This window comes from Chiloscyllium plagiosum, unplaced genomic scaffold, assembly GCF_037043375.1.
Source record: "Chiloscyllium plagiosum isolate Xiang-an unplaced genomic scaffold, Cpla_swu_hap1 HiC_scaffold_11, whole genome shotgun sequence".
NCBI classification, from domain to species: Eukaryota; Metazoa; Chordata; class Chondrichthyes; order Orectolobiformes; family Hemiscylliidae; genus Chiloscyllium; species Chiloscyllium plagiosum.
The window spans coordinates 40183727-40290388 of record NW_028270149.1 but is presented as its reverse complement, the minus strand read 5'-3'; the positions used below and the strand labels follow the sequence as shown (position 1 = coordinate 40290388).

The following is a 106662-nucleotide window of genomic DNA, read 5'->3' as shown; positions in this document are numbered from 1 at the left end:
CCAAGTTTGTGGATGACAAAAATAGGTGGGAGGCAAATGGTGACAGTGACACAAAGACTCTACAGGGATATAGACAGGTTAAACAAGTGGGCAAAACCTTGGCGGATGGAATATAATGTGGGAAAATGTGGGGTAGATACTTCAACTCTTAGAATAGAAGTCGAATATTACTGAAATGGAAACACTGTACAAAGCTAAGGAACAGAGGGATTTGGAAGCATGTATGCATGAATCCTAATATATCAAACAGGCACGATGGAAAGCAAATGGAATTTTGAGCTTGATTTCAGAGGGAATGGAATACTCACTTGTGAAGTTTTGTTAAAACAATTCAAGAGGCAAGACCACAGCTGCAATACTGTAAACTGTTTTGGTCCCCTTATTTATGAAAAGATATATGGCATTGGAGGAAATCCAGAGAAAGTTCACGAGGTTGATGCCTGGTCTTTTTTTGGGGGGGTGGGGGGAATCTCTGTCTTATGAGGAACAGTTGAGTAGGTTGCACCTGTATTCATTGGAATTAAGGAGAATCCGAGCTGACCTGACTAAAACATAAAAGATTCTTTGGGGACTTGACAGGGTACAAGGGAAAGCTTGTTTCCCCTTGTGGGAGAGTCTAGGACCAGAGGAATAAGGGATTGCACATTGACAAGACAGATGAAGAGGAATTTCTTCTTTCAGTGAATCTGTGGAATTCTTTACTGCAGAGATTGCGTCATCCAATATATTAAAGGCTGAGAGAGATTTTTAATTAGTAAGTAATATAAGGAAAAGGCAAGAAATGGAATTGAAGGTGCTGATAAGCCATGTCCTCCATGAATAACAGTAGTTTCAATGGGCCAAATAGCCTACTTCTGCTCTGACGTCTTATTCTGAATAAACTAAGAATTCATATTAGAACACAAATTTCTGAGGTCCTAAAAGTCATTCAGTTGGTTGCACCTTACATCTTTAGAGTCACCATCTCACCTTAGAGACAAGCAAACTATTAAAAAAAAATTAAAGTTACACGTTCCTCCCTTTAAGTTGATATAATCAATATTATAAGTCTTATTGTTCTTCAGAGTTTTACTAATAGTCAAAATATGTAATCTAGTACAATAAGTAAACACAGAACTTAATAAATTGTCAGAAGCTAATTTATCAACTGCAAGAGTGATGTGACGGCTTAAGCCAAGGCTGATTAAGCTACTGATTTTGTTCTTCCCAACTCCACAGACAGCATTAATACCATCTGAATAGTCTGATGCATCTTGTAACCCTCTGGGACATAATCCAGACAGATGGTATTGACAGACTACACAAACAAAAGGAGCATCAGAACCAAACCAAATTCTATTCCCATCCAACACATACATTTCCCACCAGAAATTTAAATAAAAAATCCTGGCTTTTTTTTCTCCAGTTCCAAAGTCTAAAGCTTTAGGTTAAAAAGTCAGTGTAAATATATGGACAAAAAGGAACAAACTCCCCCTAATCCCTGGAAACAGGGGAAGAGAAAGGGAGATTAATTATAAAGCTTATTACACAGGGACTAGTTATTCAATATTTATTGAACACAAAAACCTTGAATATGGACCGCTTCCACTTTATGAAGGGACAAATATGTACATATATAACAAATTCATTTGGAAAAGACACAGTAGTCTTTGTGCACCTCTGTTGCCAGCTTGTAATTACAAAGGGTTCCTATTGTGCGCTAATTGTTTTAAGTTTCACATTCTTAAAAGAACAGAGCAGCCTGGCTGACACGTTAACAAGTTCTTCTCACTTTTAAATCTTGCTCCCCCGAACTGAAATGATTTAATAATGCAGTAAGTAATCAAAAGTTTATACACGTGAGCTGACAATGAAGTTTGAAATAAAAATACAATTTGTATTTTCCTCAGGATCAACATCCTGATGAAACTGCCGCCAGTCTCCAAACGTCATTGCATTCTCAGTGGTTAACTATTACTGCTGTGATAAATGGTAAATACAACATGGCAAATGCTTCAAAATTTTCCAGCAGGGTCAAAATACAAAACAGACATCACTGCATTACACACAATATTTTATTACCCACGTTCCACTTTTGGCACCTCCTTTAGTTGTCAAAAAACGCTGGCAAAAAAAACAGAACAAAATCCACATTTGTAAAATAAAACATGTATAGATAATGTTCTTAACTAAGGATTGATACCATTTACTCCTTGAAATTCTAAAATCAATGTTAAAATAAAACTTCCAGAAGTGGTGAGCGATTAGTCTTCTCTCAATGCAGAGTTTCAAGTGTGAACAACATAGGTGGATGTCTATTGATGTCAAGAAGTTTGAAGACTCGTGCTTTTACAAGAAAATGAGAAAATAAAACAAGCTCTTCCTCCAAAAGAAATAACATGGAAGCAACTCAAAATGATTCAACAATGACGTGGCTAATCAAGATAAAACTGATGAGGTGCAGTTTCGCATTGCATCTGTTCTTCACAATTACCAAAAGTTAATTTGAAAGTTGGGGAAGGAGTTGTATTTGCTTTTGGTGTCCACTGCTACCTCAAATATGTGGAAGTCCAACAGCATTAGCAGAGATTCACGAAGTACTCTCTGGATGGCCACGTTTTCCTTCAGAGAAGTTCTCTCCCAGTTGTTTCAGTAATGCCATTTTTCATATATTTCTAGGCAATACGAACTAAAAAAACTCATTCACTGGGATCAACACTGTAGCGTTAAGCCATTGACCATCCGAGATTAGAAGTGCTTTATGAAGCTTTTCTTCATCTGAAGTTCTATGCCACGTAGTTGTATTGGTTGGTATTTTCTTTGTCTCTTTCCATGTAGTCCCTGTCAATTAATGACTCTATTCTTTTCTTTAGATCAGCAGGCTGAAAGAAAGGAAATTAAATAATTATTTACATGGTAGAAAATAATCGGGTTTGATTCCAGCCTCTGGCAACTGCCTGTGTGGAGTCTGCACATTCTCCCAGTGTCTGCGTGGGTTTTCTCCAAGCGCTCAGGTTTCCTCCCACAGTCCAAAGATGTGCAGGTCAGGTGAATTGGCCATGCTAAGTTGTCCAGTATTAGATGCATTATCAGAGGGAAATGGGTCTGGGTGGGTTATACTTCGGAGGGTCGGTGTGGACTTGTTGGGCTGAAGGGCCTGTTTCCACACTGTAGGGAATCTAGTCTCATCGGATATCCAAGGTGCACATCAACAACTCATCAAGGCCCCATCATCAGCGCTTCTGAAACCTTTTACGGCCCATAAGGACATAGGCAGCAGATACAGGAGAATGCCATCACCTGCCAATGCTCCTCAAAGCCACACACCATCCAAATGTGGAACTATATTGCCATTCCTTCATTGTCTTGGGATCACGGTGCATGAACTGCCTTCTCAACAACACTTTGGCTATACCTGCATTAGATATACTTTCTGCAGTGATAATCAGGTGTAGGTTAACAATGCTGGCTTTGCCAGAAAATCCCACACAAGGGACGTGTGGTTGAAACAAAGTAAGTAATTAACTACTTCTGGAGAGATAGACATGTTGCTGAAGCATTTGGCTTGCACACATCAGGACAAATGCAACAATGGTGAATTTCAAACAATGAAAATACCCAGTATTACAGGTGCTGACTGTTTGCCAAGTTGATTCTGATTGGCCTAGAATTGCCATGTCAAAAAAAACTCCTAAATTTACAAGCAAAAAAGTGATATCTCTGCATTTGTCCTGCAAAGTAAAATATGCAAAGCTTTGGCAACACATCAGTTTTAAGCAATATTCAAGTTATGATCTTCCAAGTAGAGCCGTAATTTCTGATTTATTTTGAAACATTGGGTTTTCAACTGGAAAGACTTGATAGTTTAACAGACAAGCAAGTATGCAACTCTCTCAAACAATTACATGTAGGCCCATTCAAGATTGTGCGTGATATGCCACAGTTTTGGATTCAGTGTCCAGTCCACCTCAGATTGGCCTGAAAGGGTATCTCAAAAGTTTCAGCAACAGGCAAAGGTAACTATTTCATGCTCCTATCATAAAGCAATAACACAAGTGATATTCACCACTAACAGGATACTGCCATCAAGCTAAAAAGACATTTGGTCCATCCTTCAAATGAGTATTTTGGTATATGAATTTCAGATCTAGTGTGATGTTAGATATGTAGGTTATACGTCCCAAAGACCTGACAGATAGTGTCAAACAGCATAATCCCTTCAGCTGTGCACACCAAGCAAGGTACTGACCATATGAAATCAGCTTGCAAAACTCAAAATGACTCAGCATTAAATGTGATGCCACAATTAGAGAACATCTGGTAAATAATCTTCAGTGTGTGAAGAATCAGTTGACAGTCAGTTTAGGATTATCAGCTGGGTTTGGAGGAGGTGCACTTGTATATATTGAAAGCTATATGTTACTGCAAATTACTTTGTTCTCTGCAGATAGAATATGCAAATACACCAGTAGTCTCAATTCATCAACACAGGTAACAACCACTGTCTGGCTCATTTCTCAGAGCAATGACTTCGATCAGAATTCTATCTGCATGGTTTACAATGTGAACAAAGCTGGGCAGTTAACTGTCGATCATAATGAATGCATGACGTGGAGGTGCTGGTGTTGGACTGGGGTGGACAAGGTCAAAAATCACATGACATCAGGTTATAGTCTAACAGGTTTATTTGAAATCATAAGCTTTCGAAGCAACGCTCCTTTTTCATCTGACAAAGGAACGTTGCTCTGAAAGCTTCAGATTTCAGATAAACCTGTTGGACTATAACCTGTTGGCATGTGATTTTTTGACGTTATGAATGCAATATTTTTGCATTTCCTGGAAATTGTCCTGATGAGTGCAAGTCCGAAAGCTTGCAGAAAATTTGTATTTTATCAGTAATACCTTAGTATTTCTTCAAGATATGACTACACTTGTACGATTTCTGCGTCTGTGTGGAGTTATAACAAAATGATTCCCTTTAAATTGCATGTTATTACATCTCTCACATGACTGTCTTTGCTGACCTAGATAATAACATACCTTGACTGGAAATTTCAGCTGATTATACACTTCAGATACAAGAAGATTGTGGCTCAAAGTCTTTCTCATTTTCATGATTCGGACAATAGCAGCATCTATTTGATACTGCCTGTCCTGGAACACCCTTTCAGTAGTGCTGGCCTGTTCTTCAACCTATCAAAAATGACAAATGTTACATTGGTGATAATTCAACTGGAATGAAAGCATGTTAATAATACTAACCTCAAATTTAATTATTTAAATACAACTGAATCAAGTTGAAATAGCATGGCATTTTAAAAGATGTTAAATGACTAACCTAAACAATAGCACTTCACATCCACATACAACCATTCACAGTAAAGCACAGAGCTGACATAGGAAGTCTTGACAGATGAAGGAATGTGTGGTTAGATGAAAGAGAGAATATGGTTTGGTTCAGCCTCAGATACCAGTCAGTAACAAAGATAGAAAACAATGAATTAAATATTGGAAACACTAAAGCCAATGATTCCATTCAATTAAATGTTCAATAAGTGAACATGTTCCTCAATTTAGACTGGATCATAAAATGGGTTAAGTGCTTGTACCTCAAATTGCAAGTATTAATCTCAGCCACAGGTTGTTAACTGATTTTTTGAAAACATTCATTCTTGGGAGTAGAGCATCATTGACTTTGCTAGCATTTATAGCCCATCACTAGTTGTCTTGGAAAATGTGCTTGTGAGCTGCTCTCTTGAATTGCTGCAGTTCATGGGGTATAGGTACACCCACAATCCTATTCAGGAGTTTCAGCATTTTTACACAGCAATATACTTCCAAGTCAGGATGGAATGATGTGTCACCTGGAGAGAACACACCACTGGTCATATCCCAGACATCTGCCATCTCATCCTCCTCTATAGAGAAGTCATGAGGTGAAAGGTGCTGTCAAAGGAATCTAGGTTGAGTTACTGCAGCTCATCTTGAACAGGTGACACAACAATGGTCATGATGCATCTTCAATGGAAATGGGAGTGAATGTTGAAGTGGGGAATGGAGTGGCAATCAATCAGGCCATTTTGTCCTGAATAGCATCAGGCTGCATTTAGACACTGACAGATTCAATATCTAAAGAGTTATACATGGAGCTGAACATTGTGTGGAGGTTACTGACGCTTTACGTTTGAAATTGCTCGGATGACTTCAATTTTTGAATGATTGTGAGAAATGGACTTCAAGTTTTGTAGAAACTCCTCGAATAGTTTCTTTGAAAGAGGTAACTGATAGTTCATTGCAGACAATAGAAACTTGCTTTCCAACAAGGCATCTTACAAATCTCATGACTGTGTGCTTTGCAGTAAATCCCTCCCAGGGCTGTTTTGAACAGTAACTAGCTTGGAGAGATATTTATCGGTTTCAGTTAGAGGGATACCTGCTAAGAACAAGCTGAGTTGGAGAAAAACTTGCTAAAGAAAAACTGCTCAGTTGATTTTTATCATGTATGGAAAAGAAAATTATTTTGTAAGAGTGACTAAAGTAACACCTCAAGATTATATTTCTTGAGCAAGTTATGCCTGCAAGTATCAGAAACAACTGTATAGGATTGATAACTTGATCACACATGCCTGAACATAGCTGGAATAAACTCTGGAGCATCCTGCACTTCATCCTTTTGCATTTAAGAATAACCCATCGGCCAGATTTTATTTGTTCAGATAGCTAATCTCTGCTGAAAAAAAAGAGTAGTGTGTGTGGTGCTGGAAGAGCACAGCAGGTCAGGTAGCATCAAGGAGCGAGAGAATTGACATTTCAAGCATAAGCTCTTCATCAGGAATGATGCTTGTGGGTCCAGGGGCTGAGTGATAAATGGGAAGGGGGGTGGGGGCGGGGGGGCGGCGAGGGGGAAATGTCAATAATGATGCTTGTGGGCAGGGGGAGGGTAGCTGAGAAATAAATTGGAGGGAGGTGGGGTTAGGGGGAATTTCTACACCCCACTGAGGACAAATGTTTAGTCCTCAGCAAAGGCCTCACCTTCATCCCTCTACGCTCCTAGATTAATGAGTTCGACACACGTCACGAACTTGAACATTTCCTCCATTGCCTCCGCCCCCGGGCCCACTTTTTCAATTAAGACTCACGCCCACCCTTCTCTCGCCTCCATCACACCCTATCCTGGCCTGTTACCCGCCCTCAATCTCTTAATTTCTAACTGCTGCCGTGACACTGACCGCCTCAACCTGTCCACCCTACCTCAGCTACTCCAACCTCTCACCCTCACAACGTGCAGGTCTCCACTCCCTCCGCTCCAACCCCAACCTCACCATCAAATCCACAGACAAGGGTGGGAGGGGTGCAATAGTAGTTTGGCGCACCAACCTCTACAATTAACCCCACCTGAAAAAAAAAGTAACTTTTTTCCATTTCCTGAGAAGTGTATGCATGCATACACTGTGGGGATATTTTGAGGGGTAAGCAATTGTATTTCTACATTACTGAATGTAATTGTTAACCATATAGTTCATCTTCATAAAATAGGCTTTGTTTTGATAAGCCCACAATCTGCTTGTTCCAATCAATATTTGGTTGATAAACATTGTTTAAAACTTGACATAAATGAAATATTTAAGTAGTCAGCTTGGAACAGAGACAAGTTCTTTTGAAATTTTAAGCTGTGACGAGTAGAGCAGTGGGACCAAAGCGACAATATGTATGATCGAGGCTGGAAGAATGTAATCAGTGCACTTCTGATGTCATGAGGGAAGGAAGGTCATTTGTGAAGCTGCTGAAAATACTTGGGCATGGGGAACTATCCTGATAAACTAGGGATTGTTGTGGAGCAGTGGTAGTGTCCCTACCTTTGAGCCAGGAGGCCCAGGTTCAAGTCCCACCTGCTCCTATTATTTCCCATTAATAATAAACACCTAATCATCAGGTGCCCACAGCACTCTTAGTATTAGTCCCCCAAAAAGTATTCCATACTCCAGCAACACTTACATTGAACACCGCAAAACTTCACAAAACATTACAAAGTGCAGCATTGCATGGATTATAACTGACAACAAAATAATCCTTGAGGTATAAGAGGTCTTACATACCGTTTCTTTCATCTGGATCTGATTAATCTTGATCCTGAACAGCTTATGTTTGAAATCATCGTTACAGGTAAATTTGTCATAGTCTTCCACATCTTTGCTTTTTGGAGTTTTGGTCAGTACACGTGCTTTGCCACATGCCAAAGACTGCAATGTCCTTCGCAACTCTCCATCCTCTGGTAGAAGAGATGTCAGTAATTATTAATTTGTTTTAACAAATATTTGAGAGATATTTTATCCCCCTCACCTTCAAAGTGCCAACGTTTACTTGGACACAATATCACAGACACCCTCCAGTATTTTGCCTAAATGGTTATTCTTACACTGAGGCCCAGAGAGCAAATGTAAGCAGGCTTGTCAAAGGGGTTTCATAACCCTAATTCTAATCACATATGATGTTAATGTATGCAGTCTCATGCCATCTTGCAAAATTCACTGGTAACAAGTAAAAATAAACCTGATTGATCTTCCCAGAATACAAAAGAAAGTGTCCCTGGAAATAACGGATGTATTGGTGGTATTCTTCCAAACTTGTACACATGCTGGAGCAGTTCGTACAGATTGGAGGGTGGCAAAAGCAGTCCCGATATTTAAAAAGGGACGATGAGAAAGCAGAGTATTAGAACCTAACATCAGTAGTGTGAAAATGCTGGAGGCCATAATAAAAGATGTGAAAAAACAACATTTGGAAAGAACTAAACAATCCCTAGTTTCTCAAGGTAGCATAAACAGCACAAGTTTATAAAAGGCAAGTTACCCTTAAATCTACTATCGTTTTTGGAGGATGTAACGAGAAGAACAGATAAAGGAACAACGAATAATGGTGGTATATTTGGATTTTTTTATAGGCTTTTGATAATAGCCCCACATAAGCAATGGGCAGAATTAAAGCAAATGAGATGCAAGTAATATATTGGCATAGATCAAGAACTGGTTGACAGACAGGTAACAGAAAGTGGAAATAAATTGGTCTTTTTTCAAGTGGCAGACAGTGAATAGTGTAGTACTGCAAAAATCAGTACTTGGGCCCAATTATTTATTATTTATATAAATGATCTATCATTTATATTAGATGAGGAAACCAAATACAACATTTCCAAGTTTGCTGACAACACAAAACTGGGTGGGATTGAGAGTTGAAAGGTGGATGCAAGGAGGCTTCAAGGTGATTTAGACAAGTTGAGTGAGTAGACAAACACATGGCAGATATAGTACAACATGACTAAAATGAAGTTACATACTGATGTGAAAAACAAAGGCAGAGTATTATTTTAATGGTGATACACTGGGGACTGTTGATGTACAAAAGGATCTGGGTATTCTTGTACACCAGAAAGGAGACAGGCAGGTGCAGCAAACAATCAAGGCGGCAAATGGCCTTAGCCGCAAGAGGATTTGAGTTTCGAAGCCAGATGTCTTACTGCAGTTATACAGGGCCTTGGTGTGACCACATCTGGAGTATTATCATCGTCATAGATATCATAGAATCCCTACAATGTGGAAACAGGCACTTTGGCCTAACAAGTCCACACCGACCCTCTGAAGACTACCCCACCCAAACCCAATTCCCATTAGTTGACATTTACACCTGACTAAAGCACTGAACCTACACATCCTTGAACACTGTGGGCAATTTAGCATGTCAGTTCACCTAATCTGCACATCTTTGGACTGTGAGAGGAAACCAGAGTACCCATGAGGAAACCCATGCAGGCATGGGGAGAATGTGCAAATGCCACACACAGAGTTGCCTGAGGCGAGGATCGAACCCAGGTCCCTGGCGCTGTGAGGCAGCAGTGCGAACCACTGAGCCTCATGTTTGTTACTTTCTCTTTTGACTGCTTCCAATTACTTTGTTGCGCAAAAGTTGAATGATTTGACTGTGAAACACTCCAGAATGTCCCCTTACAGGATGTTTTGTGTAGTTGTAATCTTTCCACCCTAACAAATGATATACTTTCCATAGTGGAAATGCAGTAGAGGTTCACTAGATTGATTGCACAAGTAGTAAAAAGGAGGTAATGGTCTAGGCTATGCCCTAGTGATATCATCATTCTATTAATCCAGACACCCAGGTAATGTTCTCAGGAAGGCAATGACCTCGTAGTAATATCACTAGACTATTAATCCAGATGTGGAATCAAGGGTTATGGGGATAAGGCAGGAACAGGATACCGATTGAGGATGATCAGCCTTGATCGTAATGAATGGTGGTGCTGGCTCGAAGGACAGAAGGTCTACTCCTGCACCTATTGTCTATTGACTGAAGTAATATTCCAACGATCCAGGATCGAATCCTGACCTGGGAGACAGTCAAATTTGAATTCAACAAAAGTATGCAATGAAGAATCTAATGATGACCACACTGACCATCCTCAATTGTCTGAGAAACGTATCTGGTTCACTAATATCCATTAGGGAAGGAAACAGTTGACTTTATCCTCTCTGGCTTACGTGTGACTCCAGACTTACAATGTGCCTGACTCTTAACTGCAATTTTGCAATCAAGGATGGGTGATGAATGCTGGCCTAATCAACGACACCCAAATCCATGAATGAATAGCTTTTTTTAAAAAAACATGGCAGAACTGAACTTGCAGAGAGATTGATTCATCTGGGTCTGTGCAGATTATTGCTGTTGACTCAATTAACTGTCTCAGCTGAGATCATCTAACAAATAGTCTCAATTCAATATGTCTTTCACTTGAGATAATCACATGCAGTGCAGATACATTAGTCCTACATTTAAGCATTTACTTTTTGTTTCAGTTTAGAGTACAGTTAATAAATTTGAATATAACTGAATATAAATTTCTGAAACTTGCTTACCTGGTGTTTCTCTTTAACGTTTCACCCACTGTTCAAAAAGGAATATCTCAACCAGATATATATTACTGTTATGTACAGCAGGGCCTCATTTATCAGGAACATTTTATAGTCAATTTAAGTTCCCATCCACAAACAAAAGAACACAAACCTATTCCAGTAGCAGTTTTAATTTCTTCCAAACTGAATTCTTCCCCTTCATTAAACATGAGCAATACCAGAGTTTGGAAAAGCGACACTTGAAGCTCTTTCTTACCCTGTCATAAAAGCAAATACTACTTTTTAAAAAAATGTTTTTTAATCAAAATATTCCAACAATTAACCTGAATTAAAACTGAATTGTCTTAAGGTAACAGCATGCAATTTGGAATAGAAAACTTGGGAATTTAAGCTGCTATGAGCACTTTAAAATGAAATATAAATGAGTCTCATTTACATTGTGAACAATGATAATTTGAAAATGTAAACAATGTCACCAAGTGGAGTGGGGGGCAGGTCTGCAGCAGCCATTGCCGCCTGGGAGTTTACTTTAGAAAGCTCTGTATTAGACATGAATGCATTGCAAAAGTTGTATTTTTGGCAAGTAAGGAGAAATGAGGAAAATGTTACATAGTCTAAAAAATCCCTCCTGCAAAAAATGTGTCTGACAACATAATGTGTCTGACAACATTGGTTCATTTTGCTATAACAACTTTTCAGGATTGTAGCCAGTGACTACATGTAAGCCCAGCATAGGTCAGAAAGTTTCAATGCCTGAAGCAACCTGTCCTCGCGAATGCGACTACTTGTGCATTTCCAGAACAAGTCACTAGACAGTGGTCAAGAATGAAGACCATGGATTATAATTTATTGTCCAAATTCAGATGAATTGAGGCCAATCTTAACGTAGGAGACCAGACCATTGATGAGGTCAGCCTCTGCTGTTTAAACTGGAAAAACATATTCTTTTCCTCAGCACCAATCAACCACACTGCCCTGTGGCCCAACATTTCAACTCCCCCTTCCACTCTGCCGAGGACATGGAGGTCCTGGGCCTCCTTCACCGCCGCTCCCTCACCACCAGACGCCTGGAGGAAGAACGCCTCATCTTCTGCCTCGGAACACTTCAACCCCTGGGCATCAATGTGGACTTCAACAGTTTCCTCATTTCCCCTTCCCCCACCTCACCCTAGTTCCAAACTTCCAGCTCAGCACTGTCCCCATGACGTCCTACCTGCCTATCTTCTTTTCTACCTATCCACTCCACCCTCCTCGCTTATCACCTTCTTCCCTTCCCCCACTCACCTATTGTACTTCATGCTACTTTCTCCCAACCCCCACCCTCCTCTAGCTTATCTCTCCATGCTTCAGGCTCTCTGCCTTTATTCCTGAAGGGCTTTTGCCCGAAATGTCGATTTTGCCGCTCCTCGGATGCTGCCTGAACTGCTGTGCTCTTCCAGCACCACTAATCCAAAACCCTGTTTTCCTCAACAGCCAGGGTAAAAAACATTAAAAAGTTATAAAATTTTATCAATTATACACAAGCTTTGGTGGTCACCCAACTAACTGGAGCCCTGTCCTCTCTCCATGGTCTCTGGATTCTTAATCTATGTGTTCAGATTCCCCATCAACATAATGTTTGAACATTTAGCTGGGATGGCTGGAGATTTTGTCAGATTGCAACTCATGTAGTGGAAAAGATGTTTGATAATGCTGTATTTTAACACTAGCAGGGACAAAGGAGAAAACAAATATAAAAGAAATTTGTGGAAACAGCTACAAATGCATCTCAAATCTGTCAGATTGTTATTATTGCATATTAAGTACTAACAACTAGAAGCTGCAAATTTGAATATTCTACAAAACATATTCTTCAAAGTCTTTGCACAAAATGAGGATACAGAATTTAAATCTTAGAAAACCTGTCATGTATTAAATTAACTAAACAAAACTATTTTGCTTTTCACTGACAGTACAATTAAACTGTAAGATTCCTTTCCACTGCACCTGTAGGACAAGTATCAAGCTTCCATGCCAGCCATCCTGAAGCACAGTTTTACACTGGAGCATTTGTTCACAAGGAACTGGGTTAGGATTGGATAAATATATTCTATTGAGGACTCCTGGTGAAAACGAACAGAACACCTTTGTTCAATTATCATGAACTGGATTCAAATAGCTGGAGAAAGTTATTGTTTAAATCTTTGCAGATGTGAACGAACTTACTTTTGTGGGACATATTTCACGTCTTTGAGGCATCAAGTGAATTACTTCTGGAATCAAGCTGCCTATGTTGATAAGGCAGCAGCCAGGTTGTACCCAGCAAGGCCTCATACAGCAATGAGCTAGACGACCAGTTGAGCTTTGTTGGCTGTGCTCAAAAAAGGTTAAATAAACATCAGCCACGGCACTGGGAGGACACCCTTCTTCCTCAAGTAATGCCTTCTGATCTTTCAAAAACAACTAAAAAGCCAAAGACTCAAGTGAAGGGTCAGCATAAATTAAGTAACTAAATCTGAGAGTGTGGCTTAAATCTGTGTGTACAACTCTAGTTGCCCAGTTTTAGAAGGGATATTATCAAGCTGGAGGGGGTTCAGAAGAGAGTTACCAGTGTGATGCTGGATGTGGAAGGTTTGAGTTATAAAGAAAGGCTGGATAGGCTGGGTTTTATTTCACTGGGTCATAGGAGGTTGACAGATGATCTGATAGAAGTTTATCAAATAGTGACATGTATAGACAGAGTTAATAGTATTGCCTGTTTCCTCGGCTGGAGGGCACAATTTTAAGGTCAGAGAAGAAAAAAGACATGAGGCAAATATTTTCACACACAGGGTGGTTCAAGTGTGAAATGAACTTCCTGAGAAAGTGATGGATATATGTACAATTATAACATTTAAAAGACATTTGAATAAAAACATGAACAGGAAAGGTCTGGAGGAACATGGGCCAGAAGCAGGAAGGTGGGCCTAGTTTAGTTTGGGATCATTTTCGGCATGGAATGGTTGGACCAAAGGGTCTGCTCCCATGCTGTAGGATTCTATGAGAATCTCTCATTTTTTTGGAGAAATAAATTTAGCACATTAAAGTGATTTAAACATTATCAAACTCTTTCAATGTTATAGTATAATCATAAAGACTCCACAGGTGGACACTGAATTCTCTTCTCTCTTCTGCCTACCTGCCCCATTCACTGGTTAAAAGAAAATCTTGAACTAAAAAGCATTTCTTCAGTTGTACAAAAGTCATATACCATCAACAAATTAAAGTACACAAGATAGTGTACACTGAGCACAACACTGAACATTGAGCTTAGTTTCATTTACCAAACGCTTCTTCCGCTTTTAATGATTTCTGTTTTAACTAGTTGAATAACAACTTCATTTTTTAATTTTCTTTTACAGCAGTCCAATCCTTTAAAAACTCACCTCTTTAAATTCTGCTTTCAATACACAATGACCCAAAGTTGATTGCCACTGCAACTTTCTACCACTGTGCTTACCAAGATAAAATGTCTTGAAAATCTCCTGAAGTTTTACCATCTAAACAAAAAAAAAGTAAAATTATTGTTAAAATCATCCTTTTCAAGCTAGTTGTGTTCTTCTAGCTATGTATCAAGTGGCTTAAAGCTACTTAGTCAGCTTCCGGGAGTATATGAATGCAGCCCAAGGACTTCGCCATGGTCACAAGTGCTCCAGTCAGATGTTTCACCATCTAAGTGTAGGACAAGTAAGCAAATCCACATTTTAACATCAATACATTGCTGTTTTGTATCACACAAATTAAGTAGTTTTTCATTTCAGTCAATCATTCTTGAATACCCATAAAATGTGTTAAAGGATAAACTAGATTATTCAAACCTAATGGTATCAGATTTGACTTTTGGTTTGCGTGAACCTAGCTTCTCTTAATTATGGATCATTTGAGATGCTGTCAATTCCTCAGAGGGAAATTCTAGCCAGTGTTCTCAAGTGTGCTAATATGTTAGACCTGTTGGAAGGAATGTGCATGCAGACATCAGATGTGAACAGGCTAAGATTTAGCTCTTCCATCAATGCCAAATATTTTCCAATTACTTATTAACTCAAAAAACAGTCATTTGGACAACGTAATGGATTGTTGTTTCAACTGATTAGCAATCTCAACTCATATTTTACTACTTGCAGCCCTGTTAAAGTTCTGCTGAATCTACACTGCTCTGCTTGAAGACAAATGCATCTTTGTTGCAATACTTTAAATGTACAAATTACCGCAAATGTGATCCAACTCGAGCTTTATCCAGCTGCAGCAAAACTCCACCCAACTTCAACCCTTCATGCCTAACATGTCATTAGCTCTTTTTTTGCGCCCACCTTGTTCCACCTCCTACTCCCTCCCCCAACCCCCCCACCACACACCCAGATTCTCAGCAATTTGAGACGGACTAGTCTTCAAAAATATCTGCAATTAAAACTGTCATTTCTTCAACTTTTATATCAAGCCTCATTTTTTCAGAGCAATCTCTCATTTTTATCAGAGATAAATTTAGCACATTAAAATTATTTAAACATGATCAAACTCTTACAATCTTACAGAATAGTCAAAAAGACTCCACAGGTGGACAGTGAATTCTCTTCTCTCTTCCTCCTACCTGCCCCATTCACTGGTTAAAAGAAAATCTTGAATTAAAAAGCATTTCTTCAGTTGTACAAAAGTCATATACCACCAACAAAGTACACAAGATAGTACAGATATTAAAGATCTGTAACCACTATTTTCAAAAGGCAACTGCTTGAGGCAGTTATTTGTATTTTTCTGGGGCAGCTGCAGGAGGAGAAAAGTGCATGGGAACATAGAACTATTCTCCCTGGAACTGGAATATTGCAACTTTCATCAGCAAACAGGATTGAAAAGTACTTAACTTGTAAATACAAATATACATTCAACCAATTAACTGCAGCAAAAAAGACTCATGCAAAGGATAATTCCAAGGTTTATGATTTGATCAGAATTTTATTGCCGACATTACCTTACACTGATAATATAACACTCACCTCCAGGGGTAAATGAACTTCCATAGGTACATAAGTTGGCCAGTAGCCCATTGTGAGGATATTTACAGTTAACTCAAGGTTGCCAGGTATATTTTGATTCTGCATGTACTGTGAAAAAGTAAGAAGATGTCTTAAAAAGACTGATAAAGTCTAAATATTCAACCAAGTCTTTTGAGATACCGAATGCAAATAACCAAGTTTAGTATCTCTATTCCCATCTCTATTGCATCCATCAACCCTGTGAACATCGAAGTAGTCTGCATTCTGCCAATTCTGGACTCCTATGAATCTCTAACATCTCTTCAATTGTGGTCCTGCCTTCAAATATCAAGCCTCAAAGCACTGAAAATTCCCTCTTTTCAACTTTTCATCTCTTCTTCCTCCTTAGGACACTCATGTCCTTTTGATAGATTGTGTAATTTGATGTCAAGTATGCACTGATTATGGTACTGTGAAATACTGTGGGATTTTTCTACTGAAAACTCCAAATAAATGCAAATTGCAGTTGATCAAGTAGTCAATGTTTCCACCTTTTAAAACAGTGCCATGAGAATTCTGCAAACAAAAGGATCCTTTCAAACTAGGTGCTTACTTGAATATAACCAAAACAATGCAGGGAAGGGAGGAACATTCACCTTGCCTTTGTACAAACAGCGTACTGAGAAATCTGGCAGTTTAATCAAATGCATAAGTATACAAAGTTAACTTCAAAGATATGAGAACTGATCTCATTTTCAAAAATGCAGTTTCTTACTGCCAGATGATGGGGACGAGACTGAATTTTCTTTTCACTTGAGTCCTCCTCACATTGGCTATACTGATGTTCCAAAAGTGAGGTAACAACACCCTGAATTGTAATGTCAATCAATTGAGAGATTCACAGAAATTATGCAATAGCCTTTTTTTGTATATTTCTTGGCTCCAGGACAATCCACCTTTTAAAGTACTGGCATCAGTATATTAATCTAGTGTTAACACTGTCACTTCATCTGGTGGTCATGATTATACTTGTGATTGTACTATAAACAGAATTACAAGATTGCTACTGGAAATAAACACATTTTTGCTTTCCCTTGAAATATATGGTATCTTAAGAGGATTTATGTTCAACAGAGGTGGAAACAATGAATGTTAAAATCAATATGGCAGGTGAGTGGAACTTTTCAACTGGAGGATTTCTCCTGAAATACAATATTAATGGAGCATGGTGAAAAAAGAAAGGCCCAGCATGAAGGCAGTTTTAATTTGTAAGAGACACAAATAAAAAAGTACAGTACCATTTTGGTAAGCAACAAAACCCCCAATTATACACTGCCTACTAAAACAGAAACTTAATTTGACTTGCTCGGTGTTAGTTATGATTGTAAGGAAGAAAAAAATGGGAGAAGGGATTTCCCTTCCAGTTCTTTGCCAATGATTTTTAAATCTATGATGTCTTTTTATTGATTCACTTGGCAAAGGAATTATCTTTTCCTCTACTTACTCTATTAAAAGCTCTTAGAATTTCTAATACATGTTTAGTGCTCCCTTAGTCTTCCCTGCTGTATGGAGTGCAATTCCAGCTCTGCCAACCTCACCATCTAACTCAAGTCCGTTATCACTGGTATCATCCTGTTATCTTTTCCAATGCTTTGACATCCTTCCTGAAGTGCCGTGCACAGAGATTTGCAAGGTGAAATAAAACTGCCCTATTTGCGCATTCAATGTCTCTCTTTACATTGCCAAGTATTCTACAGACCTTTATAACTGCTTATATTGCACCACAGTGAAGTTTGTGAACAAAATTAAATTTGAAATTAAAAGATTTTTGTAACATTAAAAATAATCATAAACCTTCATATATATCAGTCATGGAGAGAAAAGAGAAAAGTTGAGTTGAAGTAAAGAGAGAATGCTTAATACTGCATGAAACAGTAGCTGAAGTAACATCACATTTGGGCCTTGAATAAATTGAAAGAGACTAATTAATAATTTAATAATAGAATCTCCTGCACTAGGCCTTTAAGGCAACAAAATACAATATATTGTTAGTAAAGATTAATAAAAAATGTTAAAATTACACATTTACTGCTTGATCCATTTAAAATAACGTGATACCTGTTTAAACTGGATCATAATATCTTTTGAGAGCTCCATGTCTCGAAACATTCCTTCCAGTTTGCTGGTGAACGCAGCTCCACATTCTTGAAAACAAAACCATGGATACAATTGTACACTATCCAACAACTGAGCATTTTCAGCTTTTTGCTTTTATTACAGGTTTGCAGTTACCACAGTACATCGCTTTTGAAGGTATAGGTACTCATTGCTGCAAGTGTAGCATTAGTTTCACAATGACTTGATAGGTTTTAAAAAGCCAGTGCAACCAAATCAAAATCTAATTCAGCCAAAAACTGACAAACATATATATTCCAATCAGTGCCACTCAAATAAACATTGTTTTAAAAGCAAGCCCCACCCAGAGAACTAAGACCATTAACTGACAAAATTAACCTGGATTGGGAGTCAACTGTGCTCATTTTCAAGAAACCTACGATTAAGAGGTATTGCTTTTCAGTTCAAAAGACTCGATAGGATTTTTTTTGTAAGATCACATTCAAAAGGTTAAATTACTAAGAAATTACTGCCATCCCAAGTACCCCAATATAATCAGGTAATCACAATGCCCATAGTAGTGAAGCAAGCCATTCAGCCCACCGAGTCCACACTGACTCTCCGAACAGCATCCCACCCAGACTCATCCCCTAGCCTAACCCTGTAACTTGCATTTCCAATAGCTGATCCACCTAGCCTGCACATTCCTGGACACAATGGGCAATTCAGCATGACCAATCCACCTAATATGCATTTCTTTGTGACTGAGAGAGGAAACTAGGGCACCCTGAGGAAACCCACCCAGATACAAGGAGTGTGTCTGTGTGGAGTTTGCACAGTCACCGGAGGTGAGAATCAAACTCAGGTCCCTAGCGATGAAAGGCAACAGGGCTAAACATTGAGCTATTGTGCTGCCCTATTGGAAATGGTTTTCCAAATTTTAAAAAAACTCCAATAAAATAGTATTACTCAAAGGCAGATTCTATTTTGGGATAGATCCAACTCAATAGATTACCTTAACTGTATCGACTTGCCACTCAAATACATTTGTACATATTTGAAATTTTTTTTTTGCTAAAAGTCTACATTTTTACCTTTGCAAATTTCCCTGGCTCATGGTAGATATTGTTCTTAGAAATACACAAACGAAATTGAGCAAAATCCCAAGAGAAAATAAAATACTTCAAAACTGCATCCATTTTGCTGCATGTGCCAAAAGCAGAAACCCTACTCAGTCAGGTTTAAAGCAGACAGCATCCTCTCTGTAGTAGCCAGAAGATCGCAGCAAGTAATGAAAAGTCTTTGAAATTCTGCCAACACATCTACTTTTCAAGAGCAGTTAGGGATGGGTTATGGACTTGATCTAACAACACCTACATTTCATGAAAAGGATAAATTGTTGTTAAAAACACAAAAAATGCTCATTAGCTTAGGAATACCATAGCTTTCAATTAGGCATTTTACAGTCTTTTGAATTCCATCTGCTTCCCTACTCCCTCGTCTCTCCCTCTGTCTTTGCCCACCCCCCTCTCCCTCTGACGATACCCCTCTCTGTCCTTCACCTGTCTTCCCTCCTACCTCTCCACCCATCCCACCCTCCTCTCTCCCCCATCCGTCTCCCCACCCTATCCATCCCATGTCTCTCTCAGTTTCTCTCCACAGATGCTACGAAAACCTGAGTATTTCGAGTTTTTCTATTTTTATTTTAAATTTCCAGCATCTGTAATTTTTTTTTTATTAAAGCTGTTAGCTGACTAGCTGAAATCTCGTGACAAATGCTGCTTTTACAGCTAAATAGCAGCAGACTTTCAAGATTGACATATCTGATAGCACTTGACATGTCTTTCACTGACTAACCCAAGAGCAGCTGTTGCCTACAAGAAATACTTGTAGGCAACCCCAAACTAGACTTGGGGTTGCCTACAAGAAATACTTGTAGGCAACCCCAAACTAGACAGCACCAAAAAAGTATGAATGCAAAGCACTGAGCAATTTAAAAATATGCCATTAAAATAATCATTTGAGTTTTCAAAACAAAACAAGCAGCACAAGCAGGTGCAACCAGACAATAGTTCTTTTTTGTTACATCTAAGACTGTTTAAGAAAAATTTAGAATATGGTAATTGAAGAAAATTCCAGTTCTTTATATGGCACCAGTGCTTTGAAGTATCCAACAATTATCAGTAAGGCAGTTTCAGGAAAATCAGAATTGTATGCAACTGATTAAGTTAATGATTAAGATAAACCCTGACACACTGATTATATTTGATATAGTAGCACAGGCTTTATTCAATCAAGTGTGGGATAATAGGACATTAAAATGGATAAACAGCTTGTTGAAAATGCAAAACTGAGAGGATTATCATTAATAAATGATTACAATTTGAGCATGGTTTGGAGTGGCCAAAAGGGAACTTGAATGGAACCATTCTTAACTTCATGAATGATATCAAAGTGTGAGAGAGCGCGAGTATTTCAAACTAAACAACGAGGTAGGTCATCTTAGATTGCATATAATGTTGTGCATACAACTTCAGAAAACTTCAGCACATTGTGTGGTTGGTGGAACAAGACTATACACAAGGTTACATGCAAGTGTAAAAGGAACAACAAACTTAAACACATGCAGTTTAGGAGACAGGCAATGCTGCCAAGATCAACATTTGTTGCCCATCACAAGCTGCCCTTAAGAATGCAGTGATATGCACTCTCTTTAATTATTAGTCACTGGTTTAGTCATCATAGACAAAAGGTAGGAATGGAAGGCGGCTTTTCGGAATGGAGGGCTGTGACTACTGGCGTTCCACAGGGATCAGTGCTGGGCCCTCTGCTGTTCATGATCCACATAACTGATGTGGAGGAAAATGTAGCTGGTTTAATTAGCAAGTTTGTGGATGAAACAAAGATTGGTGGAGTTGCGGATACTGAAGAGTATTGTCAGAGGATACAGCAGAATACAGTTCGGTTGGAGGCATGGACAGAAAAACGGCAGATGGAGTTTATCTGGACAAATTGAAGTGATGCATTTTTGAAAGTCACGACAGATGGAAATTATACAGTGAATGGCAGAACCCTTAGGAGTACTGATGATATTCAGAGACTTGTGGGTGTGCAGGTCCACAGATCACTGAATGTGGCAGCGCGGGTAGATAAGATAATAAAAAAGGCCTATGACACAATGCCCCTTCCAATGAAGGCAAGCAAGTATAAAGACAGACAAATTACACTGCAACTTTATAGAACTTTAGTTAGGCCACAATTGGAACACATCAAATTTGGGGGTGGGAGTGACGGGGGGGGGGGGGGCGGAGAGAAGAGATGTGCAAAGTACGTTTTCACACCAAGGGTGCAGTGTGCCTGAAACACGCTGCCAGAAGTGTAAACAATCACAAATAGCAGTTTTCAAGAAGCACCTGAACGAATGCATGAACAGGAAGGGAAAACGGGGACACAGATCCTGTAGGTGATGGCACTTTTAATATAGCAGGGCAAAATGTGTCAGCGCAGGCTTGGAAGGCCAAAGGGGTTGCTCCTGTGCTCCACTGTTCTTTGTTCTATTCATACATCTTAGCTTATTTTGATTCATTCATGGAGCAAGGGCACTACTGTTCAGCAAATATTTATTGCCCACCTTTAACTGCCCTTGAGGAGGTCATGGAGTGCTTCATTGTTCAACCGTTGTGATCCACCAGGTATAGGTGCTGTTAGGGAGATCCAGGATTTTGTCAGAGCAATGAAGGAATGGTGATCTAGTCCAGAGTCTGGATAATATCTGACTAGCTCTAGTTCTGAAGAAAGGTTATGGACTCTAAACATGAACTCTGTTTTCTCTATTTCAGATGATGTCAGACCTGAGTTCTTCTGGCAATTTCTGTTTTTCTTGGTTCATATCTGACTTGAGGGGAACTTTCAGGTGTGGTTTCCGTGCAGTGACTGTCTTGTACTTCTAGGTGATGATGGCTATGGGTTTGGGAGGTGTTGTTGAAGCAGCAAGGGTGAAATTCTACTGAAACATATTCTATGTGGTATACATTGCCACCACTGCACTTTTATCATGGAAGGCCAATCAAGTGGGTTTTTTAGTTCTGGATGGTGTCATGATTCTCAAGTGATCTTGTTGCTGTGCACATCAAAGCAAGTGCTTTATTGGCGGTGGGCAGACTTTGGACAGTTTACTTGCCACAAAATATCTAGCATCTGACTGGCTTTTATAGCCAGTGTTTAGGTAATAGTCCAGTTCAACTTCTTGTCAAAATCAACCTCAGGATAATTACAATGGGGAAGTCAGCAATGGTGATATCATTAAATGCCATGGGGAAATGGCAAAATTCACTCTTGAAGAAGAGGGTCATTGCCTGGAATTTTTGTTACTCAAAACCAATCAGCCTAAACTCAAATGCTATGCAGATCTTGTTGCATATCAACACCAACTGCTTCATGACTCCTTTTATTGGTTTGCTGAAGAATGAGAATAGGCTGACGCAACAGGTAATTAACTGGCATTTGTTTGCACTGGGCAGGTTTCAGTGTTAGAGCTTTGCTGGACAAGCTTGGCTAATTTTGCAGCACAAGTCTTCCATACTATTACTGGAATGCTATCAGGTCCCAAGTGGAGTAAGAGACAAAAATAGAAATTGCTGGAAAAGCTCAGCAGGTCAGGCAGCAAGTGTGGAGAGAAATCAAAGTTAAGGTTTCGGGTCTAACTGGTTTTGAGGAAGGGTCACTCAACCCAAAACATGAATTCTCATTTCTTTCCACAGATGCTGCCAGACCTGCTAAGCTTTTCCAGCAATTTCTATTTAATTGTCTCTGATTTATAGTATCTACAGTTTTTATTTTTCCCAAATGGAGTAAATCAGATGAGCTGAAGATTGGCATCTGTGATGCCAGGAACCTCAGGAGGGGATCAAGTATCCACCTGGCTGAATATTGATGCAAGTTCTTCCCCATCATTTGAGGAGGAAGATATTTGTGGAGCCAGCTCCATCTGCCAGTTGTTTGATTGTCCATCCCACTCTCAGCTAGATACAGCTGAAGTGCCATAACAATACTGTCATGCATAGGTGCATCTGGAAGAGAGAGAGACTGGTGAGACAAAGTCAAATATGTTTTTTCTTTTTTATTGGTTTCTCACCATCTGTCACAACACCTTTCGGGGACAGCCAGCTTGGTTAGTAGTGGTGATACCAAGCTGCTCTTGGTGAGGGACACTGAAGTCACATCTCAGAGTGCATTCCGTACCTTGCCACCCTCAGTACCTCTTCTAATGGCGAAATATCGATTGAGAATGGAGAGTTTCCAATAAAAGAATAAGTTAAGATCAGGAGTAGGCCATTTAGTCCCTTCAGCCTCCTCTGCCATTTAATGAAATCATGGCTGATCTAATTGCGACCTCAACTCCACATTCAGGAGGAGACTTGCCCAAGAGGCTTCATGGGCTCTGGAATCACTATTAAGGATGCCCAGAACAACTCTCTCCCAAATGTAAGCCATTGTAAGCCATCAAGTGTAAGCCAACTTTGATGGGTCTGTCTTGCTGGGAGAGAGGACACACCCAGACTTGATAAGGTCAATGGGGCTGATTTGCCTGTCATTTCAATGCCTAGGTCGATGCAAGGTAGTCTGTCAGATTTTATTCCTTTATTTAAAACTTTGTAGCAGTTTTGATACTGTGATTTGCTAGACCATTTCGGAAGGCATTTAAGAGCCAAGCACATTGCTGTGATTGGAGACTCATTGGGGGGGGGGGCACTTGTAGGCTATAGCAGCTAAGTATAGCAGATTGCCTTTTCCAAAGGGCATTTGCAAATGGGATGGGCTTTTCCACAATCAACAAAAGGTCTGTGGTCACCATTAGTCTGGGCCTCTGGATTACTACTACAGTAACATTACCATTCTGCCACCCTCTCACTCAAGTGCTTCAATATGGAGAATATGCACGGCTGGCTGGTTTTGATTTGTTAGTCAGTTTTCTGGTGAATGTGACGAAAATGGAGATAGAGAGAGGGGAATTACACAGAAGTCAACAAGTTATTGATAAGTTAAAGGAAGTGAGCATTTCATATTGACAGCCTAGACTGAAAACCAAGAAAATAAGAAGAAACATACCTATGGAATTCACTTGCTCATCATTCACATGCAAGTGAATCAGAACAAAATCACACACTAGCAAATGAGTAACCAACTCAAAATGTGACAATAGCTTGGTGTACAGAACAATGAGTTAGTGAAAACCGACACATTCATTTACACATTTGCAGAAACATTCATGTTGACCATGAGGTGGCCCCAACACAAGAATAAGGTTTCAAATGCCTGGCAGTTTATAATTAAATCCAAATAAAAGGCAATGAAGCACATTGTCACTTATTTTGGCATACCTATACTTGAATAGCAAACCTTTTCAACTTAGGGTTATGAACTGCCAGTCTAGATGTTTCTCTGATTGATGAAAATAATTGTGAAACAACTTAGCTGTGAGAAGCGCAATAAATAACAAAATCATACCAAAACTTCATAAATCAAATACATCAATGGACAAGGAACAGTAATATATATGCTAGTGAAGCAAACTCACCATGTTTCAATTTGGACAGCATTGATTTTTCAGCATCTACTGATGCACTCTTTCCAACCAACAGTCGCTTTGCTAAGTCCTTCTTATAAAAAGCCTCAAATACGTCTTTTCCTGTTTTAAAAGAGCAAAAATTTAATTGATTACATATGAAAAGAAATGATTCAAAGACATCTATTACTTTCTTTAGCTAAAATCTGGAATGTTAATCATAACACTACATGATAATTCAGTGAACAAAAAGGCCTCAATCAAACTAAATACACATCTATCAATTTACAAGCAACATTTTTTCAAGTATCCAACAAAATATTTTATAAAGATAATTGAAAATAAAACTTCTGAGACAAATTAGAAGATTAGGATTAAATGGGAAGACACAGGATTTTACCATTTGCATGTAATTTGCAACACAAAAGAATATTTTAGATGAAACCTATTCCTCTCATGTGTTTACCAGTTTTCTTTCCTATTGAAGACATCGGATTCCTTCTCGGTATCACTTTTCCTTAGAACAGAGAAGGCCGAGTGTAACTTAATTGAGTCATACAAAATGGTGAAGGATTTGGACAGAATTGACAGGAAACACCGGTTTCCCCTAGTGGCGATGGCAGTTTCTGAGGGGCAGATTTAGGACAATTGGTTGAAGGGTTAGACAGGACAAGAAGAACATTTTATTCACCTATGGTGAATGTCTGGAATTTTGGCTGAGGCCAAAACTCTTGAGGCATTTAAAAGAACCCTGAATCCGTATCTGAAGCATTGTAACCTGCGAGGCTTAAACCAGATGCTGCAATGTAAGAAGAGAAAGAGTACCCACTTTATTCAGCCAGCGCAGACACAACAGACTGAATGACCTCTTAGGCAAAAGTGAGGACTGCAGATGCTGGAGATCAGAGTCAAGATTACAGTGGTGCTTGAAAAGCACAGCAAGTCAGGTCGCATCCCAGGAGCAGGAAAGTAGACATTTCCGGCAAAAGCCCTTCATCAACAATGAGGCAGGGAGCCTCTGGGGTGGAGAGAAAACTGGGAGCGGGTGGGGCTGGGGAGAAGGGAGCTAAGAGTGCAATAGGTGGATGGAGGTGGGGAAGAAGGTGATAGGTCAGAAAGGAGGATGGAGCGGATAGGTGGGAAGGAAGATTGGCAGGTAGGACAGGTCGGCAAGTACTGAGGAAGCAGATGTGGCTCTGGTAGCGAGTCTGTTTCAGGACATGGTTGAAGAGCTTCAGGGCAGAGGAGATGACCTGGGGGTTGCAGTGAGAGGGAGACTCACTGAGATCTGTCTATAAAGATCTCAGTCAGTTTCTCTCTCACTGCAACCCCCAGGTCATCTCCTCTGCCCTGAAGCTCTTCAACCATGTCCTGAAACAGACTCGCTACCAGAGCCACATCTGCTTCCTCAGTGCTTGCCGAACTGTCCTACCTGCCAATCTTCCTTCCCACCTATCACCTTCTTCCCCACCTCCATCCCCCTATTGCACTCTTAACTATCTTCTCCCCAGCCCCACCCCCTCCCATTTATCTCTCCACCCCGGAGGCTCCCTGCCTCATTCCTGATGAAGGGCTTTTGCCCAAAACGTCGATTTTCCTTCTCCTCAGATGCTGCCTGACCTGCTGTGCATCGTATCTTTCTTACAGTTCTAATTTCACAGCAATCATCCGCTGATACCTCAATCAAGTTACTAATCACCACACACTCGTCAGTACTTGCTGGCAGAAAAAGCAATTGTTGTTATAGCTGATATTAGCTATGGTCAAGAAAGTTCTGCTCTGAAGAACTCTTTAGTGCTGACCTTTAGTTTTACACAACAGTGACAGAAGTGTAGTAATATTTAAAATCCATGTTATTTCATAAGTTAATAGCAATTTCACACATACCATAAATGAACCTAAATATTATCATAATTTTGTCCAGCATCTTCTCAAGTTCTTCATCTGTAGCTTCTTTATTGCCAGCTCGAAGCTTCGAGTCTACATATTTGGCTGAAACAGAAAAAGCACAGACCTCTTTAGGTTACTTTGCAAGTTCAGTACTGAGTTACGCTTTGAACCTAGGATTTCTTTATACCGAATCCATAACACAAGTAGCAAGTCATTCAACACAACTGGTCGGTGCGAAATGATTCATACTTGCTTCTGCCAACCTGATCAGTAAAGAGAAGCAAAAGCCTTCCTTTCCTTGTTCCATTATATGAACACTTGAGCCTACTTAAATGCCCCTTTTGTTGTTCAAAGACTCTTGTTCTATCTTCCGCAACTGCCTCCCACCCCTCCCCATACATACATGAGAGCTGCTTTTTAAACAAGGTGTCAAACCCATGAGGAATTTAAAAAATCCCTATGAAGTAACTTCCACCTTTTTTGGAGAACACAGCTTCAGAACAGCTGTTCCATCAATGGATTTGCATGCTTATCATTTTCATGTTTATTATTTTTAAATTATTCTGTCAACCAGTTTAGTAACAATATCAGTCTGTACTAATTTATGTTTTGATGTGTTGCCCCTCTTCGATTTCCAAACAATATTTGACCTCATTACTCCTCCTAATAAAACATACCATTCCCCCATGTCTTTCCTGAAATTAATCCATTCATTCTACAAAATTATTGATGCCATTCAAATTTTGTTATATTCATTTGTGTTAATTATCTGTTCAATTTAGTGTTCTCAATTTTGAAACTGTTGTGATTCTCAAGACCAAATTGTTAATGTAGTAAATCATGAATCAGTAGTTGGACCCATCAGCAACTCCTGTGGAACATCATGTTCTACCTTCAGCCATACTGTGTGCTACACGTAGAGTTTTTTTTATCCATTTTGTTAAGCATTTCCTGACTCCATTTGCTTCAATCTCGAGTCATGCTATGTAATATCTTATCAAAAGGCTTTTGAAGATTCACACAAATACCTACTGCATTATCCTGGTTTACTGCAAATTTACATATTTGATCTTTCTTAAAAAAATTAAATCTTACTACTTTCGTCTTTCTTCAGAAGACAGTGGTCTTGCACTGCCACATAAACACCACAACTCTAGCAACTCTGTAATCATGCTTCACTCACAAGCTGAGGTGGTGCGCTTTTTGGTAGATAAGCCAAATAAGCAAATTTGAGATTGATTTAACAAAAACTGAGATCTGGGGTCAATTTTCCAAACAAATAAATGGTAAGCTTTTCAAAAGTTGTTCTGAGTTTTACATGTTCAATTTAGAAGGGAGAACAAGAGAATAGACTATTATTTAAATGGAAGAAAAGCTGCAACATAAAGAGATTTGGGGCACTTATGGTCCTACTGCCTGCACTCAGCAAAAAACTATGTCTATATTCCTTTTAAAGAAATCAAAATTCTGAAGTGTCACACTTTAGTACATGGTTTGTCCCAAGAATGGCATATTCACACTGCAAAGAAAAAAAAACAAGCAGGCTCAAACAAGCACTCAAGTTACCAAGTACCTAATGGCAAAGAGCCATTCCTTTGCTGGATGTTTCAGACTGAAAATTTACTCAGAGATGCAAATATGTCATGAGTTTGATACCCACTGCTTTATTTATGAAACACAGCACTCTTCACTATTCATCACACAGTCAATATGGAACCAACGGTTATATTTAGAATCTTCACATCGTCATTCCCTCCTTCAGTCAAACTCTTTGGCACTGCCACTTTTAGATTTGTCATAGAGTATTTTACACAACTACGTAAGCATGCTTCCAATGAGGTCAATCATAAGCAGGAAAAGGAGATTTCCACTTAGATAAAAATAGTCCTGAAGCCAAACAAGGCACATCAAGTAATAGAATAAACTAAAATTAAACAAATAAAATCTCAAAAGACCAGATATCAAGTGACAGATACAAAGGTGGCTCTGCAGTCCATCAGAAAGTGATAAATATTAATCAAAATCTTTCATATTTTAAAGATTTGATTAATTCATCCCTTAGCCTTTAATAAAAAAAAACTCTGTTGATCTTTCCTCCTGTACAGCCATGCATTTAAATAGTGCCCCTGAACGTAGGAAAACAGCTCAGGTTCTTCACAGAGGTGTACTGTCAAGTTCACAAATACAACATCATTGGACAATTCTATTTTAAAATATTCCTTTGAATCGCAGAGAAACAGACAGCTTTGCAAAAAGAGTGGTGAATTCTTGGTAAATTCCTCAGTCTGGAGGATTGCCTGTATCACATTATGTTGTCCTTGGTTGTTTTTGGAGGGGGGGTTGTGGATACATTGAAAGTCAAATAAAACCACTTGAGGTGTGATTTGCATCTCTCTCAGAACAGAGGAAAGATGCAGTAAACTGCTGCTGTTGGGAAACAGACTTGCAATTGCAATTGAAGAGAACTGTAATTCTCCCAGGAACAGGCTTTTTCTATTCTGTACAGAATAAATAGGAGCTCTACATTGGAAAGACTGTTTTCTAAGAGACAATGAAACTACTTAACTATGGGAATCTTTAGAATTCTGGTTTCAAAAAATTCACAGAATTGTCACAGCACAAAGTGGTTATTTGACCCATCATACCCATTCTGACTTCATTACCTAGTGCCAATCTCCTGCCTTTTCCCAGATCTCAGCATACCATGTCCACCCAAATAGGGCTATCGGGACCGTCATTACTTGAAGTAGTGTGGAAATATTTGAGGTGCATCTTGCTGGTGTTAATGGCATCCAGAAAAACTTAAAGTGCAATGATAATTGAAGGACTCTAAGTTTTGACTGGACCTAGCTACCAATGGTAAACCTCTGCTGGAGAGCTAGCAGTGACTTTGAGACAGCCTTCAATGCTGCATACCAGATGGAAGCTGCATACCACATGCAAGTCATAGAGATGTACAGCATGGAAACAGACCCTTTGACCCAACCCATCCATGCCAACCAGATATCCCAGCCCAATCTAATCCCACCTGCCAGCACCCGGCCCATATCCCTCCAAACCCTTCCTATTCATATACCCATCCAAATGCCTCTTAAATGTTGCAATTGTACCAGCCTCCACCACATCCCCTGGCAGCTCATTCCATACACGTACCATCCTCTGTGTGAAAAAGTTGCCCCTTAGGCCTCTTTTATATCTTTCCCCTCTCACCCTAAACCTATGCCCTCTAGTTCTGGACTCCCCATCCCAGGGAAAAGACTGCCTATTTATCATATCGATGCCCCTCATAATTTTGTAAACCTCTATAAGGTCACCCCTCAGCCTCCGATGTTCCAGGGAAAACAGCCCCAGCCTGTTCAGCCTCTCCCTGTAGCTCAGATCCTCCAACCCCAGCAACATCCTTGTAAATCTTTTCTGAACCCTTTCAAGTTTCACAACATCTTTCCGATAGGAAGGAGACCAGAATTGCACGCAATATTCCAACAGTAGCCTAACCAATGTCCTGTACAGCCGCAACATGACCTCCCAACCCCTGTACTCAATACTCTGACCAATAAAAGAAAGCATACCAAACGCCTTCTTCACTATCCTAACTACCTATGACTCCACTTTCAAGGAGTTCTGAACCTGCACTCCAAGATCTCTTTGTTCGGCAACACTCTCTAGGACCTTACCATTAAGTGTATAAGTCCTGCAAAGATTTGCTTTCCCAAAATGCAGCACCTCACATTTATCTGAATTAAACTCCATCTGCCACTTCTCATCCCATTGGCCCATCTGGACCAGATCCTGTTGTAATCGGAGGTAACCCTCTTCGCTCTCCACTACACCTCCAATTTTGGTGTCATCTGCAAACTTACTAACTGTACCTCTTATGCTCGCATCCAAATCATTTATGTAAATGATCAAAAGTAAAGGGCAAAGCACCGATCCCTGTGGCACTCCATTGGTCACAGGCCTCCAGTCTGAAAAACAACTCTCCACCATCACCCTCTGTCTTCTACCTTTGAGCCAGTTCTGTATCCAAATGGCTAGTTCTCCTTGTATTCCGTGAGATCTAACCTTGCTAATCAGTCTCCCATGGGGAACCTTGTCGAACACCTTACTGAACTCCATATCGATCACATCTACTGCTCTGCTCTCATCAATCTTCTTTGTTACTTCTTCAAAAAACTCAATCAAGTTTGTGAGACATGATTTCCCACGCACAAAGCCATGTTGACTATCCCGAATCACCCTTTGCCTTTCCAAATACACTTACATCCTGTCCCTCAGGATTCCCTCCAACAACTTGCCCACCACCGAGGTCTGGTTCACCGGTCGATAGTTCCCTGCTTATCTTTACCGCCCTTCTTAAACCTCCAGTCTTCCAGCACCTCACCTGTGACTATCGATGATACAAATATCTCAGCAAGAGGCCCAGCAATCACTTCTCTGGCTTCCCACAGATTTCTCGGGTACACTTGATCAGGTCCTGGGGATTTATCCACTTTTAACCGTTTCAAGACATCCAGCACTTCCTCCTCTGTAATCTGGACATTATGCAAGATGTCACCATCTATTTCCCCACAGTCTATATCTTCCATATCCTTTTCCACAGTAAATACTGATGCAAAATATTCACTTAGTATCTCCCCCATTTTCTGTGGCTTCACACAAAGGCCGCCTTGCTGATCTTTGAGGGGCCCTATTCTCTCCCTAGTTACCCCTTTGTCCTGAATATATTTGTAAAAACCCTTTGGATTCTCCTTAATTTTATTTGCCAAAGCTATTCATGCCCCCGTTTTGCCCTCCTGATTTCCCTCAAGTATACTCCTACTTTCTTTATACTCTTCTAAGGATTCACTTGATCTATCCTGTCTCTACCTGACATATGCTTCCTTCTTTTTCTTAACCAAAAGCTCAATTTCTTTAGTCATCCAGCATTCCCTATACCTATTAGCCTTCCCTTTCACCCTGACAGGAATATACTTTCTCTGGAATCTTGTTATCAGCTTTCGAAAGTTCTTGTCTAATGCAGTCAAAATTGGCCTTTCTCCAATTTAGAACTTCAACTTTTAGATCTGGTCTATCCTTTTCCATCACTATTTTAAAACGAATAGGGTTGAAGAAAGTTAGTTTTTAAAACAATATTGCACCAGTGACATATTGCTCCACAGCAGTGATAACAACAGACAAAATGAGGAAACCAAATAAAAAGGAGATATTAGGAAGTCTGACCAAAGGTTTGGTCAGTGGTGAATGTTTAAGGAGGGGAAGGGTGGTGATGGGCAGGGAAACTTTGAAATGGAATTTCAGGGATATCGTAGTTTGGAGGATTAGACCAACAGATAGGTGAATTTTGATGCAGAGAAGTACAAGTAATTACTTCTGGGAGGAAGAACATGGAGACATTTTTAAAAAGTGCAATTCTAAAAGGAGTGAGCAGGACCAGAGGAAGCTGAGTGGTGAAGTGTATCAATCATTGATGATGGCACGACAGGTTGAGAGAGTAGTTAACAAAGCAAAAGCCATACTTTAAACAATACATTTGTAGAATACAAGCAAATAAGTTGTGTTTATACCCAGTCTGAGCACTACACTTTAGAAAAAAATCTAAAAGAGAGCGGGTCCAGAAAAGAAAAAGAATAGCTCCAAGAATGATTCAATTCAGTAACCTAGATCAGGGTAACTTGGCACTACGGATCCAAATTGACTGAGTGGTAGGAGACAGAGGATGTGGTTGTTTGTATGACTGGAGGCTGGTGTTGTTCAGTTGCATATCACAAGAATCAGTGCTGGGCCCTTTTTGTTCGTCATATAAAGGATATTAGTGAAAATTTGAGGGCGGGTGGTAGATATTAAGCGTAATGGGGATGCACTGGATGTTGCTGGGATTGAAGTACTTCAGCTATGATAGAGACTTGTTTTCTTTGGAAAAGAGAATGCTAAGGAGGTACCCAGGACAAGGAGGATAGCAAGTAGCTGTTCCCTTTAGTTGAAGGGGATTTTAAAGAGAAACACAGTCGTTCAGAGGAAACGTTTTTTCTACCAGAGAGTTGGGGGAATCTGGACTGGACTGCCTGGGAATAGGTTAGAGGCAGGAGACCGCCACCTTCAAAAAGTAGATGGGATAAGCAATGAAAACATTATAACATTCATGGCTTTGGGTCAGTTGCTGGAATGTGAGACTAGTGTAGATGGGCCAGCACAGAATGGATTGGCCAAAAGGTCTCTTCTGCGCTTAATGACTCTCTCTCTAATTAGTGAGGTTGAGACTGGTTGCCTTGGACATGGGAAGGTTATAGGAAGATTTAATCAAGATATTCAAAACTAAGGTCTGGATGGAGGACATAGGGAAAAATGATTCTCATTGGAGGAAGGATAGAGAACCAGAGGGCAGAGATTTAATTAGCAAAAGATGCATTGGCAACATAACAACATTGTTTTTAGTCAATAATTGGTTAGAATCAGAACTGCACTCCCTGAGAACACAAAGATCACAAGATCAAGACCAACAGAAAAATCTACAACTGCAACTCTGAACACATTAACAGACCTGACAAGACCAATGCAATGATGCTCAAAAATTGTAAAAATTCAAGTACAAAACATGCCAAACATAAAAACCCAAATGTTTAAGCGAACATTGCAAGCTCACAAACAAGCACAGAAATACAATATGAAGTATTTTAAAGGCATGATTTACAAAATGAACAGAAGATGCATGCCTAACTCAACTTATAATTAACTTTCTAATTTTATTTATCTAATTGCCCTCACCAGCATGTTCTCTCTCCCACTCCATATCCCAAATCTTTAGAGGTCAAAATACTTCTGCTACACACAGAACACATTATGCTTAAAAGTTACAGTTGACAGTCATCACTTCAAATAGCACCAGAGAATATTAAATATCAATTACAAACATCACACACTCACGCACTTCAAGCCAAGTAATGCTGTTGTCATATAACACTCACTTCAAGTAACATTTGCCTGTCACAGATATTATCAACCTCGAAATACCTACCAGATACAAGTGAAATGAATAAATTTTTTTAAATTAGCCTACAGACCTGGGGTGGCTTGGTTAGCAGGGCAGGACAGGTTACAAGACTGGTCTCAACGTCAATGGATTGCAGCAGTTATAGGAGGCAGCTCTCCACAACCTGCTCAAGTGCACTGAGGGAGGGCTGAGAAACATATCAGAAATATTGGGAAATAGAGGTTTTGGTGAGAGGGAAAAACTGAAGGAAATCTGAGTTGGGAAATTGGGGATGGAGAAATTAATAGACTGCAAGTCAACAAATCCACAGGGTCTGATAATCTGCATACCAGAGTACTTAAGGAAGTAGCCCTAGAAATGATGGATATATTGGCATCCACCTTCAAAAACTCTATATTTTCTGGAACAGTTCCTTCAGATTGGAGGATAAGTAATATGCCTCCCTCTTTGGGAGGCAGCAAGAAAACTAGAATTATTGATGGTGAAGGCTGATGTCAATGGGAGGAGAACACGAGAGTCCATTATATAAAATTTAATAGCAGAGCACTTGGGGAAAAAAGTGGAATGATCAGATAGAGTAGCATGGATTTACTAAAGGGAAATCATGCTTGACAAAACTGTTGGAATTCTTCAAGCATGTAGCTTGTAGAGGTGACGTGTGGGAGTTAGTGGATGTGATTTATCTAGTTAAAAATCACAACACCAGGTTATAGTCCAACAGGTTTAATTGGAATCACACTAGCTTTCGGAGCTAGTATGAGCTAAAGTCAGAGATAAGCACATGGGACTGGGGGTAGTATACCAAGATTGACAGAAAACTGGCTGGCAGATAATAAACAAACATTAGGAATTAAACAAGTCTTTTTCCAAAAGGCAGGCAGTGACTAGTGGGAAACCACAGGGATCAGAGCTAGGACTCTTGCTGTTCAGATACACATTAGTGATTTGAGTGAGGGAACTGAATACAATAATGCCAAATTTGCAGATGACACAAAGGTGGGTAGAGGGGTGAGCTGTAAGAAGGATGCAGAGGTGCTTCACTGAGATCTGGACAAGCTGGGTGAGTGGACAAATCCATGCTGGATAATGTGGATAAATTTGGGTTTGGAAGTGAAAACAGAAAGACAGATTATCTGAATGGCAATGAGTTTAGAGGGTGGAAATGTGCAATGAGACCTGTGTCCTCATATACCAATCACTGAGAATAAGGTACAGCAGACAGTCAAGGCAGCAAATGCTTTGCTGGCCTTCACAGCAAGAGGATTTGAGTACATGAGCAGGGATATTCTTGCTGCAATTATACAGTGCCTTACTAAGGCCACACCTGGAATAGTGTGCACAATTTTGTTCTCCTTATCACAGGAAGAATGTTCTTTTGAGAGAGGGAGACGGGTGGACTGATGCTTGAGGAGCATTGAATGGGTTTGGGTTATACTCACTGGAGTTCAGAGGGATGAAGGGGCAATCTTACAAAAAATTTACAAGATTCGAACAGAACTTGACAGGATAGATACAAGAATAATGTTCCCAATGATGAGGTGGGGTGGGGGGTTGAGTTGGTGATGGTGGAGTATCCAGAACCAGGGGTTTAAGATATTTCTTCACCCAAGGTGTGGTGAGCCTAGGAATTCACTATGAGCAAAAGCAGTCGAGGCCAAAACATTGTATGATTTCATGAAGGAGGTGGTTATAGCACTTGAGTCTGAAGTGACCAAAGGATATGTGGCAAAAACTGGAACAGGCTGTCCAGTTGGATGCCCCAAAGGGCTAAATGATCTACTCTTGCTCCGAATTACTACGTTTCTATATTGGCTCAGTCAGCAACAAGCAAAGATTTTGCAAATTTCTTTTTAGCTTACAAGTTTCTATTTCATTGTTTGTTCATGGATTGCAGGTAGCATCAGCGAGGTCACCTTTTATCCTCCATCCTTAGTTGCCCTTGAGAATGTGGCCATCACAGGCTTCTTGTAGGTAGACCAACAGGGCTGTTAGAAATAGAGTTTTAGGATTGTGACCCAATGACCATGAAGGAACAGTAGAACAGTTCCAAGTCAGGACACAGGGTTGCTTTAGGGGGACCTTGCAAGGGATTATCTCACGTATCTGTTGTTCATTTGTAAAGTACTGTTGACTGAGTCTTGGAGAGTTGCGGCTATATATCTTGTACAATACACACTGCTGTCACTGTGCATTGGTAATGAAGTTCATGTTTAAGATAGTGGGTAGGATGCCATTAAAGCAGGTTGGTTTGCCCTGGATGGAGTCAAACTTCTTGAATGTTGCTGGTACTGCATCCATCCAGGCATGTGGAGAACTTGCCACTGCACTTCATACTTGTGCCTTTCAGATGATGGACCAGATTTAGGAGGAGTTAGAAGCTAAGTTAGTTGACACAGAATTCCTAGCATTTGATCTGCTCTTGTAGCCACAGCATTTATTTGGCTGGTTCAGTGTCTGGTAAATGGCAATGCCCAGAATGGTAATAATGTATAATTCAGCAATGGTAATTTTATTGGAAATGGTCAGTCTCGGAAATTTACATGGTAGGAGTGTAACTTGCAATGATCAGCCTGAGGGTATTGTCAGGGTCTTGCTGTAAAATGAACATGGTCCGTTGCACTATCTGCAAGTTGGGAATGGTGTTGTACAAATATCTTCATTTCTGAACATATATTGGAGTTGGAGCAAAGAAAGGTCACGAATGAAGCAGCGGAAGATACTCAGGCATCAGACACTACCCTTACTCAGTCCTGTAGTGATATGCCATGATTGACGTTCAGCAAGCACAACCATCTTACTTTGAACGAGCTATAAGACTTTTCTTCCAACTCCCATGGACTCCAATTTTCCTTGGGTTTCCTTGATGCCATAGATGGCCAAATGTTGCCTTCAAGTTAATGGCAGTTGTTCTTGCTCCATCTCTGGAATTCAGCTCTTTTGCACAAGTCTGATCAAGGTTGTTACATGGTGAGGAGATGCGGCTCTGGCAGAACTAAACTAAACATCACTGAACAAACTATTACTTTACAAAACACCCTCGAAAACAGTGTTAACGACTCCTTCCATTGCTTGGCTGCTGATCAACTCAAGACTGATCAGTGTTACTTGGTTAGATTGGATTTGTACTTTATTTTGTGCACAGGCCATACATGGAAATTTGTCGACATAGCTGCACATCAATAGCTTGGCCAGGAACTCTCAGTTCTGGAGCACAACTCTTCAACACTATTGCTGGATCCAGGGTCCACAGTTTTGCAATACTCAGTATCCTGAGCCATTATTGCTATCACTTGGAGTGAATTATATTTGGTACCTGTGATGCTGGGTCCTCAGAAGAAGACCATCTATTTGGTCATGCTGGTTGTAGATTTGTGAAGTCTGTTCCTTCCATTTGTTGTTTAAATGACCACCTCTAATCAGAACTCGATATGGCAGCATTGCAGTTAGGCAGTAGGTTCATTCAAAAAGTTAGGAGATATGGGACACAGGCAAATTTGGCTGTCTGGATACAGAATTGACTGGTCAAAAGAAGACAATGAGTGGTACTGGATGACAAATATTCCACCTGGATGTTGGTGACCAGTGGTGTTCCGCAGAGATGTGTTCTTGGGCCTCTGCTCTTTGTAGTTTTTATAAATGACTTGGAGTAAGAAGTGGAAGGGTGGGTTAGTAAGTTTGCCGATGACACAAAGGTCGGTGGTGTAGATAATGTCGGGGGCTGTTACAGGCCTCAAGACATTTACAGGATGCAGAGCTGAGCTGAGAAGTAAGTGGTAGATGGAGCTCAACCTGGATAAATGCAAACTGATTCATTTTTGAAGGTCAAATTTGAATGCAGAATGCAGGGTTAAAGACAGGATTCTTGGCAGCGTAGAAGAACAGCGGGATCTTGGGGTCCACATAAATAGATCCCTCAAAGTTGCCACCCAAGTTGATAGGGTTGTTAAGAAGGCATATGTTGTTTTGGCTTTCATTAACAGGGGGACTGAGTTTAAGAACCACATTTGCTCCAGCTCTACATAGCCCTAGTTCGACCACATTTGGAATATTGCATACAGTTCTATTCGTTTCATTATGGGAAAGATGCAGATGCTTCAGAGAGGGTGCAGAGGAGATTTACTGCCTGGACTGGAGGGCTTGTCTTATGAAGAGAGGTTGAGTGACCTAGGGCTTTTCACACTGGAAAACAGGAAGAAAGACAGGTGACTTTATATGGGTGTACAACATAATGAGAGGCATAGACAGATAGCCAGACTTTCCCAGGGTAGAAATGGCTCTCAAGAGGTGTCATAATTTTAAGGTGAGTGGAGGAAAGTATAGGGAGATGGCAGAGGTAGGTTCTTTACGTAGAGAGTGATGGGTGCGTGGAATGCGCTGCCAGTGGTGGTAGTAGAGTCAGAGACATTAGGGATATTTAAGCGACTGCTGGACAAGCTCATGGACAGCAGTAAATTGAGGGCTGTGTCGGTTAGGTTGATGTTAAATTAAGATAAATGCTCGGCACAACATTGTGAGCTGAAGGGCCTGTACTATGTTGTACTGTTCTAAGTTCTAAATCTGATACATTGGTTGTGGGATCGCTTTACCCCATCACGTTGCTACCACTGTTTCGCATGTCCACCTGCATTCTTCATTAAACCAGGATTTGTTCCTCAGCCTTATGGTAATGATACAATGGAGAATGTGCAAGGCCAAAGGTTTACAAACTATGGTTGAATACAATTCTGTTATGACAACTTTCACACCTCATGGATACTCAGTTTTCAATTTGTTTTGCCTATTTGAAATATGTTCCATCTGGGACAGTTGTTGTGGTGCCACACAACAGGATAAAAGGTATCCACGTTTTCACAAGGACTATATAGTGTTCACTCCCATTATTGCTGCCAAGAGCAGACTGTTGCATTTGCAACAGTTACACTGGTGAGCACAAGTTCACTATTTTTCCCTCTCGTTGGTTCCTTTGACAACAGCCAATGACCAAGTTTCACGAAACATTCTTTTGGACAGTCAGGAGTGGTGCTTTCGAGCTACGCTTGGTGACAGACATGGATTTTACATCCTTAGGGCTACTTGCAATGCGTGTTCAACATAGAGTATCGAGGATTCATCAGCAAGTGGGGGAAAATAATGTTGTGTGCCTGTGTGTGCACTCTGATGCAATGACATTTCCTGATGTCTGGAGTTAATGCTGAAGACTCCCTGACCAATTCTCTCCCCTCTATACATCACTGTCCTGCTACTGTTGGTGGGTCTGTCTTGTTGGTGGAACAAAACCCAGGAATAGCCATCATCATAATGAGACATGTTCTTCATATGTGGTATGACACACAATTATGACTGCACCATGTAATTGCTCAACTCGTCCGTGGAACAGCTCTCCCAAGTTTGGCACAAGCCTCCAGATGTTACAAAGGAAGACTCTTAAGGGTTGATAGGTTTGCCATTGTCATTTCCAGTGCCTCAGTCAATGTCAAGTGGTCTGTCCGGATTCATGTTTTCTTAGATTTTGTCGTGGATTGATACAACTGCGTGAGTTATGTCATATCATTTCAGAGGTTTTTAAGAGGAGAAAGTGAGGGCTGCAGATGCTGGAGATCAGAGCTGAAAATGTGTTGCTGGAAAAGCGCAAGTCAGGCAGCATTCAAGGAACAGGAGAATCGACGTTTCGGGCATAAGCCCTTCAGGAATGAGGAAAGTGTGTCCAGCAGGCTAAGATAAAAGGTAGGGAGGAGGGACTTGGGGGAGGGGCGTTGGAAATGCGATAGGTGGAGGGAGGTCAAGGTGAGGGTGATAGGCCGGAGTGGGGTGGGGGCGGAGAGGTCAGGAAGAAGATTGCAGGTTAGGAAGGCGGTGCTGAGTTCGAGGGATTTGATTGAGACAAGGTGGGGGGAAATGAGGAAACTGGAGAAATCTGAGTTCATCCCTTGTGGTTGGAGGGTTCCCAGGCTGAAGATGAGGCGCTCTTCCTCCAGCCGTCGTGTTGCCATGGTCTGGCGATGGATGAGTCCAAGGACCTGCATGTCCTTGGAGGAGTGGGAGGGGGAGTTAAAGTGTTGGGCTACGGGGTGGTTGGGTTGGTTGGGGTTCTGTCCTGGTGGCGGTTGGAGGGGCGGGGCTCAAGGGCGGAGGAGCGGGAAGTGGAAGAGATGCGGTGGAGGGCATCGTCGACTACGTCTGGCGGGAAGTTGCGGTCCTTGAAGAAGGAGGCCATCTGACTGTATCGGCGCTGCCTCGTGCTCCCACGAGGCGGTTGAACAGTTCATCCACTTTACCAACACCTTCCACCCCGATCTCAAATTCACCTGGACCGTCTCAGACTCCTCCCTCCCCTTCCGAGACCTTTCCATTTCTATCTCCGGTGACCGAATCGACACGGACATTTACTATAAACCGACCGACTCCCACAGCTACCTAGACTACACCTCCTGCCACCCTGCCCACTGTAAAAACGCCATCCCATATTCCCAATTCCTTCGTCTCTGCCGCATCTGCTCCCAGGAGGACCAGTTCCAAAATCGTACAACCCAGATGGCCTCCTTCTTCAAGGACCGCAACTTCCCGCCAGATGTAGTCAACGATGCCCTCCACCGCATCTCTTACACTTCCCGCTCCTCCGCCCTTGAGCCCCGCCCCTCCAACCGCCACCAGGACAGAACCCCACTGGTCCTCACCTACCACCCCACCAACCTCCACGTACAACGTATCATCCGACGTCATTTCCGCCACCTCCAAACGGATCCCACCACTAGGGATATACTTCCCTCCCCTCCCCTATCAGCGTTCCGAAAAGACCACTCCCTCCATGACTCCCTTGTCAGGTCCACACCCCCCACCAACCCAACCTCCACTCCCGGCACCTTCCCCTGCAACCGCAAGAAATGCAAAACTTGCGCCCACGCCTCCCCCCTTACTTCCCTCCAAGGCCCCAAGGGACACTTCCATATCCGCCACAAATTCACCTGCATCTCCACACACATCATCCATTGCATCCGCTGCACCCGATGTTGCCTCCTCTATATTGGGAAGACAGGCCGCCTAATTGCGGAACGTTTCAGAGAACACCTCTGGGACACCCGGACCAACCAACCCAACCACCCCGTAGCCCAACACTTTAACTTCCCCCTCCCACTCCACCAAAGACATGCAGGTCCTTGGACTCCTCCATCGCCAGACCATGGCAACACGACGCATGGAGGAAGAGCGCCTCACCTTCAGCCTGGGAACCCTCCAACCACAAGGGATGAACTCAGATTTCTCCAGTTTCCTCATTTCCCCTCCCCCCACCTTGTCTCAGTCAAATCCCTCAAACTCAGCACCGCCTTCCTAACCTGCAATCTTCTTCCTGACCTCACCCCCCCATACCCGATTCCGGCCTATCACCCTCACCTTGACCTCCCTCCACCTATCGCATTTCCAACGCCCCTCCCCCAAGTCCCTCCTCCCTACCTTTTATCTTAGCCTGCTGGACACACTTTCCTCATTCCTGAAGAAGGGCTTATGCCCGAAACATCAATTTTCCTGTTCCTTGGATGTTGCCTGACCTGCTGCGCTTTTCCAGCAACACATTTTCAGAGGTATTTAAGAGGCAGCTACATTTCTGTGGGGATGGGACATGCATATGATAGAGCCCCAACAAGACAGCAGATCTTCTTTCCCTGAATTGTGAACCAAGTGGGTTTGTCTAATAATTAACAATGGTCTCACGATCACAACTTGAAAAACTTATAATTCCAGATTTGTTGATATAATTCAAAGTTCACAACCTGCCATAGTGGGATTCAAAACCATTACCACAGAACAGGTGTGAATTTCTAGATTATGAATCGAGAGATGCAATCACGATGTCACCTGCTCCAAAATTGCTGTTTTAGAAGGACAGGAATTTTAAACCACATTTTGTGCCATCTACTACTCCAATGCAGCTGTGCGTTTTCAAGGTAAAAACTAGCGATGTAATAAACAAGTCAGGATAGCCAATTTAAAAAAATGTTTGATTAGAAAATCTTTCAAATTATCAGGTCTCAATTCTCTACATAAATTCACCAGAAATTGTTATCCATACCTATTAGTTCAGCTGGTTTATTAGGTCTTTTGTTTATGAACGTTTCAAAGGCTTCCTTCATTGCATTGACAAATTTTTCATTCTTCAGGAAGCAGACATCGACTACGTGATCCACTTTGTCCTTGAAATCTAATAGTTCTTGAACCATTGTTTTATCTTTTTCAGGATTAATTACTATTGTACTGCCAAAGGTCTGAGGAAAAAAGAAAATCAACCAACTTTAATCAATATTGAGAAATTGGAAATATTTACATGACTACACCATTTAGCAGCGAAAAATATCTGGTAGCTGCCATCTGGATTACAACAGCTTCAGTTACATTTCAAGAGTTAAGAACTCCAATTTTCTTTGCTTCAACATGCAAATTATTGCTTGCACAGTATATCACTTGCATCCCTTCAATTATTCTGTTGAAGAGACCATAACTTAGACAACAGCCACAACCATCAACATTAGTTCTGTTGACATGTGAAAAGGGGGAAATGAATTCCCATTCACTGATGTGCACAGACAGACTCTCTTTAATAAACATTTAATTGTGGGGACCCAGGATGGCACAAATAAAGCATCCCCACAACTCAGATTTCTGAACAAGACCATCAGAGCAGTTTCTCCCATGGTTAAATCATACCTCATTGGATGCATTCCCATGTTTCATTCCTTTCGCCAGGAATAATTGCTTCACACGTATTCATGACCACTATCAACTCAAATTTACACAGATTCAAAAGATCGGATAAACAGAACTGGGTGAGCATGCCATTCAATTACCTTCCAAAAAAAATTTACCTGCTTTCCTTCTAAAAGAGGCTAGAGTCTGATTTCATCAGAGTTTTTGCTAGAGTACTCCCATGTCCTAACAATATGCAAAACTAAAACACCTAATCTTTTGCTTAATTTTTGAAATAATAATCTTATAATATCTGACCTCCAGTTCCTAAAACATCGAACAGCATCAAAACCTCTGTTTGAACACCAGATGTCACTGAGTATTTTCTGATCCAGTTAAGAATAAATTCTCCAGACTCTGACTATTTTGAGCAGCTGAAATGTGACAGTCATGGACATAGTGAGAAGAATGAGAGGTGAGGCAGTTACATTTAACAGGGAAATCAATGACTAGCCATATTATGCAAAACAATCAAAGTCGACGTGGGGAGACAGGCTCTAGTTTTCTGAGGTTAGCAGAAGCAGACTTGCAACCAACACAGAAATGAGGTTGGGTCTAAATGTTATGGTGGAGGAATTTGAGGGACTAAGATAGAGAAACCGGAATGCAGAAACACAGGCAGTCTAACATTAAACAAACAATAGTTAGCGATTCACTTCAGATGCACTTTATAGAAAGTAAGCATTCAAAATTCAAGTGGGTGAACTGGCACATTGACGGTAAGCAGTGATTATAATGTAATTAAAAATTATACAGGTGATTAATCTAGATTGATTTAAGTTATATTCACTTCCAAGGACAACAAGCATTCAGGAACTGAGACGAGTGGAAATAAGAAGGAACAGAAAGAAGGAATGGGGAAGGTAAAAATTATTAAGTAAGGCATCAATTCACTCTCCTCTTCAAGACATCACCTGAAGCTGAATGCAACTGTTCACTGCTTAGAATCCATTAGGATCTATATGTGAGCTTGAAATTCCATATCCTTCCTATTACCAAAAACCACTACGACAGGATGTGCTTTTAAAAGACATTTGTTCTGTCTGGCTCCTCTTGAAGAGGTGTATGGTAAACTTGGTGTCGAGGTGTCAGCTCCATGGAAAGCAGTGTAAATAACTTTCAGTTTTTTAAAATTAGACAAATGCAGCAGGAATGGGTGGAGTTAGGCTCTCACTGACAGAGTCTTCATTTGTTGAAGTTGGGGTGTTTGAAGTTGAAGCTGCCAGGTACAGCTCTCCACCTGCTGCTGCAAAAAGCTAGAGTTCTGTCTCTGCTCCAATATTCATTCTTGCAGTTTTTCCTTTCTCCTGGACTGGACACAGCATGTGAGTGAACTGGTTTGTCTGAATTTGTCTTGATCAACAACATGTTTATGACGTTGCTATAATGGAACAGCTGAGTAGTAATTAAATTATATATCGTTATTTTTATCGAGTTAAAGTCAGGCCAATTCTTTTTTATTGAAAATATTTTAACTGTGGTTAAGAATATAGTGTGCTTTGCTTAAAGTCTATTAGCATGACCAATTGAATCAAATCAGGAATGCAGCACTTGCCTTGAAATATGATAGAAGTTCGGGTCTAGGCTACCTTCTTGTTATGTTTTGAGGGGGTTTGGTCTGGACAATAACACCACAGACATCCACCTCTGTACTATTACATACCAGTGCCTTTACTTGAACCCTCCTACTGCTGGATGTCTTTCCTACTCCAAATTTAGCCATCCAATGTCTTCCTGGTCAGCCACCCATACTCCATCCTCCAAACACAATCTGTATACATGTCAATTAAGTCCTGTTCACCCATCTCCTTTAAATTAAACTTGGTGCTCAGCCCTAGCCATTTCTAGTCTCAAGCACTGCAATTTCACCACCCCATCCCACTCCATCCACAATCAATTCATCTCATGTGCTATTTAGCAGATTCTAACCTTTTGCGAATCACCGCTTTCCTATCACTCCATTATTGAGAAGTATGTAACAGATGCAGCCAACAAGGCTCTCCATAAATCCCCCGATAAAATCCTCCAACTCCATTATCACCATTTCATTTAAGACTTTCTTTAAACCTCATCACAGCCAAATAATTTAGGCACTTATCTGAACAGCTTCTTCCACCTTTTAATATATTTTCCTGATTTCGCCAGAAATCTTTTTTCTGTATTAAATTGCTACATGAACTATATGTTATTTTTGATAATATGCTGCATAATTAGTTCTCAGCCATATTTGCCAAGGCAATCATGAACAAATATACTATTTAAAATCAACACTTATCATGAAGAGTAGGCTTTTTAGATGGGCTTAAGTGAAAAAATACTGATAAATTTCTGGAATGAATAAATTATGTAACCAACAACATATCTACTTTGCATATTCTTATTCATCAACAGAGGATATTCAAATAGACTGCAACCAGACAAATGTAGTTGTCCTTAAAAAAGCAACTTGGCAACTACAGACACTGTGGTCTGACTTCAGTCATCAGAATGTCAGCAGAGTCAACAATTACATGTTAAATATAAAATTAAAAATCTCACAACACCAGGTTATAGTCCAACAGGTTTAATTGGAAGCACACTAGCTTTCGGAGCGACGCTCCTTCATCAGGTGATGGACCTGATGAAGGAGCGTCGCTCCGAAAGCTAGTGTGCTTCCAATTAAACCTGTTGGACTATAACATGGTGCTGTGTGATTTTTAACTTTGTACACCCCAGTCCAACACCAGCATCTCCAAATCATGTTAACTATAATACACAAACCAAGTATAAAATAACAATATGAACCTGCCATAGACAGTGCAGAATAAAATGAAATCCCAAATTACCAGTGAAAGGAGGACACAACAGTGTATTACAGCTGCCAAAGTGCCATTGCTGAAGACTTCCTTACAAACTAAGGTCAATGGTTACCAATGACAAAACTTGGAATAATGATACCAAAGAAATAAACAAGAATGGCCATTAGCTGCTCAGATATGTTAGTTCAAATCAGATAAGTCTGTATTTTTAGTACTTCCTCATAGGATTTTATTAGCTGATGCTATTTGTTGTAAAGCTTATTGCAAGCCACTGTATGTATATGACATAAATATTTTATCTTTTTAAAACCACCTGGTTTGGACCTATTATGACATCCCCTTCATAGATGGGACTTAAACCCAAGGTAGGGACACTGCAACTGCACCGCAAGGCTAGTGAAATAAATGGTAGTTGTCATCTACAATGCTGCTGCAAAGCACACCATATCTGCTGACTCTGGCTACATAGATGACAGATGTAAAATTCGCACATGTATCCCAAGTAATTACTATTGCTCACTAACAATTAGTTACTTAAATTGCCCAGCAAAAATGAAGTTGACCAGCTCACCATGAGATTTAAATGTGAACATGCGTGATGAATGGACCTGGTGATTTAACAGCCTTACTAAACAGTGATAGTCACTCGGTCTTTCATGGTCTTTGCTCAAGTTTCAAAGCAAAGTGGAAATATAACTGCTGGCCAATGTAATCTTTTTTAAACTATGGTCATTTTCTGTTTGCCAATCCAGCTCTCGGGCTGATCTTTAAATTCAGTGCATGAGCATCTAACTTTGACTCTACAGAGGTTTACCACAAGGAGGTTGTGTGACTCACTATACAATGTCGCTACAGCAATGCACACTTCAAAATTTGTATCACTTCTTTTACTTTGGTTCAAAGACAACGTCTAGAACAGCTAGAATTATGAGAAGTTTTATTACTTCAAAAAAGCACTCGTTTACTTACCTACTGCTTAAACTTTTGTTCTACCTAATTTCCTTTCTTAATCAATCCCTGATTCATAGTTCTGTATGAGTTTTATCCAAGTGTGTCACTATCCTGCTCAGAAAGATTGCAGCATTGTTCATCCAATGAACATTATGCCCTGTATGATGCATACAGTCACACGAACACAAAGATGATGTCCATGCTTGCCTATGGAAGTGGCCCTTTCTTGTTTAACAGGAGTAAAAAAGGAGTACACAATTGCACAAACTATAATGGAAGCTTCCATAAGGGTTGCTGAGCATGCGAGTCCCAGGATGTAGCTGCTTCCAGTATACGTGCCCTGTAAACATTTTTCCAGTACCACAGTGTTCCTAAAGATACCAAGTTGAGAGGCACTGTACACTCGGACAGAAACCTGGATATTTTAGAGAAAGATTGGTAGAATTTTCACCTAGGCAGTTGTTAACTACTGAAAAATGTAAACTGCTCTACACAGGAAGTAAAAATTCAAATCCTTGGTTGACTTGGAATTTTTCACTAGGGAAGTATACGCAAGTTAGAGACCAACTGAAAAAGACGTACAGAGTTATTTTACTTAACAAGCATAGTATCTAAACAGTGTGAAAACCCAACAAGCAGAAGCAACCAACACACTTGAATATTATTAGATTTTTACCCATTATGACACTAACTTTGATTCTAATTGCTTTCCAAATTCACGCTTCAAATTCGAGAGGCAGTACAGAGTAAAGCAACAAACTTCTTCAGCCAGATTTCTTCTGTTTCAAGCAATTTCAACAAAGAAACCTCACAAAAATGTGGGAGGTAGTCCCCAGAACAGAGAATGCAAACATGCAACAATAACACAGCATAGCATACCAAATAAGAAAATTAAGGCCAGGACTCAATGACAACTTAAGTCAATACAAAGAAAGCATTTCTTGCTACAATAGCAAATTAACATGGTTAAGGTCAACTAGCTCAGTGACAATTGGACATGAATTCTTAAAACTCAACGCTCATCTTAGTGCTATACTGCCTTGGACTAATAGCATGCCATGACAAACATTTGTACAGGCCTCATACATATACGGGGGAGAAAAGAAAAATCACTTAACGAAGTGGAAGGCCAAATATGTAACTAAAGAGGAATTAGGAATACATGTCTAATACAGCAAACAGGAAGCTTGTACATTAAGTTTGAATAAATCAACAGCAAATACTGAAAATATTCATCCAGATTCTGGTGAAAGATCACAACACAAATGTTGACTGTGTTTGCAGAAATCAACTTTAATATCAGAACATAGGAAACAGGAGGAGCAGGCCAGTGGCTGCTGAGCTTGCTTTCAACTACAGAATTCCAGACATGCTTCGGTACAGATAGAGGCCAGGTGGCTCTTTTTCTCTGCTCTTTTTAACACCAGGGACAGTTTCTCCCTATGTGCTCTCTCCAGCCTTCTCATAATTTTGAGCATTTTTATCAAATCCCCTCTTAGCCACTTTTTTCTGAAGAGAGCAATCCCAAACTCTCCAATCTATCATCAGAAGTGAAACTTCTCAAATGCGTTTGCATTCCTCCATGCAGCACACCCAAAATTGTACATATATCAAATATAAATTCAGCATCATTTCCTTGCACGTACTCCATGCCTCTCTGAATAAAGCCCAGGATACTGTACACTTTATTAACTGCTGTCTCTACCTGTTCTGCCATCTTCAATGTTCTGTGTACATGTACACCCAGGCCTCTCTGCTCCTGCTCTACTTTTAGACTTGTACCCTCTAATGTGTATGATTCTTCAACATTCTCCTTCCAAACTGTGGCTGACCTTCGAGATCAAAGCTGTTTTCCTCATTCCATTCCCAAACGCTCTAATACCTTTTAGCATCTCCAGATCTACTGATCTTTGTCTCGAATGTACTCATGAGAGCTCTCCAACGCTCTGGCAGAGAATGTCAAACATTTGGCACCCACTGAAAGGAGAAATTTCTCCTTATAAAATATATTTTTTAATAGATTATCTCGAGAGACTGAAAGCTTTGCAATGCAAGCTGCAGCCAACAAACTATTTGGCAATTAGGAGCCGGATACAAAACTTTCAAAACAACTTGGTCAAGTTTTTTTTTTACATTAAGGAGGTTAACTCCAGTTAACCTGGAGGTTAATACTGGCGGTTAACTACTATGACAATAAATGTATTTAATGTACCTTTATATATTCAATCCAATGTTGTAGAAGAACTTGCACTCCACCTCGAACTCGACTGAAAAGTTGGTAAAGAAGAGAAAGATCTTGTATTCGGTTTTCATCCAGAAGATTGTTTAAGCCTGCAGGGATTTAAGAACGTTTGTTTTAGCCTGATATAAATAATAAATTAGCACTGCAAAAATCAAATATCCTATAATGGAATAAACTATCTCATACAAATCAAAATTTAACCTAATTGATATTTGTCGTCAAGTTCCAACAAACAAATGAAAAAATTATTTTGATTAAAGCTTATTATAACAACAGGATTATAAAGCTGTGCACACAGTCCAACATACAAAACACTCGTGCATTCAAGCACAGAAATACAGATTACCTTTCTGAAGAATGGCTGGTAAATGTTCACCGAGAAGTTGTTTTTCCACGGTAGCTATTAGAGGCTTCCTAAAATTGAAATTGAAAGAAAAATCATCAAAAGCAAATTCAATTATATGAAAATCTGCAAATCCCATTTTACACAATTAAAAAATCTATTTCCTGAAGTTCAAAGGAAAATATGGAGGTTGGGGGGGGGGTTGGAAGTGCACAAAAGACGCGGAAAATAATTCAGCTAAATGCACAGCAGAGCAGGATGTAGGAGATATAGTGGAACAGGAAGAAGTGACATCAGAGCACGAGGAGAGTCAATGGGGTTAAGCTTACTGAAAACATTTAAGTGAATTGTACCTTCTCTTTAATTTTATTTCTAAATAAATTACTTAATTAATTCAAGACCACAACCTTAATTCATTAAAACAACATGGTTAGATAGTAATGGAATGCTATAGTGTGCCGCAATTGCAGCAAGCAGGCATTGGCAAAGAGCACTGTGATCCTGGACAACTATATCTGGATCTTTGCAGCTCAGACCTATTGAGCTGAAGTCCAAGGTATTGTATTAAGCTACTGACCAAAGTTTTGGAAGATATAGAAGACCCAAAACATTGATTTAGATTTCTCTTCACAAATGATGCCAGACCTGTTGAGCCTTTCCAGCAACATCGGTTTTTGTTTCTGATTTACCGCATTTGCAGTTCTTGTGTTTTGTTTTTAGGCTGCAATGCTGGAGGAGCCTTTGCTTTTACTCAACATGCTGTCGGTTCTTGCTCCCTATGCAGATGAGGGCAGTTCATAAAATGTATGAACACGTCAATGGCAAAGCAGAAGTGAGAAGAATAAAGTCGTGAAATAGGACACACTGATCAGGGAACTGATACTGTTCTGTCGAGTTGCAACCGTGAATTCCTATGCTGTGTCGCCTGTCAAGAGCCAGGATTAAAGTCATCTCCTTGCAGCTCAAAAACAACTGAGAGGAGATGAAGATTCAAACAGTGCATGCAAGAACCAACACAAAGAGAACAAGGAATGTGGATTTGCTGAGAAGGCAAAAGAAACAACGGTCAATATTAAAATGCAGAATTTCATCGAAAATAAACCCTGAATGGTATTCGGATCACATGTAAAAAGCATAACGACAAAAACATTAGAAGGCTAAATGCATGTAAGAAAGAGTAGTGAGACAAGGGTTTCATGATTAGATTAGCTTTCTTACTTACAGTGTGGAAACCGGCCCTTCAGCCCAACAAGTCCACACTTACCCGCCAAAGCGCAACCCACCCAGACGCATTCCCCTACATTTACCCCTCTTCATCTAACACTACGGCCAATTCACCTAACTTGCACATTTTTGGACTGTGGGAGGAAACCGGAGCACTCGGAGGAAACACGGGAAGAATGTGCAAACTCCACAATGTCAGTAGCCTGAGGCGGGAAATGAACCCGGGTCTCTGGCGCTGTGAGGCAGCAGTGCTAACCACTGTGCCACCGTGCCGCCCACTAAGTTTCCTGAAGAAAAAGAGCTAGAGGAAGAAGAAAAAGTTTACGGCACCGTTCTGAATATGAAAAGCATTCACAACAAAACAAATACTTACATACTTGTGTAAAAGTCAACCCCTTATCTTTAGCCAAAAAATCTTGTAATTTCTATATATCTCATGTAAAAGTCGACCCCACTACATTACATTATCAACCTGTTACAAAGGAAACTGCATGTTCCCATGAACCTACTTAAACAAAATTGCATTAATTCATACTGGTAACTCTACTCATCACTCTTTGTTTACTATATTGCGTCTCTATTCACTCATTCATTCATCCATTCATAAATCTACTTAGTCAACTTGGATTACTAAAGTACGTTTTCATTCATTCATTCATTCAGACCAGCACTAAGGCTATTGGGACTTATCGCACTTCGTTCACCATACATCCAAAAGTTAATATTGTTCAAAAGTTCCTCATTTTAATTGTGCCATTACATCTGAATAAAAGTGACATATATTAGCTACATATATCTTTAATTCTGTGACAATTTGTTAATATTGCTGAGGTTCATTACATATGAGAGTAAATGGGGGGGGGGAGAAACTGAAGAATTTGGTGGGAAAGTTCAAGACGCTTACACAATCAGAATTGAATAAATGTTTCATTTTAAGTGTGCCATTACACCAGGCCATGACAATGCTGATCAGTGATTTTGCAGGATTTCAATTAATCTTTGACATGTTAAATTTTTGTGCCAGTATATATAAATAAAATTTACTACCAATAATTCATCTTTTTTCTCTTGCTTTTATCCATTAAATTACCTTTACCATAATTCATTGTGTTTTTCTTCTATACCCGGGATTAGTTGAGAGATCAAATCAACTTTTGCTAATAATACAGTATTTTGAACTGCAGCATCAATTGCAGCCCCTCAAAACAAGTGCCCGTGTAATAGTTGACCCTATAAACTGAACCTTTAAAAATAGTCTAAAAATTTGATTTGTACATGAGTATATATGGCTGATGAATAGCACATTTAGAAATTAATGTGTTGTAACGAAGTGCATAAAGCTATGGTTGTAGTGACTAAGATCACGAAAGAAAATTGAAAAAACTCAATTTTTGATCTCTGGAAGAGGGCGTCAAAATAAAAAAAGGAAGAGGAGCCCAACAATTAAAAACGGAGGGAAATAGATGGCAGGAAGGATCAGAATTTAAAAATCAAGATTCAGAAACTGCTGGGTGGAACTAAGAAACAAAGGCAATGAAATTATTTAATAGCTCATTGTTATTATTTAATAACAATTATTTAATAACTCTGCAATAAAGAAACCTCTGGGAAACAGTACCTGTAATATGATGGATTTTATATTAAGATGAGTGTTTTTAGTGAAGTTCAGAAATTGAGTCTTAAATCTGAATAAAGCAAATTACAGATATGCAAGCTCAATTAGTTCAGATAGATTGGGAAATTAGATAATCAAAATGAAAATATGAAGATATGGTCGATAAACACTGTCAAATTTAAATAGGTCTATTTGCAAAATCTTCCATTTCTGCAAGGAAAAATGAGAGATGATCTCATTGAAACATCAAATTCTTGAGAATTGACAAGGCAAAGATGTTTCCTTATTTCCAGAATCTAAAACTAGGGATCACAGTTTCAGAACAAATGAAAGAAACGTCTTCATTCAAACCCTGTCCTGGAGAATTGCTCGATTGTTAAATTACGTCCAAATCAGAGATTGGTAATTTTTGGATACTCAGAGAATCAAGGCTTATTGCAAGAATTCATCAAGGCAGATTAACCATGATCTTACTGAATGGACAACTAGGTTCAAGGGACACATTAACTCACTTCTGCTTCTATTTCCATTATGTACACTGTTAAAATACAGAAGTAGTATCACATTGATAGCTTCAAAACATTAACATCACCCAAATTCAATGCATACCCAAACATTGTGAATACAGATAGTCCCCTGGTTGAGTTCCACTCTGCAGTCTGTTCAAAAGTCTATTTGTACGCAAGTCAACACACAATACCAAACAATAAAAAGTATGGGAAATATTCATATTTCTGGTCTTCAAAGTCACACCTTTACATGGTATCACATTCTTAAGTCTGAATGTCTGTTTTGAGCATTCATAAATTAGGGACCCCCTTGTAGTTTAGGAAAAATGTGAGTACAAAATCTCAAGCCAATATAAATTACGACCCTTTCAGTTGACAGTGTTTTGATTATATATTATTCTCCAATCCTATCAGAAATTTTTTTTGTGCTTCCCACCCTCAAAATTATATTCTTTCCCAGGTTGAAAAGATCAGTTCTTAGGCAGCCTCAATTGGTCAAATTATTTTGACACTGGAAATGAGTTCTTAGTAGACTAACGAGTCAAATGAATAGCTGAGTGTCTCTATCACAGGTGAGACAGATGATGGCTGAGGAAATCGGGTGGTAGAACCCTTGATGTGCCGTGGTAACATACATACCTCAAAATCAGGAGGACCAGGTTCAAGTCTCACCTGATCTAGAGCTGCGTCATGATATCGCTGAACCTATTAAGATTAGAAATATCTCGGGTGGAATGCCTGGGTTGCCATGTGCTCCATTATGTTGATACTGGATTTGAGCTTGCCATCAGCGATAAGATTTGATAACTAGAGATCCTTCGGGGAAGGCTTCCCCCCACTTAGGAGTTTGTTCGGTCAGCATTTCCCAGGTGTTGATGGAAACAACGCATTTTATCAAAGTGGCTTTAAGAGTTGTTGAAGCAATTTCTCTGCTTGACTGGGAGTTACTTATTGTCAATGCTTTAAGTCGGGCACTTGTTTCAGGAGTCATTTGCCTGGCATGCAGATGAGGTGCCCATTGTGCAGAGCTGATCTAGTGTGATCAACGCTGAGAACTCTGACCTGAATGATAACATTGATATTAGTGTGTCAATCCTGCCAATCGATTTGCAGAATCTTGCAGATCCACCATTAGTGGAACTTCTCCACAGTTTGCAAGTGCCTGCTGTATACAATCCATGCCTCAGAGCCATAAAGGAGGGCAGGTATCACTACTGTTCTGTAAACCATTAGTTTGGTGTCAGATGTGAGATCCTGTTCTTCAAACACACTTTCTCAGATAGTTGAAAGCTGAACTGACACATTGAAGGCAGTATTGAAACTCAATGTTTGACATTCTTGACAGTACTATCCCAAGGTCTGAAAAGTAACCCATGCTGTCCAAGCCCTCACCATTGACTTTGATCCATTGTCTCAGTGAAGCTGTTGACAACGGCTTGGAACTTGGGTTGTAAGCAGCACAAATGCAAGCATGGCATACTATAGTTCCATGACAGAGACCTGTTCAGTCTCTATTGCCTGCAGGTCAACTCCAAGGTCTCCTCATCCTGTTATTTAACTAGAAATCACTTGGATTTCATCTGCAGGCAGCGGAGACTGAACAGGTTCCAGCATGAACTGTGGATAAGCTTCAGCTAAGTGATGTGCAGCACAAAAGCAAGGAAAATCAAGGACAGCATTGGTACACTAACAGCCTGGCTTGACCCAAGCTAGAACACATATTGGCTCTGTGATGGTTTTGTTGCCAAGGATCATGACTTGGAAAACAAGGCCTCCTAGGCAGCACAATGGCTCAGTGGTTAACACTGCTGCCTCACAGCGTCAGGGACCCAGGTTCGATTCCAGCCTTGGGCGACTATCTGTGTGGAGTTTGCACATTCTCCCCATGTCTGTGTGGGTTTTCTCCAGTTTCCTCCCACAATCCAAAGATGTGCAGGTTAGGTGAATTAACCATGCAAAATTGCCCATAGTGTTCAGATTGTGTGCATTGGTCAGGGGTAAATATAAAGGATAATAGGCTAGGGAAATGGGTCTGGGTGGATTACTCTTTAGAGTTGGTGTAGACTTGTTGGGCCAAAGGGCCTGTTTCCACACTTTAGGGATTCTATCTATCTATAAAAATATTGCAGTGCTCCTTCCAATGGGCCCTGAACACCTTTCTCTCCTTGATGAGTACATCTGTTTCCTTGACCAACAGTGTAGTGGTTGTTTGGATGCATAGCCAGTAGGCAGTCTTGACTGGGCTGAAGAAACCCCACACAGTGGTTATTGGTTAACTTCTGCATCTCATGCACTTTCTCCACCCATCATGTTTGTTCAGCTCTGGATTTTTGGCTGAATCTCAGCCTTTGGACAGCTTTACAGTTGCTTTCTACTTATCAACTCTCAGACCTGAGACACTGACTTTTTCTCTCTTCAAAAATACTGCCAGACCTATTTCCAGTATTTTCTTTTTATTGCTTATTAACCAATTTTTGATAGATCAGTATGAGATAGATACATGCCCAAAATAAAATATTGACAGTTCATAGGTCACTATCTCAGTAAGGATCAAACATCAGTAATTACATTCGAGTCTATTTCAATTAAGTTTCAGTTTGAAGCATGCTAAATTTGTGCCGAGTGATTTCAATTTGCACCGGCCCTAGTCTAAAGCCTTTGTGCCAACTGCTACTGCCCATTACAGCTTATACAGATTTGAAAAAAGTAATTAATATGATCTTTCAAACGATGCAATACCGCAGCTATGTGTTTAATGCTCCAAAATGCACATTAAGGACAGATATCAAAAGGATGTCTATACAGATCGTGAAAAAGAGCTGGCAGTATAGGAAACCAAGAGAACTTGGAGCCAAAACCCTGGATATTTCCATAAAACAGTCACTGTAATGTGAATACAGCAAATTAGCATTCTGTAAGGTTGAAATGAAAATATCCAAAAGGGTATCTTGTGGATACTTATGTTACATTAGATGCAATGGCAACATAAACTTGTTCAAAATTTGTACATACTGTGTGCTTTGATCCAAATAAGTGATAACCCGATCGGCCTCCTCCTCTAAACGTTTATTAACGTGGTGCAAATACTCTGGCACCTAAATGGAATAAAGATCATGCAACTTAACCAAATACCCAACAGGTGATTATTTCTTCAACCAAATAGTTCATTCATTGGTACAGAATACTGAATGTTGAAATTGCACATCCAACATTTTTCTGCAGAAAAGGTAAAACAAATTGCTCCGTGCAACACAATTACCCCACTATCTCAGTGACACAATTATCCCAGACCTGATTTCTAGCTTTGTGAAGTTGGATCAACTAACACAGGATCCAATAGAAGCAAAAGATGGTAGATATTTTCAACAAGCAGAAAGAATAGCTGGAGAAACACAGCAGGTCTGGCATCATCTGTTAAGACAGAAACAGAGTTCATGCTTCCGAGTTAAATATAGATTTTCAACAATCATACTTGACGCAAAACGCTAACTCTGTTTCTCTATCCACAGATCTTGCCAAACTTGCTGTGTTGCTCCAGCCATTCTCTGTCCTTCTAAACTTCCAGTTTATATTTCAAAGTTATGCCAAAGTAAAGGCAGTTTTGCATGGTAAAGTCAACCAACATCTCAAATGATATGACCTATACTGAATTTATTTAGGAACTTGACCAGCAGAAGGAACCTCCTTCACCAGGACATGTTTGGAAAATTACTCGTGCCAATTTCTCCATCAGGCAAAAATGTATTTCCTATAAATTACAAACAAGTTGTGTGTTTTCTGTTGATTAATGGAAGAATCCCATCAATATTTTATTCTGAATTTTCCAATTATTTACTAGGATATATAACCAATTATAGGCCAATATCCATAAAAATATACAATGCGCTGGTAATAACCCAAATAAATCATATCTACAGTTCTTTGGCACAATTTATTTATTCATCAATATGCTACTTCAACACAAACGTCTCTAACTGGACTGGCAAAGCCAACATATTGCATACCTCTCGTTCTTGCATCAATCTTTGACCTTCTGCAGCATATAGACGATTAGTTTCTTCCAAAAACCTTTGTTCAAAAGAATCCTGATATATCTAAAAGAGAAAAATAACAATAGATTTAACTGTTATAAATGAAAATAACTAAACTAGATACATCGGAAAGGATTCAAATCTTACCTGCAAATCTGATAGCATACTTAAGAGACTTCGAAGCAAGCTACGATCAATAGCTTCACCATTTCTTTCTCTCTCAATTAAGAGAAGAATCCCATCAATAGTTTTATTTTGAACCTTCCGATCACTTATTACATGGGATCTGAATAATTCAAGGCCCATGTCCCTACAAATGAAAACAGCTCAAATAAATATGGATTGTTAAGAATCACATGGAGACTATTGACAGAACTGGCACATTAAAATGCCATTTTGTTTTAAAGTGAAAACTCACCAAACACTAATCATTTCTTTAATCATTTGTTCTGCAGAAACTGACCATTAAGCTAAATTGATATTTTCTATATCCAAGAATGCCTAAGTATTGCATTTGTATCCATTTGTTTATTGCAAACAATTTTATTTCCTCTCAGTTAGATGCAATTCTTGTATTTATGTAGGACCCACGGGCACAGCCTTAGAGTAAAGGAAAGACTTTTTAGAACTGAGGTAACGAGAAACTTCTTCAGCCAAAGAGTGGCCAATCTACAGAACTCATTGCCACAGAAGGCTATGGATGCCAGGTCATTGAGTATGTTTAAGAATGAGTTTGGTAGGTTCTTGAGTATAGGTTCATGGGGTCAAGGGTTTCAGGGAGAAAGCGAGAGAATGGTGTTGAGAAACTTATAAGCCATGACTGAATGGCAGAGCAAATTCAATGGGCTGAAAGGCCTAATTTCTGCTCCAACGTCTTACGATATCATGGAACAAAAGCTACCTTACCCAAATAATTTATATGTGAACTTACACAGTGAGCAGAGAGAAAATCACAGCACAACTTAACTCTATCTTTTGTTTCCACTTCAAGGGAACATGGTCATTACTAACCAACACTTATTGTCCATCCCTAACTGCCAAGGCAAAGCACATGATTAGCTGCCTTCCTGAATTCTGCAGCTCTTTTTGAGGTAGGAACAGTCATAGTGCTATTAGGAAGAGAATTCCAGGATTTTGACCAATTAACAGTGAAGGAATAGCAATCTAGTTCTCCAGTCAGGATGCTCTGTGAATTGGAAATAGTAGCATTCCCATTCATCTGCTATTTTTGTCCTTAGTTGTAGAGGCTCTGGGTTGGAAAGTGCTTTTGAAGAGTTGTTGCAGCATATCTTTTGGGTAGAACACACTTCTGCCACTAAGTTGCTGGGGAAGGGAATGGCTGTTTATGGTATGGATGGAGTGCTAATAAAGGGACTGCCTTATCCTCAATAGCATCAAACCTATTCAGTGTTCTTGGAGCTAAATCTTTCCAGAGAAGTGAAGCATACTGCATCACACTCTTAACTTGTTTCTCCTAGATAGTGAGCAGGCATTGGAGAGACAGGAGGGGAGTTACTCCCCATAGAATTCCCAGCTTCTGACCCTGCTCTTGTAGCCATATCATTGGTAGAGTTTAATTTTTGGTCACGGGTAATTCGCCAGGATGTTGGAAGTGAGATTCAGCAATGGCAATGCCATGCTAATATCAAGGGACAATGATAGGAATCTCCCTTGTTGGAGATCATAGAATCCCTTCAGTGTGGAAGCGGACCATTTGCCCATCAAGGCCACTAGGGAGAATGTGCAATATCCACACAGTCACTCATGGCTGGTATTGAACACGGTCCCTAGTGCTGAGTCCACAGTGCTGACCATTTAGCCATGGTTGGACTAAGATGATCAACCTTAAACTATAACCATCTTCCTCTGTGACTGCAAGCAATCGAGACAGTTTTTTCCCCAATTCCCATTGATCCCAGCATTGCTAAGGACCTTTGATGCCACACTCTATCAAATGCTGCTTCTTTGTCAAGCGCATTCACTCTCACCCAACCAGTAACTACACAAGAACTCAGTAGAGGGGAAGCAGGACAGAAACTGGAGCTGATACACTTCCCAGCTCATCAGAGCAGGGGAGGCCAATATTGGACTACTCTTGCTTTAGGCAACAGTATCAATTACATTACTTGAGATCTTCTGGACTGCAACATTTATTTCAAACCGAATATCTACTAAATAAAGAGCCATATTTTCTTTTTGTGGGACATTGCAACACATGAATTATAGCAAATATGGAAAATAATGCCAATATTTTAACCGTTCAAGCTTGCTGCCTTTCAAACTCAGACCGCAGCATCACTTCAGCTATGTACACTGATTTCTGATTAATGGTTTAAAGTCAAGGGCCTCCTTTAACACAAATACAATAAGATCAATGTCTTTAGTTTAACATATAGGAATGGCTCACCATCCTCATCCAAGAAGTGCAAGTTAGTAGGAGTAAACATGCACGCACACATATAATGTGAAAACAAAAACGGAATACCTAACTCAATATATCGGCTTTCAGAATTAAGTGAACAAAACAACAGACATGGAAACCTGTATTTGCAAAAAAATGTCAGGTTTTTTACAGAAATAAATCTGGAAGTCTGTATCCCATCACACATATTGCAACATGAAAACATATTACAGGTGCATTACAATGGACCCGAACACCTGAAAATGGTTAGGGAAGCGAAACCATATAATTTGACTTTTGGCTCCTGATCATTATCCAGTGACCACCTGTTGGAAAATTCCTTTGGCTATCAGGTAGTGAGACAATCAAATTAGATTGTGATGCCCTCCACAAATAGGCTGTCAAAAGTCGCCAATGAGCATGATGTGCAAAGCATCAGTCATTATCTGTAAATTACCATTTCCTGGAGTCAGTACACTGAGAGAAAGAAGCAATGAAACTACATTTCTTTAGCAAGTCAACTGCAAGTAGACATTTTCTACACAATGATTATAAGCAGCAATAAATGTTGACAAATGAGATTTTATGAGAAGTAATATTTTTCAGAGGCAAAATGCCTGGTGCTTCATTGGCTATTTTTTGGCCACAGCTGTGTGGTCTATTTATGTTGGTACAACCTAGCTTCATTCATAATTTGAGTCTGAACCAAAGGCTGAAAAATCAACTGAAGGAACTGGAGAAATAAATACAATGTGCTCCTAAAGTTTATTTTCAATATGTATAATCCTAAAACATGCAAGTTATTTAAGCAATTTATGAACAAAAGCAAGGGAAATGGTGCAATCCAGAGCCCAGGTGAATATCTTCAGGTCATGGGTTCAAATCAGACCACAGCATCAAGTAGCATTTAAACTTAATTAACGAATACTTGGAATTGGAAACTAGTCAATCAACTAATTGTTGTAATAAAAAATACAGCTGCTTCACTAATGTCCTTTAAAAGGAACGAAATCTGCCATTCTTACTTCATCTGGCCTAAATGTGACTCCAGACCCACAGCAACTTGGCTGACACTTGAACTGCCCTCTAAAATGGCCCAGCAAGCCATTCAGATCAAAGGCAGTAAAGGATGTGCAACAAATGCTGGAATTGTCAGCGATACCGACGTACCAAAGAATTTTAAAAAAACAAGAAATCACAATATCGATTAAAGAAGATGGATTGTATTCACTGAGAAACAGTGATCAGATAGTAAACTTTACAGATCATCAAAATTAGTACAACACAAAGTCTTGAAAATTCTGAGTGGCAGTACCCACGTGTTGCCAGATAAGTGTCTCTACTTTGGTTCTTCAGCACATGACTCATACTGCTGTTTCATCTTGTTCCCAATACTTCTATCTGACCTCAAAAACATTGCACTTCCCTTTTGAATCCTCACATGTCAGGTTGCGAGTGCACGTGATTTAAAGAACATGAGACTTGATCATAAAATTCAAACAATAAACCATTCTAAATGATTTAAGTTTAGAATATTACTGTCAACAATAATTTGCCCTAATCATCTACACAATGAAACAATTCTTAAGGAGAAATCAGCTGAACACCAAGTAGCATTCTTTCAGTTTGATTGTGATCAGAACAAACCTTCTAATTAACATTCTTATGAGCCAAGTCAGCAATTCCATGCTCATTACGTGACTGTGGATGGTATTATATCTTACTCCAAACTCTGTCACCCGATATCCATAGTCATGCACTGTCTAGGAAATGTCCCTGAATGACAAACAGGAGCAGAATCAGCAGCCAATTCATACATTAGTTCAGGAGCCTGGAGATCAATTGCCATGCCCAGCCAAGACATTCCAGACCAACGCAGAGGGAATAGGATTTGTCTCAATCTTATTTGTACCGTATAGTACTACATCTTAATATTTTGACATAAAGGGACATGAACCTATAAAACACAAAAAAGATCAAAAACTTTGTTAATCCAGAATTAGGACTATAAGCACAAGTCCCAGTTAGGTATTACTGGCGAAATATATTGTACATGGAGTATACCCTTATCAGTGTAAGGACTACTTCCCTTAAAGGGGAGCAATAAACCTGACTAAATTTGCAAGGTTCCCTTTATGCACCTGGGATCAAGAGATATTGATGCTTCAAATGGAAGTGACTGTTGCACTGAAGGCACCGAACGATACCTGTGCTGGGATTAGGCTCCTGGAGGACGCCCCATGATCTGATGTCATTAGCTCTTCATTAGTGTCAGCTGAAGAAAGGCACACCAAAAGAGGGGCTCGTTGGCTCAAGAGGAGACCTCACTGCAGAATCATACCAGCGGTCAAGAAAGATGGTTCACAGGTTCTTTAGACAAAAATGAACTAGCACATGCCAACATCAAGGAGAGTGCCTTGCTGACAGATGCTGGTTCCAATTGGTGAAATGCCGCCAAACAAAATGCATCAAGCACTCAAATAGCTTGTCTTTGTACCCAAAGTTCCTCTTCTCTTAGTTGAAGGAAGACCTAAAAAATGCTGATAGAGCACAAACTAAAGATTTTTTTCCCTCTCGGATGCTTTTCTTACCTGTGAATATGGATCTTCAATGAATTTGACATATTTTACAAATAATTTTGAGTTCAAACTAAGGTAGGTTGTTCCCCATTTGTCATTTGCTCAATAGAAACAACAAAGTGAGCAAATTGTTCCAAATGGCCCCCATCCCTTGAGTTGTTGCTGCTTCTACTTCAGCAACTTAAGGTGCGCACCTTCACTGAATCTTGAATATTTTTGGTGCTCCTTTTAGCTAAATCTATTCACCAATCTCAAAGAGCTAGCAGAATTTGCAGTGGACAATATTGTGGTCATGCAGAAGGTAATGAAGGTAGAAAGGAGCGACCATTTGTGAGCTGGTGCACAAAACATCCATCTGTACGTCAGGTATTGGAGTCTACAGGTGCTATAAACAGATTTCAAGAAAAACCAAAAAAATTACATCAATGATTGAAGAGGAAGAGATGAAAGAAAAGAAATTTGGAAAATAATTTATTCAGGGTCTAAAGACAGTGTCACAGCCGACACGAACAAGCAATTACAACAAAGTCTGCAGGGCTTTGGGTGAGTGACAAGACATGACTTGCCATTTCAAATAGTTTCAGCAAGTTATCTTCAAAAAACTTAGTCTAGTTTTAGAATGAAAATTAAAAGGACAAAATTTAATCCATAGTCATTGATTTTTAAAGCTATCTCTTGTCAGTACATAACATGGTCAAACAATTGATTTGCTTTAGGAATTATTGATTTCATTTAAAATCTATTTTAGCTATAATCATTAAGTAAATTAATTTTCTATATTTCCCACCTGTTTCAGGCTATTCTTTTGAATTCACAGCTCTGTATCAAGTCTCCTTTGACAGTTATCAATATTATTCTACTGTCAAAGGTGATACTCAACAAAATAAAACTTCACCACAAGAATGATGAGAAATTATTCATCTGAAGTGCATCTCTCAGTCAGCAGTAAACATCTGTAAGCAGTTCACCTCCTTACCCATGGATTTGAAAATAAACAGTAAGGGGTGACTACAGAATAAGATCTGACCAAGAAGAAAATTAAACTTAAGAAAAATCAAGAGGTGTATAAATCTGAATTCCTTTCAACTTATTTGAAGTCTTACATTAACATTTATCTCGAAAAGTGCAGGCATTCCTCCATGCTCCCTGAACTGTGTTTACACCTGAGAAATAAAAGAGCATTTGCTTTTTTAGTGCAGATTTTGATCATCTGCTTTAACTCAATTCTGATTTTGCTTTGATGCAATTACAAATGTGCAACCACAAACAGATCAATTAACACAATCTTTAAAGTAGTGTTAAATACCATCATTCACACATTTAGATACATTTGTTAGGTTTTGTCTTGCACTGCAGACAGATTTATTTTTCCCAATTGCTAAGCTATGTGAAATCAGAAAAACCTCAACTACAACACAAGTCTGAGATCTTAAATGACGTGAACTTTCTTGGCAATAGATAAACAACAAATGACTTCAACTACATCAGTGCGTAACAATGGTTGAAGGTCAGTCATTGGTGAAAAGAGTGGAGACAATGATCAATTACGGACCCTTCTTTTAGAATTTTTTTTGGATTACATTACAGTGTGGAAACAGGCCCAACAAGTCCACACCGACCCGCCAAAGCGCAACCCACCCACACCCCTACATTTACCCCTTACCTAACACTACGGGCAATTTAGCATGGCCAATTCACCTGACCTGCACATCTTTGGACTGTGGGAGGAAACCGGAGCACCCGGAGGAAACTCCGCACAGTTAGTCGCCTGAGGCGGGAATTGAACCCGGGTCTCCGGCGCTGTGAGGCAGCAGTGCTAACCACTGTGCCACCGTGCCGCCCACTTCATTTTTCACTGATTCCCTGAAAGCATTCCAGTATTGATCAAAAGGTATCTAGATCAAAAGTACTCCAATGTAATTAACAATCTCCACATTAAAAATTGGTTTCTTGGATAAAGTCTTAAATACTGCTGATATGTGTATGATACCATCTCTAGCAAGAAGTCAACTGTGGGGAAGAAAAAGACACACTGGAGAGATGAAACTCCCAATGTACAAGCACATTAAAACTACAGGAATTAATTCTCATTTCTAATAACTTTATGAACTTTTTTTCAAAACAACACAAGAAACTGGAGTACATCATACAGTACCTGAAGACTGCTTCACCATTCAAACAGATCATGACTGATTGATAATGGCCTCATCTCCACAAGCCTACCTGTTCTCCATAGCACATACTTCTCTAATGTTCAAAAATCTCCCTATCTCATGATTGAATATATTCAATGACCTAACCGGCAGAGATTTCGGGATAAAAAAGATACATGACTTCTACCAGAAGTAAATCCCCTCCCCCCATACCCATAGTGAACGAGTGTCCATTTATTCTGAAAATATTCCCCTGAAGCAAATGTAATCCTCTCAGTATTTATCATGATCCTTTGGAACATTGTTCATTTCAATTTGATCATCGCTAGTTCTTCTAAATGCCAATGAGTAAAAGCCTATACAACTCAACATTTACATATAATATAACCTTCCACCTCAGTAATCAATTTAGTAAATCTCTGAGCTGCTTCAAATCCCTCCTTAAAGAAGGGAATCAAAACTGAACATAGTATTCATTGAGGTTTCACCCATATCTTGTAGACTTGTAGCAAGACTTCCCTACATTTTATACTCTATTTCCCATTGCAGTATAGACGAACACTTTTCAGCATCATACTCCACTTGCTAATCCTCAGATGCAGTCATCTTGATTATTTCAAAATGTTTTTTGTCCTTTTGCACCAGACACAGTGATAAGTTGCACAGTCTTCATTCTATTAGGAACCAAAGCTAATTAAAAAAAAAAGTTCAATGGGCTTTTTTTTGCCATATGCGAAGTTTAAGAGATAATAAAGTGAGAATGCCAAATAGAAATTTTCTCTAATCATATTCCTTGCTCTTAAGCCACACCCACTGACTCAAATGAAAGGAGAAACTAATACTGCACTGTATCTCATCACAGGGAATGGCCTCGGTTGCAGCACTTTCCATTTGCATTTTCTTGCTTCCTTTATTTTGATAAATTATCCATGAATGAGAACTTGCCTCCCTAGAAAATTGCAAACTCATCCAAAAATTCTATACAATATACCAGCCTCTAATATATATATTTTGCCAAAAGTATCAAAATGATCTTCAAAATGAAAATAACAAGAGACATATGAACCTAGTAAGCCTATAAAGTAGATCATAACATTAGTGCGTAACTGAGCAGGGCATTCGCTCAAGGCAGCAAAGGACAAATTTTGATCCGAAACAAAAACCGAAAATAAGGTAAGATGGAGTGAAATTTTAGCTAAGCTTTCGAGTCAAACATTTTGGAATCATCTGAAATGTGACGTAGGTTCACAACATGGACTCTAGGATTTAAACATTACTTGTGCCCAACATGTTCTTCTTAATGCGCATATATTTCAAGTTAATTGGTGTTCGTAATAACAAAAAAAACTCTTTTCCAACCTGCAACCGAAAAAAGACAAGGCAAACCAGAAGAATAAGCAAACTCATTCTGCCTAAATTTCCTATAATTCAACCAGAATGATGAACTACAGATTGAGACAGATGACTAAAACAGATGAAATGGCCTTCCTCAAACTTACTTGCGATGTGAGACATTTTACAAGTGGAACAGAATGATTCTATGTAGATTGTTATCAGTTCTTGATACATTACTTGGACTTTTTTTGAAGTCAATTCAGAACACCTTCCTTGGAAAGTCACCTTTAATTAAATGGGTTTCTTTCCATCAGGTAAATACTTCACCCTATATTACAAAGCAAAAGTGGAAGGAATGCTATTCTCATACAATTCTGGTTAACAGGTAATTTTGAAGCAAAATAATTCAAAGCCAAATTTGCATCAACAATCGCCGAACTAGACAATTAAGTAACTTACCAAAATGGCTCATTATTCAAACTTCACTCTATAGAGCATTCCAAATGCACATACAAGAGATCAATCAAGCCCAAATCTGCATTAACTCTTTAGAGAAAGGAAATTAAACTGTATATTGATCAGGAGCAAGGCGTCTAGCCCATTGTCCTTTCCCCAGATTAGGATGGTAAGGTCAATTGTACTGTCCATTCTGCTGGCCGAGCTAACTTTATCAGTTTTCTTGTGAAGACCATCAAATCTTTCAACTTACCAAATAGATGGAAGCATTGAATTTTGTAGAACATAAGTTCTATCCAGAAACAAGAAGATACTCCTAATCATGATCTGGAAGAAATAAACCAGTAAACAAGTGTACATTTTTAAATCTTAGCGAAGCAAACATTTTTACTAACCTATATGTCGTAAACATCAAATTAAAACAGAGAGGGACTAAAACAATGAGGAATGGTTTCAAAATTATACGTATGGAGTTTCCCAATGACATCGTGCAACAGTTTCTTCCTGATACACAAATGTGCAAATAATTGTTCCAGATTCAAATCATGAGTACTGCCTCACTAAACTGAGATAGTTAGAATTGGGTTCAATTTAGTATTAGGCGAAGTATCCAAACAGGATTTTTGTGTCAGTCTTACAACCTACTCCAGAAAACAAAAGGTAAACAAAACAAACTATAGATGCTGGAAATCAGAAACACAAACAAAAATTATTGGAAAAATAATCGGGTCTAGCAGCATTTGTGGAGAGAAAGCAGAATTAATGTTTCAGGTCCAGTGAACCACCTTATACAGTAATTGAGTGAAGGCAGTTCAGATTCAGTCTTGATACTCTCAACCTGCAAACAGTCTGCCATAGATGAAATCCATGGTTGAAACAGCAAAAAACATACCTCCAGGAGTGAGAAACTAAATATTAGAGGATGTTTTTCCAATAAATTACACTTTTATTGTACTAGTAAATCCCAAATCACCGGATTGTTAGCTGACATTAAGATGGAGGGATAAGGATGAAAGACATAATTTAAAAAAAAACTGGTCATGAATGAATTGTAAAGGAGATTTCGGAAGTCAAGAACAGCAAGTCAAGAGATGCTGAGTAAAGTGAAAGAGTGAGGGACACATCTTTTAAGGTGAGAGGACAGAGATTTTAAAAGGATATGAGGGGCAGAGAATGGTTTATGTGTGGAATGAACTTCCAGAAAAGTTGCAGGTACAATTACAATGTTTAAAAGGCATTTGGACAAATACATGAATCTGAAAGGGTTCGAGGGATATGGGCCAGGAGCAGGCAGGTGGGACTAGTTTAGTTTGAGATTATGTTTGGCATGGACTGGTTGGATCAAAGAGTCCGTTTCCATACTGCATGAGTCTATGATTCTATAACATCCAACAGCAAAACAGACATGACTAGTATTGATGAAGTGAAGAATACATACCATAAAATACATTTGGTCAAAATCATAAAAGCTCAAAGCTATTAGAAAACCTGAACATTCTTTGTGTGATAAGAAGCCATGAAACTGGGAAGGCTTGGATTTGGGATTTAATGTGTATGAGGTATAGACGATGGCCTACTGGATGACTGAGAAGTTTAAAACTACGAAAGATGCACAAGTCAACCTTTAGATTGTTGGAGAAGTCAGCCACAAAGTAATAAAATACATGCATTAAAGTTTCAACTGAAGGAAAGGGGAGGACAGAGAGATGTTATTTGAGATATGCATGGAAGTGGTGTCGGTGACAGATTGAATGTAGTGTTAGAAACTGAGCTTGAGGTGAAGCAAAACTCCAAGGTTCTTAGCTTAGATGGGCTTTGGCAGCTAAAAGAGACAGCTTAAATTTGATTACATCAAACTGGTGTAAATTTTGGTTTGACATTTGAACAATAACAGTAAGTTTTTAAAGTAGGAGGAACAACAGTAGGTTTGAAAAACTTAGGGATCCATTTGCCAGAAGTGAACAATGACAATTTACTGTAGATAATCTAATTAGCATCAAAGTGGTCAGGCCTGGAGATCAAAAACATGTGGGTTGGTTTTGCAAAAGATATATTTTATCAATACTCGTTCTTGGTTTGGAATAGAAGGGATGGGATGGGACCGCCCAGCAGTACAATGGAAATTGAAGGAGCTGGTTAAGGCTAATCATCTGTGAACTTGGAATGCAAGGTGCAATACTCATCCCATAACCTCTACTTGGTTCAGAAGCCACTTGTGTGGCCTCAAAACTCCTGCCAAAAATTGTAAATAACCTGTCACACAACTGATCTACCTGTACATCAAACTTTGTTTTGGGAAATGGATCACTGTTCCTCCTTTTTCAGATCACCCACAAATTCTAACATTGGGTTAAAACAGATTTAAAAAATCATCTACAAATGCTATGACTTGCCTTTAATTTCTCGCCAGAACAGCAACAAGACATTTTCATTTTGCCTACTACTTTTCTATTTAGCTTTGAAGTGGAAATTCAAATTATCAATCAGAACCAAATTAGCAAAGGAATAGTTGTAGATATTTTTCATTAGCACAATTGAGGTTTTGGAGCTTTGAGCATTGTCTGAAAGGACTAGAAAATGCCTGGTTTGATTCCTGAGATTCAGCAGGCAATATCTTGATTAGAAGGGTGAAATGGAGACAAAAATTTAAATATGTACACCAATATTAATTGTGACCTTACTTACCATTTGTCTGCAGTGGTCCTGCCAGCATTTATCTATTTTCTTTAGAAACAGGACACTATCTAAGGAATCCGTAAAGGAATGGTTAAAGAAAACTGAAAATACAAAGTTAGTTCTACAATGAATCAAGGAAACTAAATTCCTTTAGCATACACTGTACCCCAGCAAATGTTAATATTCATTTACATCACTTCTCTTCAATTGAGTGTCCCATTTAATAATGTTTTGGCCTTCAATTTTAAATGTCTACACAGATCTACCAGTGAAGGAGAAGGCCGGTAACCTGTTGGGACTTTACTTATGATGCAATTAGACTGAGTCATCGTTGATGGTGTTGAAATCCTATTTCATATCCCTGAACTAATTCCAATTTCAATTCAGAAATTTTTGTGCATGTGCATACATATTGCGGGAATCTAGCAAGGAGGCAATTTAAAAAGCAATAGATATGCTTGCTTACCAGCTATACAAAATACACGGTAAAAAGCATATTTCAGGAATTATCAATTCTGAACGTCTGTGGAAAGATTCTGAAGATTTACTGATGCTGCATTCATGATTTAATGACAGGGTTCAGTAGTCTGAAGTCATCCATATACAATTGAGCAGTTGAAGTATAATGTAAGCATTGACTAATCAAAAATAAAATTGAGCATGTTAGCAAACACTTCAAATTCAGTAAATTCCATTAAGAAATTGTAATCAATGTTGTTAGTAGACATTAATTTGCAAACTGCGAGGAGAGAGAAACAAAACATAAATCAATATCTAGGTAATCTGGCAATCGTTTGTGGTGATGACTGGAGCATCAATATTAACCAGTGTATTAAGATAATTCAAAGCTTTTGAAAACTGTGATATGTGGAGAAAACACATTAAGATATTGACACATTTTGTAAATATTTTGATGCCAAAAAAAAGTATGACCTTGTCTGAGCTCAAACGAAAATATCAGATTCCCCTTTAGTGGCTCAAAGCTAAGGAGGCAAAAAAACAATGATAGTACTCATGCTTTAGAATTTGGCAACTTCTAACTATCTGATTCCTGTGGAAACCATAGTTCACAGAACCTTCATTCACTTTTCTCCACCTGACAAACTAACTAGTTATTGTGAAGCAATCTACATTCCACCCTCAAATAAACTGCAAGAAAACATCCTCCTCAAAGAACACAACTCCCAAGAATATATTAACCAGATTCCACTGCTATCGGAGTAAGGAAACTTCACAGATCCCCAGAGAAAAAAAAATCTCCTCACCCCAATCTCAAATGAAAAATCTTTCAATTTGAAACTGACCCACCTCAGTTGTGAACTCCACAACAAGGCACACATCCTGGTTAACGACAAATATCACCAACCTGAGTTAATTCCCAGGTTTCCACCTACCACATAAAATGTGGACAATCCGCAATCATTAGAGATTGGGCAGAGGAAGAGGAGGTCAATTGTCCAAAAGTGAAAAATGTGGAGCAGCTCAAATTGTGGTTGTGGCCATCCAAGACAAACTACTGTCTGCATACTGTTCAAAGATCAATTCCTCATAAGCACTTATATTGTCCCAGCTGAAGACAAAATGTAACTTGGACTTTTTTCACAGCCATACGAATAAAACAACTGTCGCTTTAACAGATAGTTTATAAGTATGGTCCCCTGAGCTATAACACCATTTACATCAAAGATATATGATACACTTATACTCTATGTTTATGGCTCATGCACAGATTTTGACATGCTGCAACTGAACTCAGCAAATTTACGGTTCTTCAACCACATAGTTAACTCAAGTAACTCACGTAATTAAGATTCTGATCAGATAAATTAAAGGATATTCTCTGAACTGGTGAATTTGAGCTTTGATGTGATCCTCACAGACTTGTCGCAGCTGCTTGTATAAATTTGCTGATACTTTGTAAGAACAGAGGTTCTCCACTGCCTATAACAGAATAAGTCATAGAAGGAAGAATTAGAATATTTAACAATTCATAGTGCTTGAAGGGATTTGATAGTCACCCCACTGTCCTCTGACCCTTACCCACAGAAAGTGACCAAAGATCTTTATACAGTTAAAAATAGCTATAGATAGGACTTTGGAATGTAAAAATGATATGCTGGAGATCCGGAACAAAGGATTACAGAAGCGTTATAATCTTCCAAGTCAGTAGAAATTAACATACACCAGTATAGAGGCGCACAGTTATCTGAATTGAATCAAAATATACGAACTGAAGTTGCATACATTTGGCGGGAGATGAATTTCACCTATTGTACTCTCTCAAAACCCCTAAAAGATGCTCTCCAATTGACTACACTGCAGATATCAGCAAGTTCATTTACCATCAGTATTACTACATAGGAAATTAGAGTAAGAAGCCATATAGCCCTTCACAATTGCTATCACTTCAATAACATAATGGTTGATTTGACCTTGGTCTCAATTTCATTTTTCTGCCTGTTCCTGAGAATCCTAGGGACCATGAAAGTGTCTGCCCTCTTCAGTCTTGACTACATTCGCAAGTCTTAAGGTTAATATAGGAATAGATAGGAGAATCGACGTTTCGGGCATAACCCCTTCTTCAGGAATGGGAGGAAGAGAGCTTCTTCAAGGAAGGCATCCTTCATTGGGTCATGAATGGGCAATAAATAGGAATGGGCAATAAATCCCATGAGTGAATTTTTTAAAGATTATGCACCCAAATTAGGGTCAAAGACATCAGGCGGGCCTGTTGTATTTCACTGGACACCCACGACAAAAATCAAATCAACCTTCCAGGTAATTGAAGAACTGACCCTCAAATTGCTACCATGACCCAATGACTCCAACGACCCACTCAATCAACTCCCCCATAACCGAATTCAGGACCCGACAAAACCTTTACCCAACCATGCACCACCCCACTGTCCAACTCAACTGACTACTCCCAAAAACCAACTTAACGATCTACTGTAAGTTATCACCTGACTACTTATCCTGCTCACAATATCATCCCCATGATTATCACTGACCCAACTGACTAGTCTAACATGCAAACCTTATTCACCCAACACCACGAAACTATAAGGAGAAAGTGAGGTCTGCAGATGCTGGAGATCAAAGTTGAAACTTTATTGCTGGAACAGCACAGCAGGTCAGGCAGCATCCAGGGAACAGGAGATTCGACGTTTCGGGCACAGGCCCTTCTTCAGGAATGAGCAGAGAGTGTTCAGCAGGAGAAGATAAAAGGTAGGGAGGAGGGACTTGGAGGAGGGGCGTTGGAAATGTGATAGGTGGAAAGAGGTCAAGGTGAGGGTGATAGGTCGGAGTAGGATGGAGGCGGAGAGGTCAAGAAGAAGACTGCAGGTCAGGAAGGCGGTGCCTGGCTGGAGGGATTCGGCTGAGACAAGGTGGGGGGAGGGGGGAAGAAACAACTGGTGAAGTCCAAGTTCATCCCCTGTGGTTGGAGGGTTCCCTGCTGTGCTGTTCCAGCAATAAAGTTTCAATCTGAAGAAGGGCCTGTGCCCGAAACGTCGAATCTCCTGTTCCCTGGATGCTGCCTGACCTGCTGTGCTGTTCCAGCAATAAAGTTTCAATGGGAACCCTCCAACCACAGGGGATGAACTTGGACTTCACCAGTTTCTTCATCCCCCCTCCCCCCACCTTGTCTCAGCCGAATCCCTCCAGCCCGGCACCGCCTTCCTGACCTGCAGTCTTCTTCTTGACCTCTCCGCCTCCATCCTACTCCGACCTATCACCCTCACCTTGACCTCTTTCCACCTATCACATTTCCAACGCCCCTCCTCCAAGTCCCTCCTCCCTACCTTTTATCTTCTCCTGCTGAACACTCTCTGCTCATTCCTGAAGAAGGGCCTGTGCCCGAAACGTCGAATCTCCTGTTCGCTGGTGGTATGTGTATGGAATGAGCTGCGAGAGGAAGTGGTGGAGGCTGGTACAATTGCAACATTTAAGAGACATTTGGATGGGTATATGAATAGGAAGGGTTTGGGGGTATCAGAGCCGGGTGCTGGCAGGTGGGACTAGATTGGGCTGGGATATCTGGCCGGCATGGACGTGTTGGACCGAAGGGTCTGTTTCCATGCTGTACATCTCTATGACTCTATGAAAGTTTTAAAAAATAGTAGAAGGGGGGGATATGTTAGATAGATCGACAAAGGAAGAGACCCATGTTCAAAAAAATGAAGCATGATATTGCTCATTTTGCAAGAACTCAGGGAGGAGAATTGTACATGTTGGAGGCAAGTTCCCGCTAAGTTGAAAAAAAAATACAAAAACAGTAACATTATGAGCCCCACATAATTTGCACAGTCAGTGAAATTGCATGTATACTCCACTTCAGACTTTAAATGTACAACAGTATTAACCAGTCTGTCATAGTTCAATAGTGCACCTGCCAGCGTTTGGAAATTCCATATTTAGATTTCGGAGACTGAGATGGAACAGTTCAAATGAGCATTAGTAGGACAGCTTTTTTTTGTGGTAGGTGATGCATATTTTAGCATAATTGTGGGGGAAAAAGGGTAAAATAAGAGTAAATTTCCTATAAGGGGAGTTTAAACATGCTTGACTGAGAAGCAAGTGGGCTGGAAATAGCATCAATAACAGAAATCTGTGACAGTCCGAGAGGACACTGGCAGAAAGGTGAGTAAGGAAATTTAGGCTGAACATGATCTGATCAATCAAACACATGGAACAACAAACTCTACACCTAGTTCTACTGAGCAGCTGCTATAAGGGTCCAATTTCAAAAAAGCAAGAAAAATAATATCAGGCAAAGCAAACGAAATACTGCAGAAAATCAAAAATAATACAATAAGCATAAAGGTGAATTACAAAAAGTACTTCAGGAAAGAAAAGCAAACAGATCATGAAAACGTATGGAGAGGCTATACCCAAAACAAAAACATTTTTTGTGTTAAAACCATGTAAAGTGAAAGGATAAATTAAGCAACAAGTCAGCTATATTACGATCAAAGTGGTAACCTATCTGTGGAGGCAGAGAATTAGTAAGGGACATCTTGAAGACTTTGTGTTTGTCTTCACCGAAGACCAGGTCAATTATCACACTATAATTAAATTGAGAGTGCAACATATCATGGGAAAAGCATGTCAAGAGAGGAACCTTATTATGTTTGACTTATTTAAAAACATATACATCCCCCATTTCTGAATGAATTGAAAGTCTGGTTGTGATATCTGGTCAGCATGGACGAGTTGGACCGTAGGGTCTGCTTCCGTGCTGTTCATCTCTGAGTCTTAGACTCTACTCATCAAATAAAATTACCTTGCAGATTATTTTGCCAATACTTCAGAATTTACAGTTATGGTAACATTGGAAGTTCAAATCTCCGTGGACGAGAGTCTACTTTTCTTACACAAGCCAAGACAGTAAAGACTAGTAGGCTATTCTGACTGTCAAGAATATCATTTCTGAGTTTTGTTTGTGTACTACTTAGATATAATCAGGAGAAGGAACGTCAGCTGATTCTCAGTCAAATTCATTCAAACATGAATTGAGGAGAAATGGGCCATTCAGCTGCACTACCCTACTCTACCCTTCCATTTGAAAAGATCTTAGATATCATAATGTGATTTGAACACCTCTTCCCTGCCAACCACTTATACCCTTTGATGTCCTTGTTGATCAAAAATCTAATTAGGTCTTAAAAATATTCAATAGCCATGCTTCCATTGCATATGCCTGCTCGCTTTACTGTATTGCATGCTTCCATTGCATATGCCTGCTCGCTTCCTTCTCCCTAAAAGGAGAAATATTCCTACAACATTATCTTGTCAAACCTCCTCAGGATTGTGTGTTAAATAAGATCATCTCTCAATCTTCTGAACTCCAAAAGGATACAGAACTAAGTAGTCTAACTGATAAGATAAACCTTCATGCCAAGGAGTGGCTGAATGAACCTTCAGTGAACTCCCTTCAAGTATGATTTGGCAACGTCACCACTATCATCTGATGAAGGAACGTCGCTCCGAAAGCTAGTGTGCTTCCAATTAAACCTGTTCGACTATAACCTGGTGTTGTGTGATTTTTAACTTTGTCTCCCTTCAAGTAAATATGCTCTTTCTTGAATATGGAGACCAGAATTATATCATACACCAGAAGAGTTTCTAACAACTGTCATGTCTTAGGGAGATATCACTAAGGCACTATACAGTTCTAAGAAAATTTATTTCATTATATATTCCATACCCCTTACAATAAATGACAACATTGTATTTGCTGCATCTGCATACTAATGTTTTATGATTCAGATATCACTAAATTCATTAAATTATCACATTCAATTTCAACCCGAGGGATTCGTAACACAGATTTGTACTTGAGCAATATTGAGCACATTTAAAGGAGTGGTGGGGCAGAAATATTGCTTTCCTTTCAAAGACAGTACCAATTACACTGGCAATTGATTAAAATTGATATTTAAATATGCAACACTACAAAATATGGCTGAATAAGAAACACAGAAATCATTGTCTTTGTCAATATTTTAAAGTAATTTAACTTGCTGCATACAAAACATGCAACATTTCCATTACCTGATAAAGTTCCTCCAAATTGTATTTGATTGAGGTGCTCTTCTGAATTGCTTCTACTGCTTCTTTCAGTTTTTGCCAGGTTTCATTGGTGTAATTATCAGGCAACTTAGGTTTATCTGTAATAGAAAATGCTTTATCACAGTTCACTGCAATAAGGAGAGAGAGGAACATCATAATGAGTTCGGTCATTTCTCTCAAATTCACAAGCTAAATTTTTAAAAAATGAACACAAAAGCTATATATATTTCCATATACGATATAACACAAGACTTGGCTCTGAAGAAAATCTCAAATTTAAACAAGGATCTATTTATTTTAAATGGTCAATTCATTCCAGTCAGTGAACAAATATTGCTCAAACTTCACACATTACAACAGGCAATCCATCCCATTCAATATAACATACTTCAATTACAACTGAGAGGCACAGGCTTTTGTTGAAGGAAACCAGCTGAGCATGAACAACTCTCCAGTGCCTTGACCAACAAATCATTTTTCACAATAAGGTGTAGAAACAAGCCAAAAACCAGCATTCAATAGAATCACGGCTGACCTCTGCAACTTCAACTCCACTTCCCTGCCCACTCACAAACTCAATACTCAGAGACCAATGTTCTAAATAATGGAGCATCAATTTTCTGTTGTAAAGAATTCCCAAAGATTCAAAACCCTTAGAGTAATTTCTTCTCACTTTTGTCCTAAATGATTGGTCCTTATCCTGGGACAAAACCCACATTTTTTGGCCTGCCATAGCACAGTGGTAGTGTCCCTGCCTCTGAGTCAAAAGACCTGGGTTCCAGTCTCACCTGCTCCAGGCAGGTGTAATAACATCTCTGACCAGGTTAATTTGAAAATATCCATACCCACATTAAAAGTCTTAGTCTGCAGAAACTATTTCTCAGTGGCTACCTTATCAAGCTCCTTTGCAATTTTATATGCTTCAATCAGATTGCCTGCCCTTTTATTAAAGATACAGAGAATAAAGGCTGAATTTCCTCAGCCTTTCATCACAAGACAACCAGCTTATATCAAGGAACTAATTTCATAAACCCTCACTGCACCACCACCAGAGCACATACAGCATTTTGTCTGATTATATTACGAGGTTTTAGTCTTCACTTTTAACACTGAACAAAGAAAGGTGGAAAGTTTGGTACCCCAATTGCTGTTGGAGTCTGAAACCAGTTTCAAAATGGAACAAAAGTAACAATCTAGACGGAATCTGAGTCAAAAACCTTTCCTGAAACTGAACCTCCTGAAACACCACCAATAATGGATATTACCAAATTCATTGAGCAATTTAAACAAAAGGACACTGGCAGTCTCAAATTCTCAAAGTAGTGAATTTAGACCACAAGATTTAGAATGAAAATACACATCGGCCTTTGTTTGCAAACATACTTTGAACCTATGCTAGTCCCTTGATGAGGAGACTAATTTGTTGTCTGGTTTAAATCAGCAGGTTATTGCTGGAAAAACAGTTATTATTGACCTGGACTGGACTCGCCATGTGAGCATTGCCAATATTAGGGCAGGTCAGAGGGGAGGAAGCCTGAACCGAATAACTTACTTCCCAAAACCTGTTCACTACCTGTCAGGCACAAGTCAGAACTTGGACAGCAAATTCTCCACTTCTGTGGATAAAAGTAGCTCCAACAATACCCAGGAAATTTACCAAGCAGCCCATTTGATAGCACCAAAATCACAAACACTTCCTTGACTATTATTGTTCGGTAGCAGTGTGTTAGAAGACTCAGAAGTACTGAAAAAAATTGAAGCACCTGAGACTGCACCTTCCAAACCCACAACTATCATTTAAAAGGACAGGGTACAAAGGACATTGGGAACATGCTACTCACGATCCTAACTTGGAAAAACAGTATATATGACCATTCCACCATTGTCACTGGGTTAAAATGTTCCAAATAGACTGTGGCAGCTCACAATCACTTTCAAACTAGCAATTAGCGATGGGTAATAAACAGTGGTCTGAATAGCAATGCCAGCATTCCCTGAATGAACAAGCTAAATAATTCCAGCCTCGGGCAACTGACTGTGTAGAGCTTGCACATTCTCCCCGTGTCTGCGTGGGTTTTCTCCGGGTACTCCGGTTTCCTCCCACAGTCCAAAGATGTGCAAATTAGGTGTACTGGCCATGCAAAATTGCCCGTATTGTTAGGTACATTAGTCGGGGTAAATGGAGGGAAATAAATCTGGGTGGGTTACTCTTCGGAGGGTGGGTTACTCTTCGGAGGGTCGGTATGGACTTGTTGGGCTCAAGGGCCTGTTTCCACACTGTAGGGAATCTAATTTGATTAGGTGCAAGCCAAGGAAATTAATATTCCATGAAAGTGAGAAATCCTCACAGCAAAGACAACTCCCCCCAACGTACCACTACCACCTGACTTCACCTGAGAACTAGTTTCCTTGAAACTGACAAGAAAACTCAAGTCAGTTGAGACTTGCTTGCTTCACAAGACCCTCAACGTCAACATCAAATCTTCAACGTCATTGAAGAAATGACCAGCCTATCATAAAAGGTAACTATAAGCTGTAACTACATGTTGCTTTTGTTTGTATCTAATATTTGAATTTGAGAGGCAGTGAGTAAAAGATTGCACTACTTGGAGGGGAAGTGAGTCAGAAGACTAATTGTTTATTTTTAAACCCATGGCTTGCTTTAGAATTATTAGAGGCACTCACTTTGAGGGTAACAAACACATCTTTATAAAATTATGATCCTGGACAGGAAAGAGAAAACTCAAATTCTGAGGGGCAAAATCATTCCTTAAACATGGAAACCAAAATTACATGCAGCACTCCAAATATTGCCTTGTAAAACTGAAGCGAAGTTTCTCTTGTTCCTGTACTCCAATCCACTTATAACAAGAGTCAAAAAGCTATTTTTCTTCCCAATTGCTACAGTGCCTTCACAGCAACAGACGAGGGAGAATGGATGTGCCATTTGGTCCTTTCTGCTACTTCTAATTAAATAGCAGAACAGACTAGATCATGGCTGATCTGGTTTCAGTCTCCGTTGCACTTGCATGTCTACATCCAGAACTCTTAACTCACGTCTTCTAAAGATTTATCTCATCAGTCTTGACCAAATGTAAGGACCCAGCCTCAACTACCTTCTGGGGAAGAGAATTAAACACTAACAATGGTCTAAGTACTTCTCATCAGTATGATGTACAAAGCACGCAATTTTCATTAAACAGCAACATTGTACAAGTTTCACCCTTAGGATCTGCCCATCTATTCTTATGACCAAATGAATAAATATATACTTTCCCTCATTATGCTCCATCCGCCATCTTGTTGCCCATGTGAGCTCTGTATCAACAGACTATTTCACTGTCGACATTATTTTGTTCTCATCAAATGCTCACATGCATTTTTTGGTAACAATTAATGATTACATGACATAGCTTTTGCCATTTTTCCATCCATACCCCTGGAAGCAGGATTATCATTGGCTATGCCAATTTGTCGCCTGTTATCAGCTATCAACAAGCAAAGGCTGAAGATCAAACCTGTGACCTCATTTAACAAAGTTAAAATTTGACTCCAACAAAAATTTATTATTTCACCATCACAATAATCATTGTGTGACTGGCAGTTTTCTTCAAAAATGAAATGTTGCAAGAACGGAATCAGAAAACCTCACTCATATTTTGATTGGTAAAGCTTCTGTGTGATTGAACTATGCAGAAGAGAAGAGCTCAGGTTTGAAAGTCTATATGTTCACTGATCCAACAAGATAAAAGGCCAAGGTCCAAATAGCCAATATAGTAACATGATTCAAAAAAAGGAACTATCAAGGCAAATCAAGAAAAATAAATACATGTTTCTAGGCTTTGGGTTTTACAAACCTTAAGATTGTTGAAAGGAAAGACAGACAGAGGTAGCCAATTTTTGAAAATTCACATAAGTGACAATAACAGGCAATATTGGGAGTCTTGATTTCAAATCAAGGAGGATGCAAGAAACAGAGCATGTTAGGATATCAGTTTTGGAGTTTACAAGGAATGACAGTGCAGGTTCAGAGGAGTGTTGACCAACATATCAATAAACGAATTGAACAGTTGGAAACAAAACTGATTTAGATCCATAACAAGGTGGATCTCATTTTGTTTTCAACAATGTGATATATCAGTACAACCACGAAGTACATTCTAATTGAACCTTTTTACTCCTGGACAATGTGTAGGTGGATGCGAATTAAGGTACTTGTTGTATTATAGGCAACATGATCTTTGTCAGAAGTATAACAGATCATTTCCCATTAGTAGAGTAAGTGCAAGGAAATGACCTTAGTTTCATTTGTGCAGCAAAGAAAACTGCTCCATGAAATCACTTCTGGCATGTTTGCTTTAAGTATGCTTTTAACTAGCATTGACAAACAAGAGAAGCTCATGTATTTACTTCACAGTTAATGTTATTCAATGAAGCCTTCCTGCAAATTAAAATAACTCATTGTGAACAGATGATAAAATCATGGCTTGCCGAAATGCATTGCAAAGATGTTGGCTTTCATTTATCTCCGTCCAAATGAAGCACTCTACTTCAAATGAAGTACGAGGAGTCTGTTAGGTTACTTTAAAGCCTCTGCAATTAAAGAAGCAAACAAAATTAGGAATAAAAAAGTATTTGAATTTTCCATCAATTGACAATGGTGGTTACAAAAACTCTAAAGCTGGTGTGATCATTGCAATAACACCTACGAAGTGAAAGACAACACATACTCAAAGTCGGCTTGAAATCATTACTCAAGCACATGCAAATCTCGCAGGCAAAAATATTCACAGTTCATTCATATGCTGGTTAATACATTCGCTGCACAGAGTCATAGAGAGCTACAGCAGAGAGACATGGACCCTTCGGTCCAACTTGCTCATGCCGACCAGATATCCTAAATTAATCTAGTCCTATTTGCTAGTACTTGGCCCATATCCCTCTAAACCCTTCCTATCATGGACCCATTCAGATGCCTTTTAAATGTTGTAATTGTACCAGCCTCCACCACTTCCTCTGGCAGCTCACTCCATACACACACTATTCTCTGCTTGAAAAAGTTGCCCCTTAGATCCCTTTTAAATCTTTCTTCTCTAACTCTAAACCTATACCTTCTAGTCCTGGACTCTCTCACGTCAGGGAAAAGACCTTGTCAATTTACCCTATCCATGCCCCTCATGATTTTATGAACCTCTATAAGATCACTCTCAGCTAAATCAGCCTCTCGCTACAGCTCAAATCCTCCAACTTTGTTCAGAAAAGATTTACAAGGATGTTGCCAATTTCTAGTGTGACAACAACCTTCCTATAGGAGGAAGACCGGAATTGCAGACAATATTCCAAAAGTGGCCGAACTAATGTCCTGAAACATGACCTCCCAACTCCAATACTCAATGTTCTGACCAATAAAGTAAAACATACCAAACAGTACAAGATGGTTAGAACCTTTTGGATTAGAAGATTTTTTAAACTAAATGAATAGTTCTTTCCAAAGAAATAGGTTGTGACTGTGATTCTGACACCTTCCCTTTCCACTCAACAGTATTGTGAAAGTTTGAGATCTGACACCTGCAGAGCTTCCAAAATGTAGGAATCCCAAGCTAATAAAGTTATTAATTTAGCTTTCTACACACACTTCACTATCCTATCTACCAGCGACTCCACTTTCAAGGAACTATAAAAAAAATGAAAAGGCTTCACATTTTTGACAATCAATCAAAAATGTTTACAGTATGGAAAGTGGCCTTTGAGCCATCTTGCCTGACAACTGATGTCTGGTTTCTCAAATAACTATCCATACGACAGAACAACTTAAACAGCATTTGTCCAAAAAAAGAAATCTGTATCCTGCCTCTAAAATCAAGATGATTCAGCACAAAAGACCATTCAGCCCAGCAATCTAATTAATCCCTACATTTTCCCCAGTGATCATATTTTTCCCTTTCAAGCTTTTATTCAATTCCCTTTGAGAAAACTTTTGAATCTGCATTGAACAACCTTTTAGATAATGCATACCAAATCACCACAACTTGACACATTAAAACTTTCCAAATATTGCTTCTGGTTCTTTTGCCAATCATCTTAAATCAGTGCCCTTGCATCACAACCCTTGTCACTGCAAACAGTTCTAATTTACTCCAGCAAATCTCTCCTTAGCTTAGTCTATGTTTGAAAGAATCCCAGTTTCATATCTCCCAGGTGCATAATTTCCTGCATCAGCTCTAAAACGGAACCACCTTAGGGTCTCTTGTGGCACAGTGGTAGTTTCCCTACCTTTGAGCCATCTGGCCTGGATTCGCAAGACCCATCTGTTCCACGCATGTTAAAAAAGATCTAAACAAGGTGATTAAAAACTCTAACAGCAACGGAGATTACTTGCCTTAATTCTCTCTCACAAAAATGGGTTACATCACAGGAACAGGATTAGGCCATTCAGGCTGTTGAACCTGCCCCATAATTGAATGAAATCATTTCTGATCTGTGACCGACTTAACAAATATTTATATATCCCAGATTTAAAATTAACAACTGATTAAACATACACTGCTGTTTGTGGAAGAGAGTTCCAAACATCAACACCCCTTTGCATGTCCAGGTGCTTCCTCATATCTCTCGTGAATGGTCTGGCCCAATTCTCAGACTAAGCCCCCTCGTTCTAGAATCCCCAACCAGAGGAAATAATTTATCTTTATCTACCCTGTCTTTTCCTGTTAATATCTTGAAGACTTTGATCAGACCACTCCTTAACCTTCTAAATTTACACATAACAGGACGAATTTCTGATTTTGTTTCGAATTTGTATCATCACTTCTTAACCCCATGTCCACATATCATACTTGTAAACTCTCGAAGGCCAATATATCCTTCCTAAGGTGTCATTTGTCATGTCACAGGTCATTTCAGCAATTTCTATGTCTTTCTAAATTTGACAACCTAAGTTTTCTTATGGCTTATGAAAATTTGATAAGTGCCAAAGATTTTGTGAAAATTGTACAGCTTTGAATAGATTCCCTATAGTCTCAATGGTAGAATACTTTATACAATGATATTTCAACATATTAATATTCCTACAAACACTATTCTTATTTTTATGTAACAAAACAATTGAAGTTGCAATTGCTGAATTGAAGACAATTTCACCTTAAAAGAATTTAAGTAGTTTATAGTTCGCTCACTAGGAAAATATTTGATGGGATAAACTTCCACACTGTATCATGGCCGATTTAACAACACAATTTTAAAAAGATTCACCAAACACACATGCTGTAATTGTGTGTAGAAAGGATATTGCATGATATTACATAATATACCTATGGTCATTATCAAAAAGAAGGTAATAATGAATATTCATATTTTACAACTATAAATGTTCTATTCAGACAAAAATAGTAAATTTGAAATTGATGTTAATGCAAGTAAATAATAGTTAGCCCTTTTTGATATTGTAAGCAATTGCCTGCTTTTGAGTCTTCAGCAATAAAAGCAGACAATTGGTGGTGGGGACTGTACAGAAAGTAAAATTACTTATTTTCTTCCAATACCTTTGCCCGCAGGTTTCCCACCACCTCTAGGTTTTGCCCATTAGGTCTGAACTAATTAATTATGTAACTTTCTTGTCAATCGGGTTTGTGCTAGAACAGCAATCTTAATGAAAACTCCAACATGAAGGCAGTATCATGAGTAGCAAAAGTAAGTATGGTGATGATGGGAGGTAGAACATATTTAAACTAATGATGTAAAATCAACAACAAGGAGTGGGATTTAACATGAATCAGTGTTGGGTTTGTTGCTGTTTACTGTTTATATAAATGATATAAAGGACAGGACAGAAGTATTTTCATGACCTGATGCTGCTGCTTCAGGGGTCCAAAGTATGCTACATGTTGTGCACAGCAATTTCTTAATGAAAACTACTGCCAACAGCATGCAGGAAAGTTTCAAATTATCTGGAGTAGCAGATAAGGATAAAGGGAGAATCAAAGTGAGAACAGGGCAGGGAAAAATCCAACAACAGTATGATGTATATAGAAAGCTAAATTAATAACTTTATTAGCTTGGGATTCCTACATTTTGGAAGCTCTGCAGGAGTCAGATCTCAAACTTTCACAATACTGTCGAGTGGAAAGGGAAGGTGTCAGAATCACAGTCACAACCTATTTCTTTGGAAAGAACTATTCATTTAGTTTAAAAAATCTTCTAATCCTAAAAGGTTCTAACCATCCTGTACTGTCTATCATAAAGTATATCGAAGACATAAAGACACAGTTTAGTGAAGCTTTTCATCTTGCACTGATTACCTTCTACTTTCCTTGCATGAAATAGAGATATTGCGGCAAATAATGGGAGCAAAATATGTTGAACTGGTTAAGTATTCAAATAAGTGAGAAATTGAGTTAGCTATTGGTAATAGACTGATGAACTATTGAGTCTTCAGCAATCATGTAATTTCTAATGTTCCCTGAAGAAATCTTACTATCCAAGCAAATAAAAGACAAAGGTAGAATTTGTCTCAAATTGCAAGTCATAATTACCTGTCTTAATTCCAGACTGAAACTTGATTGGCAATCCCTTATGAAGCTTAGCAAATGGAATTACAATGTTAAGCTTTTCACTATAGAAGTCTTAATGTCCATAATGATGACAATTGTCTCATTCGTAACAGACCAGTAGCCATTACTCTTTATGCTAAATCACCCAAGGTGGAGAATGGGTGAGGAATGCAACACTTCAGTGAACCTTCAACTCTAGATTATCTTTTGATTGTTTGGGTGGAGAGAAGGACATGATTCAAAAGATTAAAAGCATTTCCATGTGATTAAGAGTTTTAAAACTCCAAAGAGTGGATTACTGAAATATTTTTAAAAGAATCCTCTACAGTTTTAAAAAAAAAATTCATTCACAGCATGTGGATCTTGCAAGTGAAGCCAGATTTATTTTTCATCCTAATAACCTGGAGAAGGTTACTGGTGAGACTCTTTCTTGAATGGCTGCAGTCTGTGTGGTATACACCTAGACAGTGGCTTTGGGAAGTTATTTTCAGGATTTTGAGCATAAGTAAAAGAACAGCAATCTGGTTCTAAGTTACGATAGTATGTGGCTTAGAGAGGAACTTGAGAGTGGCTGCAACGCACTTACCAATGTACATTATAATGCCATGTGTGTTGCTGTTAGGGGGAGTTAATGTTGAAAGTGTTTTTTTGATAACAAGCCAATCAAATAGACATTTTTCCTGAATCATGTTGAATATTTTTGGAGTTGCTTTCAAAATATTCCATCGCACTCATCACGTGAAGATGGTGGACAGATTGAGAAGTTGAGTGAATTACTCGCTATAGAATTCCCAGATTCTGACATTGTTATGTTGCCACTTATTTATATAGCTGGTCCAGTTCAACTTCAGGTCAATGATAAACCCCACAATGTTGATAGTCAGGAATGGCAATGAAACTGAAATGTCAAGGGAAAATCTCGAATTAGCTCTGGTCATTTTCTGACACTTCCGTGGCATTCACGTTATTTGCCACACTAGCCCAAACCAGAATGTTGCAGAGGTACTGCTACATTTGGACATGGAATGCTTCATTACCTGAGAAGTCACACATGAACACTGGATAATCAGCAGCAAAAATCCATACTTCTGACCTGATGAAGGAAGGTCATTGATGAAGTAGCTGAAAATGTTTGGTTTCAAGGCACTTCCATAAAGAACACCTGAAACAATGTCTTGGGCTGAGGTGACTGACCTACAACCACCACAATCATCCTTGTTTGTGCCAACTATGACTCTAATCAAGAGTTTCCTTCCCACCAATTCCCACTGACTCCATTCTTTTCAAGTATTTCTTGATACCACACTCAGTCAAATGCTCCCTTGATGTCAAAGGTAGTCATCCTGCTTCCCCTCTTTAGTTCAGCTCTTTTATCCATGTTTGGACAAGGATGTAAATGAAGTCAACTGTAGATTGGCCCTGACAGAACCCAAATTGAGGTGGTTATTTTTGAGAGTATCATTTTCTAGTACTGTCGATGATACGTTCTATAACTATGCTGTTGATTGAGGGTAAATTCCATGGTTTAACGTTGGCTAGGTTTGATTTGCCCTGCATTTTGCAAAGCAAGCATATTTTCTACAGGCGATTTTCTATAGTTCTCTGTATGTCAGTCTTGAAACCCAACAGAGAGCTTGGCTTGGGGCGGAGTTCTGGAGCACTACTGTCAGGACACATGGTCTTTACAGTATCTGGCACCTTCAGCTATTCCTTGACAAGGGCTGAATGAATCAACTGGGCTGAAAGGTGATGAGATGCCCAAAACCTCAGCATCATACACTTGACACTTCTTGCTGTCTCTTTTTCAATTTTTTTTGTGCTTAAATGCTGTTTTTCTCCTTCAGTGTGGATGAAGATATATTTGTAGAGCTTCCTCCTCCAGTGAGTTGTTTCATTGGGCACCACCATTCACAACTGAATGAGGCAGGTCTGCAGAGTTAAATCATTGTGGGTTGTCAGATTGCTTCACCTTTCAATCGCATGCTACTTCTGCTGTTTGGCACGCTCATAATCCAGTTTGGTAATTTCACCAGGTTGACGCCTCATTTTTAGCTCTGCCTGCTGCTGTTCCTGAAATGACTTCTTGCGCTCTTCATTACACTTGGATTGATCTCCAAGTTTGACATAAGAGTGGGGACATGCCAGGTTATGAGGTTAAGGAGTGCAGTTCAATACAATTCTGTCGCTCCTGACGGACAGAATGTCTCATGGATCTTCAGTCTTGACTTGCTATATCTGTTTGATATCGAGCTAATTCCACATGGAGATACTGAAACACAACTGTATGTTGACAGCAAAGTCAGGATTTTGTCTCCACAGTGACTTCTGTCAACAGTCATGGACAGATGCACCTGCTACATATAGATGAGTGAAGATAAGTTCAAGTATATTTTCCCTGTCAACAATTCCCTAACAATCCGCCACAAATCCGACTTGGCAGGTTTCATTTACTGATTGGTTAGTATCGGATACTAACCATCTTTTGGTGATAGACATTGATGTTCCCCACCCCAAGTACATTGGCATCTTCAGTAAGTTAGCTAAGACAGACTGAAATCGGGTTTCCACATCCACGTTCAATCTGATGCCTTGAGACATCAACAAGTCCAGATTCAAATGTCAAGGACTCCCAAGCATCTCCCTCCTCACTGTATATTACTGTTCTCGCCACATTCCCTGTTGGTGGAATAGGACATCCCAAGGAGTGGTATTGCTTTGGACAAAGTTATTTTCACAAAAAATCCTCTCTTCCAGAAAATGTCAGGATATTGCTTCACTTGTTTGTAGAACAGCTCTTCCAATTTCGGCATAAACCCAAAGATGTCAGAATAGAAGACTTTGCCAGGTCAACAGGGCTACGTGCACCTTTGTCATTTCCAGTTTGGTCCATGCAGGGTGGTTTGCCCTGTATCATTCCTTTATCAGCCTTGTAAGTGGTTTGATTCAACTAAATGGCTTACAGGGCCATTTCAGAGGATACTTAAGACTCAGCCCCAGTGGATCTGGAATTCAGTCAGCAATGAGAAGCAGAAACCCAAACTGAATCTCACCCATTCCAAAAAAATTAACATCAAGTTTTTGTCAGCAAAATCAGCACAGTCCAAGGATCAAACTCTAATGCACCTGATCGTGTCACTCAGTTCTACACTAGGGAATGCTTTTAACAGTTATTTCAAGACAACCATCATTCATACAACTGATATTGCCAATAGCTAATTATTCTAGCACAAACCAGCAATATTTCCTCTCCATAGCATCAATCCTGCCACAACAGAAAAGTTCAGCATAGCATCTCACATTTTACCGGCTATGAGATAGTTTAAAATTGGATTAATGCTTGGAGTTAAAAATTCAGAATCAAGACAAATTAGTAAATAAATTGCAAAACTCAAAAAGGAATCGACTAAAACTACTTTTTGAGGTCGAGACACCCAATACAACAGCCTGAGTACTTCCAAGTACAAGAAATGGCAATTCTTTTCTTGAGCACAAAGTTCTTTTTTCGTATTTCGATTAGCAGCTTTGGAACAGTGCTGTCCAATAGAAATTGCTAATTAGCTGGAGGCGGAACTACTATGAGATTTTCTTTTAGGAATATCCAATAACTTCAAAACAAAATCCTTCACATGCTGACCAAGACAAATTTAGTGCACTGTATATTTACTTAATGTGTACAACATTTAATGACTTTATAAAACAAGAATAAGGATTTAAAAAACTTGGGCATTTTAGCTTTTGTATTTCAATTTGACCAAAAAAAGCTACAGGATTCAGATTAGAAACCCATGGCAAGTCTCTGTTAGTCGTTTTTTATGCATGAGTTAGGAACAAGATTTCAAATTAGTCACATGCAGCTAATGTACTGGATAATATTTTATGAAACCATAAATTGCAACTTTCTCCCATCCATTCATTAGATATGCTTCTCAAAATATTAACTACAATACTATCCTTCAACATTGTAATGCAGATCCTCGATTGGTCAGTATTTGACAAATACAAATGAATTATTTCATGGAAAATTCTGCCCCTTTTCCTGAAATATAACATCTTTATTTTAACAACTATTTGCTGACTTTTCTCTCTTGTTCAAACAGTTGCTTGCAGCATAGGTGTTGGAGTTCATCACCTAAGAGATCGTATAGAGTTGATTCAATTGGATCAAACATCAGGAGATTATTGCACAGAGACATTCAAATCAGGGAACAATATTAGTGTCTTTCCAATACACTACCTTTACCAGCTCAACCAAATCATGGCCAACTAATGTAAACATCACTGGATACTGCCACCAATCTGCTCATCCAAAACTCAAACCTGCAAACCATGATGATCACAAGTTCCATATTTACATGCTGTTAAAATAAATTAATCTCAATTAGCTATCCCCCTTGAGAGTGCTACCACTGACTCCAAAGTAGCCATCCTACTTCAGCCAAAAGCTCTAAAGTATCCCAGATCTGACCATCAGTCCGTACTTATCTTCTGCAGATTGCATACACAGCAAATCAAATTTTGAACATGAACAATGGCAAGACAAGCAAAATAAAATCCAAACTAATCTCCAACAGGTCATGTTCAGAATAATAACTGTAATTATTAGTTGAAGGTACCACATTTTCAAATGCTACAATCTACACTACTTTTATAAAACATGCAACTTCCATCTATCACAGGAATTAGCAGAGCATATTCAGCCGAAATTACATTTTAAATTATTCTGGCAACAGCAAATTAACATTGTTTATGTGGAACAGTTGTTACGGAAAATATATTTTTACAATGATAATAGGTGAGTTTAAAGATAGATGAAGAAAACAACTTTGTTTGAGTCGTTCTCCAGTGTCAAAAACCTAAAATTGTGCTTACCATGGGTAAAATTTTTAACTTAAAGAACGTTTCAAAAAGCAAAGATTGCAATACCACTGTACTTCAGTGATTATTGGTCCAAATGTATGTGGAGTTTTATTTTGGCTTTCAAGCAATTATAGGCTATGGAATCCAGCTTTTGCCATAATTAATTGAGTGGAAAACATTTAACTTATTTTGATTACTTCTGCAACTCATTTACCTGTGTAGGAGCAGAAAAAAACGAATGTGAAGTTCACTTGATTTTTTTGGAGGAATTGGGAGGATGGGGAAATGACTTTTTAAAACCGAGTTCCATCATTACAGTACCTGCATTTCCTAACTTACATTTTATTTATTTTCAATATCAAGATCTCCTATTATACCTTTGAAATTTTTAATAACTAATTTTTTAGCCGTCCCCGGCTTGCTGTTGGCGAAGGTGGTGGATTTGGTCAGGCCGTTAGCATGCCCCGTGAGCACGGAACAGCCGCTGCTTTTCCTCTGCTCCTCCGCCATCATCACATCGAGTCCAACAAAGTCTAGCGAGTCCTCGAACTTGACTCTCTTCTGAAGCTGGTGGTTGCAGCAGGTGGAGGTGGAGGAGGTAGAGGAGGAAGACTTGGGGGCTGCGGAGGGGAAGAGCTGGGTTGGCTGAGGTGTTTGGTGCTGGTGGTGCTCGAACTCGCCGGCCTCGGCTAACTTTCGCTTCCTCGGACTAACATCAGCCTGTTGTCGCACCTCCTGCGGTGAATTTTGTGAAGAGAGGCCCGTTCGAAACATGAAAACTTGGAGCCGACGCCGTCCTATTGTTTTTTTAAACAAACTTGCGTGCTCACACACCCCCGGTCTCGAAAAAGAAAAAAAATCGGGGATGGGGGAAACCGGGAGGGAAAAAAACAGGATTAGTACCGACTCCAAAACCCTCCACTAAATTTCGGCCACTTGTTTTGTCAATAGAGTAAAATGGCGGCACTTCCGGTGACACTTTGCATGCCGGGAGGTGAACTGTCCGATGACGTCACTAGGGGCGGGCCTACTCATTCCCCTCCAATTTCCCACCTCCCTCATATTCTCTCACTAAATTCCCACACTCGAGGCATTATCGCTTAGAAATACTGCCCAATATTCATTCATGTTTTGGGGGAAGCACAGGCGTGTTTTTTTAAAATCTTTGCGGCATTGTCCCTTCTCATTCAGCTTCTTTCCAACAAAGCACTGAAGGCATCACAAAAGCATTGAAATTTACACAAAAATTAAACAGAGAATTGCGGATGCTGAAAATCTGAAATAAGAAATGACTTTACTGGCGGAATTCAGCAGCATCTGCGGGGAGAAAGTAAAGTCAACGTTTCGTTTCCATCCCTGTAAAAGTGAACTGGGCAGGATAGTGATAAAATGGATTCTTGTCAAAATGGACACATCCTCAGTTTCATGAAATTATGTAGAATCTACATCATGGAAATAAACTGTTCAGCCCAACTGGTCTATGCCTTTGTTTGTATTTCATACCAATCTTCAGCTAGCTCTGTGAGGTTTGCAGATGTCGTAAACTATTTGTAGTCCGTTCAGTATTCTGCACGGACGTGGCCAAAAGGACTGAAGGATCAATCGTTACTTTTTATGAAATCAGATCAACTGAAATTGAAAATACTTCATTATTACCAGTTATCGTGTGGTATGTACATTATTTTAGGCAAAACTTAGATTAGCGACTGACCAATTAACCAAGAATGATGATAATGAGAAGTTGCTGAATCACTGCCCACGAATGATGCCTCAGGTACGTCCTCCATCACACCCCAAAAGGTTGTTTACTTTTTCACCTTTGAACATACTAAGTTCTAATTCAAACCTTATATTTTGTATATAATAGAATATGCCCTGATACATAATGTTATAATGATTTACTGTCCCTTGTCAAAGCAGCAATTTTGTTTTCAAAACTGAAACCTGACTTTGGAGTGTGAAGAGGACGCCGCTGCAGGCTACACTATCACTGCAGATGCATGGGTTTGACACCAACATGAGTAAAGATCCAAGGAGCATCACTCAAACAACCAGTTGAGCTCATACTAGGAGAAAGAATCATACTTTGAAGGTGATTTCAAAAACTATATGTTGAGAACTATGAGGGCTCAATGATCAGCATCAATGAGTACATGAAGTCAAAAAAGATGACCAAATGGATACCTTCAGACTGTTTTTCATCAATAGCTTCAAATGGCCTAGTAAGTATGTATTATTAATGCCCTGATGACTCTCCGGTGCTTTATGTCTGGAATGACATGCACAGATGTTCAAAGGGCTATAATTGTTACTAGAAGACCTGTATCATGTTGAATATTTCTTGAATATTGATACTGAAGATGACTTTTGAATCTGCAGCGCCAATGAACATGATTGAGTTTTTGAAGGAATAACAAAGAGGATTGATGAGGGCAGAGCAGTGGATGTGATCTATATGGACTTCAGTAAGACGTTCGACAAGGTTCCCCATGGGAGGCTAGTTAGCAAGATTATATCTCATGGGATGCTGGGAGAACTAGCTATTTGGATACAGAACTGGCTCGAAGGTAGAAGACAGAGGATAGTGGTGGAGGGTTGTTTTTCAGACTGGAGACCTGTGAACAATGGATTGCCACAAGGATCGGTGCTGGGCCCACTACTTTTCATCATTTATGTAAATGATTTGGATGTGAACATAGGAGGTATAGTTCATAAGTTTGCAGATGACACCAAAATTGGAGGTGTAATAGACAGCAAAGAAGGTTATCTCAGAGTTACAACGGGATCTTGATCAGATGGGCCAATGGGCTGAGGAGTGGCAGATGGTGTTTAATTTAGATAACTGCAAGATGGTGTGTTTTGGAAAAGCAAATCAGAGCAAGACTTAAACATTTAATGATAAGGTCCTAGGGAGTGTTTCTGAACAGACACCCTGGAGTGCAGGTTCATAGTCCCTTGAAAGTAGAGTTGCATGTAGATACAATAGTTTTCCTTTATTGGTCAAAGCATTGAGTATACGAGTTGGAAGGTCATGTTGCAGCTGTACAGGACTTTGGTTAGGCCACTTTTGGAATATTGTATGCAATTCTGGTCTCCTTCCTATCAGGAGGATGTTGTGAAACTTGAAAGGGTTCAGAAAACATTTACAAGGATATTGCCAGAGTTGGCAGATATGAGCACCACGGAGAGGCTGTTTTCCCTGGAGCATCAGAGGCTGAGGGGTGACCTTATAGAGGTTTATAAAATCATGAGGGGCATGGATAGGATAAACAGACAAAGTCTTTTCCCTGGGGTGGGGGAGTCTAGAAGTAGAGAGCAAAGGTTTAGGGTGAGAAGAGAAAGATATAAAAGGGACCTAAGGGTCAACATTTTCATGCAGAGGGTGGTCTGTGTATGGAATGAGCTGCCAGAGGAAGTGGTGGAGGCTGATACAATTACAACATTTAAAAGGCATCTGGATGGGTATGTGAATAGGAAGGGCTGAGAGGGTATGGGCCAAGTGCTGGCAAAAATACCTAGATTAGGATAGAATATCTGTTCAACATGCAAGAGTTGGACCAAAGGATCTGTTTCTGTGCTGTACTTCTCCATGACTCTATGACTCTATAACTGCCAACCTCATCCTCAAATATGGTGATCAGGGATTCATGAGGTGATACTTATCCAACATTGTTAATTTAACATCTTAGAGCTTGGCATTGGAGAACTGTGCTACAGATTGAGGAGCGTTTGTCTGTGATTTCCCACACAATCAAATGCTTTACTCACAGTAAGAGTATAACATGTACTGTAAGGGAAAGTCAAAGGAGCAAGCTATTTACCTTGACATTCCTTCAACTTATTTTGAATTTGTAAAAGAGCCCTGGAGTTTAAAGCTACTTCTTCAGAAAATTTGCATCACATTCTTTTCAGATCTTTAGTAGCTAATCCAAAGAAAAATGTTCCTCCTACATAATATTTCTGTTAGAAGGACACACTGATCTAATTCCCTGGGATTTGATGTTCCTTCCTTTGATCTCTCTGCTATGTTTTGATATATCTTGTTCTAATATGTGTTCCTCTGGTCTTCATACTATTTCAGACCAGAAATAGGTTACTGATAAATAACATGTATCAATCATTCTTCATGATGGTAAGGCTATCGAGCAACTTGCTCTGTGCTGGGCAGGTTCCGACGTGTTAGGAGAAGATGAAGAAATCACTGCTGAAGTCAGAGTAACATCACAACTTACCTCAAAGTCTAATTAGTTAATTCCTAACTCTACATGTTTGTTACCCAGATTGTCTGCTCTACAAGTTCTAAACTTTTAAAAGAACAGCATATTTTACAGGTTGTCAGTGCACCAAGTCTCTGTCTCATCTCTCGATCATCCCTTCGGGATCTCCCCCCCCCCCCCCCCACACACACACACACACACACCCCGCCCCCGGCTTCCTACTCAGCATTTCCCTGATTAACACCATACTCAATCCCTATTCTCCTTCACAATTATCCCATACAGTTTCCAATTTGCTTTTGCTTCACCCTTTATGGCCAATTCAGGTCCTAACTTCTGTCCCTTGTCAAGTTTTCCAAAACCTGGATTAGTTAAAATATTGCAATCTGGCCTTAGACAGCCAGCAGGTCTTCATATTTAAACTGTCTGATTTTGGATGATTATGATTAATCAAGGAATGTTAGCTCAAGCACAGGATGAACCTCTCGGTCTGCTTTTAAAGCAGCATAGAATCTTAACATCTACCTGGACAAAACCTCAATTAAACATACATGCTGAAATACTGCACTTTTATCAGCCTGCACTTGTATCAGCCTGGATAATGCACCCACAACTTTTTAACCCAATGGCAACAGTATGTTCAACTTAGTGAAATTAAGTCAAATATAAATATAAAGTCAAATAGGTGGCATGGTGGCACAGTAGTTAGCACTGCTGTCTCACAGCGCCAGAGATCTGGGTTCAATTCCTGCCTCGGGCAACTGTCTGTGTGGAGTTTGCACATTCTCCCTGTGGAAGTGGACAAATATTTGAAGGGGAAAAAGGAGTAGTCACTGTGGATGGGGCAAGGAAGTGAGACTGATTGGATAACTTTCAATATGTCAGTATAGGCAAGATGTGCTATAAAAGTAAAGGATTGAGTTCCATGATAACTTATGAACATCATCAAAAAAATTGTATTTCAGGAGACTGTCATAAATTAGGGTCTGTTTAAAACTTAATATTTCTAGCATTATCTGTGTAGCATCAGATTTCAGGTGATAGCTGCTCAAGCTCTATTTTCTTTTTCCCAATATAAACAACCACTCACAAACAAGGTCAAAATGAAGGTACAATGAAGGCCACCAGGACCATCGAGGCAAGTATGTTCTGTGGAATTGCACCTGGCACCATAAGTATGTAATTACCAATGCAGTGCTTTGGAAAATAAATGCTTTGTTCCCAGCAAAAGAAATAAATCTATCATTCAGATGAAGGTGAGAAATAGAGCAATGGTTTTTCTAATGTTGTGAGCAGTTGTTCCTTGTCTAATGGCTACATGGATTCAAATGGGTGATTGACGCAGTGTAAATTACCACCCTGAAACAACAGGTCAGAGACAGAGGGAAGTTCTCATCAGACAGCAGTCCATATCAGACAGCAGTCCTCATCAGACAGTTGTCTTCTTCGGATGGACCAGATCAGATTGAGGAAAGAGCCAAAGAGTCCCCTAACACTTCGGCTAACGTGCAGGATGCTGACTTCACAACTTTTAACTAGATCCACATCTACTGTGCCAGCTGCTGTTCAGCCTCTGATATCAATTAATCATCCTCAATTGTGAAAGGTTGTATTTTTTTTTGTGTCCAATAAACTAGTGTCCCGTGTCTAAGCCGTGCTTCTTTACAAATTGAATAAACTTTCTGAAAATTTCTTACAAATGTTTGATTGGCCAAATTAGGTAACTGTGACACCAAATTGCTACACAGATAATGCTAGAAATATTAAGTTTTAAACAGACCCTAATTTATGACAGTCTCCTGAAATACAATTTATTTGATGATGTTCATAAGTTATCATAGAACTCAATCCTTTACTTTTATAGTTCATTCTGACCATGGTGTGCCTCACTCAAATACGTAAAACATATTGCAAACAGGATTCTGGACAGAAAAATTAATCTTAAATTATGCATGAAGTTCTAGAAGTTCAAACTTCACCAAAATGAACTGCATTAAATAGGGAGTTTGAGGCTTGTCAAATTGATACCTGGAACTATAAAATATGGAAGTAAAATAACTGCGCGGAGGCCGGTGTTCCGTCACCAAGTCACCCTTTATTTACTCATGCACAGTACACTGGCTGTGGCCAGCCAGCTCAGAGTCAGTCCTCACCTGAGGAGATTCTAATCTCCTGGTTTGCAGGGCTTTCCTGATTAGCCCAGATTAACAACCCCAATCAAAAACCTCAGAGTTAACAAGGTTCACCTGGATCCAATCGCTACAGGAAGCAAGTTAAATTTGTTCCTGTAAATGGTTCTGTTTTGTGCTTTTGATGAAATGAGATTAGTGTAGCATATTTGAAAGTTTTTGGAATAGTAATGCGTTTTGATAGAGAATGGAAATGTGGAACTTAATCTTAAATAAGGAATTTTGCTTGCAAGAAAGAAAAGGTAATGTTTGATGAAAATGGAACTGCAAAATTCATTTTCAATTATCTGAAAACTCTCAATGCTGTAAGGATTTCTTTATTTGCAGCTTGTGCTTTCCTTTATTCAATTATCATACTCCTATCTCTCAGCCAAAGCTTGGGGATTTGGGAGATCCTACACCTGACCTTGAGTACAAAATTGCAGTAATATTACACTGCTACCTGCCTTATTCACGTTGACATTAAAAGTCCTGGTGCACTATTTGAAGAAGAGTTACTATTCCTCCCTAAATCAGCAGTACTAAACACAGGTTACTTCATAGCTGATAATGGAATCAACAATAGAATACCTCATTGCTGATTATGGGTCTTCTGATCTAAAAACGAGTGATTCTATTTGCCTAATAGTCAACTGTATTTTAAAGTAGCTAATACCTATGAAGTAATTTTTAGATTCTATTTCAAGACATTTTTTCCCGACTAATATTCCTGACAACAAACCATACTGTCACTTTGGAAGGGAATCTGCTGCTACTTAAATTGGTGACACTAAAATGATGATGATTTAGACACAAAGCAAAAGTCATGGGTAAATATCTAAGCAACCATCAGAATTTTGATCACATTGTCCACTTGTCAGCAATTATTGTCAAAATTCTGTGCAACCAGAATTCCCCCACTGCAAAGCACTTCCATCTCCTTCTTCTACTCCTTCACCTTTTCTGAAAGAGAAATCATACTTAATTAATTCATTAGAGTTCTTTGAAGAAAAAGAAATGGTGGGCAGGAGAGGAATGTGGCTGTGAGACCTGCCCTTCATTTTGAGATTTATCAGTGTTCAATTGGATTTACTCACTTCCTAGGGACAGAAATTGCTGCTTTTCACAAGTTGTTGCATTGTTTTTGGAACTTTTGAAAGGAAGATCAAAAACAAAGATCCCTTAAAAACAAAGGAGAGAGAGTGTCAAGAGAATGACCACATGGTAAAGTTGGAATCTGAGAAACTGCATAAGGCTCAGAAATCAGCTTTTATGAAACAATAAGTACAGAGAGCGATGCATGTATGGAATGAGCTGCCAGAAGCGAGTACAATTACAAGATTTAAAAGGCATCTGGATGGATTTATGAATAGGAAGGGTTTAGAGGGAGATGCACCGAATACTGAACTAGGTTGGATTGAGATGTCTACTCAGTGTGGATGAGTTTGACCAAAGGATCTGTTTCTGGGCTGTATGACTCTGAATCTAAATAACATGAGCTGTGGATAAAAGGGCATTTCAATATCCAGAAGGTATTTGATTCAATGCCTTTTAAAGATTCTTAGGAAAAATATTAACTCATGACATAAAAAGTGGCACGTTGGCATACATAGAAGACTAGCTGATTAATGGAAAGCAGGCAGTAAGCATTGATGAGTAATTTTCTGGCTGAATGATTGAGTGATGCAACAAATGGAATCTCCCAGGAAAGTTTTGCTCAGCTTTCAATGTTTCACCATTTTATAAATAATTTGGACAGAGACTGAAGGTGTGGTTGCTAAATTTCCCAATGACACAAAGATAGTTATGAAGGTGAACAAAAGGAGGCTACAAAGGGATGGAGACAGTCTATGTGAGTGTGCAAAGATCTGGCAAATTGAGAATGATTTGAAAAATGTGAAATTGTTCATTTTGGTAGACAGATTTAAAAATAAGCACAGTTTCTAAGTGATGAGATTATGCAGAAGTTTGAGGTTCAGAAGGTACTAAGTGTCCTCGTACTTCAATCACAAAAGTATAGAAAGTATGAATGAGGAAAGACAACAAAATGTTGTCATTTATTGCAAGAAGAATTGAATACAAAAGCAGGGAGGTTATGCTTTAGTTAAACAGGGTATTGATGAGACTATATCTGAAGTGGGGTGTACAATATTGGTCTCCTTATTTTGGAAGCAGTTTGATAGGTTTCCTGGACAAACAGCTGGAATAGGGAGGTTGTCTAAAGAGGTAAGGTTGAATAGGCTAGGGTTGTATCTGCTGGAGTTCAGAAGACTTTCAAGAAAGAGATGGATAGAGCTCTTAAAGGTAGTGGAATCAAGGGCTCTGGGAATAAAGCAGGAACAGGATACTGATTGTGCTTGATCACCCATGATCATAATGAATGATGGTGCTGGCTCAAAGGGCCGAATGGGCCAAATCTTGCCCCTATTATCTATTGTCTGTTGACTAACAGGTGACTTGATTGAATCATATAAAAATCTGAAGTCTTGACAGGTTGGGTGTGGAGAGGATGTTTCCTTTATAGGAGAATATAGAACTAAAAGAAACTGGGTCACCCATTTAAGACAGAGAGAATGAGAAATTGTCTGTGGCAGAATATTCATGAGTCTCAAAACTCTCTCACTGATAAAGTAGGGATTGTACAATTTTGAATATTTTTCAGGCAGAGATAAATAGTGTAATGATTGAAACGAAGTCAGCCAGTGGATCTTGTAGAATATGAGTTCCCTAATTGGGGCTGTTAATCTGGTCCAATCAGGGAGCCTTGACTGAAAGATATAAACAGGAGTTTTAGACATCCTGTTAACCATGAGAGCTGAATCAGTGTGAAGGACTCTCCAGATGTTATTAAAGGGTGACTTGGTGACAGGGTACTGGCCTCTGTGGAGTTATTTCAGGAGCAATGAGAGACAAGCACGCTCCTTAAGAAATTTGTTCACAACAATCATCTTTGAGTTGGGTAAGTATTTCAGGCATGATGCCGTTACTTGGGAAGCTTGACTCGTTTCATCCTGCCATCGAAAACTGGGCCCAATATGTGGAAAGAATGTGTTTTTTCAGGCATATGACATTGGGGCAGGTGACAAACAACAAGTAAATCTCCTGACAGTTTGTGGACCCACAGCTTTTTTGGTTATTAGGAGTCTAAATTTCCCTCAGGCACCTGATACTAAAATCTTTCAAGAGTTTATAGATTTAGTTGAAGAATATTCCAACACCAAGTCTCATCTAATTCTGAAACATTATTGGTTTTACTTGGCAATTCGAGAACCAAGGAAATCCATATCAAGATTTTTGACTAGGTTAAAATGACTGGCAGAGGTATAAGAGGTATAGTTAACCCTTAATAAGATGCTGAGAAACAGTTTGATACTTTGTATTAATGATGTAAATATGCAAAAGTGCCTCGGAGCTGAAGCTCTAATGGACTTCAAACTGCGGCTACAACTGGTTCTGTCATTGGAAAATGTGGCAAGTAGAGCATATGAGTTGCAGGGTATTTCAATGTAAGTGGAGACCATCACCAGTCCTACTAAGCTTGGGGAATACCATTTGAGTGAAGACAATTTCATAGCCTCAGGACATATCCTGAACAAAGAGACTAAAGGTCATAGAGACGTACAGCACAGAAACAGATCCTCCGTCCAACTCGACCATGCCAACCAGGTAACCTAACCTAATCTAGTCCTATTTGTCAGCACCTGGCCCACATCCCTTTAAACCTTTCCTATTCATATACCCATCCAAATGCCTTTTAAATGTTGTAATTATACCAGCCTCCACCACTTCCTCTGACAGCTCATTCCATACAAGCACCACCCTCTCCGTTAAAAAGTTGCCCCTTAGGTCCCTTTTAAATTTTTCCTCTCTCACCCTGAATGTATGCCATCTAGTTCTGGACTCCCCCACCCCAGGGAAAAGACCTTGTTTATTTACCCTATCTATGCCCCACATGATTTTATAAACTTCTATAAGTTCACTCCTCTGCCTCCGACGCTCAAGGGAAAACAGCCCCAGCCTATTCAGTCTCTCCTGATAGCTCAAATCCTCCAACTTTTCTGAACCCTTTCAAGTTTCACAACATCCTTCCGATAGGAGAGCGACAAAAATTGCACACAGTATTCCAAAAGTGGCCTAACCAATGTCCTAGAGGAGAAAGTGAGGTCTGCAGATGCTGGAGATCAAAGTTGAAACTTTATTGCTGGAACAGCACAGCAGGTCAGGCAGCATCCAGGGAACAGGAGATTCGACGTTTCGGGCACAGGCCCTTCTTCACAGGCCCTTCCTGAAGAAGGGCCTGTGCCCGAAACGTCGAATCTCCTGTTCCCTGGATGCTGCCTGACCTGCTGTGCTGTTCCAGCAATAAAGTTTCAACTAACCAATGTCCTGTACAGCAGCAGCATGACCTCCCAATCCTTATACTCAATACTCCAACCAATGAAGGAAAGCATACCAAATGCTTCTTCACTATCCTATCTACCTGAGACTTCACTTTCAAGGAACTATGAACAAGGTCTCTTTGTCCAGCAATCCTCCCTCGGATCTTACTATTAAGTGTATAAGTCTTGCTCTGATTTGCTTGTACAAAATACAGCACCTCACATTTATCTAAGTTAAACTCCATCTGCCACTCCTCAGCCCATTGGCCCATCTGATCAAGATCCCATTGTACTTTGAGGTAACCTTCTTCGCTCTCCACTACACCTCCAATTTTGGTGTAATCGTCAAATTTACTAATTTTACTTCCTATGTTCACATCCAAATCATTTATATAAATGACAAAAAGCAGTGGACCCAGCATCAGTCCTTGTCGCTCCACCACCACCCTCTGTCTTCTACCTTCAAGCCAGGCAAAAGTGAGGATTGCAGATGCTGGAGATCAGTCTAGATTAGAGTGGTGCTGGAAAAGCACAGCAGGTCAGGCAGCAAACGAGGAGCAGGAAAATCGATGTTTCGGGCAAAAGCCCTTCATCAGGAATGAAGGCAGGGAGCCTCCAGGGTGGAGAGATAAATGGAAGGGGGGGGGGGCTGGGGAGAAGGTAGCCAAGAGTACAATAGGTGGATGGAGGTGGGGATGGTCAGAGAGGCCAGCCCATAACAAAATCCCAAAACAAAGCCAAGCTTTGGCCAAATGGTTAAAATTTTCTTCAGGTTGGCAAGCCATTGTAGTTGCTGCTGGCATGTGGACTCAAGACAGAAAAAGAGGCCCACTAGGCCTAAATTGAGTAAGATAACTCATAGGCCAGTATCCAAGACCGTACAACATCTTGGAAAATCCACCTACATCTGGTTTGGAGCAGTTAAATTGCTTAGCATCATCCAAATTAGAACCAATCAAAATAAACATCTGGTTAAATGTCGCCTGGTTCTAATGGAATTCAATACCGGCATGGCCATTTCAGTGTTTGCAGAACAGGTGTTTAACAAAATTCACTCTGGACTCCAACCCTTAAGAACCTATACCGGGGACCGTTTACAGATTAAGGGAACAACTTTGATTTTGGTCTCTTATGAGAGGCAGTTGGCTCAGTTACCACTCATAGCAAAATGGTCACAGCCAAGCTTGATGGAGCAAAATTAGTTAAGAAAGATTTGCCTAGATTTCTTCAACATTTTTCAATTAGAAAATAGTTGACTGAGTGAAGACTTAATTAAATATCCAGAAGTTTTTCTGGAAGGTCTGGGGACTATCAAAGGAACCAAGGCCACCTTGCATGTTGACCAGGAAGCAATTCCATGATTCTGCAAGGCCCACCCAGTGCCATTTGCCTTTTGGGCAAAAGTGCAGGCAGAAATCAGAAGGTTGGAAAGCAAAGAAATCATCAAACCAGTCCAGTTTGTGAAATGGGCAGCACCGAATGTATCAATTATGAAGCCCAACGGGTCATTTTGCCTTTATGGAGATTTTAAACAAATGATAAACTGTTTTTCACAACAGGATAAATACCCAATGCTTCGCATACAGGATTTATACGCAAAGCTGGACATGAACCATGTGTACTTCTAATTGCAGCAAGATGAGGGTTCCTAGAAGTATTCTCCAATTAATACCCATCAGGACTTCTACCAATATACGATACTGTCATTTGGAGTATCATCAGCCTGTGCAATTTTCAGTGGATGATGGATAACATTTTACAAGGTCCACCCCAGGTTGCCATTTATCTAAGGGATGTGCGAATAACAAGGAAGACCAACAAGGAGCACTTAGAGAACTTGAATACAGTCCAAGGGAAAAATGTGTATTCCAGGCACCCCAAGTGACCTGCTTGGGCTACAGAATTGACAAGACCGGGTTACTCCCTTTATAAGGTAGAGTGAGGTAGGTCAAAGGTGCCCAGTCTTCCATGTCTGTATTGGAGCTTAGGTCTTTCCTTGGGCTGTTGAAGTATTATGGGACGTTCATACATAACCTGACCACCATCATAGCAGCTGTGCATCAACTCTTAAAAAGGGGTCAGCCTTGAAGATGGTCGGAGAGCCAACCACTAGCTTTCAGGCAAGTGAAGAAACAGCTACCATCATCTAAGGTGTTGGCAAACTATGATCCCAAGTGAGATCTGGTATTGATAGGCAATGCCTCCCCTTATGGCATCAGGGTAGTATTACCTTATATGTGGCCCAATGGAGAAGAATGCCCATATGCGATAATGACTTTAATGCAGAGCGTAGATACGTCCAGATAAAGACAGAAGGTTTGGTGCTCATATTTGGAGTCAAGAAATTTCACCAATACCTTTATGGATGTACATTTATAGTAATAAAGTATCACAAACCCTAGCTAGGTCTATTTTAAGAGGGCAAGGCAGTGGTGCCCATAGCTTCAGGCTGAATTCAGCAGTGGACTCTAATACTAAGTGCATATAAATACAAGTTGGAACACCATACTGGATAATTTGAGCCACTTCCCACTGGCAGATGCACCACTGATGGTGCCGTCACTATAAGACTCGTAATGATTTTAAACTTACTTTAGCACTAGGTCCAAAATAGCCTGCTCTCTTGTGGGCTCCATGACAAGCTGTTCCAAAAAGCCATCCTGTAAGCATTCCAAGAATTCCCTTTCTTTGGATCCACTGGCAACATTATTTACCCAGTCCACTTGCATATTGAAGTCCCCCATGATCACCATGACCTTGCCTTTCTGACATGCGTTTTCTATTTCCCAGTACATGTTGTGCCTCTGGTCCTGACCACTGTTAGGAGGTCTGTACATAACTGAGCTGAAAATGTGTTGCTGGAAAAGCGCAGCAGGTCAGGCAGCATCCAAGGAGCAGGAGAATCGATGTTTCGGACATGAGCCTCACATAACTCCCATTATGGTTTTTTTGCCTTTGTGGTTCCTCAATTCCACCCACACAGACTTCACATCATCTGATCCTATGTCATTCACTACCATAGATTTAATTTTGTTCTTGACTAACAAGGCCACCCCGCCCTATCTGCCCACCTCCCTGTGTTTTCGATAAGTTGTAAATCCTTGGATGTTTAACTGCCAGTCCTGAACCCCCTGCAACCATGTCTCTGTGATGCCTACCACATCATAATCATTCACGATGATCTGTGCCGTTAGTTCATCTACTTTGTTACGAATGCTACGAGCATTCAGGTAAAGTGCCTTAATGCTAACATTCTTATCATTAGAGATATTGGAAGTCATAAGATGTCCTAAGTTATCCTTCCTTTTTGTTGCATTCCTAATCTGCCTCAAGGTTAAATCCACCTGCATACATGCTATCCTCCTTTCACTTTCCCTTCCCCCCAACTCAGAAGTTTAAAGTCCTACTGACCACCCTATTTATCCTCTTCGCTAGAACATTGGTACCTGATCGGTTCAGGTGGAGACCGTCCCAATGACACAGACCCCCCCGTTTCCAAAACTGATGCCAATGCCCCATGAAATGGAATCCCTCTTTCCCACACCAATCCCTTAGCCATGTGTTTACTTTCTAATTTTCTTATCCATATGTCAATTGGCACGTGGCTCGGGCAGTAATCCGGAGATTATGACCCTTGAGGACCTGTACTTTCAATTTCCTTCCTAATGCTTGATAATCCCCAAACAGGTCCTCCACCCTAGCTTTGCCTATGTTGTTAGTCCCAACGTGGATCACAACAACTGGATCCTCCCCCTCCCGCTCCAATATCCTTTCAAGCCGGTCGGAGATGTCCCACACCCTGGCACCGGGCAGGCAACACACCATGCGAGACTCCCAATCTGGCTTGCATAGGATACAATCTGTCCCCCTAATTATAGAATCCCCTTTCACAACTACTTGTCTTTTTGCTCCCCCCCTCTTGAATAGCCTTCTGCACCATGGTGCCATGGTCAGCTGGCTCATCCAGTCCAGAGCCCTTTTCCTCATCCATATAGGGAGCAAGAATCCATACCTGTTGGACAAGGTCAAGAGCTGAGACTCCTGCACTCCTGAACTCAAGTTCTCCCTGCCTGCCTCACTTACAGTCACACTCTGATGTCCCTGATCACTAAGTGAATGTGAATTACTTAATCTCCCAGGTGTGACTGCCTCCTGAAACAAAGCATCCAGGTAACTCTCCCCCTCCCGGATGTGCCGCAGTGTTTGAAGCTCAGATTCCAGATCATCAACTCTGAGCTGGAGTTCTTCCAGCAACCAACACTTGCTGCAGATGTGGTCACTGCCATTCACAATGGGATCAGCCAGCTCCCACATCATACAGCTACAGCACACCACCTGACCAGCCATCTCTGCTTAGTTAATTACTTTATTACTTTGTATAGGTTTGAGTTAAAATACTTTCTGATACCTCTCTGCTATAGTCTTTTTCTAAAAAAACCAATTCATAGATAAACCATAAAAAGTAAATTTTTAACCATTCACCAATAAAGAAATAGAAAATCCTGACCTTAAAAAACCAGAGTCCTATTTTTGGTTTGGGGAGGGGTGGTTGGGAGACACAACACGTGTAGTGTCTCGGGTTCAGCCACTGCCCAGATATATTACCGGCAGTCCCCTGGAGAGGAGGGTGGGTGGGAGACACTACAGTCGTAGAGTCTCGGGTTTAGCCGCCTTGCTGATATATATGGTCACTGCTTTCCTTCCCGGCTGCCCCTCTGGTCCACGTCACTTCCTCCGCTGCTCACACTCCTTCTCTGCTGCTGCTCGCACTTAGAATCTTAAAGTAAGGGAACACTTAGGAAGCAGCGATCATAATATGGTAGAGTTCAGTCTGCAGTTTGAAAGAGAGAAGGCAAAATCAGATGTAATGGTGTTACAGTTAAACAAAGGTAATTATGAGGGCATGAGAGAGGAACTGACGAAAATCGGCTGGAAGCAGAGCCTAGCAGGGAAGACAGTAGAGCAAAGATGGCAGGAGCTTGTGGGTATAATTGAGGACACAGAGGTTCATCCCCAAGATAAGAAAGCTTATCTGGGGAGGGATGAGACAGCCATGGCTGACAAAGGAAGTCAGGAAATGTATCAAAGAAAAAGAGAGATCCTATAAAGTGGCCAAGAGCACTGGGAAGTCAGAAGATTGGGAAGGCTACAAAAACAGAGGATAACAAAGACAGAAAAAAGGAAGGAGAGGATCAAATATGAAGGTAGGCTAGCCAGTAATATTAGAAATGATAGTAAAAGTTTCTTTCAATACATAAGAAACAAACGACAGGCAAAAAATAGACATTGGGCCACTTCAAACTGATGCTGGAAGGCTAGTGATGGGAGATAAAGGTCTTAAAATTGACAAATCTCCTGGCCCCAATGGGCTACATCCTAGAGTTCTGAGGGAGGTGGCTGAGGAAATAGCGGAGGCGTTGGTTGAGATCTTTCAAAAGTCACTGGAGTCAGGGAAAGTCCCAGATGATTGGAAGACCGCTGTTGTAACCCCATCGTTCAAGAAAGGATCAAGACAAAAGATGGAAAATTATAGGCCAATTAGCCTAACCGCAGTTGTTGGTAAAATTCTAGAATCCATCGTTAAGGATGAGGTTTCTAAATTCTTGGAAAAGCAGAGTCAGATTAGAACAAGTCAACATGGATTTAGTAAGAGGAGGTCGTGCCTGACAAACGTTAGAATTCTTTGAAGAGGTGACAAGTAGGTTAGACCAGGGAAACCCAGTGGATGTGGTCTACCTAGACTTCCAAAACGCCTTTGATAAGGTGCCACACGGGAGGCTGCTGAGTAAGGTGAGGGCCCATGGTGTTTGAGGTGAGCTACTGGCATTTTAGGATTGGCTGTCTGACAGAAGGCAGAGAGTTGGGATATGAGGTTCTTTTTCGGAACGGCAGCCGGTGACAAGCGATGTCCCACAGGGTTCAGTGTTGGGGCTGCAGCTGTTTATGTTATATATTAATGATCTGGATGAAGGGACTGGGGGCATTCTAGGGAGGTTTGCCGATGATACGAAGATAGGTGGACAGGCAGGTAGTACTGAGGAAGTGGGGAGGCTGCAGAAGGATCTGGACAGTTTGGGAGAGTAGTCCAGGAAATGGCTGATGAAGTTCAATGTGAGCAAATGAGAGGTCTTGCACTTTGGAAAAAAGAATACAAGCACGGACTACTTTCTAAACGGTGAGAAAATTCATAAAGCCAAAGTACAAAGGGATCTGGGAGTACTAGTCGAGGATTCTCTAAAGGTAAACATGCAAGTTGAATCTGTGATTAAGAAAGCAAATGCAATGTTGTCATTTATCTCAAGAGGGTTGGAATATAAAAGCAGCGATGTGCTACTGAGACTTTATAAAGCTCTAGTTAGGCCCCATTTGGAGTACTGTGTCCAGTTTTGGGCCCCACACATCAGGAGGGACATACTGGCACTGGAGCCTGTCCAGCGGAGATTCAGGCGGATGATCCCTGGAACGGTAAGTCTAACATACGAGGAACGGTTGAGGATCCTGGGATTGTATTCATTGGAGTTTAGAAGGTTAAGGGGAGATCTAATAGAAACTTACAAGATAATACATGGCTTGGAAAGGGTGGAAACTTACAAGATAATACATGGCTTGGAAAGGGTGGACGCTAAGAAATTGTTTCCGTTAGGCGAGGAGACTAGGACCCGTGGGTACAGCCTTAAAATTAGAGGGGGTCAATTCAGAACAGAAATGCGGAGACATTTCTTCAGCCAGAGAGTGGTGGGCCTTTGGAATTCATTGCCGTGGAGTGCAGTGGAGGCCGGGACGCTAAATGTCTTCAAGGCAGAGATTGATAAATTCTTGATGTCACAAGGAATTAAGGACTACGGGGAGAATGCGGGTAAGTGGAGTTGAAATGCCCATCAGCCATGATTAAATGGCAGAGTGGACTCGATGGGCCGAATGGCCTTACTTCCACTCCTGTGTCTTATGGTCTTATGGTATTAACTTTATTGACACACTTCCAGTCACAGCTTAAAATATCAGCCTTTGGATGCAAAAACATCTGGTCGTGACAAAACAGCTGGTGATGATGGGGAAAACCAAAGGACCGTCAAAACCAGAACTGAATCTCCTTGGACCCGGAGGGAGCAGATCACCAGAGGACAGCTTATTATGGGGAGTGATTGTCCCAAGGGAAGGACACTGCCAGGTCCTGGCTGAATGCCACCAGGGTCATCCAGGGGTTTCCAAAATGAAGATGTTGGTGAGACATATGTCTGGTGGCCAGGATTGGATGCAGACATAGCCGCATTGGTGACGCAGTGCCCAGAGTGCCATCAAGGATATAAATACTGCCAGCAGCACCCTCCCCCCCATTTGTGGGAATATCTGGGTAGACCCTGGATTTGGTTACACATCAACAATGCAGGTCCTTTCATGGACTCAATGTGGACGTCCACTCAAAGAGTGGCTGCACATGCACAGATATCATTTGTCAAACACGATGATGTTGATAGAAAAACTGTGCACATCTTAGGCAATACACAGACTCCCAGAAATGTTGGTCACAGATAATGGGCCCTCTTTTACCAGCAGGGAATTTGAGTTTTTCCTGAAATCAAATGGTATTCGATATGTAAGGACAACTCCATACCATCCATCATCCAATGGTCTGGCAGAAAGGGCACTCTAAACTTTGAAGGGAGGCTGAAATAAACAGCCTACAATTTCACTAGATACCAAACTGTCCCGATTCCTATTTGATCATAGGACCACACCTCATACAACTACAGGGATAGCTCCAGCAGTGTTGCTCATGGGGAGAAGACTCTCCATCAAGTTAAATCTGATCTTCCTGGAACTGGGGGAGGGTGAGTGGCATCGGGAATGCCAGTGCCAGACACAACACTCCACTAAATGAGAGAGACAGTTTACTTCTGGGAAAAAGTTTGGTCTAGAGACCAGATAATGGCCCTGCATGGGTAAGAGGCATGGTTGACCCAAAGTCAGGTCTAGAGACGTGTAAAGTTCAGGTGGGTGCGACAGTCTTGAAGAAGCATGCGGACTATCTGAAAGCTACAAATTCACAAACAGTGCAGGATAAAAACGTGCCTGGGTCACCAATCTCCTTTCCGACTATTCTGGAATCCGTGGGTTCTCCCTACCATCAAGCATTGAAGATACTTTGGAATCTGAGATGGACACAGTGGATGTTACTGCCTTGATGCCTTTGCCACCTGAAGAGAATAAATTTCTTCTGAGATGCTCTGGGTACTAGAAGTGGGCTACTGTATGTTACATGCTGTCCGTCTCAGAAAAATCAGTTAACATTTCAGGTCTGATGACCCTTCCTCTGGTTTTTCTTCACAGATGCGGCCAGATCTGCTGGGCTTTTCTAGCAGCTTCTGTTTGTGTTCCATGTTATTCCAGTCATTTGGTTTGTCTCCAGCACCACTTTACTTTTAATT

At 39.9% G+C, this 106662-nt stretch overlaps 1 protein-coding gene across 4 annotated transcripts; it reads right to left on the bottom strand.

Annotated features, from left to right (window-relative positions):
- Window positions 1–1534: 1534 nt before the first annotated feature.
- cul4b (cullin 4B) lies at window positions 1535–88447 on the bottom strand. 4 transcript variants are annotated; one of them, XM_043704821.2, is made up of 20 exons: window positions 87850–88433; window positions 74049–74164; window positions 69331–69434; window positions 67503–67572; window positions 65071–65144; window positions 56041–56203; window positions 55867–55956; window positions 54875–54957; window positions 48518–48585; window positions 48142–48260; window positions 41510–41702; window positions 26454–26558; window positions 24579–24689; window positions 18005–18090; window positions 15908–16015; window positions 14303–14416; window positions 11050–11155; window positions 8076–8248; window positions 5020–5172; window positions 1535–2861 (listed from the first exon to the last, which is right to left on the bottom strand). In XM_043704821.2, exons 1-20 carry the CDS (start codon window positions 88244–88246, stop codon window positions 2766–2768), a joined length of 2529 nt encoding a protein of 842 aa, XP_043560756.1. In that variant the 5' UTR covers window positions 88247–88433; the 3' UTR covers window positions 1535–2765. The 4 variants fall into 4 exon arrangements, with proteins under 4 accessions (XP_043560756.1, XP_087848110.1, XP_043560757.1 ...); XM_087991984.1 differs by lacking the exon at window positions 87850–88433 and adding an exon at window positions 83653–87778; XM_043704822.2 differs by lacking the exon at window positions 87850–88433 and adding an exon at window positions 78558–78994.
- Between the last annotated feature and the right edge of the window lie 18215 nt (window positions 88448–106662).

What these genes read in the sequence shown, in the direction of transcription:
- cul4b (XM_043704821.2), bottom strand. Translation starts at nt 88,246, where the DNA reads ATGTTTCGAACGGGCCTCTCTTCACAAAATTCACCGCAGGAGGTGCGA. An exon ending in TATTTGGATCAAAGCACACA is followed by an intron (nt 48,586 to 54,874) that starts GTATGTACAAAT and finishes TTTCAATTTTAG; the next exon opens with GAAGCCTCTAATAGCTACCG. An exon ending in GCTGTCCAAATTGAAACATG is followed by an intron (nt 18,091 to 24,578) that starts GTGAGTTTGCTT and finishes TTTGTTTTCAAG; the next exon opens with AATGTGGAGCTGCGTTCACC.